At 47.4% G+C, this 105,097-nt stretch overlaps 2 protein-coding genes across 2 annotated transcripts; both read left to right on the top strand.

Annotated features, from left to right (window-relative positions):
• Positions 1-29,255: 29,255 nt before the first annotated feature.
• On the top strand, positions 29,256-81,852 carry LOC131294294 (ecdysone-induced protein 74EF-like). Its single transcript, XM_058322341.1, has 4 exons — positions 29,256-30,513; positions 55,165-55,374; positions 65,389-65,922; positions 80,990-81,852. Exons 1-4 carry the CDS (start codon positions 29,256-29,258, stop codon positions 81,850-81,852), a joined length of 2,865 nt encoding a protein of 954 aa, XP_058178324.1.
• A 12,132-nt stretch (positions 81,853-93,984) lies between these two features.
• LOC131294296 (rab GTPase-activating protein 1) lies at positions 93,985-99,467 on the top strand. Its single transcript, XM_058322342.1, has 8 exons — positions 93,985-94,672; positions 95,108-95,615; positions 95,769-95,968; positions 96,330-97,753; positions 97,822-98,529; positions 98,602-98,922; positions 98,991-99,161; positions 99,228-99,467. The coding sequence occupies exons 1-8, from the start codon at positions 93,985-93,987 to the stop codon at positions 99,465-99,467; spliced, it is 4,260 nt and encodes a 1,419-aa protein (XP_058178325.1).
• The last annotated feature ends 5,630 nt before the right edge of the window (positions 99,468-105,097 follow it).

Below are 105,097 nucleotides of genomic sequence, written 5' to 3' on the forward strand. Positions count from 1 at the left end.
GTTTTGCAAGCATTCAGTTTGAGGAAGACTTTTTCGTTTCGTTTAAGTTTTTAATGTTTGCAGACACGGTTCGTTTAAATGTTTTAATTTTATAATTCTGAAACTTGAAATTGAAATTTTACGTTCAAATCAATCAATTATTCCATTCTATTTTCACTTACAATAATGAATATTAATAATATGTTCTGTTTATTCTTTTTGTAAATTTACTTAAAAGGCATTTAACTTAATTTACTATTTACTAATTACTTGGTGCTGTTTAACGTTCTTTGCCATCGAGGGGTTAAGTGGGTGCAATTCACCATTCCGAGCGCTTCCCTGTTATGGCGTGCGCCGTGCGCCAAGAATATCTCATTCGCGTACATCCGTAATCGTTCGCGTTTTCGAACGGAGGTGCCACCCGAACACCACGACCCCCACTCATGTTTCCAATGCCCTGTCCAAAAGAATGGTCATCTAGTGTAAATGACCTAATTGTTTAATAAATACTGCACGTTCGCAAGCCGGGCAAACCCCTTCCCGTTTGCCCTTCCATCGCTCGTTCGTTTTCCGGTCATACCACTAACTTCGAACACCCATCGTATCCTCCTATCTGTCGTCATCGTTTCCTTCAACACGTACGCCACACTGGGTTGATTTTGCATCGGTTTTTGCAAATCGGATGCAATTTTGCATCTGCAAAACAAACCTCCCGCTCGGTAGCGGGTTTGTTGTTTCCCTTTCTTCCTTTTGCCTCATCGGTTATTATTGCTCTCTTTGTGGGAGAGAAGAGTGCATGATGACTCCCACCCCCACTCGCCACCTTCCTGACCCGCTTCAACCAAAGAACTTGGGGTGTTTGTACGGAAAACGAGCCGAACGAGCCACCAAAGTGCAGCAGAGCGATTTTTATTAATAAAACAGAATAATCGTCACTCGCCGGGCGTTCCGAACCGACGAGCCGCGGATGGAAGTGGCCAAATGTTCTGTTGCTGTGCCGGGGGTGCAGAATGCATTACGGCCGCGTGCTGGGATGAGGTCAGGGGGCGAGCGGGCGGATCGCGAAGGAGTAGCCGGTTTGAAAAATTACCATCGTTGTCATCGGCGCGGAAAGATGATGCGTTGATGAGGTGGGGCCGGGGTGGGGATGCGCCATCATGCGACCCGCCAGACGGAATGCACCAATCTGTCCAGGAAATTGGGACATCTGCGCCAGCCAGGCCAGAACGAGGCGATTTGAGTTATAGCAATTGCGTTTTGGGGCAAATAAAATTGGAGTTGCTTCAAGGCACATTATCTCGTCGGAAAAAAGTGAATGTTTAAGAAATGAATCAAATTCTTTGACATATTACATTATGGTTTTCTCTAACGTTTTCGATACTTTTATACTTTACTCTCAAGACGTCATGAAATACAATATTTTCCGTTTAATAATCGCACAAACACCAGAAACAAGCCGTTCCCGAAACCGACGCCACGGGAAGCGTTTAATTGCTGATCGTCCGTGGACGAAATTTACGGCGTACATTAGCCGACGTAAAATAGAACACACATCAATCGGCCGGTGACAGTGAAAACTCCCGCCGGTCGTAATTGGCGGATCGCGCCCGTACGTTCGTTTCCGACACCGACCTGGCTTCCTGGGTCCGGATACCGTCCGCATTCGCAGCGGCGTTTCGGGTGGTTTGATGAATTATGGTGCTGTAAATGTGACACTTTTCCCCGATGCCGACCGCGGTTCCACCTGTGATTTGAGTAACCGGTGAAACTCACAGGCTTGGCAACCTTGAGACATCTTCCTTGACAGCTTTCCACCAAGGGGGGAACGGTGAAGTAGAAAAAGAAAATTTAAGAAATTAAATTACTACAGCGAACGTCCGGGAACGATAGGATAAAAAACATTCATTACAATCAATTAACTTACATTGCAAATGCATTCCGAATGGCCCTTGCTTAGCGCATCATCGGAGCGCAAACGAAAGGCGAAGAAAACGGGGCGTCCCTTCAGCATACGGAAAAGCAAAACGAAGCTCACACTCAACATGCGTGAGAGATAAAATCACTTTAATATTCATCATTTCGTATGATGGGTTTTCCCTTTTCTAGGTCTAGGCTGAATTAGAATCAAGTACTTACGCCCACCTTCCGTCGTCTGCACTCGGTTAATATCGCGAGTGACTCGAGCGTTTGCGATGTGAGTGAACACTCAAACACCAACAGTGGCTTTTTTCTTTTGATTTGTTTGCATGTTATTTTTGCACAGAAGCTTTCCGAACAGTTCTGTGAAATATTTAAAACTTAGATTGTTTTTAGTTGTTTATGATCAAACTTTTTCGTTGCAAGCCTCATGACATGTTATTTTCAATTTTCTTCAACTTAACGTTTGTTTTTCCTCAGTAAAACCATGCTTGTTCCTCGGATCAGCCCCCTTGAAAATTGCACGCATCAAAGCAGGAAAACGGCTATGATAATTTATCAATTAAAAGTATGATTTCCTTTCTCCACACTGACGAAGAATTCGTCAGATGTCTGAAGCGTTTCCCTTGGGGTACCCTTCCACTAATGCACGGGGACTCTCACTCTGGCTCACGATCAATTTCACCCCTGTTTCCCCCTCGTTGCTTAGCTGTCGATCGCGAAACGGGACGGATCATGATGACGCTTTTTGCAGCAGACCCGGCCCAACGCGGGAAAACCACTTGTGTTCAGCCACTTTCCCCCCCCCCCCCCTCCCTCCCCCCCCCATCCCTTTTCTATCGTCGTGACGTCATGGCGCAAGTGTCATACGGCACTCGGAGAAAACTGGATCGACCGCCAGACCGGCTCCTCGGAGGCGCCTCCAAGAAGACACTCTCTGATTCACTTTCATCTCCGGCCCGCAACCGGAGTCGCAGTTGCATCCAAACCGGGAGGGTGGGCCTGCATTAGAGGAAAAGTGTCCATCACTTTCATCTTCACGTCAACCCGCGCTCGGGAGAAGCGGGTTTTTCTTTTTCTTTCTCTCCGATGTTTTTGCGTTGAAACCAGGCCAACGGGTTTGAGGCCGTTGAAGTTGGTCAATAGTTTTCCGGTTTGCTTCCGGCGTGTGCAGCTCGCGGCACGGTGAAAGGGTACTGCATTAGGCACCTCCCCGCGGGCGACGGTTAACCGGAACCCTTAATCTGTCAACCGCTGTGTGGCCCACTTTCTTGGGAGTGTTTTTCTTTTCCTCCATGGTACAATATATCGGCTTTCCAACAAGAACTTACTTTCCGCAAAGTAACTTTTCCAGTCACTGTTGTGTGTTTGTGTTCTTGAAAAGTTCGGCCAAAGTTAAATGCCAACCGTCTGTGGGATTTCCTATGGTTTTCGAGTTTTCTTTCATGTGCCAACTTTTTTCGGTCACCTGATCCAAGTTTTTCATGAACTTTATTTTGTAAAGGACAATTCGATACACAGCTATGGCTTCTGCCTAATCCAACCGAACGTCCTCTACGTTCGTAATGCTAAACTCAACATGATGTCTTAGGTACAGTCATTCTTGATAATAAACAAAGCTTCGGCAGCAGGGCAACATCTTTTCACATTTCGTTTCGATAAAAACCATTAGTAATACACCGAATCTACTGAAATGAACTTTTATGGCCATGTTCGTTTTGTAATTCAACGTATGTTTAGTAAATGTAAATGTATGACGAACATAAATAAACGAACAGGTTCGTGACCAAAACGAATGAGCAGAACTTCAAAATATACTCACATCGTTCTTTTGAAGCATTTTCGTGAGATGGTTAACAATCTTAGAATTGAAGGAAACTCGTACACTTTGTAATTATCCTATCTTCCGATTAGTTTTTCATCACCATCGAAAATGAGTACATTTTCCCCATCTATTCTGTGCTAGGTCTTCTGATAAAGTTGCAACTCTTCGGAATTGCAGTTCCACCGATGCAGCATACCCGCCCAGCTTGCCCTTGCCTCACTCGCGCATTGCATAATCGCTACCGAACTCGTCGTTCGGTCTGGCGTAATTTACAGCGGCCAGCAAATCATACGGTTTTGCCGAACGGTCCTGTAATTTATGACCCAGTCAATAATATTCGCACCCTGCTGTTCCTTATCCTTTGCGTCGACCAGCTCTCCCAGGCTCGCGCGGGCTCGAAGTCCCATTCATGCGAGATTCAATTTATCAACGTCCTTACGATTGCTCAAGCGAGCTGCTCCCGCTCGACCGCACCAAGAATGGCTTTGATTTATGCTCCGGAGGGAAGAGCCGGCGGTCGAGAGAGAGAGAATGAGGGAACGAAATTATTTGAATGAAGGAAAAACAAGGTATCTCTACGGCTCGCGCACAATTCTAATGATGCATAGTCGAACGCGGCGCGGACGTCCTTGCGGAGTCTGAAAATCCAAAGCAGTTCGGCTGGAGTTCAACCTGTTTACTCGCGGGAGTAGGCTCTGATTTATAGTCGCCGAGGCTTTTGCAAGGTTTACACTCTTCTCGGTGAGCTCAGTCGTGTCTTGCAGGACGAAAACCCAAAGCCCAAACGTTTTGGTAGAGATAGACACCACCAGAGGCTATCGATAATCTCGAAAGGAACGTACGATCGTTCGATCGGTTTTTCTAACGACGCTAATGGTAGCCCTCGACCCAGACCGATTCCACACTCGCTCGCGAGAAAGAGGTTCCATTCTAATCGGGAGGCGATTAATCGCCGTCGCGGGAAAATCTTCTCACCTAATTCATTACGCTTCCAGCAGCCTTTCTCTTTAGGAGCAGGTGGTTCACGTTGGTGCGCAAGTCGATTGCAAAATGTATTGAAACAGGGTCTGTCATGCCTCGACCAAAAACAAACTATAATTCCGCCGCTCCCGAGTGTTCTTGATCGGTGAACTCGCCGCCGAACGCGACGAGATTACCGACCGTCTACCGACGACCCCGTTCCATGGAGACGCCCAGTGTTGGCGAAAAGAAGGTTGAAAAACCCCCCACACGAATCTTGGCACCAGAATTCGCCCGCAAAAAGATCGCTAATTGAGACGTTGGTTGCCATTTGGTAGCCGCACCCTTTGCCGTCCCGTGCTCGAGCCGAGCTCGTCTGTCAACCGTGTCTGCATTCAGTCTGTCCGACTTTTCGCGCGGTGCAAAAATTGATTGATGAAGTGCAACATGTGTGCGCCTTCTCTTCTTACTCCTCCCTCCCAAGGGGGGCTTCCACAAGGGAACAGAGATGGGATGGCGAGGGCGAAGGGAACCGCGGGGTTCACATTCACAAACACAAATCAGCCGTTCGAATGGTTTTCCATTTCAATAGCGCGCAATCAACGGCGTGCGAGGTATTAATCATAACTCTGGTTGTAGTCTCGCGTCCCGAACCATTTTGCTTGCTTAACCGCCACAAACGGTTGTGTAATAATTGCTTTACCTTATGGTTTCTTCCCTACACGAAGTCCCCACTCCTAACGCATCTATTTCAATTTGTTAAAAACTCCTCTTTTGAATTTTATCTACTTCACTTGTCTATGATAGTCTTTCGCATTCTAGGGTAAACGTTTGAGGTATTTCTAATAGCTGTAGACTCGAACCTCATCAAATGTCTGGTGCATTTTTACAGCAGACGAAACCTCAAATATTCGTCCGCAAAAGCGAGAGAAAATCAACTTCATTTAAATTACTGTTAAAATATATCAGTTGAAGAGTGAGTAATGCAGATTGAAAACATAAATTGATTTATGAAATGAAATTTAAAAATAGTGAGTTGTGTTTAGAAACCACAGAACATAACAAAACGTCACACAACGAGGAGGTTCAACTCAATAAAATACGGTATATAACTAAAAGTATATTACTAAATCCCATCGTCTTGAATTTATTAAACAATTAGCTTCTAACTAACAGAAAAGGTTTGCTACTGCTAGTCTTTCTCTGTACTTCGCTTAGAGAACCTCATTCATAACTTCTTCAAACGTTCGGACATGAATTCATAATGCAAACCGACTGTAAGCACCATATTCTAATGTAGGCGACGCATCATTAAAAAGCATCTTCTCAGCGTGCGCTTCCCGTCCATAAATCACGCCGTCAAAGGATGTCAGTGTCGACAGTGGGCGGCTAAATTTAACCGCCGCACAAAATTATGTCCAATTAGATCAATCTCACCGTTGACCTACATTTCCACCGTCGACTTCCCGGTGCGGGCCACTTCTTGGCGGGACGGGAAAGTGGTGCTCGCGAAGCTGATCAAACCCGAACGGAAGTCTCGCGTGAAACGCAGCGCGATCGATGAATCAATTGACGTGTTTTTGTTTAGAAGCTCCCTGAAAAGATCGCGCCGTGCGGTAGGTCCGACCATTTGAGATGAGTGTTTTTCTTTGAATGGTCGCCCGCCTCTAAAATCGATATCCGACACCGCACGCCAGAAATAGGTGACCATCAGACACGTTTCCCTTTCGGTGGTGCGTTCTTCTTTTTTTGCTTCAGAGCACTCGACTATGTGCTAATAGTTGTGCTTAGGCAATACTGGCGCTGTCTAATTTTACCCCACGAGGGTTGACGGCGAAGGCAAGCTTGGCGGGGACTTGCGATCAGCGGGGGGGAGGTGTGATTTTCTCACTAAAAACACCACCATTCATCGGGCGATAGTTTACCACACCCGTTTGCTGGGAAAACCCGTCCGCAGACGGCGAACGTGAAATGTCACCCTGCGTCATCGGCACTATCTTGTGCGCCGAACTGGTTCAGCGACGAAGGAACCGGAAGGCCACCCGAATGACCCACCACCTTTCTCCCCACGAGATGCTTCACCCTGCTCGTGGGCGCGCTAAGCTAGAATTGGTCGAGACGTTCTAAATATAATGCCGGGCGAGTCGGACGAATGAATGAGTCGAGTCTTGATGACTTCGCGGTGGCCTCGGGTGGCCTGGCGTTTACAGTTTACAGACGATCACGTACCACGCTTTGCCTCGAGGGAACGAGATGAATTTGCTTCCTCCGCGCCTCCCAGGAGCTCTTACGAGGATGGAAGATGAATCGATAAACAGGTGTCAACGCCAAAGCAGGATCACAGACAGTCGGACGCTTGTACCCGACGTCGGATCGCCGTCACTGCGAAGGGTTTACAAACACGCTGTTCGGTGTTTACGTATGGAGAAGTGGAAAGAATAATTCAACAATGATATGGATTTGAGGGATTTTATGATCTATTTTAGACTAGTAAACTATCAGTTTACTCAAAATTTAGTTTTTAATAAAGTTGTGTAAACCTGATTCATATCCATGAATCTGAATGAATCTCTGTCTTATAAGGGATTCATGAATCTTTCGTCGAGAGATTTAAGAACACCAAAGACACACAAACTGATGAAAAGTCACCAGGGAAAAATGGGTTGAGGGACTCCCTTTTTTTGGTCGCATTGTCCTCGCCAATGAAAGAATCGGGGAGATTCGTGACAGATCCATGAAAGATTCATGCAGATTCATGAAGGTATCTATAGATTCATTAAGCTTTGAAGTTTCGAATCCGCAAAGATTCATGAATCCATCTGAATAAATCTTAGGTGAAAGATTCACATGAATGAATCTCGCGAAAAGATTCATTAAGCACAACACTAGTTTTTAAACCACATGTTAAAATAAAATTAACCAACCGACATCACTTTTCACCCAACCCAAAAACCGCCCATTCTCGGCACGCCGCGAACATGTTATGCGCTTTCATGCTCATGCTCACGATTCTTCGTCGCGCCCCGTCGCCGATGCGCTAACGCAACATAAAACACCTCCACCAACCGCATCTTAATCCACCGGACCGGCGGTGCATGTAAGAGTTAACCCCAATCTGGCTTGGGGATGCTATTAATTATCCAAACCGCGCTCTCTCGCCGTTGGAAGCGGAAAAGCGCCATCGCAAGGATCTGTGTGTGGGAAGGGCCAGCGTCAGAGTTTGGGCAGGTTTTGGGAATCTAGATCAATACCATCTATTTTCGGGCGCACGCGTTCCGCGTAGCTGTTCGCGTGAAGGATTGCGGAATCCGATTGCACGGGAAATCCCTTGCCCAAGGGAGGGGTGGTGTTTTGTTTTTGGTAGTCTCAAAACGACGAAGGGAAACTGTCAACTCTTGCCCTTCGGATGAGAGATTCCTGCGACCCTGACGGACGCCCGGTTGGACATCGAGGAAAAACCGAGCGGCGATTTATCTTCCCACTCGGATACAGTTTTCTTCGTAACTCGTCCAGCAGCTGGCGATGGTTTGTGTGTGTTTTCCCCGAAACATTACCGTGGCGGAAAGAATGAGCAATTAATATCGGGTTGTTTTTCGTCCGAGTGAATTTAACATTTTCCTACAAAAACATCCGGTTTTCCCTCGGGCGGACGTTGCCAAAGCTGCACGTGAAAACTGGTCTCGTTCGTCTTGTAAACAAGATGCAATTTCCCCCCTTCCACGAGCCCGACATCCTTATCTTGGCACGGTGGAAAGCCCATCTCGTGCCTGCACGCAACCGGTGCATTATCGAAAGCGATGCATTTCACTTCCCATTTGGTAAGTGATCCTCATAAGGCAGCTTACACCCACCGAACCCCCGATCATGCAGCCCGCAGAGACGGCGGGGTGAGGAACGGCGGCGAGGGAAACGCATCTCAATTTGAGCGATCGACTTTCATCCGCTGCACCCGCGATGCAACCATCATGTGACGGACGCGTTCGGTGCAACCCATTTCCACCGAACAATTAACTCATTATGAGCAGCTAACCGGGGTCCGCTTTCCCAAGCCGTGTTTCCTCGGCTCCGTTTTCCCCCTGCCGCGCGCGCTTTCGATGCATCGCCCGGTGCATCGATGCGTTGCGCACGGGTTTATCATAAACGATCGATCGTGACACAAGCCCATGGAAGGAACCAAAAGAGATTGGAGAGGAGTTGGGCGGGAAATTCTCCACCGCTCGCATGGCGCACATCTCTCTCTCTCGCTCACCGCATTTCTTCGGCTTTTCGCGGAGCGTTTTGTTTTCATCAATGCACGCCCCTGTGTGCGCCGTTCCGCCATTTCTAATTGACGAGAAGAAATCACACTTTCCTTCATTCTTTCCTTCCTTTTGCGCTTTTCGCTTTCTATTGAATGCAGCGCGCTCGGGCCCAGATCGCATTACGTGCACAGCAATGGGTGTGTATGTGTGTCTATGGTGCATCTCACCCGCCACCCACCGAAGGCGCCCCACTGAAATTTGCACCACCGCAGAAGATCTCTGGCAAGCCAGCATGTTTTCCTTCCTCCAACCAGGGACGACGCGCTTGTGGCTTTTGTTTTTCCCCCATTTTTGGTTCGCATGCAGTTTTTCTCTATCTTGTTTTGTTTTGCTTGCCACACTCCTTTCTTTCTGCTCCCGGAGAAAACGAAAACAAAACTTGCCTGCACGAGGGGTGGGTTGGCGGGAAGAAATTGTTTGTGATCTTTTATGGTCTAGTTCGAGGTTGGCAACACTTCTCTTTTTTTCTCTAGACAGTGTCCCGCCTTTTCCTTCATTGTCATTGTCAGCGGCGTCAGGCGATGTTTGACGGCTCCCTCTTTGCCGATGCGTCGATCTATGCGTCGACGTGTTTGCAGGAAAGTTGTTGCTGCGGCGGATAGCTTTATGGGAAAGAAAATAGACTGCCTGACTGACTGACTGACTAACTTACTGACATACTGGTTCTTCTCTACTGAACTCATAAAGCCATATCCATAGCCCGTCCCCAAATGGGATGAAAGTGGTTATCCTTAGTAAACATAATCATCCCGTAGCAATAGCAATATTGAAAAAAGTAACGTTTTTCTTTTCTTTCTTTTCTCCTGTTTCAGATGAAATCAAATACCAAGGTAACATTGAATTTCCATTAGCGGATTTAGCTATTAGTGACGACATGTGTATATTCCTACGCGGGCAACCAACCCCCATTTTGGAGGGTATTCTATTTCTTCCAAACGAATCCCACACGTCTTTTTTGGTTGGCGCTAGGTAACAGGACTCAACCCGCTCGAAATACTACCATCCCACAATCATTTCACCTGAGTAAGGAATATTTACAGCAGCTTTGTTTGTTTTTCATCGTATTTTCATAGTATATTTCGTATTTCTACCATTAATTAAGGATCAACAAATTTTCACCGCTGAGTAGGTGTACCTCCGTACGATTTTTCACTTGAAATCTAAAAAAGTTTATCCTCGAAAATGTAAAACTCCTTCAACATGGATGCATGTTTAGTACCAAACCCAGATGGGCAAGTTATCTTTATATAAGACAGATTTTGATGAGACATTGAGAATTATTTTCTACAAAATGATCCGTAAGACATGCCATGCTTCTAGTATTTACTGTTGAATTTTATAAAGTAGATGAAAGTTATGTTAGCCTAAATTTTATTTAGTAGACTTCTAAAAAAACAAATCCCACAAGTTACATGGAGATTCAAACGTTTGCTATACTCGCTTCGTTTTCAAAACGAAGCATTTAGCATTTTTCATTTCCTAGTTAAATCGAACCATGCAAAACTTCAGACACATGGTGATAGATTTAGAGCAGATGTTTCGCAGCGCAACCCACTCCAGCTGCCCATTTTCCAGCGCGGAGGGAAAAAAACCCCGACTGTCAACGTTTGCGAACGCCAACAACATCCTTCATTTCCGAAAACCGAGCGCACGGAAGCTTGTTTGCCGAGGGGGGTTCCGTTTTGCCGACCCCGCGAAACACTTCATGTTAATTGAATGATTGATTCATTCGCGCTTTACATTCATTTAATTACTACATTCCACCGAAGATCTTGGAGCGTTGGAATGTGACGATCATTTAAGGTTCGGTTTCGAAAACGAGCTACAAGATGGAACATGAATTTTATCGGTTTATGGACTGTTTATGGGTGGCTTAAAAATAAGAGTACGTTAAGAACGTAGACAAATATAGATGATTCTGCTGCATAACATTTTCATTCCAGCATATAATAATAAATAAGCTGTTCATCATGGAACATTGGTAATGCAACCCTACCGGGCATTCCGCGAGCTAAGAGACACTACACATTAAACTCCCTTCAATCTACCGACTGGCCAACATCGTTTACACAAACTCCCATGGTTGGTTCGGGTGCCGGTATGCCCCCACCCCCCACCTCCAACGCCTCATTTGCCCCCTTCAACCGTCCGAAGGCTTCATTAAATAGTCATTTCAAATTAATACCACCAGTCAGTAGGTCGTCGGGTTTGATTTTGACAAACCAAAACGCCGACCCTAGAAAGAGAGACACACACACACAAGCAAACACCGCGCCTCGCCGCTAATCTATCAATTCTAGTCCGTGCCGTTTTAATTGAACACCGGCGGCAAACCGCCGTCCCCCCGTCGCAGGGGCCGCTGAATTATGACAATTATGAAATTAACTTCGGGGGCGGCCCAACGCTGCAGTTTGGGCGGGAAAACGAGGGAGCGATCGGGTTGATGGAGGCGTTTGCGTACGCGTCGCGCTCGGCCCAGACAACGCCGCCTTGGCGATCGGGGACCATTGACGGTACGGACGGACGGCGAGGCGCTGGTCGTGACTAATTATAATTTGCTGCTCCAGTTTAACTAGCTGTCTCTAACCGTTTTTCACAGGAAAAACCTCCTCTCCGATGGGTGGAGTTTAAGAACCGCACGCTTATAAAAACGGTCAAACCCTTACCGGCGGCGCGAAAATTGGTCGCTCAATCCGCGGGAAATATTCGCCAACTTCGTTGCGACGCCTTGCCCTCTCCGTCCAAAGACGAATTTCTCGAAATTCCTTAACATGTTTCACGCCCCCCTCCTCGCCACTTAGCACCCCTTGTTTGGCCGCGCGAATCTTCGAACCGGCGCTTCCGTTTCATGCGCCGTGAAAGATTTATTTATATTTCACTATGCAATGCGGCTTGTATTTGCCTCCCGATGTCCACGCTATTTTTAAGATCGCACCGAGCAGTAAAGCATCACACAGCAGTTTCGAATCGAACTTCGGTTTGTTTTCCTTCCCCCTTTTACGGTTGGCTTCCCCTAAACGGAACGGAGGGTCTTCAGGAAAAGAAAAACACACACAACCCGCCAACTAAATGAAGTAAAGTAAAACAAACCCATCGCCTAATGACAAACGGCTTAAGGTTAGTTTCGGGGATAGGGCACCCCCCAGGAAGAGGCGCGATTATGCTTCGGGGGCGATAACAGATTCTACTCGGGCGCGAGGGTTTTGCTCAGTTTACATACTTACAGAACGGTGACACTTTGACAGATTTTTTCCTCCTTTTTCCCAAATTTTTATTTATCTACTTTTTTAACGGGTTTTGTTCGTGCTGGCATGAGGATGCTGTATTGCGCCATATGTGTTGACCACCCTGAGCACGAACCACTCCGAAAACATAACTAGTGTCGCCGAAAACAGATCTCAGAGAAGTTAAAAAAAAAAACAAAAACAAACTCGAGCTGGTTTTGTGACGATTTTTTTCAAATCTGAAAACACAACCATAACCTTTCCCATACTTCTAACTCACACGCGCTAAACGCTAGATTCGATCACGGCGTCTCATACGCACAATCGCGAATTTTGCGTGTCACTTTTCCACGAAACGATTCGCGATGCGACACACTTTTCCGCGCAAAAACAAGCGTCAGGCTGAATGAATTCATTCATGAGTTTTATCATTCACAACAATCTACAACCCTCCCTCAGATGTTTTTTTTTTCGTGACTTTCTTCTGTCGTCGCTTCCCGAACCGCGTCGTTGAACCGTTGTTATTATTATTCGAACCCAGTCCTTGCCTTTACCTACACACAATTCGTCCAAATTGTGCCCGAACAGGTTAGCAGGTACCATCTCGAGGAAAATTATCTCCCACAAAACCTGTCTCCATTCGGGTGCGTTCCGGTTCGGTTGAGTTTTCATTGAATTTTCCACCCAATTGCTTGCCCCTGCGGCGCTGTGGTGTTTCTTTTTCCGTACCGGGAAGGATGGAGTAAAGGATCGCACAGTGACGTGAACGATAACAAAATAGTCGTTAAAAGTTTTCCGTCTTCCGGGAACAACCTTTCCTTATCTGGGACCACGTGCACCAGGCTTGGAGGGATTCTCGGTAGCGGGACTACCGCGGGAGGGAAACGGTTGAAGTTGCATTGTTTTCCATTAACGAGTCGCCAGCGGGCGCTGAACAAGCAATCTTTCCGCTTGCAGCTTATCCGCGTCAACCAACAGTTATTTTACTTTGCTTGACGAAGAATTGACGAGTAAAATAAGCCTCGTTCAGTAGGTTTAAAAGTTGTGACAATTTAAATTTCAGCACCTTGAATTGTAACACAAAAATTACAACTGTGAAATATATGTTCGCAATCAATTGAGGGTATTACAATTGGGAGGACGGAAACGACTGTCAGACTTCTCGACGATGTCCCATACAAAATGTAGACAACACTTTGAAAAACGCGAAAAAATGGCTGGCCGTCTCGATGATCCAAAACACCGTCGAGCAGTTTCAAGAACCTCCTGGTCAATGGATCTCTATAGATTGTATGTTTCCGAAGCATATGTGGGTTCTATAGATCTTGGTATTTACCAAGAACACAATAATTCAGGATGCACTTTTCATATCAACGTTGTGTTTTGACTAGTCACTTTGATTTATTTAGCCATTTTCTATTAGCTTTCACAATTTACAATTTGTTTCTTAACAAAAATACAGACGCATTACGATAATAAAGCGTGTGTCGTATTACACTATGACAACAATTCAATTTTCATTCAAAAGAAGAAAAAACATTCAGAGCTACAGACAAAATTCAAAACAATAAATATGTTTAAGGCAACCTTGATTGTAGCTCCTTGACATTTTCATGGAATTTCCCCACTCCCTGGTATGCATCGTACGATATTCCACGCAAAATCATAACTGCGTTGAATCTGATCCTGTATGATCTGAGCAAGTGCTGTTGAGAAATAATGGAAGGGAAAAATAATCAAAGTGGCAAAATGTAAGTTGAAAATAGTTGTAACTCAATTTTCTTTGTAATCCGTTGTTTATTTTCTTTACGTATAAAACGCACCAAAAAACAGCAATTTGAAATAATGGTTCGCTGGATGGAAAAACGGTCAGAAAATTATTAAAAACTATATGTATACCTTGGATTACCTATAAATACCCAGGTCGCTATTCGAGCAAATAAGCGGAAACTTTCGAGCAAAAACGCGGAACTCGATCGTAATACCCTCAAATATCCACTTACTTACAATCTGTGATTTATAAACCGAGAAACAGATTGCATCAAAACCCACAACATTTCTTCGTTCAATCCCGGGAGGAAAATGTTGTTACTTGGCTTGCGGACACCACTTCACAGGAATTAATTTCCGTCAATTCATAAAGTCAGTTACAACCCACCATCGTTTTGAGCGAAAAATTAAACAACGATTACCACCTGCTTTAAGAGTATTTTTGTCCCCACTTCTCTGTTTTCCATCCTCCAAATTGATTGCATTTTCTTGGAACAATTTCTCCGTTGCAACACACGTTGCACTCGGTCGGAAAAATGACTCAGCCAAAGCGGACCGGTTGATCAAACGTCGCCATGTTTGCATGTCCCTCGGGAAACCGACAAAAACCAACCATTATTTGGCCCGCGGCCAGCGCACTTGCGGAACAAATGGATGCCAGTACGCCCACACCAGATCGGTGATTTTCCTGTTCGAGATTAAATTTTGCTTACTTGCATCTGGCCAAACGAGAACTGCTTCCTCCCACGGGACAGGTGACCACCGTGGGACCCTTCCGGTAACGGCTTCGCTTACGTGCTTGTTGCGCAAAAGAAGCCTCGGATGAACGCGCTCCACCAGAGCACCAGAACCGGGCAAATATTTAACACGATCGTTATTATTATCACTGTTTGCCAGTTGCTCGCCAACAACCACATCTTCGGAGGGGGGCAGATGCACTTGCACTTGCACTTGCAGTGCCCTTGCTGCCGGGTGTAGATATTTTGCATTCTTTATGCGGACACCTTTCAACAGCTCATCGTATCGGATCGGCTCGAATGCGGTAACCGGGATGGAAGGGAATTAAATTCCACATCTCGCTCCCGTGTTGTACGCGTGTGTATGTGTATGTGAACATGGTGTGCCAGTGCTTCCCGGGTTTCGTAACGCTCCCGTTGGGAAGCAATGGGAGAAACGATGCTGGCAGACGTTAGATTACGCCAGAACGGCGGCTCACAGCTCGTCGGCGAACAAACGATGCCGCGGTAATGAGCTCGTGCACTTCCTGTGTCATATATTTCAATTTGTACGGCCGTTTGTTTGGCGAATGTCTTACGACTGTCCGATGAGCGGGCGAAACACATTCGACGTAGATTGTTTTGTGTCTCTTCCAATCGGAGCATGTAGTTTAGTCTACTTTATACAATTTTTTATTCTAGTTGGGAAACTTTAAAATGTTACGCAACTATCTCGATTCATTCCCTTTTTATATACAATGATTTTCACTAAATTTTTATTTTTATTTAATGTGCATTTATTTGCATTTAAACTACTGTTCAAATGTAACTCAGCTGTAATGGAAATAAAGACCATTTTGCGTTTTTGTGTGATGTTAAAACTCTTAGCTTATTAGCTGTAAAACTCATTTCGAGCGATTCTAAATTTCAAAAACGTACAATTCCATTGTGATATTTTGAAAAAAGAAATTTCAATAATTTTAAAATTCTAAAAGAAACCTAAATTGCTCTCTATTTTTTCTACGAAATATTGTTTACTGCGTAAATGAGAAAATTTTAAGTAGATCTAGCTAAGTACCAAGCGTTTGACAACATTGTAGCAACCAGCGGATGGAAAGTTAGTTTTCCCGCGGGCGGAAAACCGATACGCCTTTTGCGATGCCACGATCATCCGAGCGATCACGGATGGAAAATTTCCCTCAATCATTGCGCGTGCGGATGAAAACGGCCGCCGATTTTCCGCAACGTGTTGCTGCCGATCGCCACGAACACTTTTCCTTCTTCGCATCGCTCGACGCTCGACGAGGGCCCACCAGCTCCGTGCGATGCAGATTTCCCGACCGTTTTCCCGACCCACTGCACACCGTGATCGCGTGCCATATTGCGCGCCAAAATATGTGTATGCGTGTGTGCGTGTGCCGGCAGATGGATGGAAGCGCTTTTCTCCTTCCCTTGCAAACGGAAAACAAAACACCCGTCGGGTGATGCTTTTCCCTTCCTTTTGCTTTTGCCATTTTGGTTTCTTTGCTTCCACTCCCGGTTCGATCGGACCGGAGCATGGATCGGAGCAGCATAATTGCCCATGAATGATGCTTCCATTCAATAACAACATGCTCGGCACCTCGCGGTGCCCGGTTTTCCACCGGCTGCCCGCCGTGCGCTGTCGTTTCGCTTCGCTTTCTACTAGACGAATCGCAAGCGAACACGTCGCCGGCGTCGCCTCGCGCGTGGAAAAACATTTTCCCGGCATTCCATTTTCTGCCCACTTTCCCTTTATGCTGCTGCATCGATGCTGCCGATCGGTGTTTGATGTTGCGATGCAGCCTCCCAACCTGCAAGCCCGCGTTTTCTCCGCACTCTCTTCTTCCGCTCCCCGATGTTGGCTCCCGACGCGATGCAATTTTAATGCACGTTGGGCCCCCGTCGTCCCTCACACCGTTGCCGAACACGCTCTTCCCCGGGCCCGTTCCCCGGGTTGGGAAAGTGTTGACAGTGAAACTGCCAACTGTCGCGCTGTACGCCCCGCAGGAAATTGCGGCGCGTACGCAGAAGTGCACCTTGGCCTCGATCCGTTTTTCCACACACCGATCCAGTGCCGGGCTTCGTTATTTATAGTTGATCCGTTTTCTTTCAGGTTTTTCTCTCTCACGGGCCTTCCACCCTCCGCTGTGCTGTTATTTGCCTGTTTTCCTGCCATTTTCCACGGCTTCACTCCGCGGTCGGTTCGTCCTTTGACGAGCGTACGCTCGCTCCACTTGGAGTCGTCTTCTTGAGTGAGAATGTTTTCTCCGGAGGCGACGACGACGACGACACCGGCCAAGTCGGAAGCGGCTAATCTGGGGAGTTTTCACGGAATTACGTGAATTCTGGAGCATGCAAAAGGCGGCCTACGGTTTGCGCTCGCACCAAAACCACGAAGCCAAACAGTTCGTTTTCTGGAAATAGAACCGGGCACGAAAGGCAAAGGAAAACCATTTGCACCACTAGTCCGGCATCGCAGGATTGCGATTTGGGGCAGGAAATCACCTTGTCAGGCCTGTCATCCAGGCGAACAGCGATGGCCACACGTTAACGACCGCAAGGGAAGCCGCCCTCTTTCCGCTTGGTTCAGAAGACGAGTTTTTCAGCGTTTTCTTTTATCTGTTGCATCTATTTGATTTCCACTGGGAACGCTGCTTTGCTTTGCGGAGAATTTCCGCATCGGTCGCGTGAGTGTAGGTTATTTTTGGGATAGTTTAATTAAGTGCGAACGATCCCGTGTGCCAAAGGAATGTCAATTAATGCGCAAAGTAGGGAACGGGGTGTGGCTCAGTTGAAACGGAAAAACGGTTAGTTTTCTTCAAAGCACATCAGATCTTGGCGGAGAAACTTTCTTCAAAAACTATCAATAATGTGTTCTTAAGCCAGAAACCTACACCTCAACCATCGTTGGAAAAGTGTGTATGACTCACACCATGGAAAACTACCTACCACCCTCGTGTGGGTGTAAATCTCTTCAGCAACACGTCAGGTGCAGCCAAAATTTACAACAGCACTTGAATGTAACGCCCCTCTGAAGCATACTCATCGTTAATCCAAAGTCATCGAATCGTACGATCCCGTTTCCCCCCCGGACGATTCGCCCACCGGAACTTCGCTTGATCCAGGAAATTAATATCAGCGTCCACGTGTGCGGCGTTTTGCGCCACATGTGGTAGTCTATAAAAAAATTAAATTACGACAACTCTCTCAGCTTCTTGTTCCCACTCCGAAGGGTGCTCGGATAAAACCGGATGCAAATCAAAACAGCGTCCGAGGGTGGGACGATCAAGGGTGCTATCTTTTCGATTCCATCCATGCGTAGGGGGTGTGTGTTTGTGGGGTGAAATATTCGATAATCTTGAAAGTAGTTTCGCGGTCGTGGCGAGCGAAAATTTGCCAACCCATTTTCCTCCGCAATGCATTCGGTAATCCGCAGCGCACAAGGTGTGAACTTGAAACGAAACGCAACGCAATACCTTGGCTAAGCGCGGGAGGAGGGAGCAAAACAACACAACAACCACCCCAAAACGCTCTCGTGTTCTCGTGCGGTGCTCGGTAAACAATGGACCGCCGATATCGACCTAACGGCTCGTTTCGCTGGCTCCAATCGGCCACGGCAGGCTGCCTATCGTAAACCGATAAACCGGTAGCGAAGCGGTAACGTGCCAACACTTCAACACATGTGGCGGTGGTGGAGCGGTCCGATGGAAAGGAGAGCGGGTGACATGGCACCGACTCGGTGCTGGTAGTAACCACTTCCGCCAAATCGATTCGCAACTGCAACTTTTAAGAACATTTGTTCCGTTGACTGCCAAGCGTTTTTTTAGCACACTTTTTTAGTACAATCTTTTTCAATCAAATTTATTTAGAACATTTATTAAACCGACGGGTTTTGAAGGCCAAGCAAATACTTAGCTTCCCAAAGAACTTGTTTTTAATATTTCAATAGTTTTGATGTTGCATTTTCATTTTTTTTATGAGCCAACAACTTTTTTGAACTGATTGCAGCTGTCACCCACTTTTGGGTTTCGTTGTAGTCAACGTGTTAAAGAACGCTTAATGCTGGATTAAGTCTCAATCAACGAACAGATAAAGATTGTTTTGCTTCGACTTTAGTTGGTGCAAATCAAGAGTCATTGATCGGATCCGGTTTATATCGGCTTTGCGGGTTATCTGCAAGGGTTTTAAGTCTTCTTATCAGGGTTTACATAGAATAACATGGGCATTTAATCGAAAGAAAGTGTTATTAAAACCAGTTAAGGCTACAACCAGGATAAGTGTCTCAAATGATCCTCAACGTGTTCAGATCATCATTTTAAATTGGAAACATTGAAGTTTTCCCCAAAACCGCATAGATCGGATTGAAGAATAGATTATGTCTAAATCAACATGAGTTTATGCGAATCATCTGCACATCCGGCTAGATTGGTGACCTTCCGCTGGCGGCCTATGAAACGCTCCCAACGGATTCTAATGTCATTCGTGGCACTTGAAACGGAATGAAAGGCAACCGAACGTGCCGAGAATGTCAGGATGCATTTGCATTCGCGTGGCTCGTGCACAACGTGGATCGCGCGACATTATGAGTCTTCTCGCAAGTAGTTCCAGAATTAGTTCCACATTCACACACACACACTTACATACCTTGGGCCTATCGCGCGGATCGGGACGCGGAAACGACACGTTTCTGCTGCACAAACAAACCATTCCCGTTCCACCGGCCCATTTCCCACCCCAGCCCACGGGGTAGGAAAACGCGTTTGCACTTGAGTCGCGATTTCCTGCCTTTTTCTCGCGCCTCTTGCGCCACGGAGACGTCCGAGAACGGCTCGTCGAGCCAGCACCGTGCGAGGTGGAAGAACGTGCGCGTTGGCGAACGGGAAAGGGTCAGGTTCGTTCTGTTTATAAATAGCGCAATCCCTTTCGAACAAACACACGTAAGGCACGGGCACGGAAACTGTGCGCACTGGTGAAACGACGGCCGCGCGCTGACCGAGGCCTATTAAATAATGCCACCGTGGATCAACGTACCATCCGCGATGTGTTGGCCCGACTGTCGCATGGGCGCTTGCACTTGCGAGCCGAGGGAAAACTTGTGGAAAATGGCAAAAACTAAAAACGGCCAAAAACGGCTCCAAAGTGCGCGCCATGTTACGCAAAAGTAGATTAAACATGAGGGTAGGATCTTCAGAACGGTCCGTGCTGAAGGTGAGGGAGTTTATCTTTGGTAAACGTTCGCCTTGTTACACCTCAGAATAGTTTTTGAGGGTAGGTTAAATGAAAAGAAGACGACGCAATGGTACGATTGTTGCGTTCTAACGTGGCGAATGACTGTTTCGTTTTGGACACGCGTTAGGTAACAGGCGAGCGCTACGTGTCGCCCAATCGCTGGGTTCATAACTGACCTAGCTCACTAGAACTGATGGCTAAACGTGGCCGACACCGAGGAAAGTAACAACTTCCACTTCCTTCGAGGTTACATGCATTAAAAAAAAGTTCATTAGACAGGAAGTGCTTGCAAGGCTTCATTTGTAGTGGGCTTCAAAATAATATTGCTTAGATTAACTCTCTAAAATACGGTTTTGCCGTTTAAGAGATCTATTTTAACTTTAAATACGAAAGCAGTGATGTTAACGAACGCTATGCCAACAAAACAAGACAACCAAAGGAAGTTACATCAGAGGCTTGCAGGAAATAGAATTTTACGTTCGTTGCACCAAACGAGTCGAGCACATTCCACCGACGTTCCAGGGCGAACAGACCCGGCAACTTGGTACAGCGTGGTACGTGTACTTTCGAATTCACCCTAAAAACCTTTAAACACACGAACAAGTACTGAGAAACTGGGACAGGACACTGACTCCTAATGGTTGGTTGATTCGTCTTCCGCCGTGGAATGTTCTGCGTACAAGACAAAAACCAACAAATTGCCTACCCAAGACTGCCCTTCTCGAAGGGTTGCGAGATACAAAGCGAAGGCGCCTTCGGTTTGTTTGGCTGCGTATGAAAACAAGACACAAATTACGCACGCGTTCCGAGGCTGCCCTGCAGCAAAACGTCCGAAGGAGAGTAACATCTTCAAACAGTCCTTTTTTCTGGTGCTTTGCTATGCAAAAGAAGTCTCTTGTAGTTTGATCGGTCCCGATGACCACACAATTGCTGCCTCTTATTCGACGAAGAGGAGTCGTCTATTTTTGATGAACAGAAGTTTCTTACAATTATCTCGAACCAATATTGTGAAATTAAATTTTGTCCATTGGCAATTATTTAGACTCCGAGATTAAAATACCAGAAAACCTATGTAAACTTTTACACTTTACTGCAGCCTACATAATGGTTCTGGCTTCACAGATGTCAGCGTGACAGAAAAAAGGTACTTTTTATGCCTTCGAGCTGCTCAAATAGCCTATGCAAACCGATGGGTGTATTCAATCAGCCTAATCGAGGGTAAAATATGTGGTATTTCGGGTTTTCATGGAATTTATTATATTTATAAGACTTCCACTCCCTTGGTGCGTGGTTGGAATTTTCCAAACGTTTCATGATAGTGACCACAATGTCAGGTGATTTCGACACTCCGTCCTCATATTGATCAACAATGGAACAATTAACCCAAGATGTGTCAAAATAAATACGGAAGATGCTGAATCGTTTGGAATGCTCCGAATCGTGGCTAGGAAAAAACGTAATGTTTCCTCCAAACCGCTCCCTAGATGGAACGAAACAAGTACGAAAAAATGTGTCCACCATGAGCGTTGACCTCATGACGACAGCGCGCGTTTTATGCTGCAGCCGGAACGGGGGTTTAAAAACAAAACATTATCCGAACCGAAAAATAAAAACCAACCCTACGCGTACTGATTAGCTGTCAACAGGTTCACTAACCCGTTCCGCACATAACAGCACATAGATTTGTTCGGTGAATAATGACTTTAAAAATACAGCCAACAAATACAGCCCCCCACATGCTCCCACCCACCCGCGATTCCACGGCGGGCGGGATTCTTAATCACTCCGTCCGCCATCTTCGCCGGGTGCTGGGATGGATTCGCGAGGGCTTAAGCAGCTTCCCACTAAATCACACACCGAGGTGTTTCCCGCGAGCCTGCCACACGGGCGTGACACGGGATGGCGTGCACGAAAAAGAAAAACACTCATCGTCACTCGTCGACCGACCAGCCTGGCCGTGGCCAAACGCCGAGAAGATGTTGTGATTTGTCGTCGCGGGAAATAGAAAAGAAAAACCCGACGCGACCACCGAGACGGACCTTTTGTTTTGCGTCATTCTTTCGCACCGAGCCGTCGGACAGTTGACACTTCCGGATCGGTGGATGTGAACCAGGCGGGACCGAGGCTGGTGGTCTCCGCTCCGATGCTGAGGTTTGCATACTTAGACCGACTAAGCCAGGCCAGACAAAACTTCCCATCCACGAGTCGTGGACGTTGAGAATAAAATATTTCGCGGAGATACAACGCAGAGCACTAATTTTTTCGTTCATTATTTGTTATGGTGCGAGCCTGTACTTTCCTTGCAGTAGTGAGTAACCCGATCGTCCATCATTATGCCACATTAGTATGTCAGAACTGACCGCTTTCCGGTGAGAGATTGTCAGAAGTTAGGAACAGATCGTGCTTTGCTCTAAGTCCAATCTAAGCGTCGCATTTACGGAACCTATTTGGAAATAGGAAATCTGTATTCAAATACACGACATGCTGACATAAAAACTACAAAAGAAGACGAGGAGAATGATACCAAAGATTTAGGACTCCATCTTCAAAACCAAATACCAAGTTTCGAAATATGTTTTCCTACCAAGTGAATTCTTTTTCTTTGGTACTATTTTAGGTTGAATGTATTCTATCACACCTCGATCGAAGTTACTATGAGTACCTCGATACACTCCACCGTGTGGAAACATAATGGTGTGCAGGCAACACTGCTCACCTTAGCTGTCGTAACAAGAAGTTGCCAAACAACTGGAAAGACAACTGAATCTAATGTTACGTGCTCAAGAATAATGTATGACAGCTTGTGAAACACGTTGTCATCGAACTTGGTGTTGCCATGTTCGAGGAAGCCGCATGGAAACGGCGCTCTGAGACAATGTAGAAACATGGCCAGTGGCCGTTGACCTGTATAACTTCCCGGGAAATCCCTCCCCTTGCTGCACCGGAGCCACTACTCGCGTTTTGGAGTAGTATCGTAACTTAATTTATCGTTCCTTAAACTTGTGATTGAACCACCAAAACGCTTCACAAAATGACGGGAATAGACTTCAAAAGAGGTCATATCCAAAATATGCCATTGCTACGAAAGAAAACTCACAATTTTCCTTTTTCCCTCTCTTTTTTACAGGTAAGCCTGCACCTGTTTACTGCGTGTCTTACGAGGTTCTTGGTAAGTCTGCTCTCTGTATTAATAAAACGCTAAGACGTCATCGTTGTCGTCTCCAACCGTCATGGTGGAAATCAACGTGTATGTCGTCTGGTACGTGGAAAACTCACCCCTGCCGCTCGGTCGTCTTTCCCTCACGTTGTCCACGGCGCACTGTTTTGTTTCCAGCGTAATTGTCGGCACTTTTTGCGCCACGAAATTCCCATACCTTCTCACCGTGTCAGATTTCATATATAACGAAACCCGTCCACGATAGGACATCCACGATGACAAACGTAAGCCAGGGGTTGGAACTCTAGTATGACTCACGCCGGGAGCAGGGACTTTGATAAAAAGGTGTCTCCACGTCAAAATCCGTCCGGGATTTCGCTCGCTCACACTTAATTGCCCGTTATGAGACGTTTGCTTGTGGGCTCGAAATTCCACGCCATGTCCGTTGCGTTGTCTTTTCGTCGCGAACCGCCGACCGAGACATTCCGTAAGTCTCCTCTCCGGCGCAGAACGTTGCACGGGATCGAGAATCTGGGTCAGACATGCTCGAAATTCACGCATGATTTATGTCCCTATCTCTAGCCTGGGAACGATGCGTGCGCGAACCGGGCGCTGAATGAATTTATTCAAAATCAGCTGAATTGAAAGAAAAAACGACATCACATCGCCGCTCGGTGGCAAACTAGCCGCGGCCCAGACGTTGAGCTCCGGCTAGATTCGGCATCGCTAATTGGCTTTCAGATTTGAATTCTAGTCTCTTGTTTTTGTTTTTCGTCTCCCAAGAGGAAGCAATTTAACTTTCGAACATTGCAAACGCTGTGTTTGTTTTGATGGCGGTATGGCAAACAGATAATTTGGCGGCTGAGTCTCTTCCGCAAAGGAAAACATTGTGTTGAGCTGGTGTTTGCAAGCAAATAGTAAAAATCAAACGAAGTATTCCATTCCCGAGCGGTGACTGCCGTAGACGAAAATGCAAACCAAACGGAAACGAATGCTTCTCGGTGGGAGGTTTCGATCGTTTTTCGCTTCCCCCACACCGCATTCAGTCGATTTTCTTGTTTTGGGACGCTTGATGACTTCCTACGCGTCAACACGACCCTCCATTGCTGGCGGCCACCCCTTCCCCCTGGACCGAGGCGGAAACGACACGTGATTGCACGCGATGCACAACGGAAAAGCAAAGGCGCAGAACTGCCGATGACAGACCGATGCAATAGCGTCACCAACAATGTCGCATTATCGCGCGTGTTTCTCCCACCACCCACCCACCGCGGTAGGGGTTGTTTTTCCGTTCTGTTTGAGAATGCATACCTTTACCCTCAACCCCGTTTCTGCCCTCCCTTAGTCAATGGTTCGTTTCAGACGCCAATTCTCCGTTGCCTTTCTTTTACTCCGACACTTTCCGGAATACTTGCCCTACCGAGTTTGGCGTATTTGTGTCTTTACCAAGAGGTAGTGGTGTTTGGTTTACCGCGAGCAAAATAATTTGCGACAAACGGAAACCTTCTAATTACCAACAATATGTCCAAACTACTTCCGTACGTTTGACTAGGGAGGTTTATTTAATTCTCGCCACTTCCCGACCGAAACGGATGCGATTTTAAACCTTTTTTGTTCATTCAGTAGTTCTGACTTTAAAAGTATTTGATGTTGGCATTCTCTTTTCAAACATATCTGATAATTTCATTAAGCCATTGTGTGTGATCTTCTTAGATTTCCCAAGTAAAAGCCTTTGGCTAGTCACATGTTGACTAGCACTATGCGCGTTTTATGGAGCTCTTTCTTATTCTTTTCAACGTGATAAGGCTTGCCGTCAGTAATATATTGCTCGAACAAACAGTTACAACCTTAGGTTGATGGAAACATTTCGGCCACAAAATAACACATATATGATTACTTTTGGGGATACCATCCGTGATTTAACAATTTAGAAAACAAGTAAAACCAGAGCAGTTAAATATCGGATTTTACGTCATATTGCTTATGTTTATTGTAATACTGACTGGATTTAGAAGTTTCAGGTTATTACCAAAGCTGTGTTTATACCTGTTGTCCTTTTTTCATCATTATAATTTTCTTTATTGTGGCAAAATTATTTAAATTTATTTGGCAGATTTGATGTTTTTAACACAACATCGCGAATCGTGAAACTTAAACTTTCAAATAGAAAAAGGACTAATCGTTTAATTTCGCTTATAATTGTTCAGAACTCCAATAAAAGGACCATTAATACTCTTTTGCTTGAATTTCTTGCTTAGTATTTAAGAGAAATTACTTAGTTTACAATTAGTTTAACCTCCCACTTTCTAGGGAAATAAAATCGCAATGCATGGTGAAAACTCTTTCCTTCCCAACTTTTTAATTTCTTTTCATTTTCCTTGGCACAACGCAGCGTAACAGGTTCTTCTGAAAACCGTACTCCATTCTGGAAATGCTTGCGCCTTCAATTGTTCCCACAACGCTTCCCACACCCACGATCGACACAAGATCGCCGCGGGTGGCCGGTGCGATAGGGGTTTTCCACTTTTCTATTTTGTGTTTTGCACAAGTGCACAAAAAACGATCGCCGGCTACCGTCTCGCACTTTCTTCGTTTTCACTTCCCGCCGACCACCGAGCAGAACCGAGAAGCCATGTCGATAGGCAATTAGCAAGTAAAAGTGTGTACAGACCGCGCGCGCGGCATGATTCATTTATCACATAATTATTCGTTTTTACTCCTGCCCTCGCTTCCGTGGTTGTGCCCGCCTGCTTTTGTGCAGGGTGAAGGAAAATAATGGAAAACTTACAGCGATGAACGCGCTGCAGCAGAAAAAAAGGACACGCCGAGTGAAACGTTCGGAGAGAATGAGTGAGAGCGAGAACGATAGGGAACCTGAGATCCTTTTTCGTGACAGGAGCTCACACGGTTGCACACACACACGCTGATGCGGCGAGCCTCCGCCTTCTTCAGCGATTGCACTGCTTCCCTTTCGCCCTGCGCCGAATCCTTCCTAAGGATGGCCATTGTGCAACACACGGACAAGGATCGATGTGTGTGCGCAGCAAGAATGCTCTCCAATCGTCATCGTCATCGTCGGTCGATGACTACATCGATTCGGTCGCACACCAACGCGCTTCCGATCTGATGCTTACGGGACGGCGAGACGACGAAGACGACGACCGGAATGCGCCACACAGACTGCCCTTCGCCGCCCTTCTTCCCCCGCTGAAGGCACTCCGAGAAGCTGGCCCGATCATATGGTGATGATGGCGATGTCTAGTCACCCCTGCGCCATCTTTTACCCTCGTCCACCCCTTCGTGCGCCGCACTCCCGAGCAAGGGGGCAGACCCTTTTCGCCAATGCACCGAAGCCTGCCTGACCTGCCTTTTCCCGCATCGGCTTCGGCTCGCTCTGGTTTCCGTTTCCGTTTTCGCGCTGTCCTTTTCCCGCTCGCTCGGAAAACTACGCACGATGAACCGTCGGGGAGAAGAAGAGAGCAACAGTGAGCGGGAGAGAAAAAAGTCTCTTTCTCTCACCCCCGGGTGTGTGTGTGTCTAAGGGGTGCGTTTTCGCTTTTCTTTCGCGGAACACCCGCGCACACAAAACCCGCGAGCGTGTGTGAGAGGAGCGCGTGAGTGCGACCCCTTTTTTGAAGTGAGTTGTTTTTTGCCCGATTCGCTCGACTTCGGCCGTGAGTTCTCCTTTCGATTTCACGAGCCGTCGCGTTCTGCTCGCGTCGCCATGCACCATGCAACCCTTCACCCCGTTTCCCCATCTCCGGGAGGGGCTCTGCAGACGGACTCGCGTTGCACAATCGCGACAACATCGTGCGCCACCCCTAGCGGTGTGTTTGTGAGTGTGAATGTGCGATGCGGGGATTGCACTCTGCCCCTTCCACCGCGCGTTTCTGAGAACCGCGAAGGGGAAACCGCGATGAGATGCATCGGAATGGCGGAGCTCGCGCCTCGGGCAAATTTCGCTTTCCGTGTCGCTCTCGAGAGCGAGAGTCTGTTGGTGTAGGTTCGCGTGGTGGTGAGGATTTTTCTCCCTCCTCGCCGCATTCGGCCAAACTGCACAGCGTGCCTGCGTGCTTTTTCTCCGTCGCGTGCATCGTCCCCGCAGCCCTTCGATCCACCCATGTACGCACACGGCATCGAGCAACAGCCGGGGGTAACTCACGGGCACTCGCGGAATTGGCGAGTCGTACCGCCTTTGTGTTGGTTGGGCCATCTTCTCCCTCTCTCTCTCTCTCGGGCGAGCAGCGGTGGGAAAAAGAAAAGCGAGAAAAAAAGTAGAGGAAGGTCGGAGCACCAGAGCTGTCATTTCTTGTATCGTTTCGTCATTCCGCTTCAAGAACGGGCCGTGTGAATACGCGTTTTGTTTTATATCGTCCCGTCGTCGTCGTCGTCGCCGTCGCCGTCGCCGTCGTCGTCGTCGTCGAAGTCGTCGCGAGTTTGTTCGCGAGATTGTCACCGCGGGGTGCTCTAGTCGCAGTGTCGCTGCCGAGCGTACTCGTAGTGTGCAGTAGTGTTCCGCCCCGAACACGCGCTATTCAACCCGATCAGGAAAAGTGCATCCGCGAAAGGTGGAAAAGTTCACCGCCCAACAGTTCCGCGGAAGTTTTCAGTGTTGCTTACAGTGTGTGTATAGATTGTGGGGGTGTGTGAGGAAAAGTTTAAGTTTTAACTGTGCATTCCACCCCAGAAGAGGCCCTTTCCTTGGTGACCGAAATTCAATTACACACAAACCGGCCGCAAATAAACTCCTCCCCCACCCCGCACCGGTAGGGTGGAAAACGTGGTCGGCGATCCGGGAAAAACGGTACAACACCGCCACCACTAGTGTGCTGGCAGAGGGCAAAGCAACGGCGGAAAAACTGAACTCCATTCCCGGAGAGTGTGAAAATTGTTTTCTTTAAACTTGCGCATATCTCACGCAAGTACACATAAACACGCATACGCACGGTGGTGGAAAACCCTGCCGACCGGCCGCGCCATTCTATCTACCTCGAGGGAAAACAGCCGGCCGCCATCAGTTGGAGAGTTTTTGCCGACATTTTCCAAACCCGAACGCACCGAACCCGGTCCGGGAAATTGCTTGGAGTAAGAATAAGTGTGTGTGTGTGTGTCGGTGTATGTTAAGTGCCACAAGTTTTATTATGCACGCATTTCCGGCCTTATCGTTTTCGTTTGCTTAGTGGTTTGAACGTTGGTGGAAAATCGTTCACAAATCCCCCACCTACTCCTGCAGCAAAGATCAAAAAAGTATCCTTGCGGAGTGAAAGTGAAAGTAACAGATATCGGGAGCACAACAACACCCCAAGGGAAAAATCCTTGTGTGCGTAAGGATGCGAGAAACTTCTGTGTAGATAAATTAAATCAAGCAAAATAGTACCAACCAGAAATAAACCAACAAACAAACAAACAAACTACATAAACTGATGTGTCTACCTCACGCGAGTTCAATCGATTTAGTGCAAATGTTGTGTAGATTACTGTTGTGCTGAAGTGACGTCCAACCGGCCAACCCCGTGCGGTACACGTAAAACATTTCAGTTTCTTACCTTTCGGTGTGTTTACGCCAACGTGGAAAAGCAAAACAGAAAGATGCTTTAAGTTCTGTGTTTCCATTTTGCGGCCGGAGTTTGAATGTTTCGTCCGAGTGGAGCAAATTGTAGTTTATCAACAATGCATAATCAAACGTAAAAGTGTGTGGAGTGTATTTGCGGAGGCGGAAGGTTTAGAATCGGCGTGTTGGCAAAGAATTCGGAAGTCGCGCATTTGTACAGGCGGACTGTGGGAAGCGGAAAAGCGTTGCTTGATGGTGGATGTGCCGCTTGGTGATCCTTTGATTGAGACGTGGCGCGATTCGATGGGTTTCGCAGCCGAACCGACTTTTGCTGGCACGTGCAACGCCGAGAGAAGATGGTGATAGATCAATTGTACCGCTGTTATGGAAGCAACGTTACTTCCCGATTAGTAGAAAAACAAGGAAAATATATAGTTGAGCTTCTAGTGCAAATGTTGGGTGAAGAGAGTTCGTAGTGTTTATTTCACCTGTTATCCCGTGCGCCATAGAATAATTTACCGAAGAACCTAGACTTAGACCGTGGAGTGCGGAGGGTTGAGTAGAGTGTGAATTAGTTCCGCGAAAAACCCAACCAAACGCCAAACATGATGATGTTACAACATCTTCCGCCGTCCCACGCGTTCGTGGGCAGCTCGGCCAGCCCTGGCACCGTTTCCCCCTCGCCACCGGCTCCTTCGGAAACACCGACGCCTCCTCCCGTGCCCGTCTCTACAGCATTGACTCCTGTATCGCCCGCAGCAGACGCTGATCCGGCGCAGTCGGATCGAATCATCTTACGCCACCATCGGCACCATCGGAATCAATCGGAGTCGGAGTGTCCCCGTTCACCGCGAACCTTCTCTGAATCGGGCGAGCCTCAGGAAGAGTCGCCCCGATCACCCTCTCCCCGAAACTCGCCGAGACCCGTGGTCGACTACTCTCAGATTCCCGCGAGAACCAGATCCCGGTCGCGGTCCCGATCGCGGTCGGTTTCGGTCGACCGACCCCGGACACCTCCGCAGGAACGGAAGGAAGTCCCGCAGCAGGTGGTGGAGCGCGTCAATGTCATCCGCTACCTCAAGGAGGAACGTGCTTGTCCGATCATCAGGCGCCGCTCGTCGGTGACCGACACTGCCATGGAAGTGGACGTTGTGCGCCCGGTCCACTACAAGGAAGAGGAGAAGCTCACCGACCGGCGGGAGTACATTGAGGCCGAAACCGGCAACGATGCGGATGTCGAGGAGGACGATGAGAAACACCCCAGGGGGTACTATGCAGCCGTGAGGCGCACGAGTCCCTACCGGGACTATGTCTCCGAGCGACCGGGTGGAGATTCCCCGACGCATCGCCACTATCATCCTCACAATCTGCATCACCTTCGTCACAGTCCGGCCCGGCAACACCACAAGTCTGGTAGTGGCAGCAGCTACGCCCGATCGAGTCACGACTCGAGCAGTCCACGGCGCATGGTCACCGACCACGAGGATTCGGACTACAGCGAATCCAGCCATCAGGCCCCCGGGGAACTCGCAGCTCCCAGGGTGACGGAGGTGATCCGGAAGACTGTCGTCGCCGGGGAGGAACGAACCGACCGGCTAAGGCTGGCGGACGGGAGGTACAAGGCTGGGCCCTACAATGAGGAGGAAGACGACGCCGAGGAAGAGGAGGAGGAGGACGAGGAGGAAGAAGAGGAAGAGGAGGACCTGGACGCACCGCTGGATCTCTCGATGAAGATCAAGCGACGTCCCAGGAGCAGCTCCGTGACAGAAGATTCGGACGACTCGGCCGGTCCGGACTACGCCGAACATCACAACCGCGGTCCAGAGAGCGCTGCTTATAAGAAGAGTCTAATGAAACGATACCGTAAGTCTTAGATCCAGAACTTGCGCAAAATTCTTGCCATCCATGCAATGTCCCTTCGCCTTTTAAACTCTTTAAAATGCAGCACATGGTGAACAAACGATGTTTGAGACGAGGAAATCCGCTTGTATTGCAAACCATCCTGCCTTCCACTTCTTTCCTACACCACCTTGGACCGTTTTCGATGGGAATTAGGTCAGTCCGCAAAAGGGGTCCTTCTGCCAGGCGGTATCGACCCCTTTGAAAATTCTTCACAAATGGACCCGTTTTCTTTATTTGTTGCCTAAAGAAGGAACCCCACGAGTCGGTGGCAAACAGCGGGCCAGACGTCCCCGGGAAGCTGGGGCGTGGTGCGGTCCTATGGCGGCATCGATCGAAGTCTTCAAATTAATGCCCGAACGCTCAATACGGGTCAACGGCAAGTTAGAAAAAAAGGGGTTCCCTTGGCCCGTTATGATCGATACAGTGGTTTTTTTTTTTTGCTTCCCTCCGTTGGCTAGCTGTGGAGTGGGTTTCTTTTGCATATAAATTGGCAAGGAACGGCGTGTCAACAGGAGCACAACGATTCCGGCCGACGGAGTGAGGTCTCATGCGAGAGAAACTAACCCTCGGTTAAAACTAAGGCAGTTCCGCTTTGCACCGGGACTGACCTGATTGAGAATTGATTTTTCGCTCTGGAAACAGAACGAGGAACTGTCGCTACAAACAACTCCAGGAAATTCATTGGACCACATGGATACACAATTGCAAACCATTCCTAAGAGGTGCCTGAGGCATTCCAATACGGCGAATGGAGTTTGAAATATTGGCAGCTGCCAATAAGCGTCAATTGTTTAGTTCAAGTTCGTTATTTTGTAATTTCTTGCGCCCTTGTTTCAGCTATGTTTTCAATCTTTCGTTAGAGTCTGAGCCTAACGATTTAGAATAGAATTTGTGGTTTTAAGATTCCCAAACTACGTCAACCGAGTTGGACCCGTTGGACATCAGGTTTAGAAGAGCGTCCCAATGTCCGATTGACGTCAGTAAGCTGGAGAAGACATTGACACCGGGTAGGCGATGGGGAACTTTATGATTCGTTTCCTTTGACGCCATTCTGGAACCAGGAACCAGTTTTTGGCAAAACTCAAACCTTTCTTCCACACAAAATCTGCATTTGCATACCTGTTGGATAGCTGATAGTGGGAAATCCCGTTTTCCGGTAATTCGGACCGCTACGGTTTTCCAAATACACACTTTGGGTTGTTCGTTTCTCGTCAACGACAGAATCTCGCTGCTTGTCTTGGTAGAAGCTGCTCGGTTCCGCCATGACAGCACACGCAGGAAAAAGCAGGCCGATGTAGGCCAAGTGAGCGGTAAACGTTTCGCAACCGCTTTTTAGAGCTTCCGCCGGCGAAAAATCGATACCGACGGAAATCGCGTAACCCTTCGCACCGGCCGGCTGTAGTGTTCCTTTTTGCATAAGCTGCTCCGGTGTGGTTTGTTGCTTCATTTTCGCTACCCGAGCGGAAGGTGACGTGGAAAATCGATACCGTACGCAACATTGTTGTCCCCTGACCGGAAGGTGCCCTCGGGGAAAACACGTTCCTGAGGCCGTTCCGTTATCACGCTGGGGATGATCATTTCCCGGCCTTTCACGAGGCGTTGGGAAATTGATTTGCAACCCCACCGAGTACCCTGTTCGCTCCATGCCAAGGTGCTCGTTGCCAAGCCAGCATTCCTCTCGCTAGAATCGGCCGACCTTCGCTGTTTGCGGTGCGTTCGCGGAAATGAAAAAGAAAGTTACGACACCGCCGCCATGTGGTGGCGAGAGAAAGGCGAGCAAAATGTCTACCGCAGCACACCGTACATCAGAGCAAAGGCCCCCTGTTAAAACACACATTCCAAAGTGACAGCTAGTCGATAATCATGTGCGCCACAGTTCATTTGCGCGAGAACACCGGGATGAAGATCGCGGCTGTATTCACGATCAGAGGACAGTAGGAGACTGGGCAACGCATTACACAACCATTTGTCCTCTCTCCATCTCTCTCTCTCTCTCGCTCTACGCGCGGGTGTGTTGTTGTTGGTCATCGGGGGCGCCATCTGTACCAGCACTTTTCCGAGCTAATCCCCGTCGGGTGGACGGTGCCGGAATTTGTTTTCACAGGTACGTCGTACGCCGCTCCTCTAAAAGCGGCGTTTCCCAAATTTCGGACACTTCACTTCCGCCCCGCCCTTCCTTCCTCCCGGAAGCTGCCCACCGTTCTGATGCTCCATTTAGCGAAAACAAATTTAGTAAAATGCAGGATGTTTATGTAAAAATCTTGCACGACATTGATAAGATGTGCCCGTGCGATAAGGAACACACTTTACTACAGCGTCCCTTTCTCTTTCTCTCCCGGGGCGAGCGCACTTGCCATCGCGTTCCGAAAAGGGGGTGGGTTGGGGTCGCGCGGTAGAATCCCGGGAATTCTTCATCCCGCGAAACAGGTTCGCCTGGAGCGGTGCGGGCGCGAGTGCGCATGCGCTCGTGTTTGTGTGGGCTTGCGCGAACCCGTTTCCGCGATGCGCCAATCCACACTGGGCGGTGGTGGGGGAGGAGGGTGGGAAAGGTTGCACGCGGCCGGAAGCGGAGTTGCCCGACGTGAGGTGGTCCTCCTTGCTCCCGGATGCGCACCACGAGCAGGGTTGTGACAAACCGTGCCCGAGGGAATTCGCTTCAATCCAGGCATCCCCACCCGTCTGTGTGTGTGTGTATGTGTGTGCAGAGAAATACACACACGCACCTTTTTGGTCGGGGTGTATGCGGGGAGAGTCTGGAGTGACATTGACACCGAAGGGATGCAGAACGCGAAGGCAACGCTCGATTCAGCGGACGGAAAACTGGAACTGCTGGTGTTTGTGTGTTAAAATTAGCATATCCACCAATGTACGCCGCGGTCGACCGGAGGCAGTCTTAACTGGCCAAAGAAAGCCTCTCTTTCTGCTTCTCTCTCTCTCTCTCTCTCTCTCTCTCTCTCTCCCTCTCTCTCTTTTGCTAGCTTCTTTTTTATCTACCCCCAGCTTCATCCCACTTTCTTTGCGCGAACTCGCGGCAGATTCCAACACACAAAAAGACTCTACTGTTGCAACACGCTGATGCTGCGCCAATGTCCGGTTATGATGCTCCCTCCCCCCTCGTGAGGTTGTGTGTGCGCGCACCAGATGTGGGAAGTGCGACTAAACGATCCTCTCTCCGTGCGCATTTCGTGCCCCCCGCGCTCCGTCCTCAAAACAGGGTGAAACCGAGGAGGAGGAAAAGAAACGCCCAGCGGTCCGCGAACCGAAACTGTAAATGCGCGAGCGAGAGCGTGCTCGGAACATGAACCCGAAGATTGTACCATCGTTTCAAGTTCAAGGCCTTTTTCATTACGGCCTCTGTTGATGTGTTACGTCGATCCCGGCTTCGCTCCGGCCCTGGTCCAACCAACAGCTTCCTGGTGTCGTAAGACCCATCTTAATGTTTGATATTTTAACCAAATCGATTGACTTTCTTCGAAAGTGCTTCAGATTGACATTTTAACAATGTTGTTGGGATGTTTTAACGTATATCCTGATTATTTCTCTTTAATAAGTGGTTTTAGTAGAGTTCATCTGAATTCGGTAATGACCTCACCGGGTCTTACTCACTGGGGGGTAATTTTCTCGAACAAACAACACCGCGTTGTCTCCTTTTGGTGATTGATGCGGCGATCCCTGCAAACTGCGCCAAACAGCACATGCAAAATTCGACAATTTATGTTTTTCGGGATGGGGAAGCGATTTTTAGCGTCCTCCCGCTCTGGTTGCCCCCCCTTAGCGACCCGAACGGACAATGCAGTTGCAGAAACGAGAATCTATTTTTAACCACCGTTATCTAATAGCGAACCGCCGTGTTTTGGCAGCAACAATTTTGTCTTCCACTGTGCTGTAGGATATATTTTTCTTCCTTTCACTCGTGTTTGGTTGCTAGCTCTCGCAGGATGAGGTAGAATAAAAACAGTGCAATCTTAGCAAGAGAGTGCACATTTGAAATACGACCAACCTATTGGGTGGTTGGGTGTTTTTGGACGTCGACGATCAGTACAAAGAAGTGGAAGAAAGGAGCACAAAAAAAAAACACCCAACGGTGCCGAAAGTTATGCACGCGAGAAATGGTTTATGAAAAGTGCAAGGTTAATCACCACCACCCGGTGAGGTAATGGTGCTTTTCCCATCGTTCTTTCTGCGAGCGAAAACCCAAGTGCTGACCTCACTTTCCCGTGCCGGCCATCGTTCCCTTATCGAAACCGGGTTTGTTATTTGTGCCGATCGCGATCGCGGCCAACAGAATTATTGCTTTACGAATTTGCGATGTTTGTGCATCGTTTAGATTCTTGTTTTCCGCCCGGGTTCCGCCTCTCCCAGAGACGGTCCTTCCGGCATCCGACCGCCGAATGCCCGCGGGAGCGCGGAAAAACCATTAAAAAAAATCCGAAGCTGGTCGCCGCTGGTCGACGATCATAATTCAAACTCGCTGGCACGAGAAGTAAAAATTAAGCTTTAGAACGACGGCGGTGCGTCGTTAATTGGTGGTAAAAATTTCGGTGAAAAACGATTAGACATGCTCGGTTTGCGGTGGCCCATTTTTCCGCCTCAAGGCGGCGAGAATTTGGGTTAACCGTTTTGGGCCGCCTTCGGCTAATCGTTGGCGACGCGTTAGAGACCAACAAGAGTCGTCAAGATATTGGCTAAGCAGGAGATGTGCAAGCAACCAAACAACAATATTAAAACAACGGTCAAACAAAACAATTTCAGTAAAAAACTCTTTCAGGTAGATAACCTCCAGCGCAAACATCACGTGGGTTTTGCATGAGCACTTCGTGCGGTAAACCTAGCGTTACGTTTATTCCAACAGGTGCTTCGAACGGAACAACATCTATTTGTACCTCGATCGTGCCCTGCTTTGCAGATTGATGCGGTCGGCTCGGTTTGAACAGCTTGTGGGACGAGGACTCTTTTTTATTCAGAACAAATATCCGATCCTTGAAAATTTGTCAACGTCACTTTGCTTTCCGCATTGTTTTCGTACGACAGTGTTTTGCAAAACTCACTTGATCAAACTGGATTCGGTGGCAGTGATTATTTCACAACATGCTGCAAAATTTGATATTGAAGCCGATTTCAAATTCAAAAACAACGCCTTAGGTTATGACGACAATCATCGAATTGACGCCATCTTGAAGATGCTTCCCAGCACCTTTGTGGGTCTCAATTTTTCCCTCATTTGGCAAGCGGCAAGCCAAATGCTACCCCTCTCTTTCTCCCTTCCCCCCTTCCAGCAATTCCCCGCGAATCGCATGCGTTTCATTTTTATGTTAAACAGTACCCAGCGACCATGACCTGCCTTACTTTCTTGGTTTTTCCTTTCCGACTTACTTCCACGCTGGACTCGCGTGCCTTCGTTCGTCTCCTTATGGGCTCCTTATATTTTCTCACTTTCTTCACACCCGTTGCGCTCGCCATCGATTCTGCGCCAGTTTTATAAAAGCCCAACGTAAGGGAAAAGTTTGTGTGGCTCGGACTCGACGAAAATTACCGTCGAACGTCAGCGTGTGCGTACTACGTGTTTGAAATCGCTAATCGCACGCTTTGGGTGAAATGTTTTCCCCTCACGTAGGTTCCCGGGCTCGGTGGAAACCTGATGGTAAGAGCTTGGCAAAGCCGTCGAAATCATCGGGGAAATTTTTATCTCTCAAGTAGCTTAACAGAACGAGATTTGAGATTGCGATTTGATACAGATCCATGATGTCGAAGACTACTAAGGTAAGATGTTCTACCTTTGTTTTTATATCAATTTAAACACTTTTGATTGAAAATCATGCAAACGATTGGAACGAGAGGAACGTGTCCGGGAGTGAGGTGAACGCGAAAATAAAACCCAACCACCATCGATAGTTCCGATCGGTTCCGATGCAAGATCACCGGACCTCGGACGTGCTCCGGCGGGGATTTGGCGTTGTGGCGAAGGCTGACCACAAAACGATCGGACGTGTTTTTTTACAATTAGGTTACGCCGGTCCGAGGGCCTCCGCTCGACGTGGGTGGATGAGAAAAACAACTCCATACCAAGGTTTTTGCTCTACGTGCAAGAGGGGAAATTTGGCATCCGATGGGAGCGAGACGAGGGGACGTGGCAGAGGCCAAATATCGGGAGGGATGCAATAGGTGTTCTTTTAACGTTCCAAACGTAGTGTTTGACCTGAAAACTTGTATTTTTATGTGTTTGTAAATTGACGGTTGAATTATCTGCATTTCAAACAAAAACTAAACATGCAATAAAAGAAGGTTTCAACTAAACAACTAATTATTTTATCCACTTTTACATCGTAAAGCCGTTTATGGATCAAATAGTTTTCATTAGTTGTAGTTTTTTTTCCATTATTCGGCAGGTTGGAATGACTTATTTGAGGGAAACATTTCTTGCGAGATTTTATTTCATCCAGTAATTTCATTGCGGCTCAATTCTAACATCGCTTGTATCAAAATGCACCCTACACGGTGCGTGATGAAACCATGAGAGATGATCTCCTACATGAGAGGCTCGGCATCACTTGAATCTAGCTAGAACAGGTGTTAATTGTTTTCGCAGACATCGGATGGAGACAAGACACCATACCCATACTACGTTTGCTACAGACACCGCCGACAAAGCGACTGACGACTGTGTCAGAAAAGCATATACAGGAGGAGGGATGGAAAACTGGTTGACATTTCCGACCCGACCGGAGAGAATGATACCGCATCGAACTGACATAAAGTACACGCGAAGGAACGTTGGACTATGTTAGAAGTGAGTGATCGCGGCGTCTTAGTAAACTCAACTGCATTTCATCGTAAATTAAAGTCCCTTGAATGAATGAATGAATGAAACACTTCCCATGGCGCCGCACTGACGTAGAGAAAGTATTTTTCTCGTGAAGCGCGCGAAAATCTATCCTCTTCACCGGGTGACATTTCGTACCGAAGGTATTCCGATCACCGATCGACGTTGATCGATCGCTTTGTTCGCATTATCCGCGCCAACCGACTCCGGCAGTATAAACACTCCACGTCACGTCAAAACGTCGTCGCGCCGCGTGCTTATATAATAAGTCTTTTTAACCGCGCTAATAAAAACAATTCAGGACAAGGTTGTTTAACTTTAAACGCAAACAAATAATAACAATTTACCCCGCGCCCTGCGCCGGAAGGGGGTTAGAGAGAGAGAGAAAGAAGTAATCGTGATCGATGGTGAGAAGGAGTTGATCGTCTACTAACGGTCGTGACTCTGCGCTCGTGTGTGTGTGTGTGTGTCGGGTCTGTGCAGAAGCGATTAACGCCGCGGTCCGCCATCGCTGCAAGTGCATTTTTGTCCGCGGTTTTCCTGGCAGCCGTCAGTGGTGACGTGCGTTTAGGTTGGAGAAAATCGTCTGTTTGCTGGTTGGGTGAATTATTTACCAACTCACCACCACCATACGATCGCTTGTTTTCTTTTGCTCTATTGCCTTTGGTTTTGTCGTCGAGCTGGCGCTAAGTATCAGGTCCTAAATGGCAATAACCGCTTCAGTAAATAGTTGATCCTGTCCTATCCTCGGTCATCCTCGTGGAAAAATAAGAATCTGTCTTCACAAACACCCTTCGTTGAACAATTCGTGTTGATTGTACTGACAATCGGTTCCAATGCAACCACTTCTCTGAAATCCCGAAAACACACTCTGTTAGCATTACAAAAATAAAAATAGAATAAGTAGGTCATGGTCCTATTGCACTCTTCTATTTCCAATTCCTTACTCATGTCAATTCTATCAGTATCTTTATCAATTCTGCCAGCTTTCAAGTACAAACAAATGTACAGTCATTCGAACGTTCTGTGTACGCTGTTCCACTTTTCCGTTCCGCGACAACACGGGAAGACATTTTCCCGAATTTTTAGAATACACCACTCTGTCATGGCACGATCGAAACCAACCTGCACGTAGAATAAAGTAAATATTTTGCATTAGAAGTAGGTCACTCCACTAGATTCCGCTGGAAGTCTCGCCATGAGAGCATTCCACGTTGGTTTTTCGATCATTAAGGGGAACGTACTTGGAACCTTTTTCATAGGTCTAGTGTGTGCACAACTGAGATTTGGTTTGAGACGCCGGAAAACTCGAGAATTCGTAAAAGTATTTAGGGCACTTTTTTCTCCAGACATTTTGAACGGCTATTTGTTCATTTGTGTCAACCGTGGAAAGGGAGGATGTTTTTACTTACTCAGTGTTCGAAAAAAGATTATATTTTCCATTCCATTGCAGAACATAGGTTTGAATTGCAAAGTTTGATGAATTTCACATCGTTCCGTTAGCCTATGGAGATTTTTGGGAGCAAAGAAAATTTCCACACCCAACCCTAACCGAAACTGGCCCTTAAAAGCCTGCCGAAAACTTAAGCCATTTATCAACTCCGGACCGTGCCGGTAAATCCTGCGAGATCTGCCACGCATCAACTTACTTTCCATGAACATGTCCCGACGACGGGGCTTCGCCTCTGTGTGTGTGTGTTTGTATGTAGGTGTGGGCTTGAGCAAGACGTTTCCATGTACGAGCTTTACGGCATTTTCTTGTCAGGTTTTTATTCGACTCGGGGATAGCCCCGAGGATGGAAGCCTTGCGGTGCCAAACTTTTTCCACGCCGGAAATGTATGTGGACCGCTCGGCGGCGGAAAGTGGTTTCGCCTCCTGGAACCCGGCGGCGGGCAGGAAAAGAAAAGCGGAAAGGATTTTCCCAAATGCTTGCGTGGAGCGATTCCGGCTAACTGCAATCCGCTTCGGCCCTGGAACCTGGGCAGGCCGCTGCTTGCTGGCCATAAATATTAAACTCGACAATGAATGGCCTTAGGGCAGCATCCGCCACTGAATGTTGGATGAGCTGAATGTGAGAGATAAAGTGAAAGATAAACATATTTTACGACTAGCCACATGCATTGATTAAATTGTTCCGAGCCGGATCCGCTACCCTAATGGCGGGCGCCGAAGGGATGGCGGGGATTACGAAAAGTGGCGCAAAATTCGTTTCCGGTAATTACAATTCTGGCGTCACGGGAGAAAGTAGTTACACGCCAGATACACATTAAAAAAAGGACACTGTCGTTCTTGGAAGAAATCATTGTATCTGGCATCTCCTTGCGATCGGTTTTATGTCACAAGACATTTTTACGACCATAACATCGTGTTTCTCTCTTTTAACTACCGCCAGCGTTGAAGCATACAACTGTTTGGGAAAGTTGAGGTGTTCTGGCTTTTTTTTTTCTTAAATATTTAACTCTTCAGAAACAGTTGAAAACTATTTTCCGAAGCTCGTAAATCAAAATTGGAGATTTATTTTAAAACGAAAACACTGAACAACGACAACGAGTTCGGTGGAAAAATGTCGTAAAATGTCGTCCACAGCCGTAGACATCCTTGAGAACCTTCGTGTGTGCATACGCGGGGAAATCTTCGGCTGCGATTAAAAACCAACGAACCTATATGCGTCCCGTAAAACACATCGTTCACCTTCAACCCCCTCGTTCTGGTCGGATCGATAAGGGAGTTTTAATATGGTTCTTTTTATGACCCACTTCAGGCGTGGAAAGCGCACATTCAAGTACGAAGCTGCGCACGGTGCAGCATTCTCTCTCTCCCTCTCTCCCTCAAGACGCACCCTCGGCACCCGGGGGTTGAACTGGATGCAATTTTACGGCCTTTTTCCCGGTTTGGGCCGGGGTTTTGCGTTCCGTTTTTCGGTGTCCTGAAAGGTCGTAAAATTTTCCAAACACACACACACTCCGGTTTGCGAAACGGTTTGAAACGGTCGTGCTTTGAAGAGGTTTGTCAACGCTAAGGATCGCAACCGGATCGGGAGAAGCATATCGATATGCAAGGCGTTCTCGGTGACGGAGGAATTAAAACAAACACCCGTTGCAAACGGGCCTCTATTGCCGATTCGATGCACCCGTGCCTAAGAATGTCGTAACTGTGTGCCAGCAAATATTAACGATCGCTGTTAATAGCCAAGTTCTTTTTGTCACTCATTCCGGGGATCAATTTTTCAACAACAATGGCCGGTGAGAGCTGTTTATGCTGTTTACTGTTTCTTCACGAGCCGGTAAACGTCATCCTTACCGGTGCGATCGTTTTGCGTAAGCCAGAGGTCTGGCCTGGCAGTCATCATGGGTTTTTCCCCGGACGTTCCGGGCGTACAGAGAGTTGCGCAAAGGTTTCGCATGAATGATGGAAACCCGTGTCCCAGCTACCGTCATATCCCCCGAGCGGCGCTTGTTTTTTGCTTGTTCCACACACGCTTATCGTACCATACGCAAATGCTCCTTCCCTTCCGAGCGGATAAAGGACGGGTGGCCCCAGCGCGGAGATTAGGGCTCAGCCACAGGGTGGTGGGGGACGGGGGAGGGGGCGACCGGAGCTCGGGGGGAGCAATGGCTCGCGCTGGCCAATACGGCCCGCGGCTGGCGAATAATCATTTCTGAAGCGGAAATTTGCATCATTCATTCAAACTGTCGCAATATGCCATAGTCGCGACCGACGGACCGCTTCGCTCCCATCCGCTCATTTCGGAACCGGTTGTGGCGGTTTGCTCTGTGTGTTTGTGTCTGTGTCGATGGTCAGCATGATGCGGTTCTTCGGGCCCGGCGTTCCGACGGATGTGCCGATGGGGGGATGGTTTTATGCTTCTCTATTTCGGAGCGGGAATTGATTCCAGCGGCGCACGATCTCGTGCCAAGCGATCTCGGTCGAACTCAGCTGTTTGACGCAATGTCGCCGAAACGGAATCAGTGTAAATTTATGGCACTCTCCCTCCCCCCCACCTTTTTTCTTTCCCTTGCTTGGTTTATATTTATATTTGGTATTTACGATTGTGCGGTCGCAAGAATCCTGGAGAAAAAAATTCTAATCTTTCTCGTGACCGTTCCGCGTCATCGAGCCCGAAGCTGGTATTTTTGTACAATGTTACTACACTTTTTTTCAATAATTACTTACGCATTCATCTAACCCTTTTTTCTGTGGAATGTTTTCCTAAAAGTCTAACTGCCGTCGTCTCAAAAATATCCTCCTTATAAGTACATTCTCAACACCTCAATCGTTTGGTCCCATTTTGGTGCCACAGAGACACTTCCACCGGCGTTACATAATTGAACCCCAGCCCTTTCCTCGGACAATCCCTTGGTTGCCAACGAAATGGCCAAAGGAGATGCCCATACACGTTTGTCATTTGATTGCTGCGAGTAACGCACACATCACATTCACAACATGTTTCATTTTTCGGTCGTCTCTCTTTCTTTCTCTCGCGTGCGTATGTGAGATACTATAAACCACCCTTCCACCGTTCATGATATGAGGGAAAAAGCGCACGTAACCGAACGGAACGGGGTGGGCAACCGGAAAACGCCCGGCGGCGTAACCATTTCGCAACTTCCTCCAAATTGGGAACTGGCGGACCGGAGGCGATCGGTCGGTCGGTGAGCTTCTGCTTTTCGCTCGCGGTGTTTCTAAACAACGGATCCCCCACGGTTCGGCGACCATCCAACTAAATACATTTACGCGATCGAGAGTGGGAGAAGAGAGAGAGAGAAAGAAACATAACTAACCGTCGGCGGGTTTGTGAGTCATACGGTCGGGAAAATCGGCCGGAATCCCGTCGAATGTTACATAAGCATGCTACTTCACACGCCGTGGATTCACGAAGAGAGAGGAAGGAAAGGGGATTACAACTCCCGAACGAACGAAATTCGGCAACATTTATTAAACCCCCGAACAGCCGGATGCCACAGTCGTCAACCGTCTTGAGGTATGAGGTGGCTATTTTTTGTTTTCGGAAAGACTTTATGGTTTATGGTTTCCCTGCCGAACCCATGGCGCAACTGGCAAGGGGTGGGGTGGTGAGCTTCCTCTTTCCTGCTGAGTTCTGTTCGTTCACTCTCGGTTTCTTTGCGCAAATTTTAATCCACCATCCCGCAGGCTGTTTCCCAGGGAAGACGCCATATATTATCAACTATTATCTAATCATTCGGGACGATTTATTGAGCAAAAAAAATAAGATTTACCATACGTCAAAGATGACGCGAGAAACACCAAGTGTCAAAAATGTTCATGTTAGACGACTCTCCCTCCCTCCCTACCCACCCTTTCCTTTTCCCTTTTCTCCCAAGTTGCTATTAAAAAGGGAAATTGGAATGGAGACGGCGCGGTGAAATTATTCGACCACAATCTGTTCCGTGGAGAATTGGACATAACCCGGGGAAGGGAGGAGAGGGGGGGGGGGGCGTGCAGGGGATTCTTCCTTACACAAACACACGCGCACACATACGCGCACTCAAACTCACCACTCGCGTCGCGATCATCACAGATCCGACGATCGTGTGATCGTGGACGAGGAACCGAAGCGCCAAACGGGGCCTGGGGAAGCAGACGGCCCCACAGCATCTTTTCTGGGTCAATGCGGTTGTGGTGGAATTTGTAGGCCCCCTCGTTCCATCGCTCACTCCCCCCCCCCCAGACCGACGTCTCACACAGACAAATACTCTTCACTCGGGCCGTATAATTCGCACACGATCGTGGCAACATGATTTCGCATGCGTTACGATCTAGGGGCGGAATGAAGATCCACTTCCACTGCCAGAAGAAGTGCAGGGGGCGGTGAAGGGGTTACCACCCTCACGAGTGGGGTTGCTTTTTTATCTTCTTTTTGGTTTCGTTCGTAGATTCGTTCGGGAAGAGGCGCAAAGAGCGAGCGCGAGTGGGTAATTTAAATTTTAAAGTGTACATAATGGCCATTAAACAAACTACACGCGCGAGAAGGACGGTGAAAGGCATCGGACGAGAATGGGAAGGCAAAGCGGAGAAGGATTAAAGCGATCTCGAGCCCAAAAGCGGCCCAAAAGCGGCTGGACGGGCGAAGTAGGCTCCGAAATGGAACATACCAATGGAAAAAGAAACAACGCGTTGACCGAAATTTTTCGGGGAGGGTGAGAAATGCATGCACGAACGAAACAAAAATATTGCGTTTTTCACAAGCTCACCTGAGCGAGTGTAAGTGAACATTTTACAGCTACCAATAGGTACCGGGGCCCATCTGGCCAGCGCATTATGTCAGACAGTTCCGTTGAAAGGGAAATGATTCGCGGAGGGAGAAGAATTTTGCTCAATTCATTTGCTCAGCAATTCATTTTAAAACACCCCGAATGCTCGTGTTCGTTGGGTGGGAAAATTTGGCAATGAACGAAATCGAAAGTGAAGAGTATTTTTCCCGGTTTTGAGTAGTCTAGCAGCCGTTGGTTTCGTAGGAATTACCTCACCTTCACTTGCTGCTTTTCATTCGCAGCGTTTAACGAGCTTCCGAATGCCGATGGAAGATACAAATCGTTGTCATACGGATGACTAATGTTATGTCATTTTCACTCAGACACAACAGAAGCAGCGAAAAGAAAAACCGGCCCGACCCGCTCCTTGTTGACCCGATTTTTTCGACAACCCGCGTACACCTTTAACCTTTCCCAAACGCCGTCGAAACACCGGGCGTCTGGCGTCGCTTCTGCGCTGCCGAACCCCCCGTTGGAAGTGGTCGTAAATGGGGTGGATTACCTTCCGCTTCGTAACGAACCCCCAGACCGTACCTACCGCTTCCTGCTCACCCCGGTCAAGCCGTTGCCCGCCAGGCCCCGCGGGGTTGACGATTACGTTATAACGGCGCGGACGTGACGCAACCGCGCTTGATGAGCGATGTGTTTTCATTAGTGAGATAAAATCGGAAACCCACTCCAGTGAGAGGGGAGGGGAGGGGGCATGCTGGTGGTGGCGAAGCAAGCAGCTCTTGCAGCTTCTAATTCGCACATGTTTGCAGGTTTGTTTCTTTGTGAGGGTAGAAAAACAATAAACACTACCGAAGCAACATCTGAAGACTCGTGACTTTGCTCGTGAGTGCATCCTCAAACATCGTCGAACATTCTATCAAACCTCCCAGGTATCTGCAATGCATCCATCCTGCGTCCGCGTGCAACGATTTCCGTCTGGCTGTCGTTTAGCGAGGGTGCCACACACTCACACACCCGCACCCGCCCACTGGGCTGGCAGGAAATTCCAACTCAGCCATCTCACATCCTTGGCCCAGAAACGGCACGCGCGCAAAAACTTCCTCGTGCGCCTGCGTCTCGCGATTTCCTACTAGGAGGCATCGCCGTCTCGGGCCTCAACCATTTGTGTACCGAGCACACACGCGTGTGTGTGTGTGTGTGTGTGCCGTCGATGCACATATGCACAGTCCCCCCTTCCCCCCATCGCGGTGGAGATGCCAAGATAGATAGAGTGCGAGACAAGACGCCAGCACCGTACCGGACCCTGTACTCCTATTGCGAGCATCATCTTCTTGACAAACTCCCCAAACCGCCCGATGACAGACGCGAGTGCATTGAGATGAGAACTGAATGGAATAATCACCTCCCCACCCCCCTTAGTCATTGCGTTGCGGACGCTCGGCTCAGTCCATTGATTCGAAGGGCTGGGAATTTGGGAGCTTCCCCCTTCTGGGCGCTGTTGGGAAAGGTCACCCTACATTTCGCGATGCATATCGCGGTCCCTGAGGGACTGTTTCACCGTGTTTTTTTGCTTTTACACATTCGGCACACATGTAAGCAGTCATACGGTGGTTGGTACCAGTGTTTGTGAGTGGGGCCGATTTGCCTTTCTTACTATTACTCCCTATATGCTGCAGTGCGCCAAGCACGTAGTATGCGTTGTGAATAAAATAGTAAAATAAATTGAGGTAAGTAGGACATGATGCATTAGTAGCAGCATTAAAAATAAAACCTCCCCCTCTCCTACTCCACCACCTTCGCATGCGGGCCCTCGACGAGTTCGAATCGTGCCGCACTCGACACTGAGCTTTAGTTGGGGTGTGGAGGAGCGTTTGCCTGAGGAAGGCGAGGGGTTTGGGGGAGTGTTGGCTTTAGGCTGAACACTTCCGTGCGCATATATTCCTACGCATTCGCATGCCGGTGTTTGCGGCCCGAGTGCACACCACGCACGGCGTCAGAAATGCATATATGCAGCGGATCGAGGTGTTGAACCTGAGCGCACGGGACTACGTCAGTACTTCAGAGTTTCCTACTAATGCCAACGAAATGAATTTGGTAGGAATTTCTAGCAAGCGTCTTCCAAGATCTTACTAGAAGCTTCTCGATGGAAGGTACACATCGAACACAATGTATTATTCCTTGAAGAATGAGATACATTTGGTGAGATATAGAACGTGCGTCTTATGAGTAACTTGTTGGATAACTAGAAGATACTGACAGCTGGTACTCGTATCTCGATCGCTTTAGATCACAAAGAATTGTTTCTCGTCCATCGACCCCTGAAGCCGCCCTGCAACAACCACCCAAAATGCCTATGTCTGAGTCTTCTTTCCTCGGTCTCTGAATCTAACTTTACTTCCTGCATGGGAGGTCCCGTTCTGAATTTGTTTTCATTCGTGACACCTGTCTTCACCCGCACCAGAAAGTGGCCATTTAAATCGCCATCCATTCGTCCCGCCTTTGTGCCGGTAACCAAACGTTTGGTTGACTATGAGCTCAGTTACTAAGAACCGATACCATTCTGGGGCTAAGGTTTTTGAGTGGAACAAAATGGACCGACGTCGAGTCAGTCACGACAGTGCCATTGTGCAGTTGGCAGATTACCGGTTGTTACCGCGGTGCACTTCCACCTCCACTCCACCGCCCTCAACGAGCGCCATCGACCATTGCACCCACGTTCCACTTTTATTCGCCTGTCATCGTATGTCAAAGCGGTATGATGATGTGTCAATGTGACGTTACCTGGGGGGGTGGCCCGAACCGGTTTGCGGGCTGGGGGGCCTAGAATATTGTTCCACAGCGTGAGTTCTCGCGAGATCAGGAAGTCGGCGGCATTCGTTACAGCACACACACAGACACATCGATGCTGATGGCGTCGTTGACAGCGGAAGTGATAAACAATGCTTCGGAAGCTTGGACCGGACCGGAGAGTGTAGGGGCAGCAACCGCGCGCAACCTGACCCGGTAAAGCGGACCGTACCCTTCATTTACATCGTTTCGCGGACATTGTCGCGCGGTATTTATGGCCGCTGTCGGTGCGCCAACCGGAGCGTGACGCCGTGAGTGGGCGAAACAGCTGTGAACGGGTGCACCATGCACCATGCTTTGTGACCACCGCACCGGGCAACAAGCTAGCTTGTTCCCCCAGAAGAAATGGTCCCTCAGGTAATGGTTTGGTTGTTTGCCCCGACACCCTTCGTACTTCCACAGGCCCGTTGGTTCTATTTTGATGCACGTAGAAAAATCGGATGTTAGCAAAACTAAACTCTGGCTCGAAATATGATTCTCAAAATAAGAATTGGGGTCTTTGCCAAATATTCTTGTCATACATTCTGTTATCTTGTTGATTTTAGATTTTCTTGTACATTGTTTTATTAAGCAAAGCTACTAGAAATCAACATTTCCTATAGTATGTAGAGGCATCCGATTCCTCGGTGGTCACGTTTCCCTCATTTTCCCAGATAGCGAGCAACCATAACATTGGCGAATATAATCCTCGTCCACTTGTGCACTTATCAAACCCCATCTATATTCTTGCGCTCCCTACATTCCCTTGTTTTACCACCAGGTTGCACATTTTATGAGTCCGTTTGCATCGTCTTATACCTCCGAGCCAAAGAACTTTACTTCTGAGGAGGAATAAAGCGCCATTCCAAGTTCAATCCATTCAGGACAGCAAATGCACCACCCGTGCTCGTCGGGATGCAGCCACTGGGAAAAAACGAATCTGTAAAATGTAAAATGTGCGCATGCTATAAAGTGTACTACTTTAGTTCGCTTCGCACGAGCTCGATTCGGTTGTTAGTTTCGGCCCCGGGAGGGTAAATTGTGCCTGATTCGGGCGAGTGGAGCATATGCTAAGACCTTCAGCGAGCTGCGGGAAGGAAGGAAACCCCTCGCTTCGAGCTAGCTTATTCCCGTATCATCGAGATTGGCTAAAAGGATTTTGCCCGACTGAGGCTCGGAGTTGGAAAAAAGGAAACGATGCCAAGGAAAAGTCAAACACACCCGACGAATGCACTATCGCTTTTCGTGAATGCCAACGGCAAAGGATACCGTGGTGTCAATGGCCCCTACTCGGTGCAAGGGAGTGAGCCCAAGTGCATCGGGACATCAGTCCCAGGCGCAGATTACGAGTCTTTGTGTTGTGTTGCACGAAATCGGAGGCCTCGGGCCGGGCGAGGGAAACGGGGATGGAAGTTCGGTCCGTCGGAAAAGGGAAATGAACCATTACAGTAGTTTACGATTTTGGGGAACACCATTTTCGTCTGCTGTCGTTGGAGCGCTCTGGCCACAAAATGGTGTGCTAGTATAAAGCGAAACGCCACTAGCGTGGCCCACTCGGGATTCGGGCTGTACTTGGAGCGAGCGAAAGAGAGCGAGAGTTTGTTTTAATTATTTATTCAGTATTTAATTAAACAACAGACACTCGTCGCGTTCCGTAAATGGTCTTTCCTTTTAGGGTGTGTTTTTTTTTTGTTTTGTTTGTGTATCCTTTTCACTTTCGTAGATATCAAACTCGACGCTTGGGCGGTACATTTCGAAAGGATACTTGCCGGCAAGTTTCCCTGCCCCCCCCCCCCCCCCCGCATCTTCGGGACCTTCCGAAAAATCAAAATCACTTTCCACCCCGGATTCAGGATAAACTAATTTCACTCGGGCGGAGGAGTGGTCGCAAAGCAAATGGATCCTATCCTTCTGTCTGGGATTTAATTAAGGTTTGCTTTTCATACTTTGCTTTTTACCTCCGAAAAAGCAGCCACTCCAACTGTTCGCTTGAGTCAATATTTCTGCAAAATTTGGTCGGAAGTAAAACCCGATTGTCGCAACGTGCTAATCGCTCAAATTATTATCCCAAACATGCGTGTGCGACTCAATGTAACGTACGCCTTCCGTGAAATGCGTGTCCCCCCCCACCGAAAACGAGATCGTACTGTCACACATAAATGTCAGCCTCTGTTACGAAACGAACGAATCGTCGGTGGCGTGAATCCACCGGTGGTTTATTTTTTTATTTTTTTGAGATTCGGTAGCGGGATTTGGAAATCGGTAGGAAATGACACAGAACCGGGTCGATAAATCGATGGTACGGGTACGTGAATCCATTTCTTTTTTTGGTTTCTACTTCCCGACCAGGGGCCGTATGTGACGTAAAAATATAACCCACATATGACGTTGCCATCCCCCCAGAAACGCCGAAAGCTCCGACCTAGTAGGAAAAACAATATCCAAGTCACAATCGACCGTGATCATGTTATGCAAGCCACCAAACCCCATCGAAAACAGTAAAAGAAAAATAAAAGGGCGAATGACAGCATACATTTGACAGTAGCAACCCTCCACCCACCCACCCACCGCTACCGACCACCATTTCCTTCCGTTAAATGTTGGTGGAAGCGGTGGAAAGAAAGATTATGTGTACCGTCTGTCAAAATATTTCGTGACCGACGAATTTCAAGGCAAAAGGAGAGCGTGAAAAAAGAAAGGGGTGGGAGGGAGAGGCCCACGAGGAAGCTCCGAAACTAGACAAACAAAACACCCACGCGTCCCGATTAATGTGCGAAAACAAAAAAACAACAGCATTCGACGGGAAATCGAAACGGAAAGTGAAACCAACCCTTGCGACCGATCGCACCGATTTGACAGTTCGCTTGATGGAAGGAAGGAAAAAAAAAATGGTGGTCCCAATTAAAAGCTATTCACCTCTTCTCTTGTCTCGATTGTTCGCAACGCGCCCGCTTCGCATTGGTCGAATGGGTGCCCTCCCCCTCCCACGGGGGGGAATAGATGCGAATGGAAGAGTATATAAGCAAAAGCGAAATTAGAAAGAAGGGTGGTAATGGTGGGAAATGGCCGACTGGGAATCGGAGGTTTAGAGATTAGGGAGGAAAAAAAAAGAAGGGAAGGCTTCAATGCGATCAAGCGATCGCTTGCAATTGTTCATCGATGTGCAGAATGGAAATTAAGTGAGAAAGTCTATGCACCCTCCCCACGGGCCGGGGGTGGAGGGAGAAGGGACCAACAAGTGTTGGTTTGGAGCGTCGGTGGTTAGTGGAGTTCCACCTTTTTTTTTGTTTGCGACCAGCAACAGCTATAATAATAGGAATATGGTTGAAGCGACTCGCGGGCGGGCGGGCGGGAAATGGCGGTTGACGCGCCGGGGTTGCATGGTTGGCGGCGATCGCTCGGGACGCTGGTGGCGGTGGCGGCAACTGAGCAAGCCTACAATCTGGGTCAAGGCTCCGCGCGCCGCAGCGACTCGGTGTGTTACAACAAGGTATACATAAATAATAGCGCCGCCATCACGGATGGGTTTGCGCTCGGGGTGGTGGAGTTGCAAGATGGTGCACGTATGTGTGTGTGTGTGTGTGTAGATAGGTACATGTATCGTTCGCCTACCCGCATGTCGCCTGGCCTACGGGGTGAGACAAAAAAACACCTCCAACCACCCAACCTCAACGCCTGTCTGCCAACCATCTTCTTCTGGTGGATGTTATTTCTGGAAGTTCCGGCGGCGAAAATGGAGGTGGCGATGGTGAAGACAACCAGTCGGTGGGAGTTGGCGACTTATAACAACAACAGCAACAAATGAACAACACACAAACACACACACACACACACACTTGGCAGCTGGTTTCGCAGCGCAAAGCGATTGTAAAGCACGATCAGCGAAAGAAGGAAGAGATGAGAAATCGCACCCATCAGCAGCCCATCTCCGGGTGATCAGCTTCACCTTCGTAGGCCTTCACGTTTGCCACCGCGCTGCGAACACCGTCTACTTTTTGACAGCGACATCGACAACGAAGCAACGACAACAACGAGCAACTCCGCTTTGTCGCGGGGTGAAGCAATCGATACCGACCGAGAGCTAAGCCTTAGATGAGAACGGCGTGACAGTTCGGGACGGGACGGAGTGCAGAACAAGACAGTCGGGCAGCCCCGAAACCTATTGTTTCCCAACCTGTCGTGGAGCGCCGGCCTTTCGTCGATTGCTTCACGAGCTGTCAAGCGCTGTCGAGGAGTCCGCGGGACGCTGTCAACCGTCTAACTTGTGCGTTCCAAGAGGCAGGTGGACAAAGTCTTGGGTACGGGAAGTCGGCAGCAGGCACTCAGCCAGACCAAATGAAAAGCGCCTCTCGAGGGTCCATTAACTATCGAGGAAAGCAACCGCCATCTTCTGATGCATCGGAAGTCGGACATGTTTGCCCCGGGACCTGCCTGTAGGTCTTTCCCTAATGGAGTCCGGAAAAAGGCTGCAGGCGACCAGAGAGGGAGGTACCGAGCATGAAACCTCATTACGATAATGGCAATCATATTTCTCCGCTCCAAATCACACCCCGCGGGCCGATGGCGGTGCAGGTGTGACCAACGGCGAACGGAAATTGAAAGAGTGCACGAAGGTATGCCCCTCCGAGGTGGCGACGGGTTGTGACAATAGTAGCCCTCGGGCGCAAAAAGGGGTCTCCCGGGAGGAAAAAGAAAGTCGGAAGTCGGCCACCGACTCAACCGAATGAAATGTGAGTGAGGGCGAGTAGGCCAAGGTTAATCATTCTCTCCTCCTCCGCTCGTGCAGCCCGTTCAGGTTGAGGTAGGTTTGGAACGATCTCTGGCGCCCGCCGTTTTCCTTCCCTTCCTGGATCTACCTGCGATCGAGGCAGTTCAGAAGAAAGATTGGAGAAGGAAGTACTTTCGTTCAACCTGTCACCGAAACGCTTCCATCTTCACGTGCAGGGAAGTGGAAGTGTGTCACTACTTCTTTCCCGGGAAGAGGTAAAAGAGCCAACTACCGCTGAACTTTTTATTTCCCCGTAAGCCCGGTTTTCCCGGGCCGTGAGTCTCCGGCCGACGTCAGACTTTAGGCCCTAGTTCGAAGAACGACGTGCACTTTTATCTTGCTGCTAATTGAACATTGAGAATGCGAACGTCGTCGCTGTCACGTACGAAGAATGTGACTGGTTCCATGTGTAAAGCCCAAACAGTGCTGAATTACCAATGGAATGATTTGGTTCAGACCCTCTGGGTGATGAGACAATCGTTTGATGAACCTAGAAATAGTATGCCACCGAATAAAATGTTTGCAACATTGTTTATTCTAGCCACACGATTATTTTCCTGTTCAAAAGTTAACCTTGGTTCAAAGTGGAAAACACAGTGGAAAACGGTTTTATAGCCACAAAAATGGTTACCGCAGCAACGACAACAAACCAATAAAAACCAAGGGGGTTCCTAAGATACCATGTTCACTCCTTTTGGTTTATCGATCATTTGATGAACCGATGAACTGCCTCTGGCTAAACCAACATAAATTGAATGGTTTTTCCACCGGTGGGGCCTCTTCCTTGCAGGAATTATACCACCCACCTTTTACGCTACATTAGCATCTTAATTTCCATCAGAACCTATCCGTCAAAGGAAGATCCTGGAAGCTGGGCTTGCCGGAAAAATGCCTACCAGAAGCTGCTAACAAACCAAAAAAACAAAACACCACACCCCGCTCGTGAAAAACACACCCTTTTCGGAGGAAAAAGGACCCGGCCGCTTCCAGAATGAAGTGCGCCTGTCGTAATCTCCCGAACACCGTTACACAATTTGTCGAAGTAAGTCCGAACAAATCGTTATTGAATTCGGGCATTATCTTTTTGGTAGCTCCGCTTAACAAGCTCGTAATTTTCCTGCCCCCCTCCCCCCCGACACTGCCATTTTCCGACGAGTTTCCCCACCATCCATTCGGCCATTTGAGTCGCGCACCAATACCACAACCGTGTCGGTTTCTACACGACACGGCAGGCGACAAGCTCCACATACACTCAACCGTCTAGCCGTATTGATCCGCTTTCAGCCGTTTTCCCGACCGCGAACGATGGCTTCGTCCCGACGACAAGCGGTTCAATCTGTCTGCACAAGGACACTCGGTGTTCGGTGGTTGGCGTTGTGCGTATGTGTGTGTGTGTGTGTGTGTGTGTGAGTGCGTCTTGTTTATCATCACGGCAACGTTGGCTTGAGTCCACCAAAATGTAGGGTGTTCGAAAACGAGCATCGAAGCAATCGCTCGTTGGTATCTCAGCTGTTCAACAACTCATGCAAACGCACACCAGCAAACGGCATCCTTATCGTTTCACTTTCGCTGCGTGGAACTTGTTTTCACTTTTTATCGATGCTGTGAACAAACGCCCGGTTCAGCCCATTTTCACGATCCCAACACATCCACGCGGATGAGTTACTCGCCGCGAACTTTCACTCTCCCTGAGTGTCGCGCACCAATACCAGTGCACCCGGCGGGGCCACTTCTTGAGCCGAACGACAAATAAACATCCTCGCCACATCCACATCCTGCCACCCCACCCGCTCAACCAGAACTCTGACGAACCGAAAACTGACTTCCGCCAGCAGGACTTAAAAGGCCTTTCCGCAATGTCTTCCACCTGTTAGTGATCCACGACGTGCCCCACCTCTTCCTCCCCCCCACCATGGAGCCTTTTCCACACCTTGTTGAAAGGCCCTTACTCATCTAAGCCCTCCCGAGCCATCTCGGTTGCTCATACAAAATTGATGGAGGATGAAAGGGGCCTTTCATCAAAGTTTAGCATCGTGAATATTAATGATATTGTTCTATCCGCTGCGGAAAATGAGTGTGCCACAGCACGGGAAAACCCGTACCGCACGGCGTACCGGATGCCTTTGATGGTTCGGTGTTGCTGTGTTAGTCGTTTTGTTTCGCCCCACGATCGGGAAAATTAATGCAAACCTCACCAGCGACCAGGTGCCTCCATCGCGCGTGTAGGTTTTCCCGAGCGCCCCACCGTAGTGAAAATCGATACGCGATGTTCTTCAGGGTCACGGGTGGTGATGGGTGGGGGGGGGGGGGGGAGGGGTGCCCGACACACCGGATGCCGGAGACGCGCACAATCATCTTCCAACCATCTGTTGCTCCAGGACCGACTTCCCGAACGCCGCACTCGTACGCTAATGAAGTCGGCAGGCTTCGTGCGCCTCCTGGCGGCCTTTCCGAGTGGTTGATTTAGGATCCAAAACCGGGGAGAGATAGAGAGAGAGGGAGAGAATGAGTAGACAGGAGGCATATGATGAGAGTACCCTTGAAGCGGTAGACCCGGAAGAATCGATGAACATATTACGGCGAGAACACATGCTTCCGAGATAAGGATAAAGGTTTCAACAGCACGTTGTTTAAATTGGGTGGTTGTGCTCGTTTGAAGGGATTAAGAGTTGTGTTCTTGTATGTGTGTTAGGCTTCATTATCGGAACAATTTGATACAAGCACATTTAATTGGTTTTCCACATAAGTTAAAGACCTTAGAGCTTAATACACATAGTATAATGTTGCGGTTTTGTTTTTAAACATGAACGCTTGCTATACATAAAATGTGCTGACTTTTTAATCAACATTTCACCAAACTCCTGTTGATCATTAGCAAATTTTCCGCAAGCTCATCGACTTTTCAGCACTCGGGCGGGGCCCATGTTTGGTTTTCACTACATCCGGCACTCGGCTTGCCTTTGCATCTCGCTCCAGCTACCGACTCTTCCTATCTCTTTCTCTCTTCTCCACGCTGCTCGATACCACGAACGCTTACGTAATGGTGAAGAGGCATTTCGTTCCGTGGGATGCACATCCTCGCCCCCCAAACTGATACCCCACGACGAACCCGCCCTCTTGTTCTGGGAGGTTAAGGAACGAAAATGAACGTTTCAATCGAACTTTTCCACAGGGCAAGCCTTTTTTCCCTCCCCCTTTGTCGGCATGTGTCCTTCGCTATCAGCATCCGGCAGGGTGTGCATTTTTGTCGGTTTTATTTTTCTTTCGGCCAGACGGGTGGCGCATTTTTTCCACATTTTTCCACACCCACAGAGTCTGAGACTGGGCGAACAAAAAAACGAAACACCATAGACAACGATTTACATATTCATAGCCATCGACGGTGATAGGTTTATTGTGAAGTGGGGATGGAAAGATTTTCCTTCTGGCGAGTTTTCGCACAACGTATGCATTTTCTCCGCTCCAAGTTCGCTGGGGATAAGTTTATCGACCAGCGGTTGCACTGTGCGCGAACCAATAGTTTCCGATTCCTTATTGCAAAAGCAAACATGTCGCGTCTTTCACGTGATCCTACAGCACGTTCCTCCTCGGAATGTTGGCACGTGAAAGTCACTGGGTGGCGTCGAGTCCTTGAGGAGCGTTTCGGATGAGTCGAAAACCGTCGGAACAACCTTCGCCGGGCGTTCTATTCCGTTCGCCAAGTCACGAAGCACGCCGTGCCGCTGGCAGCGTTTGGAGTTTCGCGAAGTCTCTCTCTCTCGCATCGCTGACAGCGAGGAATGTGTTGTTGTTCCGTCGCTTTGATAGGCCTTTTTTACGATCTCTAACTAGCCCCGGGGAGTTGTTTGCGCTCATCGATGTATTTACTTTAACTGCAACTGACCCGCCGATAAGGCGGCTTTATGTGAACATCGCCCAATTTGCTTTTGCTAACGAACGATTTCTGCTTCCCGTCCCGTTTTTTTTTCCACAGTGGACACCGAGATACCGATCCTGCCGCAATCGCCGAGCCCCCCGCCCCAGCAGCGGTCGTCCCTGTCCGGCCAGTCCCAGCAAGCGTCCAGCCTGCTCGCCAGCACGCTCCAGCCGTCCCAGCAGCACAGGCCCCTGCTCCACGGGCTCCTCAGCGGTACGCACTTACCTCAGGGGCCGTACCATCGCGGCTACAGCACGTCCAGCACAGGTTAGTGAGCCCCAGTGATGGCTCCAGCAGAGGCACTAGATGTGTTTGTTTTTCTTCTTCGTCTCCCCCTCCCCTCACCAACCTCACCATCTTTTCCCCAGGCCTTTCGCTCGGCCTTCCAACATGCACGTGCACGACGAGGTGTGCGAGGCTGCAAGTCACGGAGGGTTGCAAATATGAAACCATTTATTTACCACTCAGAATGTCGCGAATACGAACGACAACTAAATCCTGTCCGTGGTTAAATACAAAATGGTTGAAATTTAGAAAACTCCTCCGCTCCTTGCCTTGCATCCTCGCACAACTCCGTCCTCCGATGACGAGTAAAGAATGTATTTGTCCACCCCCGTTTTCGATTGAAAGCTTTTCGCAAGCTCCATATTTTGTTGATAATATCGTGAGAAGCACATTTTCTCCCGTTCGCTTCGGTTGTGCACCATTTTGCAATGCAAGTCATTCAAAACCCCTTTCTTTTGGTGTTTTCTCATTTTTATTCCAAGCATCCTTTTATTATCCGCCATTTATTGTCACTGGTTCAAATCGTTTGTCTTTTTTCCTAAAATGTATACTCGTTTTACTTTGCGATTGCTTGTTTTCCTTCGAAAATTTGCTCGTGATTAGAATTTAATTCTCATGCTTCACGAAACTATCATGAATAATTACGCAGCATTGCGAGACGAAGATTTATTGCTGTTTTATACGTTCTTCGAAGCGCACTGTGTGTGTGTGTGTGACAGTTACGATGATAAATTAAGTGCTCGCGCACCTTTTGTCTACCGCGCTCGCGTCAATGCTCCCCGTGCGCCGGTTTTGTGCGCCGCCGCTTCAATCGACGGTGAAAACCGGAAAAACAATGTAGGACACCACAGTTTCCATCGCCCGATTCCCAATTGGTCGTCGCAGTTTCGCTCGCCGTATTTTCCTTTTCCCGCCCGAGCGCCCGTATCTGCCCCGGATCAGATCACCTTGCCTTCGGAAGCGATCTCCGGACCCTCCGGCGGTGCGACCCTTGTTTGTCGTTTGGCTTTCGGTTGCGGTTGGCGCGCCGTCAAGTTTCACGCAACTTTTCCACCAAACAAACGCCGATCGGAGATTTTTCCCGTGCCTTCGAATGGTTTCTCCAGCCGACGTCGACGTCCATCATCATTTCGTCAAGGAGTGGCCCGTCGATCACCTATATTTTGTTTTTCCCTGCACGCGAGATGATGGAAGGACCCTCGGCGGGAACTGGTTTTCCACCGGCTATTGGCTTTCATTGTTCCAGCTCTTCTTTTCCGCTGGCAGCGCGAAGATTCGATGCTGTCCTGCCCCGGGTCCGGTACGGGTTCCATTAAAGGATTGTCTTTCTTTGGCCGCGCGACGCCTCCCGGTCCCCTTACCGGTTCATTTTCTTACCGTCCTGATTCATACAGTATTTCCCCTCATCCGTTTTTTCCGCCTGTTTATTATGTGGAATTATTACACATGACGAGTTGTAATTATGAGTTCTCGCGCATCCCGCGGACCCATAAACATATTCCCTCGCGGTCGGCGAGCGAAGCCTTTTAGTTTATTTTTCACTTCCGTTGGATGTGTGTATGTTTTTTTTTATTTACTTTCCCCCTCGGCCCTTCTTCCTGTTTCGTCTTCGCACACGTTCGAACTGGCGCGGAAAGTATTAAGGAAAAACGATCGCGACCTTTTATTCGCTTGCCAGCGTCGCGTCTTCGTTTGTCGTTTTGGCTGCTCGCTGGAGAATGTTGACTAGAAGGAACCAAATAAACGAAGACAAAAAACCCCTAAAACAGAAAGAAGCAGCGGGGTACGAGAAGGAACATGAGAAGGGTTGCAAGAATGACCATTACGGAACCGGAAGAAAATGTTGGACAGCGCAGATATCAGCACCCATCAAGCATAAGTCAAGGGATCGCCGAACTGGTTCGCCTCGATGCAAATCAGGGCCAGTTTTTTTTTAAGTCCTCTTTCTCTCAAGTCAAATGGACGAGAATGGACGCACACACACACTGAGACGCGTCATAAAACGGAAACTATCTTTCGGTAGCAATCGTAATGATGACGACGGTATGGAGAGATTGGATCGACGGCGATGCGGTCGGTTGGAATTTATTTATTTTCATATGAGGAAATAAAACGTAAATCACTCCGGTCGGTGGAAAAAATGAAGAGAAAGGAAGGAAAGGAGAAGGAAAACAAATGCCGGAACCGGACGCGATAAACGGCGAAGGACAACCGGATCTCGTGTGGAATGCCAACGGCGCGTATCATCCTTGTTTGCAACTGTGTATTAAAGTTTTCGTTTGATTTACTTGCTTGAATCTTTCTCCATTTGAATTGTCGACAATTTTAATTGAAGCATCTTAAGACTAGAATCCAAGTTGGGGTTATTTTGACCCCAACGCAGTTTTAGATTTTAATATCTCGAAAACGGCTGAATATTTTTACAAAAGAAAAGGCTTTTCTTAAAATCGAAAGCTAAATCTAAAACAACAATTTCAGATTTTTCTGTTCGACCAGTTCCGAGAACCAACTTGACTATCTCTAGAATGGTTTTTAGGGGTCATTTTGACCCGTACTTGTAAAACGCTATAAATTCACTATTTTTGAAAAATTTTCAAATCCGTAAACTGTTACTTTTTAGTATATTTGTTGACTATCTTTTGACGTTTTTGGTTTTTCGATGCATTTCTTTATCATCCCGCTAGCTCGGTGTATTTTATTCATTCCATTCCATTCTCGGTTTCTTGACTTCATTCGTAATTAAATTGTTCTACAATATTTGAATCTGTCCTTAACATGGTTCGCGCAATCCTCAAACAAAAATGTTTCGTTTATTCGTCCAGATGCATCACCTTTCGCATCGCAATAAACCTCATTGAGTCATCAAAAGATGAAATCTGATGATTCACGTCACAGACGCGATCACTTTCCCCCGTGAAAGGGTTCTGCAAAAAGGGGTTTTTGGCCATCCCTCAGTGTCGACTCTTTCGACGAGCCAATAATCAATATTTACCGCCGGACAGATGCCAACTCGATTAAGATAAGCAAATCGAATTGTTCCAGCTGCGCCAAAGGAATCGAGCGAATGCACCGAAAGAGGCTATGTAATGCAACGCCCATCAGGGCTCCTATTTGCGTAGCCAAGTATTTGGGTTGACCAAGGCATGATGTCCAGATGGTTGACTGTGTATGCTTTGCACAATCCTTCTGACCCCTTTCGGTTGAGTAATCAATGCGTTGCATTGTGTTGCGGGACCGATTTTCCCATTCCGATCCTGGCAGCTGCGTGGGAGAGGACTACCCGGATCATCCTGGTAACTGTGCCGAAATTTGCCACCGCTCCCGACAGTGTGTGTGACTCAATCAGCTCCCGGCACGTGCTGCCCTTACCGTTGATTGATCCTTGCGAAAACTCCGAGTACAGAAAGGGAAAACCCGAGGTGAAAAGGATGCGTTAATCCCTCTTCGAAAGGGATGCTGCACCGATTCCTTTTTGTGTGCGACCGAATGGCGTTGGAGATGCGGTTCGATACGCGGGTAAACACTCGTCCGCTTCACACCGTTTTCTTCTATTTTCCATTGTGTCAGAGCGCACCACGAGAAGCATGAAAACCGACCTAAAGTCCATGCAAGTGTGGTGCTTGTGTACGCAATCAGCGTCACGGCTTAACCGAAGGTGCATAGGACCTCTTTTGAAAATTACCTCGATTGAGCCCGGGGTTGGGATTTGGGAGATTTTCCTTTTTCTCCCTCAATCGGACCTAACGGGATCGAAGAAAAAGAGTTGAAAAGAAAGCGGACACCAGGACAAAGAACACGGTCGAAACGGTTAGCAAACCTATTTTGGAAATGAAAGGCTGCACTCCGTTGACGCACTGGACAGATGCAACACTCTGTCATCCTTACGATCCCTTTTGGAAAACTGTCTTTCTGTACAGGTGACGAAGGCTCGGGGCGGCTTGGCTGAAAGGATTCCGAGTTTCGGTTGCCGGATTTATTTGCACCTTTCGGCCCGGGTGAGGGTGTGCGAGGCGTTGTTTTCCTCCCCGTCCATCACCGGCTCGGGGTTGAGGCATCATCTTTCCAAACAATGGCATGCTCCGGCCAGCACGCGTGTCGGGTGGTTTCGTATTTCCTCCGGAAAAATCGATCGGCGGCAAGATTGAGTCGGTCGCGTTAAAAAGTAAAAGCGATGATAAATATTTGAGTGCCCGTCCCTGGGCTCGGAATGCAGACGAACCGCGTTTGGCCGGCCGGCCGGCATGTGCTGACCTTGCCCGAAGGACTTCCTTTTTTCGGGCGGTGCTTTACATAACATCCTTTCGGCTTTCGGGCCCGCTTCCTGGCTGGGGCACGCTTTTGAAGTGATGAAGACGGCCGTGTTTTCTCGCGCCCGGCCATGCATGAGTCATGACGCCGGAAGGTCGCCCGGTCGCCCGCGCCATTTGCCTTTCTGCCGCTTCCTGTCGGTTCCGGGCGGCTTTTCCGGGCAGTGCGAGAAGAGCAGTCTGTAAAGCATCCGTTGAGTCGAACCTCTGGTGATGCGGATGGCCAAGGAATGCTCCCGGTGTCCTCTGCTCTCCGCGGTGGGAATCTTTGCGAGTCCTTTTCGAAGAACGGACGCACATTCCGACCGGCCGGAAATCGTGTTATGCCTAGGTTCGAGCGCGGACACCGAACGATTTCCGGTGACAGCTCGAGGAGAGAACGGGAGAGACAAAAGCCCTTGCTCCCACCCCTTCCGGACTTTCCACCGGCATCAATCAGTTATTCATGAAAGATACGACCGTCCGGAGTGCCTTTTGCCGGTTCGGGGTGGGGATAAAAGAAAATGAACCGCCCGACTTGGGCCTTCCGGGACCAAGTTGATTTCGTAATTTCCGCCAGTGGAGTGGACGCGCAAAACTAGCAACACCACACCACGCGAAGCCAACTCGAAACGTTTGTTTTATTTTCTTTCCTTTCTCTTTGCTCAAGTGTACTTCGCACTTGAAACGATTTCCGCTTGCCATTACAACGATTACAGCTTGTTGTCAAAGAAAACAGGATACCAGAAAGATATTTAGTAATATATTGTTAAGAAAAACACTTTAATATTTATCGAAGCTCTTTACTTAATAATTGGTTTAGTTCATTAAAAACAACTTTTAAACTATTTTGGTGTAGTATTAATCTCGCTTGGTTTCGCTTGTTTGCTTGTTTATTTCATAAATCATAAACGAAAAGTAGTATCATAGTTCTTCCGTTGTGCCTAACTAAATGAAATAATTACGATCGAGAACGAATAACACGTTGCGAACAACATTCCGCAAATTGTCGCTATCAAATGACAGATGAATCAATTACGCTAAGTTGCACGTGGTTGGCGAAGAAAAAGACTAAGAGGAGACGAGAAGGACTGTGGATTACAATAAACGGCGAGCGGATCAGCATATTGAGGAGCCTGATGTCTTATTTCACTCTCTAACGTTGGGCATTGAGGAAGGAGATATAGAAATGGACTGAAGATGATCCTTTGCTATATACTTCGCCTCGTAATCCTGCTGATTAAAGCAAGGACACAAACACACAGAGAGATAGTCCTGGGGCGTCTTTGGACACTGGTTGAAAGAATCCCGAAAGGATTCGGCTTGACGCTCGGGAAACGGTTTGCCTTCCCGAGTGGATTTTCTGTGAGTGATCGCTGTTTGATGGTCAGCGAAGGTCCTTTTGTTTTGGCCTTTTGCTTCCACCTCACCCCGCACGGGTTTGGCCTTTCCCGTACGGTTTTCCCCCCCTTCTTCCGCACACTACGCACTCGAGTGCGAACGCGAACGTGACCAAATCAAGCGGAAAAGCAATAAATTACGATGACACATTTCTTCGCCTCGTGGTGCATGTTTTGTGCGATCTCCTCCTTTCCCCCCGCTCCCCGACATACCCCGGTGAAACCCTTTGCTCACCGTCGCGTACTTCGTCATCGTCAGACCGGAAGAGCCGCCTGTCAGTCGCTCCCGGAGAATGGCGAGCGGCGTAAAATTAGATCCTTCCGCGAGGTCTACCATGGACAGGACGCGGACCCCGCGGTTCGCGGGCCGTCACCGAGCAAAAACAAAATGAAGAAAGGCCATCAAATGCTGCCGGCGAGCGAGCGGCTGGCGTTAAATAAATAAACGAGTCGGAAACCGGGCGAGGTGAACCCGGGCAAGGAGACGCGGTTCTAAACAAGGCAATAAAAATAGGAGCGAAAAAATCTGTTGTTCCTCCCGAAAGAGAAGGCCTCCCCGGGAAAGGCAAGGGCGCGCTGCAAGGCCGTGTCGCGAAACGTGAGAAAAAGGATGCGGCCCCGCGCGCGCGCGAGGCAAACCGAAATTGAACGGCCACCGCGCGGAAGATAACATTTTATTGGCATCCTCACTTTTCTTCCGCTTTCTTCGCCGGATCAAAGCAGTCCGGGGAGGAAGGAAGAAGGGGACAAACCCTGGTCCTCAAACTGACCGTTGATCCTTCCGTAGGTTCCCGTTCCGCCGTTCGCTTCCTCTTCTCTCCCCAGAATAATGCTATCCGGTTTAGAGAAAAAACGTTCGTTCGGCGGTTCTTTTTTTTTATTTCCTCCTCGCCTCGATCGTTTGTTTGCGAGCCCTTCTCCCCGTCGGCTGGGATTTCACTTCCTTCTTTCTCTCCGCCCTTGCTTTCGCCCTTTCTTCGGTAGCACCGTTCGAGTATTCAAAGTATGCAAACACACAAATGACACGGGCATAACGAGAAGCATAAAGAGGCAAAAGGCAGGCATGAAAAGTAGGGATGCTGTGGCGCAGGCTTTACCGAAGGACTCCCGGTGAGGAAGCGAACAAAAATGCCCATTATTAAAACCGGTGAAAAAAGGAAGCTGACCAGTGTGTGTGTTGAACCAGTCCATCAAATTGTTGCGATTAGCTACGCGGCTCAATCAGCCTCGCGATCCTCCACGGGAAAAGGCACAACCCGACGCTCGAGGACGGCGCCGTGGTTGATCTTCTAATATTTCCGTGGAAGCTCTAGGTTTATATTTATCCGCGAGACCATTTTTCAAACTAGCGTCCAGCGTATCTCTTCCTGGTTCCCGGCAGTTTTTCACCTGAGGAACGAAACAAAAAACAACAGTAGTAAAGCTAAGAAGGCTCGCGAAGGACATTGTCTCGGAAGGAAGCAATAACGCGGGGAAGAACGCGCACGCTAAGTGCCACAACCCGTCCGATCGGTTTGATGAGGTTTCGGGTAGCGCTGAGCTGGGCAAGGGGGAAGCCCGGAAAACGGGTTTAATTTTCCGGAGGTCCTGAAAGTGAACGAGGCCAAACCGGAAGTTGTTTATTGAGGTCGGCTTAGCCTTTTGGCCATGTGTGGCGCGCAATTGCTTCCATCAATTAATGCAATCGCGTACTCCGGGCCTGATGGAGTGCAGAGTACCCTTTTACATCCGTCGTTAGTTGTGTCTGTTTTACTTTTCCAACTTACTTTTATTGTACAGAAAAAACATATCCTTTTCTTGTTACATATTTTACATTTGATCGATTTCAACTTTAATCACATTTTCCACATGATATAACATCACGCATCAAAATATGTTTGCTTTGCTCGAAATGGTCGAATTCGATTCCATTTGCTATTCATCTCTTACACAAACACACACACACACACATAACTTTTATGGAATGCTTCCAATTCGGATGTTCTTTTTATCTTAGTGTTCCTTTCTTGCCATTTTTCGATCCCCAATCTTTCCCCCTTTTTCCAACACCAACTGAGCCCACTTCGGGAAAGCAATCTTTCTTAATGTAACGCATACGAACTCACACAGTGTGCCCGACCGGACTGTTCCCGTACGCGGCGGCCGGTGCCGGCTTCGGTGCCGGCACGTTCGAGCTGGACGACGATGGTTTCCTGGAGAACATTTTCCATCTGCGGTCGATGGAGAAATTACAGTCCTCACACCATCGGGCGTTCCTAAAACTCGCAAGTACGTACCTCATAGACACACATACACAAACACACAGACACGCCGTTATGGTGGTATCTGAATTTAAAATTTCCCCCACACCCCCATAATAACCATTTTTCCACGGAAAGGTTGAGTGTATGATTTTCCGAACCGGGTGCTCAATGAGGCGCATCAATCTTGCCTTCGGTTCCCACGGCATCCTACCGGAATGTGCCGTGTGTTGACAAAGTCAGCCACACATATATGTTTGCCCCCGAAATCACTGCTCTTCGACTCTTCGGCAGCACATTTTTCGCTTCCGAAAGGGTTTTGCTTTTCCGGTGAAAAATTAAATATTCCAAACAACAGAACCTACAATTATAATTAATGATTTCTCGCTGGAAAACGATCCTTTGCCGATTCATCCCCTTTTGGGAAAACCAAAGCGATAGCAAAAGGCATGCATTTGGAAAACGCCAACTCATTCGAGTGTGAGCATATTTTTGCGATTGCAATTATGCCCGCTTCGCTACACCTTCAGGCCAGGCTGTGTTAGGCTTTTCCCGCTTTCCGCTCATTGAAATTCCTCCGCGCCCCGGAGTGGAGGCGGAAGGATGAAGAGGCCCATCGATCGGGCGGTCCCACGGTCGTGTTCCTAGGAAAAGCCTTGCAAGATAAATATTATTGCAATGCCAATCAAGCCCGGTTTCGGGTGCAGAATGTTCCCTTCGCTTCAGCTCGGTTGCTCACGGTTTGTTGCTAGGCAAAAGCGAAAAATGGATAAAAATCGACCGAAATTAATGGAAAAATACCTCGTGAATGAAATCGATCATTTCTCGACCCGTAGCGTAGGGATGCTTTTCAGCAATTCCCTTTCGGGAATGAAGTCTTTTCCTTTGCCGGTGCAGCAAAATGTGACAATGCCGAGCCGGCTTCTGGATGGCAAGAAGTGTGCGGGCGAAAACCGCTCCTTGAATTGAATCAAGTACCCGAACCCGTCCACGATCCTCATGCGCCCCCGAAGTCATCGAGACCATTCCGATGCGGAATGCCTTTCCCTTCCCACAAGGATCGAGGCTCGGGCGGACTCAACCTTTCGCTTGATCCTTGTGAGAGCGTCGTGTTGTTTTTTTTTTTTCATTTCCTTCTTTGCCAACCTTCCTCCGGCCTTTCACACGGCATGTGGCTTATGGCGTTGATCGTTAGGCCAATTCGGAGCGCAATTGTTGTCGATCGAATTTTGCACCCTCACCATGCGGCCCTGCCATCCCTCGATCGTTTCTATTCATCAAAATGCATTTCTGGTCCGTTCTTGTACTTTGGTTTGCTATAAAATTGATATCTCACCTGTGCCAATCCCTCGGATCTTGCGGAGTCCCGGACCGTAGGACCCTTTTTTCCGCTGAAAGCACCCCTTTTTTTTGGGTTGAACCTTTCCCTCGTTTACCCCCTGGGTTTGTGGATTAGGATCGGAATATTTTCGACACCGAATAAAGCAATTTTTGGGACTTACGGAAGGACTTTCGCCGTCGTACTACGACCAATCCTCATGGAATCGTCACGAATTATAGACTGCCTCTGAAGCAGTCTCGATCAAAAACACACACCAAAAAAGGGCAGAATTAAACTTGCAAGCACAAAGAAAGTAATAAAACATGACCACCAACAATAGAATGCGACGTTTATAAGAATCCTCCCCAGCAGGAAACTACATGCTGCGCTTACCCAAGTGCAGCCTGAAAGAAAGTTGACAGGCGGGCGTCTTAAGATGTAGCAGAAACCCCGCTAAATTGCGCTCTAGATGCGCTTGAGCTGATACAGAGTTTTTTTTCCTTCTTTTATACGAGATTTCTTCCCCGAGATTAAGGAACTCTTTTCATGGGTTTCGAGTACCCAGATTAAAAGAACATTGATGAAACTGTTACGATTTAAACAAGAATGAAAAACGTAAAACTACAATGAAATCCTTTTTTTACTCTTGGTTGCTGGAAAAGAATTTAATGTTTTCTTATCATCTCTTCCTTCTCCCCACCCTTAATTCCTCCCCGTCTGACGCTCAACGATTCGATCGACGATGCCAGGTTCACTACCTCCAAGCCCTGCCGACAGCGGCGTGTCGGATGTGGACAGCTCCAGCAGCGGCGGCCAACCGGCCTGTAGCGACGAGCTGAAGGCTCGCCTCGGCATTCCGTCCAGCAGCACAGGACCCGCTAGCAATCCCGGGCAACCGCAGCATCCGCACCAACAGCAGCAGCAGCAACATCAGCAGCAACAGCAGCAGCAGCAGCAGCAGCAGCAACAGCATCACCAGCAGCATCACCAGCCCACGTCCCAACATCAACAGCAGCAGCCGCCGCCGCACCCGCAAAGCCAGCAGCACTCGGTCCACCCGAATGGCGCACCCGGACCGGCGTCCGTCAACGGTGGCGGTTCGTCGCTTGCGTCCTCGACAGCTCTCTCGCAAGTGGCAGCGGTGGCCGCGGCCGCCGCCGCTACCCAGCAGCACCTCCAGCAGCAGCACGCCCACCTGCAGTCCGGGACGTTCCTGCGGCCGAACTTCTACCATCACAACTCGCCACTGCAGCGCAACATCTGGAACCAGCGGAGCGTACCATGTAAGTTACACCACAGAGATTGGCGGGAACTGAGGGGAAGAAATAAGGGAGTTTCGAAGGGATGAACCTCACATTTTTTGAGAGGCTTGGAGGTACCTAGGATCCTTTTTGGCATTGGTTTTACAATGGATTTGATTTAGCTGCATTGATTAAAGTATTCTTGGTAATTCTGGGTGCTTGCCACAAGCACCTACTTAGATTTGGAGACCCTCGAATTCTTTTATCTGGGGACTAAGTTATGCTACGTATCCTGGCGCCTAACCATATATAAGTTCCAATTTTACGACACCAGACTTCGTTGCAAAGTCGTCCTTAGACTCACAGAATGTCGCCCTGTCGTTATACTCGTCCAGTACCTCTGCACATTAATGACCTCGTTAGAACTCTAGCTATAAGGTTAGGTTTATTCCTAAACGGTATAGGTATGAGATTTTGTGGACAATTCTTAATTCTTTCCCTTCTCATAACCTATTCTGTTTCTTTAACCTTATGTCTAACCGTGTAATATCGAACCGAGCGATTGCAATCTAACTGATTGACAACAGCCTAAATGCAATCAAATTTGATCTGCCCACAAAAACAGACTCCCCTGTTCGCCACACCACGACAGTCGCCTCCCACGAAGAAAATCACCAACCGAATGCTACGAAAGCCGCTTTGGCGGATCTTATCTTCCAGGATGGAACGCTCATTGATCCCCCCTCCCCGATTACGACACCCCGCGGCGTGTTGTGTTGGTGATTTTTATTTGACCCCCCCAACCAATCTCTAGCTAAAACGGCGCTACCACGGACTTTCCGAAACATGGCCGATTGTGCTCACGATAGTCTTTGACCCGCGCGCATCTGGCCAAACTTGCCCGTTTTACTACGATCCACTCACCCCCGGGGCGGTCTTATCAGGGCTCGCTAAATTTCCTCCAGTGCTCCAAAAACAAACATAAAAACCAGTACCGTTGGTGTCCGTGGTGGACACCGCGTGCTTCCCACCCCCAACACATGGAACCAACCACCGTAATCTCAATTTGTTTGTGCTTCCATGGTTTTTGCTTTCTTGTTCGCCCGGGCCAGTGCACCGAAAACTGCACAGCCAAAATGCACCGAAAACGCCCGCTGATAACGCCCCCCCGAGAGAGTGTGTGTTCGCGATAAGCGAATCTTGCGGTTTTTTTTTTGTTTCGTGTGTGTATGTTTTGTTTGATTTCTTTTCTTATTTCATTTTACTACTCTGTGTTTGCTCATTGTTTGTTTTTTTTTTTTTTGCGAGATAGCTGCTGCTTATCAGTTATATTGTACTCGAAAATACTTCCTGATTGACGGTGGAGCTACGGGCTGGTAGACGTAATTTGCCGCTACCGAGTTGCGCTGGTTTTATTTGTATTTTATTTGCGAAACGTTAGAAGTTAGCTAACAACGATGAAGTACGCCATAGGGGTCTTATTTTGTATCAGACGTTCTTTGTGGCACTCATTTTTTGAGCCATTTTATGATTTATTTGAAGAAAACTGAAGAAAAAAAGGAATAATTAAGAAGCCTTTCAATGCTCTTTAATAATTGCTTGGCATTATGTTTGTTACGCAAATCTTTTTACCATACTAATAATATTTAATGCACAGCCAAATCTCTTCTGAAGGTTTGAGAGAAATGCCTATGACGTAAGCACAAGTTTACATATTTCCACCCCAACACCCCGTTTCCCCTTCGCGCTCAGTAAGCCACCGGTGTATGCACGGTGCAATGAATTTTTAATTGCCTCGCTTCCAGCTGAGTGCCTCAATATAGGGCATATCTTTTCAAGGACATCTGCCTTCGGTTCGCCACCCACGGAAGCGGTCGCGAAATTTCCTATCGCAAGAAAAAAAAAGAAAAAACCGGCCTCGCCTCTGGTGTAGCGAATTTTCTTTTCGCCGATGCCTCGCTTCTCCCCGGAGAGGACGTGGGGCGAGGGGGCGGGCAAAAGGGGAACGCGAATTTCATGCATCTCAAGCGCCTGGCAACATGATATGATATAAACCGGGCGGGAGAGGCAGGGAAAAGAAGGACCGATCCGCCTGCGGGTGGGAAGAAAATATTCGCAATATTCTTATCGAACCAGCGCCCCAAACCGGGCCTGTGAGTGGTGGCCCCATTTCAAGGCCACCGCCGTCGTCGGCGGAGCGTCGGTTTTGGGAGTTCCAGTGCGAGATACGAGATCCAATGCCGTTGCGTGGGGAGAGCCTCGTCCCGGTCGGAGCATCAAATTGTGGTTAAATAACCGCAGGAGAAAAAGAAAGATACCGACGACGACGACGACGACGACGACGAAGATGGTCCAATCGTGAATACGAGGGCATTCCGAAATCGGTGTAGTTTTTTTGTGGGGCCCCAGAATGCTCCGCGAAACACGAAACCGAAAGATGCGGCACCGGGAAGAGGAAGAAAAGTGTCTGGATAAACATTTACATTTCGAATGAACATCGCCGCACCAGCCGCCTTCCCGTCCCCGGGTGAATGTACATGTTTATGAGTCCAGCGTTACGACGGCGGTACTTACTTCCTCGTGCTGACCGAACGAACGCATCTGACGTAAAGGTACACAACCGTTTTCCTTCAGAAAAAAAACATTGCTTTTCCCAAATGGTGCTCCGAAGTAGAACCTGCACGAAATAACGCTCGCCACTTGACGAGGTGGAATGAAAAGGGCGAAGGTAGAAGTTGCTAAAATTATCAGCGAACGGCCGCTTGGAGCCGATGCGCCATCACGGTGACAGGCATGTCAATGCCCGGTTCCGCAGGCGCATCCGGTGATTTGCACCCATTTCCTCCATCTGGTATTGGACAGTTTTTCTCGAACTGATTTTTCGGTACGGCTATTTGTTTTGCAAACGGAAATGCGTTTCAACGACGGCAAGGAATTTCTGCACGGAAAACGCGAACGTGACTTCTTCCTCTGTAGGGAGGTTTTTTTTCGCTTTTGGGTTAAGGTGGAGTCGAATGAGCTCGCAGTCATAGGGTTGAATAATGAGCTCGCGGTGCGGCCAGGACACATTCGTTAAAAACGACGTCCCGAAATAAACCAGCCACCACGGTTCGTCATCCGGTCGATAATAGAATATTAATCCCTTTCCCGCTTTTTCCTGGGCGGGGGGAGGGGGCGCACCGGTCGGCGGTCGGGTGGTTTCAAGATGCAATGTACAGATGCGATGCGAACGGCGGGAAAAGAGTGCACCCTCCTGTCGGGCAAAGGCAATCCGTGCGAAAAGACAGCCTCGTCAGCTTCACGACGAGGGACTATCTTTAGAACGCGCACGAAATAATAATAATAAAGAACGAGCAAACGCATGTCGCAAATTTTGCGCGGAAAAGAAAAATGTTTTGCCTGCTTTTCCCGTGCTGCAGAACGCATCATCCCACCCGTGAGCTTCATCTGGTGAAGGCCCACCGATTGCAAACCATTTAAGCCTCGGTGCGAATGTGGGAGGGCGGAAAAATAAATTAATCGCACACAAAACCAAATCCTGCATCGCGCATCGTTGCAGCGGGGCGACATGTGACTCGCCGCAAAACGGGTACGGTACGGTCGTTGAACTTGCCTTCTTCTCCTTTTTTTTTTTTGCATCGTTAGAGGTATTTTTTTTCGTCCACCACCCCCGATCGCCTGCGGTATTTTCTTGTGCGACACGATCTTGTGCGGATGGAGTGGAGCTGTTTACCAAATCCGACCGTCACCAGACTCGTAAACAAAACATGCATCATTTCCTTGCACGGAAGTCGACGCGGGCTCGATTTGCACCCCCGAAATGCCAAATTCCGACAGCCATTTTTCGTACGATCGAGATGAAACAGTTCGGAACATCATTCTCCTCGTTTTCTTCACATCATCTTCACCTCCATCCGGTCTGTTCCATATCTGCATCGGGATAAAAAATTCGTTAGATATGGCATTAAAAAGAAACAAAAAGTCATCCACTCGACACCGGTGCATACAGAATGTAAAACAAATTAAAAGCGAATGGCAACAGACCGAAATCGTTCCGGAAAAACAAAACATCGCGTGCAGATGGCGAACTGTCGCGTTGGGGAGCGTAAAAACGGGCACATGTTTAACGTTTGGACCCCCGCCTTTCGCGACAAGTAAAAATAGACATTCCCATAACTTTGGACTCCGGCTTGACGGGAGTCGCCGAAAAAACCGGAGACCACAAATCCTCCATCACCATTCTTGCTGTCATCACGCTCCGTTTTGCCGTTTTGCCCGGAGGTCGCGCAGTAATGTCCGGGGGTCAATTAGCGAAAGCCATAACGATTAGCAAGGGTGAGTATGTATGTGTGTGAATTTGTGTGCGTTCTGATTTTCACACCATCCCGAGGCGGATCTGATTTCCTTGATTGCCATTCTTATTTACACGAAGGGGCACAAGGAAGAAAATGCGCGAAGAATACGTTTTAAATGTCGCGTTGCATGAATGCGTTTTTTGCACCCGTCACAACACACACAAAAAACGCACACAGACACCCGGGTGTTGTTGGTGGCCATTATCAACAAAATGATTCGCAAAACTTCCGTATTGCCATCCTCCCCAAAAGCCACCCCTTGGGAACGACCCGAGGTTCGGTAATGGTGTCCGCGGTGGTAACGAAGCCAAAAAAAAACTGTCTCACACACACACACAGGAAAAGAAAACAGTTCCCCTGATGGTGATGTGAAAAAGAACGTCCTCCCCCCTTCCCCTTGGCCATGTGAATGCGGCCGGCCGAAATGTTTCTTTTTTTTATTTCTGAGGTTGCAATCCGGCACGATAACGCCAGCGAAACACAAAAAATGGCAAACCGTTTAGTTCGCGAAGGAACTCATCGGAACGTCGTGGTTTCATTTATATTTGCACGCCCCAAAACAGCGATAAGAATGCGTTTCGAGATTTGGATGGATTTTTATTGTGTCTTCAATTTACGGTCGCCCGGTTTGCGTCAAATGGTTTTTTATAAGTCCCTGCACCGGGAAGGAGTTCTGTGACGATGTGGGCTTTTATCAGAACGCCCGAAGAAGAGCTCGTTGAGGCAGGCTTAAGATTCGGTGGAATTAAAAGCGAGTTGCATACGTGCCAAATTTAGTGACATTTGGCGTTGGCGACTGAAAACGCAGCGAGCGAGCGAATCAGCGATGGTGCAGCGTGCAATCTAACCCCGCCGTGGCTGATAAGCTTTATCGAAACAGGAACAGGTCGCAATCATGTCATTTTTGATACGGTCGGGTGGGGTGATGGGAGGTGGAGGACAAGTTTCATCAAACACACTTCGCTAGCTATCGGTTGGGGTTAAAAATAGCTGCTACTAGATTGATTATGTCGAACTGTCAAAGTGACAGATGACACAATCGTAGTAAACATACGATAGTAGAATCGTCCGAATCATTTGTTGCTGGAAGATCGTTGGACCTCAGGAGAGCTTGAAATTCCACAAACCCGATAGAATCGCGTTCGTCATGACATCTTTTACCGGCCAGCTAACGGGCCGCCCACTTCCGCTTGCATTTGCACAACTAACGCCAGCGGTGCCCTTTTCGGGTCGGTGCCTTCCCTTTGCCAGCGCAACCGTGCGTATTTGTTGTGCATACGTACGGTTGTTTTGAGCTTGCTGAAGGTCAGTTCTTGGTGCGAGTGACTTCCTTCTAGTGGCCCCACGCCCATCCGGCTGGCAGACTTTTTTTTGTGCCGCTGCAAAATAGAAACTCTTCAACCGCTACCGGACGCTGACACAAGGTAAACAACCCGCCGCGTACGGTGGGGCTTCCCCCTCTACTTAGACCGAAGCCTACCAAATTCGCAATTGCAAACAGGGCAAGAAAAGCCACTGGCCAGGTGGTAGGGGCCCTCACGTGCCGCTCAACAGACCTCCGGATTGGTGGAGCTTCGAAGAAAATTCCATGGCCTTGCTTTCCCAGCAGTGAAAAGAAAGCGCCACCCGGCGGTTGAGACATTGTTGCGCGCCTTCGCGGACATTCATCATCAGATGGAATTCGCAAACCGGAAGTGTACCGCCTGTCTTCTGAACCGTTCTACGAAGAAGAACGCTGCGGAAGGAAATGCCTTTAGCAATACGCCAACGCGCCAAGTTCTACGGTTCGATTCCGTGCGATGAATCTTAATATTGTTGGGACATTCCAAAAACCCGAACTCCAGACGCCACGTTTCACCTGCAGTGATTCACGAGCGGGCGCCCATTGACTCACACCCGGCGTTGGAGGATTTTCCCTCCCCCCCTTCCCTGTCATCCCATTATCCGCAAACGACTTGCGAAACGGTGCCTCGCTCCGGAGCGAAACCGGTTCCCAATCCGGCCGGGGAGAAGTTCTGCACACACAAAGTGACGCAACGTGTGTGCCATTGCCGCACGAGACCACCGCGAGTGGCGTTTGGTTACACGGTATGCAGTTCCGCCTTACCTTAGTTTTCTTAGTTCCTTCCGGATGTCATAACACCCGCCGCACACAGACATCCCAGAACGCCCACCAGAACACGACGCAAAGTCAGGCAAAGCTGGCAAAACCGATGCCATTACGACCCGGGAAGCCCTACGAAGGCGGCTCTCCACTAAGAACCAGGGGGAAGGTACCGCACTTGCAACAAACACCTTACCGGTGGAATTATATGCAACACTTGGGGTGAAAACCCAAGTCACTAGTGTCACATTCCTTACCGATACCCTGCTTAACACCGTTTACCAAAAAGGAACAAAAACCTGCGGAATTATTTAAGCATTCCCTTCTGGCGAAGATCGACCCGATACCTGACGGCACAGATATGTATCCGTTCGACGGAGTCTGAATGGGCCTATGGTAATCGGTTCGTCGGGAGAGCTTCCGGATGACACGGAAGGGATAATTTATTCTTCACACCTCATCCAGTGTTCAGCCGGGTGTCTACCTGTTGTTGCCGTTGTTCCAGGTATTCGGGGTTTTTCATTCTTCTCTTGACTTTAATATTGCCCCTAACCTGTCCCACTCGACTCGAGATGAGGTGTCTATCCGTCTTTCTTTCTTTTTTTTGTGCACACTTATCGCTACAATCCCATCAATCCCCGCAGGCCGTCTGGAAACGCTAGCACCCGAACAGGTTCACGGCTTCCTTCCGCTTATTTGCGAGTGTGGCATGGCAAATGGCGCATCTTGCACATGCACCTCCGTCTTTTACTGCCGTTTCCTCTTGTTTTGTGTTCCGCTTTGGTAGACCGGTGATCCGGTAGATCAGACGCTTCATTTCCTATGTCAAGCGCATCGCTAGCTCCCGCGTCGGTAGCGATCGTACGCTGTTTGATTTTGCGAACGAAACGGCGAGGGTTTCTGCATTGTAATTGGATACTGATCGTCTTCTGTTTTCCTGGCGCAAATTGTCATTAAAAATTTACATAAAACCGACTGCCACCGATTCTATTGAAATATCGTCAAAAGAAGATCAACTTTGGGACAGAAAAATACTTTATCGTCCGTCCCAACAAAACAAAACAAATACGCACACGCCCCAACGGCGTGTGGATGACACGCCGCAATGGATACGGGCGATCGTTGACCTCGCGAAAACGTTCGCGCCAGCTCACTGTTTCGTGCCAGATCCCCAAGACAAGACGGCAGCCCTTCATCCGCGGACCAAAATTGAGTCAAATTAAGCAATCAAACAAACGGCCTGACTCTTTCCCCCATTCCGCTCCACCCCTGGGAGGGGGGTGGTGGAAGAGATGGAATCGCTTCAGCCGGAGCACATTTATCAAGTCCCGAGGAGAGTCTACAGGGTAAAAAGGTTTGTAAATATGCTCCCCAAAAAAGTGCTCCAACGCGGTCTCCAGCATGAACGTCTCAGGAAGCGAACGCTCAATCGAAGTCTTTATTTCCTTGTAGACTTGGAATTTATTTGTATGCGTCCTCTTCGGGAGGCAGGGGTGTGGTGCTAATTGACACGATGAACCGTCTTCCTCGTCAGCTGCAACACTGCTTCTTCATCATCATGATCACCATCGCCACTTCTCGCCTAGGGTTGCAAATGTGTGGAAAGAAAAAAAGGTTAAATCACCGAAGCACTTTCGCGAACTGCCATGATACTCGCCTTCCTCCCACTGGAATCCATCCGAGTGCCGGTTATGTGACAGTTAAATTCGGGGCCGCCAATTAATTTCCCTCTAACCAGCGAGTTCTGTTGTGTGCCATTTGTAGAGGTACCTCCGACATTGAATTCGCGGCCATTATTAAACACTTCCGGTGTGTGTCCCGATTAGAAGGAACCGTATTTTGGCTGTCTTGACGCCGTTTTGGTTTCCTCCATTGCTACCGAAATTCGTTGTTGACGCGTAATATGGCTTAAGCCGCCATAAGGAACTGTAAAACGACTTCCTTATGGTCAGAACAGCAACGAAGGAACTCCTGACTTTGGTTTAAATGCAACGTTCTGCACTGGAAGCTTCCCTCCGGATCACGTCCGGCCACCATGTGGAAGAAATAAAATCGATGCCAAGCTGCATATCACCGACTACCCTTACCTGTTTTAAAGCCTCTAATGTTCGTTCGCACCATACCTGGACCTAACGCTAATCACTTTCCCGGCCGAACCTCGGTTTGGGGATACTGTGGTTCTGGAACGAGACTCTGGACGTGCCAAATTTTACCCCGTACCGTAGATGGAAGCGAAAAGCGAAACAATCCCACTCGAATGCGCTTTGTTGTGCGATTTTCCTTTCCTCGATCGGCCGCGATCGGCATGCAAATGCCAGTTCAATGCAGTTCACACGCCGATCCAGACGGACTTCCTGATGTTGACGTGCTGCCGGTCCCAGACACTCCAGACAGTCGCGGCCAATTAGTTTTGGTTGTTTTTGCGTCCCGATTCGAGGGTTTTTTAACTCCAATCTCCGGAGTTGCACTTCCGTTTCGCGTACCGTGGGGAGCGAGCGGATGTCACTCGGGAAGGCAGGATAAAGATGGCGGCAAGGGAAGGTGGGAATTTGGTCTGCCTCACATTCGACCGTGGTGTGTTGGTAATTTTAATTCTCACCTACCTGTAGGTAATTCGTCTCACCGTTCGTGTCGTCGTTTGAGTATAACGTTCTCGAAACGTCAGATGTGGTAGAAGTTTGTTTTGACCTCCCTCGAGATCGCCGTCTTTTGTTGATTGAAATAACACTCAGAGGGGGGAAAAAAAATCTTACGCTCCCGGGCGATTGCTTTGAGGTTTGCTGTAACTGTGAACAAACGCCGCTCGGCGAAAAAAGTGGCGTGACCTTTCGCCCAGAAGTTCTGGAATGACCTTGGAAGTTTGCGTGGATGCCATGGTTTCGAGATTACATCAACCTTGGCTTGAGCGCCCAGGAGCCCGGGGCAAAACTAATTCCGCATTCGAACGCAAGAAGCCCCACAGCCAATGTTGCCCGTTACTTGACTTCCGGCCTTTAATTTGATTAGATAACTCAACGCCGTGCTAATGCCAAGGGACATTCGGTGGACGCCGAGGGATCGATACCCGCTTGGTGGTGTTTCAATGTTTGCCATCGCGTGCCTTTGGGAAAGCGTACCGGCCCGGAGGTCGCTTCCGGTTATGCCAATGACCGAATGTGGTTTAGGAAACATCGCCACGATACGGTTCATCGCTTCTCGATAGCTCCATCCAGCGCCACAACGACGCCAACACCTTCCGGTCCGGTTTTCTAGCGCCTTCCGTTTCGCGAATGCCGTTATAAGCCGCTCCCCTCTACCCACACTCTCTCTCTCTCCCACCACCCCGCGGGTGATGGCGCAATATACCATTGCCACGATGCAACACGGGTGACCTTCAGCGAATGCAGGCAAAGACAATGTGTCGATGACCACGCAGTGCCGCGGGGCGAACTCCCCATTTGGCCGATGCGCACGCCATGCGCGTTACTGGCGCTCATTTGTTTGGTGTTTGTGTGTACACGTCCACTTTCCTTCCGTTCTGGCCCGGTTCGGCTTGGCGAAACGAACAACAAGCAGCAGCAGCAATCAATTACGGCATTGCATGGTGCACGGGCGTCAATGGGCACGGGAATGGCGGGCCGGCAATAGAAGGAACCGGCGGAAGTGTGAAATAATTTAAAATAGGATAATAGAATGCAAAAAGCATTCCTCCCCCAATCGTGAGCGATGGGGATGATGGTACGAACAGTTTGTTTGTGACTAAACTGGCCGCTCGAAAATTTGGTATCTTGCTGAGATATTTATTCGTTTTGACCTTTTAATTGTGATTGATAGATCCAAAAAGAGACCGTTGACAACTACAGAAAGATAAACAAACAATAAAAATTGTAGAAAATGAGAGAAGCCTACACTTAGAAACAAAAACAAATACCCTTTCGATATATTCTTAAGAGGTGTTTGAAATAAAAACATTAATTTTATCAAGCATTCCTAAGCTTAGCAAAACAAAAGTAAGTTATGGTATTTTGACAAAAATAAGCTCCTCATGTACTTGATTGCATAAAGCACAGGAACTACAACTCGGTTGAGGCAAATACACACCCCGAAATATGAGGAAGCTTTCGAAACGTTGACCCCAGTTTGGGATAAAAATACATTTGCCTTTCCATGCACCGTCGGAGCACGTGGAAGCATTGACCGAAATCCCAACGGGGGTGAGCCCACCGATGGTCCTTTTGGATCGGTATCTTCCAAGGATTCGTCCCAAGGTGACACTCGTTGCCTCGTGTAGCGCCAAAACTTCCGAAACCCCCCCACTCAAGGAGCAACTACCGATCCCTAAATTTTCTGGACACCTTTTCGACCTTCAGCTTTGTTTGCTGGTGCCAAAATCACAAGCACACACTTTTCCACCCGAACGCAGTTCCTTTCCACGGGCGGAAAATGGGTACACGTGAGCGACGGTCGCTTGTCGTCGCTTTATGCGCAGGAAGCACGGAACCAAGACAAAACAACAACCAAGCGCCGGAAGGGAAACCAGAAAAGATGGAGAGAAAAAAAAAGGAAAGCGAAACCAATCCAATAAGGTGGTGTGCACTTGCCACCTTCACGTCCGCGAGTTCATCGGGATGCAGTTGCATTGCATCGTCGTCGTCTTTCCCGTCGTTCTGGTCTGCCTTTTCACCTACCATTTTCTCGTTCACTCGTTCCTCCTGCCCCCGGGAGGAAGTGCAGTTGCACGGGAAACCGCCAGCGGAAGGAATAAGCGGAAAAAACCTGTCACTCGCTTACCGACCTGAGCGCCTCTCTCCATTTCGAAGTCGCTGCATTTTTCCGGCATCAAGCTAGCCGACGGTACCCTTTGCCAAGGCATTTCAGTTCACTTGTTGCGTGGCCATTGTCGTTTGAAGGAAGACATTGTTGTTCAAGGTCAAAACAATTATTGGTTTTGATAATTTGATAACTAATAATTGAGTTAAATATTTGTCGGAAATGGTGACTAACATTTTTCATCGATTCGTTCGAATGAATACCTTGTATGATAGGAGTCATAATAAAATTCAATATCGTTATGATAAATAAACAAGTAATGGTAAAACGTTTATTGCTTCGATCATCGTACGATCAAAACATAAATAATCACACAAGGCCGCTAAGAGGCATAAACACACTTTTGAAACGTTATTCGTCTTGCATGCCAGCGAGTCAAAGGCTAAGGCCACCCGGCCTCAACTTATGCTGGACGCCCGCTGGAGGAAACGGCCAGTTTTTTTTCATTGTGCTAGAGGCCGATGCAGTTCGTCGCTCCGCACTTGCAGCTGATGCAGTTGCAGTGCTGCATTTTTCGATGCACTCTCAACCTGCTCGGCGAAACCGCGGGGCACTCACACGACCGGCAAGCTCTCAGCTGCTCTCCGCAGCGAGGGGAAGCAGTAGCTTTGGCATCTTGGCAACCCCCACGTCGAAGGGCTTCCTCACCGGCTGCCCCCTCCCGCGCCTTTGCCTTCTTCCGCAGCTTAGAAGTGATGTTCTCGGCTTTCAATGGAAAACCCCGCTTCAAACCAAACACACACATACACAGAAACAGAAGGTACAGGAGTTAGAGTCCTCCCTTCCTTTCCCCCCACCCATACAGACCGCCTTTACTGTGGCCGGGGCCAGTTCAGTGGATTTGTAGGGTGATCGCTCGGCAGAAGGTCACTCGTTATTTAGTTTTTCCTCGCGGGCGGCGTTTCATGTACGTTTTTCCGCCCGTCCTCGCGCCTCCAGTCTGGTCTCCAGTGCACCCGTCAGGGGATACTTGCCATCGCAAATGCTGCAAGAACTTAGAACCGACAATTTTTCTTCCCATCGCCGCTCTCTTCTCGCCGTTTGCGTTTGTTTATTTCTTCCCGTGGTTCGTTCTATCTTCCGTTCCGGCGTACGGCGTGCCGAATGCAAGTGCAGTCGCGATGCTGCCGGTGGTGTTGCAATATGCATTATGTGCACACCGAACGAGCAACGAACAAAAAAAAAAACAAAACGAAGCAAATCGAACACCGCGCAGACAACCGAAGACGGATGAGTCGAAAATGAAGGGGAGGGACCGGTTTTCTGATGCGCTCGCTTCCGGCCTCGCGGTGTGATGGGTTTAGATTAAGCGGAAATGTACACCCCGACGATGGCGTTGGCCACTTTTTACTACACGTGTTAAACTCGAGTGCAAAAACCGGAGCGAGGATGATTTTGAAATCGTTGCTTCGAGAATGGAACTTTTGTGTATATCTTTTCAAGCGTTTGAAAATATAAATAATATTCTAGACATGAATAATATTCTAATGTTTTGAATCGTATTAAGACTTTTCTGATTAGAAATTTGCAAGCAACAGTAAAATTGCCTTTACTCATTTATGATTTAAACTTTGTGCGCTGGAAGCAAACAAATTGCAAGCTCCAACCGTTAACACGATGCATTTGAAAACTACATTTTCAGTCTTTTTACTTCGCTCTTCTCCACCTGCTGCAAAAAGCGGGAACCCAGCCTCCCCCTCCCCCCGGGGGAGGTTCGCAGAGCCTGCAGTCGAGCATAAAGTAAACATGTGTGCGAAAAATAAAAAACCGCAGCCAGAGGCGCGTACACAATGATGGGGAGCAGAGATTACGATAATGGGTTTTAAAAACATAATCACTCCACGAAGGAATTGCACCGAAGACGCGACCGCACAGTGGACGGCGTCGGGAACCTGGTTGAAGGCCTGGGGGAAGACGTACGGCGGTAGGAGATCATGCTCAGGTGCGCTCCGATCCCATTCGGGGAGGCGTCTCCCTCGGGAACAGGGCGTCTTCCTTCAGCGACGAACGAACGTTTGAAGGTCACCACAACATCTCGCGTCCATTGTGTGCGCGCGTTCGTCTTCGTTTCCTGGTCATTGGTCCTCGCCGGTGGTGGCTTAGAGCTTGGTTCTTGCTCCACCCCCCCCCCCCCCCCCCCTTCTTCCTCCCTTCAACCATCCACCGAATGACACGGCGGCATGCTTTTCGCGCTGGATGCAGTTTTTTTTACTTTCGCATTCACGGAACGTAACTTTATGACGCTGAACTATGCGCCTGGTGTTGCATTAGCCTGCGAAGAGCGAGAGGGAGAAAAAGAGAAGGAAAAAGATTGGGAGATAGGGAGTAAAGTAAAACAAATCAACGCGATCCGGGAGGAGCAACAAAATACGTCAAACAAACATACGCTACCGAAGGCTGCAAGGAAAAACCGTCTTACGCGAGCGTTCGTGGAAACGTTAAAGACGGACGACGGGCTTTTTCGACCATTTCCCATCGCCCAGGTCACCGGCCAATGTTGCCAATTACTCCCGTCATTATGTGTTTGTGTGTGCGAGTGTTTTTATTGGCCTTTTTCCATCCGATCCATGCGGATTTAACGGCGCTCGCAGCATCCAACTTCATGTACGCAGTTGAAGACAGGAACAATAAATACTTCTAGCATGATTTAACGACCCTCCCCGAGCCGGGAAGTTCGGAAAAATTCCGAAACGATGCTCCCGGTAAATGAGCCTCGCTAGTCGAGTGAAAGAACACCTCATTAAAGTGGAAACCGAATATTAAACGCACTTGGACGTGTTTCCCAATTGGAAAAGGGGTTTTTAAAGATCGATAAAAATAATAACAGACTAACCTGTTGCATTGGCCACGCATAACAAAGTATCCCGGTGTGTGCACACATTTCTGGAGTGGCCGCGCTTGAGAAGTGCAAACATTCGAGCCTCCTCTCCTCCCCGGAACACAGTTATCAGACTCACTCAGCACTTCACCAAAGCGACATCACTTCCGCCCGTTTCGATGCTGTTTACGTTTATGGAACCAACGTTTAAAAATACTCACGAGCTTCAGATTTTTCTCCCGGTTGTCATTGCTTCCTTGTTTCCAAGGTGGTCATGGTGGCGATAAGTGCGCTCCAACTCGGGAACGCCGGGGGGCATCGTGTACGGACAAGTGTCAAACCACATTGGAATGTGGAAAAATTAGGACTTTCCCAGCTGGTTGAGATTTAGCTTAATGGAATCGTATCGTAAGCCCCCTAAACCTTCCAGTCCAGGTGGCCCACTTCAAGGGTTGGACACAAGTGGTTGAATGTTATTAATTAAATCGGAAGCACGTTCCTGTCGCTAAGCTAAACCGGAAATCTTCCGGCGAGTGGAAAAAAACCATAAGAATAATTGATAGTGTAAGAAATGGACTTTACCGAAGCCATGGACTAGTTACTACTTACGAGTATACTTAGAACTTCATATAAAACGGGGGCCTGGCCAACAAAACTCGCGTAACAGCGTAAAGGAAACCTTTTCCCATGGCACTAGGGGTATTGAGCAAATGGATTGAGAATGTTCCGGCGGAGTGTACGCGGATGACTGATAAGGCCCCGGGGCGACTAACGTTCAGGCGAACCCCTGCAGAGTTCAGCGCCATATCGGCAACTTTGTGTGCACTTTTTCAACCGCTATCACCACGCACGCCTCCACCAAAGTTGAGAGGGGGGGGGGGGGGGGGGGGATGTTCACAAGTTCAATGTCACTGTCAAGGATGATTTTCCTCCCGCTTTGGTGCCACGCGCCATTTTTTTTTTTTCTTCCGGAGTGGTTAACTAATGTTTCATTTCCGTGTGTGTTTGCTCGCTTTCTTTCAGTGTCGGACAGCTATCACTACCTGCATTCGATGAACTCGGCCAACGGATACCCGTCGGCAGCGGCCGCTGCAGCCGCCGCCGCCGCGAACCACTTCGTCTCGGGAGGCGCGACGGGACCGAACGGACCTTCCGGCGGAAACGGTTCCGGCGGCGGAGCGCTCGGTCGTGGGACGGGCGGTGGTGGCTCCGGTTCCGGAGGGCAGCTAGGGGCGAACGGTGCGGGCGGTGGACCGATGGGAGGCGGTCAGCACGGCCATCTGGTGGGGTCTCATCATGCGGCCGCAGCTGCAGCGGCCGCCGCCGCCGCCGCCGCCCACGGACACCATGGACACCTGGGGCAGCAGAGCCTCGGGCATCATGCGGCCGCCGCCGCCGGCGCGATCATGGCGAACGGGCTGGTGAACGGGCTCGGACACCACGGCCAGCACGGACCGCACAGCGTGTCCTCCAGCTGCCCGGACGACCTCTCCTACATGCTCGAGCTGGGCTACCCGCCGCGCAAGCTGAAGAAGCCGAAGAAGCCGAAGCTGGAGATGGGCGTGAAGCGGAAGTCGCGCGAGGGCTCCACCACCTACCTGTGGGAGTTCCTGCTGAAGCTGCTGCAGGACCGCGAGTACTGCCCGCGCTTCATCAAGTGGACCAACCGGGACAAGGGCGTGTTCAAGCTGGTCGACTCGAAGGCGGTGTCGAAGCTGTGGGGCATGCACAAGAACAAACCGGACATGAACTACGAGACGATGGGGCGCGCCCTGCGCTACTACTACCAGCGCGGCATCCTGGCGAAGGTGGACGGCCAGCGGCTGGTGTACCAGTTCGTCGACGTGCCGAAGGACATCGTCGAGATCGACTGCACCGGGGCCTGAAGTCCGAGGCGGCGCCGTCATCACCAGCAGCGTGACGCGGTGCCACTGGCCGGCTTCCCGACCGACCCCCGCCACCTACCCACACCCACACATCAACGCTAGTCCGGTTTCTTCCACTCAACTACTTCCACCATCACCATCCTGCGCCACGGGAGGGGGGGGCAGGAACGCGGAAGGCTTGGGGGAAGGCTTCCCCGGGCCGACCCGTACTGTGGTGCTGTGTTCGGGGCGAAGTCCTGCCTAGTTGTCCGCTTGTACAATTGGATCGTTTTACCACTTTGATATTTATTGAGTCCTCTTAAAGTGTTTTATTTTTTTTTTTTGGTTTCCTGTTTTTACTACCACTTTTACAACATTTTATTTTATCAATCCCCTTTTTACCTGTCCCGTTGTGGACACGTTAAGATTGTATATTTTTTTTAAACTTTATTTTACTAAAGAGTTTGCTTTTCGTTTTCCTGTTCCGGGTTTTCCCCGCCGTTAACTCTTGCGTCGAGTAGTGGTACTTTCTTCGATTAGAATTATGCTTTACATTCTCGGTCCGTACGTAGACTGTACAACAACCGCTGGTGATTAATTTATTTCGTTAAGATTGCGAACAAAACACACATAGTTGGATCGAAAATCGGCCACACAGGGCAAGAGAAAGAAGAGCACACGGAAAAAGGGAAACGGGGATAATGAAAAAGTCGTGCGGTCACCTCACGAAAGACAATAACGATTGGCGAAACAAGGCAAGGAGTTATGGAAATGTGTTTCCGTTCTCGTTTGAAAACGATCAATTCCCGATCGGACGTTACGTTGCGTTACATGGTTAGTGTTATGTTCTCAATCGCCCCACAACCGAAACGTTAATCCGGAACTAGAGTAGGATTCTACATGATAACAAAAACACAACACTACAAAAAAACCCGCTTAGGAAAATAGTAGTACCGTATGCTGAGAGTACAAAACAGTCACACATACAAATACAATATACACACACCCCCCCATGAGAGGGTAGTAAATGTTAGGGGGTTTGTTAAACGAGGTTGTATGTTACGTGCGAAAAACCCATCATCCACTTTGGTTAAACACCGAGAGTTAAATTGATTGTTGCATAAGGAAATCCCCGAAACCGGGAAGAAATGATAGGTTTGCTTTTCCGTTTTATCTTCTGTTGGAGTTGATTAAATTTTCCGTTCGTAGCAGCACCTGCTTACTTTTGCAGAAACATATGATTGAATTACCTTTGCCCATTTGTGTGACCGATTAAGTGTAAGCCGAGTGCGTGCGTGTGTTTGTGCGTGTGGCTTGCAAGCTCGGAAATGTTTCTCACTGTAATTTTGCTGTAAGATAGTTGTTTTTTAAGGCACAACCCCATGCTACGAACTCTACTTAGCAGCCACTCGCCCCGTTTCGACGGTGCAGTGTTTATATGAATATAAATATAAATATTAATATTATTTTTTGTTTTTAAATCCTAGCTTTAACGTGATAGGCCGAACACGAACACAATGTGGCGTGGTGTAAATTTTTTTAAAAACTCATATCCTTAAGGACCATCGTGTTCGTAGTTTTTGTTTCTTGTTCTTCTTCTTTTACAACGCCCCACTCTCGTGACAAAAGACGACACGCGAAACTGTTCGAACAGCGTTGGCATCGCGATGTGGTAGGACCAACTGTATAAATGTATAATGTTTTTTAAGACAAATATGTGTTATTTTATGTTTTTAGCTCGTACCACTTCCCCAGCTCCAACCATGCTCCCCCCGTACGTTTAGCGGTTAATGTTAACTTTATCTCTTTCGTCGCGGTACGGACGCGAAACTAATGCTAATTTTACCCGCGAAAAACCCCCGATCAAGTTCATGCGTAAGTGATCGTAGCCTTAGGACGATTGTGTTACTTTAGTTTTAAACCCTTCGCTGTACATAGGAGTTACTTTATCTTTATTTGTATCTTGTCCGTCGCTCCATCCGCAGTCGCGTTTGTTTGTTATTCCAATCGCAATAAAGAAACGATCCGCCAGCCAGGAGAGTGCACTCTTTAACCGTTCAGTGTCGTTCAAGTCTTCGGGATCAGTGTGTCCACTCAACCGCAACGTAGCCGGCAGAGTCGTCATACAGTATTCGACGGATGTTCACTGCCTTTCCGCCCCCCACCCAACGACCCACCCCGATCCACGTGTAACCACGCGTGATTGTTTTTAACTGTAATTTTCCATCATCCCTCGGAAGACACTTTCTTCAGGGATGCAGCAATTGCGGCAATAAGCAATAAGTCCATGCACACACATTAGACACGGTCCGTAAAATAAAACACAAAATGGCAAAAGACCGGAAAGGAAAAAGAAAGCATAAGAGAGATATTAGGCGCGAGAGACTTGGAGCTTATGCTGATAGTATGGCTGATGGGACTCTTCTGTTCGCTTTATTTTTGTGTGTGTTTACTTTCCAATCGGATTTATCGTTTTTATATTGATGTTTTGATTTTCTTCTCCTTGTGTTTCTAGAATCATGATCTCATTAATTTATTCGTCTGCTTTCTTTGCCTTCAACCGAGTATTTGTCGTGTTAAGGACTCGTTCTGTTCCCGAAACGAAAGGATTAATACATTCTACCGTTCTTTTCTTTTTCACTCAGAAACCACCCAGGACCGTAAATTAAACCTCTTAACTAGCGTTTGGCGACATTTTTTTCAGTTTACAGCACCAATTGCCGTACTAGATATACCCGATAGAACATAACATACATACCTGAAGTTCAGTTAGATTTATGATAGCACACACACGCAAAAACAACAACAGACTTTCCTACGAAAGCAACAAACCGATCATACTTTACAAAACATAGCTATAGTTCCGCACAAGGCAAATATGTTCCATCCAATAACTGGGAAATAATCATTCGTTTGTCTCTTCACAAAAAAGATACAATGGGATCACCGTTGGAACGACCCACAGAAACAGATTGCAATATTGAAGATGAATGTATGTGCTCTTTTTAATTATTACAAACATGCTGAAACGGACAAAAGTGGGTGCAGTGCAAAAACGGAAAACATTAAATGGGCTGCAATAGTGTTAATGGGAATAGAAAAAAAAGCAAAATAACAATAACTAAACCAAGAGCTACGGATAACATATTTAAACTACCAGCAATACCGACAAAACACAACCGAAACGATAGTACGAAAACAAAACAAAAAAAAACAGATAAAGATATAAAACTATACAAATCCAGAGATCATGCCGGCAGAAGCAAGCCAACCGTTGCGATCGTGATCGTTGAGGCGCGCGTTAGCAATCTGTTTAAAAGTTAGTCTATATCACCGGATGCTATTTTTTAATTGTTACAAAGTTTAATATTTGAGAGTTATGAAGTAATTAATTTGTAGCTAAAACAAACAGACGCAACGAGATGGACGTTATACATACATGTAGAAAAAAGGTGTGTTTTTAAGTGCGAACATGAGGGATGAATTTTGGAGAAAAGAAAAAGAGAGATAGTGAAAGAGAGAATGCGCGAGGAGAATACGTAAAAGAGAGCTAGTGAACGTTGAAAATCTGTGCATATTTTTTAGTAAATAGCACGATGGAGCGTGGTGTAAAATTGTACTACTTTTAAGATTGCGCGTTTAAGCAGAAATGTGGAGAATAAACCGTTACATAAATTATAGTTTTATTTTTATTTTCCTTTACCAACTCCCTACTTGTGTTATCATTTCGTTTTTGTGCTTTTTGCGTTTCGCTCGATTGACGTCAGTTTACTTTGATTTCCATATCGTTTGTTATGGTTTGGTTTGGTTTTTTTTATTTTTATTTTTATTTCTAGGACTTCGAGTGTACGCTGGAAGGAACGGCCGACAAGCATGTGGCGGAGTAGGTAGTTTAAAATATTAACAGGAGGTGAAGTCCCCACGGGAAGCTTTGAAATGAACTAAAAAGTAGGAAAAAAAACTGTCCCCCAACGGAAGCGAACGGGGTTCCCTTTAAAAACAAAAGCTGATTGTATTTAATCTCACTGTACGCACTGACTTCTGGGCAACGGGATGAGACGAAACGCTGGAGGCTAGTAACTGGCTAGCTAATGGTTTCGTGCATAAAAAGAGGAAAATATCGCTACACTATGTTCGGTGTGAGTTAATCCAATGGAAAAGACTGAATTAGTGAAATCAAATTACAAAACAATACTCGAAAATTCTTCTAGCATTTTGCACAATTCAAACTTACTTTGAAGACAACAAACTAACAAAACCAAAACGGAGTAACATGTTAGTACTAGCCCAACGAGCCTTTGTTGGATGCTTGAAAGCAGTTCTAGAAAAATCAGGAATTGTTTCAAAAGAAACTTTGTTGTGAATGAGAAATACCATTTCGGTTTTGAGGAATGAAAAGTCTGAGAGAAAACCCATAGTCAAATGAAACCAACCGAATGAGTCAAGTGATGTTTTGAACAAAAAAGGAGCTACGCTAATCCAGAGACATTGTTGTCATCGGCAGGATATGAATTTCGATTGGCTGTGTACTTCAGAAAAAAGAAACAAAAAAATGGAAATTTTCTTCTAGGTAAACGTTTAAAAAACAAACCGCTCGCCTGGAGGGCTATCAACACGGTAAAACAAGATATTTCAAACTTAATTGGCTAACTGGATGTGATAAAATTTAACGAATTCTGAATATCGTAACAACTGTGAGCGGAGTGCATAACAACGTATCGAAAACCAAAAAAAACTCGTCAAGCAAGGGAGCAAAAAGGACTTACGAAGGAAAGGCAAGTTGCAACCGATGGACTTAACTACAATAGCGGTGCCCGAACCGCCGATGACAACAAATGTTAGACACAGGAACAAACAAACGGTTTCCGAGACGCATAAGAGATACGACGCGTGAAAATGTGAGCCATATTAGAAAGCAACATAATGTAAAACTTAATTGCGGTATTTTGAATGCTGCGCAAAATTTCTTTTTGAATCCATTTCTACTCACATACGTCACGTAATTATAACATCTCCTAGTCGGTAAGCAAAACTTCTTACACTATCAAACCGCGTGGGCTGCAGGTTTTCCCCCCGATCTTGGTGTGGTCCAATGTTTAATGAAGAAAATGAAGAATTTAAGACGATCGTCCTCGATGTTTGACATTGAATATCAAGTGGAACCTCTCACTTCAACTTCCTAGAACTGTAAGTAAGTAAGTAAGCTAGAAAGTAAGTATGAAAGTAATTAAGTTAAACAACAGCAAGAGTGAAAATCTATTATCATAAACCATTGTAAATACATCAACAATAAACCTTCGGCATATTGGGGTGATGGGGGAACCGCTACAGGGTTCGAAAGTTCTGCAATATTAGTTAAATTTAGTAAAATTTTTCGGCATACAATTGTAGTCGGTGGTGAAGAAAGGCTTAGGACTTAATAATTATGCTTAAAATCATCAAGAGTGAACATGAGCATGAATAAACCAGATCGGTTCAGCTAGGTAAAAGGGACCGATAATTGAAGGCAATGAAACAGTGCATACAAATTTGACCCTATTTTAAATCAGTACGTATCAAATGTTATTTTATAGAGAATTTTATTTAACGAAAATTTTAAGAAATGTACTGATGAAGGAAACAAAAGGAAGCAAACAATTTAAAAACTTATCGTTCGAACGGTAGAGAAAGAGATTAGTGCAATTCTTTTTATCTTTACTATAGCATAAAGTTTAGTCAAATTTTCAAAGCTAGCAAAACTGTAGCCCACTCAAACGACAAAGTACGGCAAGTTGAATGTTCAAAACCACAATAACCTCATAGTAAGCAACACAGAACAAACATAACAGCAACAGAAAGTACACACAATGAGACGGATGCATATGAAACCTAACAAGACAAGCTGGTAATGTACAATGTAAATCGCGAAGAAACAAAACAAAAAGGAAAATAAACGTTACAAACTCTCTACGTGTACACCAAAGAAACGTAAAATACAAATTATTAAAATAGTAATTCAACAAGCAAAATAGTATATCCACAGTGTGTCACGTGTGCATCGTGATAGGACATAAACTTACCGAATGATACAAAGTGTGCAAATACCTCAGACAAAGGAACTGTATCCAACATAAGTTTACTCAAAACGAAAGCATATTCGATAGGGTGAAGTTGATCGTTTCCATTTATTAATGGTTATGCTTTGAATAATTATATCGTTGTGTCCCCTTGCAAATGCTGTTGTAAAGTCGACAAAAAAAAAACACAACCAACGAAATCCACTGCTGGAAAAAGTAAAAATCTTTGCAAAATTTCATAGAACTAGCATATTAGAAACAAGGAAAGCTGGCTAACACACAAATCGTTCGTTATAATTGTAGAACAATTATAAAAAGCAGTGTAACACTTTGCCTCCCACAAACACACAAGACATATTATTGGGCGTGTGACCCGAGAAATCAAAAATAATATTACGTAAAACGATTCAGGTTTCATGTTTATGTAAGGAGATAGAGAGATAGAGAGAGAGTGTGTGTGTGTGTTAGGAAAGTAAGTGTTGAAGCTTGTCTTCTATCCGTTCTAGGGCTAGGGCTAAAATATAGTCCGACTGACTGAAAACCGACTGACTGATCGATCCGATCGGAGAACCTCCAGCGTACGACTGAACGTAAATGCGATGGCTTTGCTCGAGAGACTGTAAAGGTGAATACGGATAAACGGAGAAGTGTGTTGATGATGATGATGATGATGACGAAGGTTTGGAAAGAACCGATTCTGTTCTGTTCAGTTTAGTAAGAAGAATATCAAGTTATTTCGGCATTTTCCCAGGTAGATGCAGCCAGTACATATACTCTCTACATCTTCCTGCTCGTTGTTGGTTTCAAAGTAGAGTGTAAGCATTGGAAGATTGGCCTGTAAGAAAGGAGCGGGTGTCTCTAACATGAATCTGATCGTAAATTTAAGATCTTACCACGAATAACGTTGCATGAAGTGCGCGATGGCTTTCCGATGAATTTGATAGTAAGCCATGTTGGGCACGAATAGTTTAACCGGTGTCCTGTTCTAGCAAACGGTATTCCATGACCGTGTTTACTTTCAAAAAAAGAATAATTAGGGTACCAAATTTTATACGCTCACTACTAATTAAAAAAAAATATCACTATTCACCATACAGCGTCTGTTCCTTTTATACATGCATACGATGCAGGATCGGATGGTCTTTTACGTAGGACACATTAACATTCAAAATGAAAATTTATTTGAAAATCGAACTGAAATTCTTGTAGCATGTGTAACATTACTCACCGTAGCCACAATAGAAAGTTACAAGAAACCCAAAACTAAAAACCCTTCCTCACCCAAAACTAACCGTTAAGGCCAAAAATGTACATCTTTGTAATGAAATACCTCAGAATGACAAGTTTCAAACAGACAACTACTAACCTCAGCCAATGCGCGAGTTGAACGTCGGTTCCACTGGCTATTGCTCGACCCATTGGTCCGTAGATGTAATCCGTCGTTAGAGCTCGTAAGAACACTCGGCATGTAGTATACATGGAATTTACCAGAAAAAATGTACCAGCCCTCTGGTCCGTTTGGTTACTTCGATTGACTACCACGAAGGACATGGGGGATGATTTTGCCATCATGCTACCACGCAGAGTAAGACATACTAAGGCGTTTTATACACACTTAGAATAAATGCAACTCGAGCTGTAGATTTTCTATGCCGTCAATAACCGTAAACCTAATGTAAGCCGTGTAAGATAAGCTAGGAAAACAAAACCCGGTAGGGCTCAAGTCTACGGTGAGTTCGAACCGACACGGTTGCAATAAATGCTGTAAATTGAAACATACACTAGTCGACACATTGGATAAATATGATTTCGGCAAGAAAATACAATTTTCCAGCATCTTAGAACCGACGAGTAAGTTTCAGCGAGGGAGAAATTAAAAGAGAGAGAGAGAAAGAAGAAGAGACCAGAGTGACAAGAGTAGCACAGTAGTAGCGTAACAAATTTTGCCCTTTTCTTCTACCGGCATTTGCTAATATGAGTGTAGTTAAAATTTAACATAATTGCAAATTGATAAATCTTTAAACCATTGGGGATACTTAAAATTAACACTGCCCGGAAGAGAAACACTGTAAGCTACGAGTAAGCATCCAGCGGCCCAACGCCCATGTAGACTAGATATCTATTGCTCGTAGATGATAACACACAGAAACACGCAGATATATGATAAACCAGCAGTGGAACCTAGGAACATCTCAAACGCCCAAACATGTGGGCAGATTAAATTGATTGCGAATGCACACCGCCGTTAAAGAACGCAAAAGACTAACTGATATGAGCTCGGAATACAGGGCAGCAGTGAATCGAAACGACAGAAGTGATCGAAACGATAGAAGCACACACCCAGCGAAGGGACATGTGGGAAACAAAGTTTCATTAAAATGTCTCATGAATGTTACACTACGAATAAAATAGGCACATTTCGTAACTAACTACTTAACTAACTATATCCAACCAACAGAAGTTATGATACCCAGAAAAGACTTGCAGCAAGGTAACATCTTTGAGTAAGAAGCTGCTGCTAGCCGACCGCGCTGAGCTTCGCGAGCAAAAACCTTCCTCACAAGTTATATCGGCCATATTTGTATAGCAAAGATCAAAATACGATTTTGAGCAATTATTTCATCGTCACACCGGAAAAGGTCCTTCACTCAGCTGCGACCAGTCGAGCAGCATGAATAGATACTACATCGGCAGCATGGCTGCTTGCATCGTCTTGATACAATCAGACAGTAACATAGCACTAGCATAAACTTTTCATTCGAATGTTTGATAAGGTACCGGAAACTGGTGTCGGAGCGAGTTTAAAACAGCAAGCCTAAACAGAACGAGACATTTACTAGGGAAAATACAGACAGAGAGAAGGAACGTGAAGGAACTGATTAAAATCGTCATATAACCGATCCTCCCCGAAACCTGGTCAGGCTCTGGGGTTCGCTTGACGGAATGCAGCAAGTGGCAAAAATTACACTGTCAGACAAGCCAACACACATCCACTGCAATAGCTAGACTACCGTGAAGGTGAAAAAGGTAACTTTAAAACGAGTCCCCTGTAACGACTAATAGCAAAATGAAACAGTAGATAATGATTATTTTCAACACTAGCAAAATATCTTCCTAGCCGAATTGAGCCGGCGGCAAAACAGCCAACGGAAACTTTAGTGAAATTATATTAATCAAGACAACCCACCCGTACGGCATTGTGGAACTGTGAGATTTGAGGAAAGCCCAACGACGATCGCGTGGCAGTTGCCCAACTCGCAGGCACAATGCTTTGCAAACTGGAAAAGGAAATGAATGAAAATGCATGGATCAGGATAGTATGTGGAGAAACGATTCGAATGTCTTTTGAGGATGATGATCCGCGACAAGACGGATGCATTACGAACGAGCAGTCCTTCACCGACGGTGATCTATCGATGCTCTAATACATTAAAGGATACGTCGAAAATGTTACCGCTCTTGCGTAAAAAAAAACAATTGTATTAACCGTTTCGGCCACATAAAATTCAGCAAACTAGTATGAACTTATCAAGACAAAACCAACCAAACACGCATGCAAAAACGGTGTATAAATAAAGACAACTGAATAAATAAATCTGGATTGGCGTTTTGCTTTTGGGAAAGAAAACTTTGCACAACTAAACGGCACATTTTCCTCAACCGGTTTATTTTGAATAACACTGGCTGCGTACAAGTGGCAGCTTATTTGCACCGGGCTGCTTGGAAAAACAAAAACACTCAACTCTGGTGAACTGTCAAACATTCTTTGACAGTCGTCGCATTAAATTTGTTCATCTTTAGAAAACATAACTTCGTGTTCGAGAAAAACAGTCCACTTTTCGTTTCTCATTTGCAGCGAAAACGAATGCAAAGTGTAAATAAAGTGCCCGGTTAGTGCTATTGATCAAACGTACGTGTTTCTACGCCATTTATCGGCAGCTAACTTGTAGTTTCCCGTCGGGTACGGATGTTTCTGTTGTACGTGGTAAAGCCTCACCCCCCTGTGCGATGTTGGTTGGGTGGTGAAAAATGGTGCATCGCAGACTAATTTGTGCCTTTCTTTCCGAGATGCCACTATTTTGTGAAACATTACATTTGCTTGTGCTCAGAAGCTAAGCCTTCTCGCAAGTAATCTTTGCGTAGGAGTTAGATCTAAAAATGTGCAACGTGAGTGTTCCAATAATCCGATGGCACAGGGCTTCTTAGAAAACGCACTTTGCAAGAAAGATCCCAACATAAGCCCTATGCGGACTGTCTTTCTTGGAATGTTTTTTTTTTATATATTCAATTCATGCACTCACGTTTCTGTCATGTGTAGATGGAAAATTAGGCTTAAAACTGCACAAAAGATTCGGATTGTTTTAAATCACTTCTTTTTCCATACGTTTATGTTAATCATACAAATCAATAGTATGATTTTGAACCCGCTTTCTACATATCTACGATTGTTTTTTTTTAAATTGGAATCAATACTATTTGATGCTTACCAAATGACGATAGATAATATCATCGAAAACAGAAACTTGAAGAATTTCAAAAGTATCATCGACGAAACTAACTCATAAAGTATTGCAGCAGGACTATTTGCAAACTTTTGTGGGTGTATTGTTTTGACTCCTATCGATTGCATGTCCTGTGGTGCACGCAAGCTTATCAGTTCGCTCTGTACATTCGTGCTATGCAGTCGAATCAAAGAAAAATTTCTCGCGAAATAGAAAAACGTTTCTATCTTGGGCTCCACGACTCGTCACACCCCGTGCGTGCTTATCATGATGGCACTTTGAAAGGACCCTCCCAGCGCGTTTGTCCATGCCACAGGCAATTGATTGAGCTGTTTTCTTTCATCCACTCATCACTTGGTCCCTGCAAGGACCCGTTCGCTCTCGTTGTATTTGTGTCAAAATACTGCTGGTGAAACAAGACGGGTGGAACGGGTAGGATGAGCTTCTTCCATCGTAAGGACGACGGGGTTGTGGGAGGCCAAATTGGCGCCGCGTAGTTGGCGACGAATTGGTCCTAGTTAAATTGTTCATGGGAAAATCAATACTTCCTACCATGGCGGCATACATATTTCCCCGATGCAATGGGATTTGATTTGTGAAGAGATATAGAACAGCTCGATTCTCTCTCCTTCGCGGACTGCAGCAGGACATCTCGGGGATTGCTCGGAGCAAAAGTTCGACGGAAAAGTGGGAGCAAAAGAGGACCGTGTAAAAGTACAGGTGAAAGATATGGCTTACCTTGGCATGGATTGCGTTATTTGTTATCTTGCCAACAAGTCGAGAATTGGCCTAATTCTAAGGAGGGCTATAAGAGCTGACCTACGGACTAAGTGTGTATTTCCGCTGGATTCTGTTTGACGTTGTTGAGTTGTGGAGGCAGTTGGTTGATGTTCTAAAATCAAAACTGTAACAATTTTTTTTATCGAAGCAGCCCCATTTCCCAATTACGGGCTTGTTTCGTTAGCACTCGAGTGCACTCTTTTTATTTACACAGAACAGGGGCTGTACAATGTTTGATCAGGTTAAGTTTGATTACTTTATCAACTACATACAAATAAGTCAGAACGTACCCGACAATGTGTATTTTTCCTCTACTTACAGTTTAATAATTTTAATCATTCCACTAATCCAAATGCTTTTATATCGACCGTTAGGACCGTGTGCTGAGGAACAGTCGAACTGATTTGAATACAAAATGTAAACCACCGTCCGTCAGCTTTACGCAAGGCAACATCTATGTATGCTTGCTTTGTTGACTGTTTGACAGAAACCGCGCGGGTGCGTCGTATGGTGCTCCGAAACTTATTTCTCCGTCGTCGGTTGTGCTGGTCATAAATAAAGGAAAGGAAAAAAAGACCCTTACCAGACTCCATCATCCATCGCACGTTCATCGCCTGCTGCGCGCGCGAGAAAGTGTTTGTGAGGCGAAACATAACACACCCCCCCGCGGTGAATCATACATCTTCCCGGCGTCGTGAGACGTGAAGATAGTGCGTCGTGTGGTCCGAACTACTCTCCCGTGCGTCTCCCCGGAGCCGAGAGCTTTATCGGCCACGATATCGCGCTTGGTACGCCCGATTTCTCGCGCTTCCAGTATGGAACAGCGGTCGGGCAGCTCGGTCAGTAGTAGTGCAGTATCGAACGAGGAAGCTGCTGTAACAACAAAGACGAATCCTAAGGCGACGACAACGACGACGACAACATCATCGAAAAACCAAGCAGGCAATACTAACATTAATAGTTCACAGTCACGCCTGGTCAGCCCGGGAAGTGGTGGAACATCTCCGGTTCGGTTGGAAGCCCTCATCGCCGAAGAAACACTGGCTGGACAGAAGTCGGAAGACAGTTTAAGCATCAAATCGTCCGATTCCGTTACGACCAGCGGAGAGTACGAAATTGTCCCGGAAGCTCCGGTCCAGGGGCAGGATCCCTCCGGCCGGGTGCTGGATGAACCCAGTGCCCCCAGCAGCACACGGGATCCGATACGCTGTGCGCTCAATGGCAGTGCCGGAAGCGACGACATCGGTGCCGATCTAGCGGAGTGCATTGCAGACGAAGGACTGGGCAAGAAAGATAGTGTCGGACCGTCGCCGAGCAACCGGGTGGAGGGTGAAGATACGAACGTCAAAGTCCCGGTCAAAGTCGAGGCCATTTCACCTATACTGAACATTGAAGGCAACGGTAATATGATGGATCTGGAAAAGAACATGAACGAAGTCATTCACGAGCTGGAGGAGGAACGTACACTCAGCGGAGCGACCGATCCCATTTCATCCAATGAAGGTGAGTGTACCCTGTCTTCGAATTAGCTCCAATTCTAAAGCTTTTCTAGCGTAGGCAAAAGATAGGGTGTGAAACGATGATACAAGACATGTAATATTTCCACTACGGACTGATTCCACAAAACACATGCACTGTTTCAAAATGAATAGACACTATTCATTCCGATGACTTTAGTTCCGCCTATGTGTAATCTAATAATTTTCATGTTAGTCTGTGTGGTTTGCATGCAAATTATCACATCGTGAATCGAATGGTTTTTTTTTTTTCAACGCCAGTGAGTCAGATACAACCTCCAACTTCTCGATCTCTGACATGCTTTGTTTTTGTTTTGCTTGTTATTCATAATGATTTCCATCGTCGGCTTACACGTTTTAGTGGCTTCTAGTATTTTCCGCCCAACGCCTTTTGTGATATGTGTTATGTTGCTTTTCACAGCCACACCGGTTCGGAGCCCGGAAAAACGCGACATAGCCCCAAAGAAACCAAAGCCCCCAGTACCGACCTCTCTACGGCTAGGTCTGCAGAGTATGCACCCAGGATCGACGGACACCACCCCGCAGGCACTAGTCTCCCCCGAAGGTTTCGCCCGCGGAGTCGGCCAGTCGGTGTTTTACGATTGCCTCGACAGCAGCCCCATGACAGAGAAGAAGGACGACATGAAACCGGTGGATGCCCATGGTGGTGGTGCTTGTGAAACCGACGACGAACTGTCCGATATCGACCAGGACTGTACAATCTTCAGTGGTGTCACGTACCTTGGGGCATCCCGCATCAATGCGCCCAAGTCGGAGCGCGAGATTCTCCAGAAAGTTTCCGAAATGAACGGTAGCGGCGGAGTGGCGGTGGTTGGTGGTGTTGCGGGTGGCCCAGGCAATGGCTCGGATAGTCCGCTTGGGTTAAAGGTTTCCGTTAGCATTCCCACCTGTTCCGAGGGGCTTGTGGTGTAAGTATGCGCTGACCAAAAGATGGCGTTCGAAAACGTTTTTCTGGTACCGCTTCGATGAATACTTTGCCGTCCTAACCGACCTGTTGTTGTTTTGTCCTTTCCTCATCTCTCTGCCTTGAACAACGCCTGAACCATCTGCTTTGAACGTAGTTTGTACGATTGCGAATCGAACGGGGTGGTGGCAACGTACGAGGTGCAACGGATACTATTCTTCGCCCGCGGTCCTGCCGGCTCGGACGATCAGGCTTGCTTCGCGTTCACCTGGTCCCATGGGGAATCGCAGGAAACGGCCGTCCACCAGTGCCATGTGTTTCGCTGCAACATTCCCGAAGCGGTCACGCAAGTTAGCAGTAAGTTTCGCTTTCCGCTACTCATAGCAATATCCACCTCTTTTTATCAAAGACTAAAGAGCATCATCGTTTCTCCCCTGTGAGGCATCGCTTTTGCGTCTCTTTTCATTCTTTTTCTCATCATTTTCTATGTTCTCATGGTTCCACTTACCTTTATATTTTCCTTTTTATATGTCGTCAAATCTGTATGCTTTATTTGTTTTTAGTTTGTTTACATTTTGTTATTGACTTTTGCTACACAACACAATAGGTGCTTATCTAAAACAAAAAAAGACTCTCAGATCATGCCTTTTCGTCTGATAATTCAATTTCTCTCCGTACACACATTCTAATGCTTTTCGTTTGTGCTGTGTAATTTCAGGTTGCTTTGCAAAAGCCTTCCAGCGGGTGCTGCCCCCAAGCATTCCGGCGAGCTTGACCACCTCGCTGGCTACCGACAGTGGCATGAACGTGATGCTCGCCTCGGTCACTTCCGACACGGCCGGCAACCCAATGCACGCCGCCACCTACGTAATTGCGGTTGCGCTCGAGATCAAGGAGAAGGAGCGTGGTAGCTACGTGACGGTGCAGCGTGATGTGCGATCCAGCTTCCGCCTGCGCTGCAAAACCGACAAAGAGGTGTGCATAACCGTCCGCCAGGTGCTCTCGGATAAGTTGCTTCCCCCGCTGCAAATCGAACGGTGCTTCGGGGTGCTGCTAAGTCCTGGGAAAATCGTACGCCAAGCTGACATGCAACTGCTCGATATGGTGAGCATGGGGTACGTGTCGAAGCCACAGCAGCAGCAGCAACAACAACAACAAGCACCAGAAGGCTCACTGGCCGGTGTTTGCGGTGATCTCGGCGGTGCGGGAACCACCGTCGGGAGCATCAGTGGTGGCGGTGGAAACATTGTGCAGTTTCCGTACCAAATCAAGGCGGAATGGAAAGCGCACGCGTTCGAACCGCTCAACACGGAAACGTCCAAGCAGGCGCTCACCGTTGCCGTCGATCTAGTCATCAAGGGTATCCAGGAGCCGGTGCGATTCGTCATAGAAACGACCGTCGCCATCTTGCCTCAGTCGGAGTTGCGCATCGTGTCGAATCTGTTTAACAACAAGCGTCCACTGCTGCTGCACTACTATCTCACGCTGCGTGAAAACGGTGAAGGCACCTGGGAGGTCGATTCGATCAACCACTCGGACGAAATCGTGGATCCACCCGCGGCGGCCGGCGGTGGATCGGCTTCGGCTGCCGCTTCTTCGTTGTCGTTGAACTTTAACTTCAAAAACTGGACATTCCGCAACTCCACGAGCGTGCAGTCGATGCAGGAGGAGTTCGAAGACGTCAGTCCGGTGGACTGCAGCTCGGACGGGGACGAACCGCTGCTTAGTGGCACGGGCGAGGTGTCGAAGGACTGTCCGCTCGCACAGCTGGCCGAGTGGAACGGCATCATACAAGAGTGGGACCAGGATGGGCCGGAGAAGCGCCCAAAAGTGATTGCCAACCTCGTACGAATGGGCATTCCGGAACCGATGCGAGGGCTGGTTTGGCAGCGACTCGCTTGCATCGGGAACCGTTCGGAGATGTTCGATTCCTATCGGGTGCTCATAACGAAGGAAACGAACTGCGAGACCGTGATCCAACGGGACATAAATCGAACGTTTCCGGCGCACAAGTTTTTCAAAGAAAATGGTGGCATCGGCCAGGAGAACCTCTATAAGGTGTCGAAGGCATACGCCGTGTACGACACCGAGGTCGGTTACTGCCAGGGGTTAAGTTTCATTGCGGCGAGTTTGTTATTGCATGTAAGTAGCTTAATGGCAGGTAAAATTAAAAGACATCGAAAGTGACGTATAATTTTGTCTCCGTACAGATGCCAGAAGAAGAAGCGTTCTGTGTGCTAGTAGCTCTAATGTACAACTATGGCCTGCGAGATATGTACAAGATGGGCTTCGAGTCTCTCTATCTGCGACTCTACCAACTGAATCGCCTGATGAAGGATCAACTGCCCGATCTGTACGATCACTTCGTGGCGATGGGTGTAGAGTCGCATATGTTCGCAAGCCAGTGGTTCCTGACACTCTTCACCGCCCGCTTCCCGCTGTACTTTGTATTCTACATCCTCGACGTGTTCCTGCTCGATGGCATACCTGTGCTGTTTCAAGTGGCACTGACGCTTCTGAGCGTCTGCCGCAAGGAGCTGCTCGAGCTGGACTTCGAAGGCATCCTGAAGTACTTCCGCGTGACACTGCCGAAAAAGTGCCGCAGCGAGGCACAGGCCAACAAGCTGATGCGCATGGCGTTCGAGTTTAAGGTGAAGAAGTTGCGCAAGTACGAACTCGAGTATCTGGCCAAGAAGGAGGAGACGGAGCGCAAGGAGCAAGAGCTCAAGCAGTACGAGCTGCGCTACGGGGAGGAACGGGCAAAGCTCCAGCAGGAGATTGCCACGCTGAACGAGAAGCTGGACGTGATGGTGAGGGAGGATCGCAAGAACGCTGGTATCATACAGGATTACAAGCGCATAATTCAGCGGCAGGAGGCTGAAAATGGTAAACTACACACCATGCTTGACGATCTAACGGTGAGTGAGCGGAACCTGGTTTTATTGTGATTTTTTAATTCACTGCCAATGTTTATCTCTTTGTGTTTTCAGAAAACTATTTCCACCTGCAGTAAATGTGCATCGAGCATACCACAATCCTCACCGTTGCATAACAGCTATGGCAAAAACCTGCAGCAGGCTAACAGTGTCAACAACAACCACCATGACCAAGGTCCACTGTCGGCGGACCAACCGGACGGTGGTTCCGGAACCGGTTCGGGCAATAGGAACTCCTCCTCCTCGGCTGCTGCCACCATCGGAGGACTGGGACCGCTCGATCCGTTAGTCATTGCTTCGCAGCGAATACGTGAACTGGAGCTCGAGCTAGCCCAAACCAAGCTGGCCCAAGTTGAGGCGGAGTGCAAAAATCAGGTATGTCCAGGCACGGGAAAAATACTGACTGTTCACTGTGTAATATTGTAATTTTGGTTAATTTTCAGGATCTTCATCATCAACTAAATACTACCGTTACCGAGCTTCAGGCCACTCGCAGCAGCTGGCAGCCGTGGCTATCCAAAACACTCAACTCCATACAAGAGAAGGTGGCCACCAAGCGGGATGTCAATCCGCCCGTTCCTACCTTTCACTCCTACACCGCTTCGGAAGCCAACGTAAGTTAAAAACTGCCCTGTTCTTTGTCACCGCAGCCATGTAATTCTACCTCCGTTGCATTTCAGGTGAAAAATCATTCCCAAACGCTGCCGCAAATGCGCAACAACAACAATAAGGCAAACCTGGCCCAACGCCATAGCCTCGCGCAAGTAAACTTTACGGCCCCTGGATCCATGCCGGCATCTACGAACGATACAACCGATCCGGGGGGCCACGAGACAACGCCGGCCATGCTCGCGAGAGCCAAATACGACAGCAGTCTAAACATACTGTACAAGGATTCTCGATGCAATAGCTTGAAGTAGAACGGTGGCCGGAAAGCGGCACTAAACAAACAAAACCCCCCCAACGGTGTTGAAAATGTGAAAGCCTTCTGAAGGCTCACGAACCTGAACACATCATCCGGTAGCACGAAGCACCCGAGCACCAACAATGGGCATGACGTGCGATCGTGAAGCCGGAGAGTTTTTTAGTCCAATCCAAGTAATCCAAGTGCTTAGGATTAGTATTTTAAGTTTCGTCCGCGTTCGGGCGATGAGTAGAGAAAGTAAGGCCAGCCATCAGATTATTCTTGTTGTTAGTGTTTGAATAGAAAACAGAGAGGGCGATAAAGAGAGAGAGTTGCAACGAACGCACTTGAGATTCTGCGAAAGTAAATCTCGTTTCTTTTCGTAGCATACCTTGCGCTTATTCCACTAAATTGCCAGGGCCAGCGGGTCCGTGACACATGAACTTGTAGTTTCTTCCGAAATTGCAAACTTTGAGGCTTTGGAATGCATTGCTTTGCGGATCGTACCATACATTCCCCGGAGACAGCTGCTGATCGACAAGTATGGTTGATCATTTTGAGTAAAATTTGTAGGTTCGTTTGAATTCTAAAACTTGGGTGCAGAAAACACTATCCAAAGGGGCGAAGATTTTAAATCATATTTCTTCGTTACTGCGAAACAGGTGCTTTACCAACTGAGCTAGGCAAATCGAGCGTTTCTCGATGCATACGATATCAGTTTTATGCAAGTACATTATCCCAAAGAACTAAATTGAAATCATGCGGAGCAAGACTTATTTCAGATATTACGAAAGCAGACAAAAACATTCTCATTTTGAATTAGAATTCCTTTAGCAGTTGGGATGTAATTTAATTTGTTTCTCCCGTGAATTAACTGACCTATTGCCTTGCATCCACGGAATGTAAAGCAATGAGCATTTTTAAACTAGGGAAAAAAACTTCGGAAACCCGTTCTGGAGCTTCACAGGTCAAACGTATCTTTTCGATTTCTTTATTAGAAGTTTCATATCAATTTATCTTACCATGTACATTATTCTCATTAGAAAATAACGTATTAGACGGCATGACGTTATCTTTTTTTTAGAGAGCAAATAATCTCAGCGTTCTTAGAAGGTAAAACATGGTAAATGTGTCATGTAGTGGAACTCCTTTTGCAGCTGTTTGGTCGGACTATTTCCGTACGAAAAATATATATGAATTTGGTTTACGTACTTGAAAGCGATATTTTTCCAAACAACAGGGTACAAAATTACATTACAACCACCTGCATCGGCAGATGTGGGTTGAAGCAAAATCAAAATGATTGTTTTTTCTTTTTACATAATTTATCGTCGAAAAACGGTGAATCTAGGTACTCAGCTATTACAGATTGCGTTGTTAATGGTTTTGGATGAAATTACGTCTTTTTTGTCTGCTGAATTAACCACGTAACCATAGTTTATGATAAACACACACTCTCTAACATAGACGTATTTAAACCAAAATAAAATTCTCATGCCGATCGTTTGCACAAACTATGTTTGTTCTGTTGAAAATGTATCCGAAATTGTATTATCTGACACAGCAAGACACATTGGTGGTATTACATGGGAAACAGTAGAATTGTTTCACTTAAAGAATAGGAACATTGAACATTGTTTGAAGAAACATCGGTAAAATCCCAAATGAAGCCCCCCCAGCCAAAATCGCTGTCGTGGCTACACCATTTGTGAGCAGATGTACCTTAAAGGTATGCAATTGGTGAAACAAATGCCGTTGTGTGAACCGTTTGAATTGAAATCTCGTTAAATTAAAGATGATTATTATACTGGAAAGGATGTACAACATAAATTCCCTCATGCATAACTTGCATGAGTGTATGAAAATTCGGCTACGCCATCAACCTAGGGGTGCGGTATGAGGGGGGCCCACGGGCCCCCCTTATTTCACAAATTTATAACAAACTCCCTTTTTCGGTAGACCTAGCGCAGTCCGCTCGCTGCGCTCGCTGCGGGCGCGCCGCCGTTTCATACTCATTTTTTCACTCCGACTCATTGGTTTATGATGTCCATCTTGCTCAGTTCAACCGATTAGTTCAAATCATTACAGCTTCTAACGGAACATCAACGGTTCAAATATTCAAACTGAATCGATGTGCCACCTATTGCATAACTTTCAGGCGCAAACGTGGAAAAAATGACGACGATGCGGCGTCGGGGGGGCTTCATTTGGGATTTTACCGAAACATCTAATGGCGACAGGCACGCTATGCTAATAGTACGAATAAAACAAACAAATTTATGTATGGCCAATAAAATTGAAGAGCACAACTTCTGGAAACGCTATGCTTTTCTTCATATAGGATAACAAATTTATAAAATTCTACAATTTATGACCAGCGACCACCTAGCGTTAACACCGGATACATCGAGAAGGCTTGTCGGTGGTGAGGATTCGAATTAAGATACCAGGCTTTCCCGTATTCGACCGGATATTCCCTTAATCCACGTGAGTTTCAAATTTTCAAAAAATAACAAATTGGATATTTTAACTAATATTTCAAATTGTAACCAAGATGTTTGAAGCTTGTTCAAATAACCTTGGGCAGTTGACTTTTGTCTAGTTGACAGTTGCCTGCCTTAGTGATGGGGAAACTGAATCCCTAATGGGATTCGAATCTTTCGATTCAAAGACATTATGAGATCCGGATCTTCGAATCCGAATCCCAATCCGATCATACATGATCATCCAATGCCGATTTTTCATATGTTGTGTTTAATTCAATGAATGATTTACATAAGAATATCAGTATAGTTGACATTATTCTTCTCATTGTATTCAAACAACACGAACAAGCTAGTCTTTTTTGGGAACATGCAGACTAACAGATTTACCCGAGTTTATTCCAAGAAGAGTAGCATTTATTATGTTTCAAAAACAATAATGACAGCGTTATCATTCAAATTGAATCCATCGTGGGTCACTGAAACAGTGAAGCAAGTCCTTTTGAAGGTTTTCCGCACATCCCCGGCGGGTACCCAAGGAGAACCTTGCTGCACTTTCCTACCAAAGGTATACATAGCCTATCAAAAAGAACCTTGCCAAGTGTATTTTTGGTGGGCATGGACTTCTCATAACCTACCAATAATTTTTTTTTGGGAGGCACCGCAGTGGAAAGAGGTACTGGCTGTCAAACCTTTGTTTGTTTACTGTTTACTGTTTACTGTGCAAGTCTGGCCAACTAGCAAGCATTCGACCGTGTTTTTACCAGCGTATTCGTTGTTTCATTAGTTGTTAGATTTTTCTTATAGCCGTTGTTACCGGGTGTAACATAGTATCGGTGGCCAGTGTTCGATAGCAGCGCTTGGATCGACCGACTCGGGGTGGTTAATCGGGGCCGGGTTAACTCGCACCAGACAGTAAGTACGTGTGTAAGAACCCACAGCAGAGTTCTGACTGATGATTTTTCCGCGCTTTTCACACATTTCAGTGTCTCGACAAGGAGGAAGAAGCGGCTTCAAGTGAACATCAACGCGTTCTACGTGTTTTCACTGGCCATGACGGAGTGGTGCTGCTCATCGTACATCGAAGGAGCCTGCTACGATCCGTGGTCGCTGTTTGCCAGCACGAACCAGAGGAGGGGTCGGACGTTTTCTGAACATTTCCCCTGATTGCCTTCCGAACCGGACGATATGTATATAATATTATCGATCAAAATAATAAAATAATCAAAAATATTTTCCTGCATGAAAATAATTATTTTGGGAAAGAAAAGATATCCTAAATCCAGCTAATATAATCTACTACGAATGGGTATACGTTTTTGCCACGTATAGTCAGAAATAGGTGTTATAAACGCACAGTCACGTTGTCAAAACTGTTCTCTTTTGAGGTGTCCCGCAAGTATAAAGAGAATTGTTTTACCCTTCTTTTCAGAAGTCGTTTTACGCCTAGATTGCATAGGAAATCTGCTGCAAAAGAAGGGGTAAAAGAATTCTGACAAGAAGACTGACTACGATTGAGTGTCAAAATCGCTACGCTACCATGCCGTGTGGACGGCCAGTTATAGATGTGTAGGGTGAAATTTTTTGGAACCTCAAATTAATATACTTAATGAATTTATAAAATTATAAAAATTATACAATATTATAGAAAACACCTTCAAGTATCTTCACTGCAAACTTCAAATCGATTCGACGTCTATATAAAAAGTTATTTGGTCTGAAGTACAGGAAAACGGAATCTCCCATACAAAATGTATGGACAACCCAGGTAGTCCGGTTGTAAGTCTACGTAGGTAACTTTGGTTGACCTAGCGCAGTCCGCTCGCTACGCTCGCTGCGGGCGCGCCGCCGTTTCATACTCATTTTTTCACTCCGACTCATTGGTTTATTATGTCCATCTTGCTCAGTTTAACCGATTAGTTCAAATCATTACAGCTTCTAACGAAACATCAACGGTTCAAATATTCAAACTGAATTGATGTGCCACCTATTGCATAACTTTCAGGCGCAAACCTGGAAAAAATGATGACGATGCGGCGCCGGTGGGCTTCATTTGGGATTTTACCGAATATTTAAATTGAAACATCAACGGACGCGCTAGCGCGTGGAACGCAGAGTTATATGATTGAAGCAACTCTGCGTCCTGGCAGACGCGTCGCCTAGCGCGTGCCGAAAGTGACCTAGAAGATGTTAGTTTGACAGATTGTAGATAACATTCGGAACACGGACGCGTCGGACGCACGCCGTCTATTTTCGGCCTTACATTGTCTCTAGATCGACTAGTTATGTAACTAATTCGACTCAAATCATTGTGAGTCGATTCAAACAGTTTAGGATCAAGTTAGAATCGAATCAAATCGAGTCCTAAACCAATCAAATCTGATTTGAATGCTAATCGTATCAAATCTTTAGAATCTGTCAAATGGGATCCAAATATTTGGAATCTGTCAGATAGGATTCGATTCTTTAAAATCCGTCAAATGGGATTCGAATCTTTAGAATCCGTGTAGGGATCGAATCTTCGAATCTTCCGTATCCCGATTCTGCCAACACTAGTCGCCTGCTTCATTCGATTCAAAGACATCGCACCAACCAGGTCCGACGGACGGCAACTTCTTGCGCGCGACGATTTCTACCAATTTTAACTACACCTAAATCTACCTAAGGTATTGTGTTTTAAATCAGCCTAAGCTTTTTTTGCTTGAAGTGGTTTCAGAGATTTGGGTGCCAGATTGTGTATACAAAGTGAAAATATGAGTTAGTGGCATGTCAGTGTAGAATAGCAAACATGCGGGAAGGTTTATGATTCATAGCGGAGGAATGCTTGAAAGTAGCAAAAAAGCCATTCTGTTTGGAAATACGTAAATCGTCATCATTTAATTTCATTTGCGTTAAACCCATGTTGAAAATTGTGGTGTTAGTACGTAGTTAACTGTAGTTCTAAGGTGTCTTTTAATCGTTCGGAAAACCGGAATCACCAGACTGCGCCAAAGAGGTGATAAAACATTAAACAAAACAGTTGCTGTTCTCAAACAAATTCATCAATGCCAGATAGAATGTTGACCCGCAGCTTTAAGAAATGGTTTCAGTACTTGTTTATTGTGAAGTGAAAGTGGCGAAACGGAAATAACAAATCATAGCCAATATTCTTTGAAGTGTACGC

The sequence above is a fragment of the Anopheles ziemanni genome, chromosome 2 (genome assembly GCF_943734765.1).
Source record: "Anopheles ziemanni chromosome 2, idAnoZiCoDA_A2_x.2, whole genome shotgun sequence".
Classification (NCBI taxonomy): domain Eukaryota; kingdom Metazoa; phylum Arthropoda; class Insecta; order Diptera; family Culicidae; genus Anopheles; species Anopheles ziemanni.

What these genes read in the sequence shown, in the direction of transcription:
- LOC131294296 (XM_058322342.1), top strand. Translation starts at nt 93,985, where the DNA reads ATGGAACAGCGGTCGGGCAGCTCGGTCAGTAGTAGTGCAGTATCGAAC. An exon ending in CCATGCTTGACGATCTAACG is followed by an intron (nt 98,530 to 98,601) that starts GTGAGTGAGCGG and finishes TTGTGTTTTCAG; the next exon opens with AAAACTATTTCCACCTGCAG. An exon ending in AGGCGGAGTGCAAAAATCAG is followed by an intron (nt 98,923 to 98,990) that starts GTATGTCCAGGC and finishes GTTAATTTTCAG; the next exon opens with GATCTTCATCATCAACTAAA.
- LOC131294294 (XM_058322341.1), top strand. Translation starts at nt 29,256, where the DNA reads ATGATGATGTTACAACATCTTCCGCCGTCCCACGCGTTCGTGGGCAGC. An exon ending in GAGTCTAATGAAACGATACC is followed by an intron (nt 30,514 to 55,164) that starts GTAAGTCTTAGA and finishes TTTTTTCCACAG; the next exon opens with TGGACACCGAGATACCGATC. An exon ending in CTACAGCACGTCCAGCACAG is followed by an intron (nt 55,375 to 65,388) that starts GTTAGTGAGCCC and finishes CGACGATGCCAG; the next exon opens with GTTCACTACCTCCAAGCCCT.